The sequence below is a fragment of the Cynocephalus volans genome, chromosome 1 (genome assembly GCF_027409185.1).
Source record: "Cynocephalus volans isolate mCynVol1 chromosome 1, mCynVol1.pri, whole genome shotgun sequence".
NCBI classification, from domain to species: domain Eukaryota; kingdom Metazoa; phylum Chordata; class Mammalia; order Dermoptera; family Cynocephalidae; genus Cynocephalus; species Cynocephalus volans.
The window spans coordinates 262374791-262506520 of NC_084460.1; the positions used below are offsets into that span (position 1 = coordinate 262374791).

The window sequence follows — 131730 nt, forward strand, 5'->3', positions numbered from 1 at the left end:
GAGCTGGTGGGGGGTTAAACACGGTTCTTTGACCTCGAATCCTGGCTCAGTACAGGGCTAAGATCTCTGATGGAGACAGTAGAAAGTGCGAGGAGGGCACAATGTCATCTCAGAACAGCAATCAGTCTTTGTGTATTGGAAGATGCTGAGAATTGAATGCAGCTTTGTTATGGGTTATTTCCTTAAAAAACAACAACAACAACAAAAAAATCCCCTCAAGTAGAACATTTAATTACACAGAAGAAAACTGGAGCCCATATTAGACAGCGTAGATATTAGAGTTCTGTGATTTTTAGTTTGAATTTTTCCCATACCTGAATCTAAAACAACCTGGGTGCAGATTGTTTATTTAAGAGGCTATCCTAAGAACCTGAAATAAAGGGGTGGAAAAAGTGAAACGGAGGGGGGAGAAGAGCCAACAAAGAGTGCCTCACTGAGTTGGGCGCAACTTGAGTTTGATTCTACTTGGAACCCTCTGAAGAACCATGTAAAATGTACCCCAGAATTATCCCACTAAAGAACTGGAGGTGGGCTATTTATTCTCTGACCTTCCACCATGGGTTGAGGGTTGTTAACTGCCACCTCCCCCAAACCCCTTCCCTGAACTTTCCAGCTGAACTTGCTTGGGCTGAGTGGCCTTCTGGAGCTTCTAAGAAAGCCCTGAGGTAGAAAGGCAGACATAACATTGCCCACATATGAGGCTGGACACTGGAGATGTGCTTGGTATTGTCCACCGCCGCTATGCTGGAATCATATAGGCTTAGGGAGTGTGGGTTTGGGCACCCAGGTATCTGCTGTGGGCTCTAAGAATCTACACCGCATTTGTAATCATGAATTTTTCTTTATGTTATAGCCAGAGCAGAATCTCTGCAGTCCATGTCCTCTTCGGAGAAATGTTTTCTGTGAGTAGATTCAAATGGCCCAATGATTGTGTTTTCATTTGATCATTTATCAGAAATCAGACCCTATAATCCCAAGAACTGCAGGAAATATACAGACGTTTTCTTCATCTCACACTGGAGGTCATAAAAGGTACCAGACAGAGTTTGGCAAAGCTCACCTTGAACTGAATTGCTAATGTCCAGCATGTGGTATTTTTAAAAATATAACAAAACAAGCTTGTGAAATGTTAAAGAAAAAAAAATTGTCCCTGCTATTTAGAAGTGAGACATTTAAGGTTGCAACACTGCTGCCATTGGGTGTGCATGTCCAGTACTGATACTGGGTACTATACTCTGGAGTGTCATGATGAGGAGGGTATGAGAGTCATTATAAAGGGTAGGGTAGTTTTTACTGTCAATCATCTTGGAAAGAAGAAGACTCTAAATAAGGTGGGAAGAGAATTGCTTTGTCTGTGTAGGCCTGGGTCCCAAGAATGTGCATGAAGCTACTCACAAGGGGTAAAGAAAAATGGCCTCTGTCATAGGGAGATACATGGTAACCAGGCAGAAAGAGCAGTGCTATGGATGAACGTTGGTTACAAAAACAGCCATACCTGATAGCCAGTCTGTGTTGTGCTGTCATCTCCCCTGAGTCTTCAGACAAGTCGGTATAGCTAGAGCTTGGCTTTGGCTCAGCTTGGAGGGTGTGAGTCTGCCTGTGCTTGATTTAGCATGCACTATCCTAAAACTCAAGTGAAGACAGTGTGCCCAAAAGGAAAGAGTGATCAGTGAGGTCATATGCTACAGAGAGGTCAAGAAGAATGAAAGCAAAAATATAAAATAGAAAGCCACTGGACCCTGCAATATGGAAGTCAGCTGTGCCAATCCAGATGGCCATTAGAGGAAAGTATTGAAGCTAATCACCCAATTACAGTGCCTAAAGATAGTCAGATAAAAGAAATGGAAACAATTAGTTTAGAGCGTTCTGTTACAAACGAAAGGAAATAATAGAGGTCTTTTTTTTACTTAAAAATTATTTTAACCATCACAACCTCATTTTGCAGGTAAAGAAATTGAGTCTCAGGTTGTAACTTCCCAAAGTCACAAAGCTAGAAAGTTGACAGAGACATACTTTTCCCCCTCAGGTTCAATCAGTTTCCCCACTAGCTTTCAGAAAATAAGCTGGTGGATTGAGAGCCGGGTTTATTTTTTGTACTCCCTCCTACCTCTCCCCACTAATGGCTGTCTGGGCATATTTATGCACAGAGGATCAAGAGCCAGGGCAACATGGCTCCTAAAGATGAGAACAATAATCAAGGAGGCAAAATTCCCCCGTTACATTAAATTATTGAAGCTATTGCTCAATCAGACTTAATAAGATGTGAGAAGGCGTTTGCTGGGACTTCCAGGGAAGAAAATCATGTGCACTTTCCACAGTAGCTATCAGTTCTCTCTCCCTCCCTGGACCTGCTGGAGGAGTTGCAGGAAGAGGAGGGTGGTGAGATGAGGATGGTGTAAAGCCAGAGATTGAAGGCAACACTGCAAGGCAAAAGAAGGTGAGCAGAGATACAGACAACTGAATCCTTGGAAGTAAACATTTTGTTTGAGTCCTTACATTTTTAGAGCTCTCTACCTCGCACCAGTTAATAAAAAGACCGCACTGCTCTAAAAATTGGGCATAGATGGGGAGAGAAGAGAGTTAAAAATCCAAGTTTAGGCAGCAGAATGTCTAAGCATCCTTGATGACAACATCAGAAGTGACTGATTATAGAGTCCAGGAGAAATATATGTTACCAGAAGTGGACTGATGAACAAGGTAAATAGGCAAATTATAGAGGCAATCATGGTTTAACATCTTAAGGAACTTAAGAAATGAAATGGCCACCACCACTGGTTGTTCCAATATGTATTTTCCCTTTATTCCTTAGTCACAGAATCTGATATTGAGCACACCATCACTAACATGCTACATTTGCCATCCTCTCTCACATCCACAGTGGCTATGTGGCTATATTCTGATCAATGGGAAGTACTCAACTTCCAAGAAATATCTTAAGAAAGGAAATGTGTTCTTCTTTATTCCATCTGCCTTCAGGAGTACAGTCATGATGGCTAGAGCCTGAGAAGCCCTCCTGGAGGGTGTTTTAGTCCATTTTGTGTTGCTATAACAGAAATACCTGAGACTGGGTAATTTATAAAGAAAAGAGGTTTATTAAAGGCAGACACTCTTGCCTCTCAGGGCCCTAAAATATATACAGTAGATAGTGCCAGCCAACTGCACACTTTAACTCATGTAAACTGGCGAGGTCTACATGCCAGGTTTCCAAATATACCTATTTCACAGCTAAAAAGGATTGTGCACACATGCAAGTCATGCCTTCCTTATCTGCAAGTACCCCCCTTACAACTGCCAGGGGTCAATCCTAAGGGACTCAAGCCTAATGTGCTGTGGCAAACTGATGTAACTCACTTCCCGCCTTTTGGGAAACTCAAATATGTTTTTGTGTCCGTTGACACCTATTCACACGCGTGTTGGGCCACAGCACACGCAGGTAAAGCTGCCAAGCATGCAAAAAATCACCTGCTGCAGTGTTTTGCCACCTTAGGGCTGCCAGCACAAATTAAAACAGATAATGGGCCTTGTTTTTCTAGGAAAGCCTTACAAGAATTCTTAATACAATGAAACATTAAACATACTACAGGAATTCCCTGTAACCCCCAAGGACAAGCCATTGTTGAACAGCATCACCAATGCCTAAAAAATTAATTATTAAAACAAAAAGGGGGAGTCACCAGCCCTCATCAGCAGTTGGGACTGGCACTCCTGACTTTAAACATCCTAAATTTTTCCAAAAATGAACCCCTGTCTGTCTTCCAGAAACACTGGTCAGCTCAACCACCGAACCCGGAAGTCCAAGTGCGGTGGAAAGACCCCTTAACAGGCCAGTGGAGGGGCCCTGACCCGTTGCTAACTATGGGTCGAGGGTTTGGTTGTGTCTTCCCCCTCAGTGAGTCAACCCCTATAGGGGTCCCAGCCAAAAATCTTAAGTTCTTGCCAGACACCCAGGGTACTGAGGACCCTGACGAGTTTATTGTTTGTATGTTTCAGACTGCATTATGAACCCTTTGTGGATGCTCCAAGTGGCCGCCCTCCTCGGGTCAACAAGGACAAGGGCCTCTGCCACCGGGGGAGGTCCCCAGGAGCCAGCCAACCAAACCTGGGAGGTCATACAAGCCGCTTGGAGGTGTCTGTATCACATTTAAAAAAAAAAAATCACTAACATCACTTTTTGAAGCTGTTTTACAGAATCAACGTGGACTAGACCTGTTGTTCTTACAGCAAGGAGGATTATGTGCCGCCCTCCAAGAAGAGTGTTGCTTCTATGCCAACCACTCTGGAGTGGTCAAGGATTCCCTAGCTAAGCTTAGAGAAGGGCTAGAAAAGCGCAAAAAAAGAGCGAGAAGCCAATAGTAATTGGTTCCAAAGCTGGCTTTCAAGTTCCCCGTGGCTCACCACCCTGCTGTCCTCCCTGGCAGGCCCTCTAGCATCTTGGGGCCTTACGCCATTCGCCAGGTTGTGTCCCTTATAAGGCGCAACACCACTTCTCTCGTAATGCTCACCCAGGTGGTAGAGGAGGTGGCCCATAATGAAAGCCCTGACAGCCCTTGGGTCAATATGGCCCTTCAAGAAATCAACGCCAATCTCTAAGGCTCCGCCCTGCCCCCGCTTGGCTGCATAGTCAATGATGGGTAAGATTTCCAGAGGGAAACAACCTAAGACAGGCACAGCCACCAGAGGGAATGGAGGCGAGGCTGGGAAGGTTAGCCGCCTCCAGCTGCCTTATTAAAACAAAAAGGGGGAATATGTCGGGCTTTAAAAACTAATGCTACCTTAAGTGACATTACAAGCGGCGCCATTATGGGCCCACAAGGGCGTATTAATGTGGCAGCCTAAGGCGGCGCCGGGAGGAAGTAGGGTGGGGGTGTCTGCGGGAACCTTGCCTTAGCCCTTATTGGCCAAGTATGCGCTTCCGTGCTCGAGGTTGCAATAGCTAGGCATTGAGACAGGATGCGTGCTCTCTTGACCTTTAAGTTGATAAGATTATGTAAAAAACCTTCCCTCCCCATCTGCCTTTAAAAGCAAGTGCTTGTGTGGTAATAAACGGAACTGCTCGACAGAACCCCTGCAGCGTCTGAGTGTCCTTTAACCGGGCTGTTTTTGGGGGGCCGGTGGTGTGCTCACCTCTCTTCACAGCTCTCTTCTCCCGTCTCCTTCCAAAGGGGGCAGGAGGGAAAGAGGAATCCTGGGCCGTTCGCTCGCCCACCGAAAGGAACAAGGCTAGGGCTGTTCGGGTTGGCCGGCAGCGGACCCGAAACCCCAGGGAGAGCATTAATCCATTCATGAGGGATCCGCCCCCCTAACTCAATCAGTTTCCAACACTGCCACAGTAGAGATCATATTTCCACATGAGTTTTGGTGGGGACAACACATCCAAACTCCATCAGATAGTAAGGTGGAATTCACTTGCTAAAAGGAATGATAAACAACAAGACAGAAAAAGTCTAGGGCCCTGGCACTGTGGTGCATTCACCATCATTGAATTATCTACCTCCAGATGTTACTTATGTGAGAGAGAAAAACTCCTCCCCCTGCCTTATTTGAGCCATTATTTTGAGTTTACTGTCACTCAAAGCAAAATTTAATATTAATACAGCTGGCAAAATGGGAAAGTGAGTGCAGACATGCTGACAGAAAAGGAGATGGACCGTAGTCCTAGAAAGTGTGTAAGTTGGTAATCTCAAAGGAAACTTGGGGTTATGTATTAACATCATCCTTGCTATAACCTTGCTGGGTCTAGTCAGTAAAATAAGCAACTATGGTGGATATTTGTTCTTGTTTAATCAGCACCTGTCTCTCTCTACTTTGGAGAATTTGTTACCTTTTCCATGTGCTTCTATTGGGTTTGCCATTACATTACCCTCCTTCTAGTCAAGGGGAGCCTACAAGTAACCTGGGAAGTTCTGGCTTATAATTGTTCCATTTTGGGGGATAATTGGTTTAATTGTTGGGCAGTTGACCCAAGCCAAGCCAATCAAAGCCCTCCTCTGAGGTTGTTCTGGATGGCTCTACAAGGGAAAGCCGTATTTGACTCTGGAGAAATAGGGCTGGAAGTGAAACTGGTTCTGCTTGCAGCCATGTTCCCTGCCATGTGGTAAAAGCCAGGGTCTGCAATAGAAATGAGGTCATGCCAAGATGAGCAGAAGTGAGAGTGTGTTGCTGGAAGTAGTTGGGAAGGAGGGAGAGAGGGACTGAGGGCAAGGGGAATTGAGCCTCAGACTTGATGTAATTTAAGTCCATGGATCATGGATTTTGTGCCTGGGCTAACTGTATTAGTTTCCTATTGCTGCAATAACAAATTGCCACAAATTTAGTGCCTTAAAACAATACGATGTTATTACTTTATAGTTCTGGAGGTCAGAAATTGAAAATTGGTCTCACTGGTTAAAATCAAGTTGTGGTCAGGGCTTGGTTCTTCTGGAGATTCTAGAGGAGAATCTGGTTCCTTGTTTTTTCCAGATTCTAGAGGTTACCTGCATTCGTTGGCTCATGGCCCTTTCTTCCATTTTCAAAGCCATCAGCATAGCATCTTCAAATCTCTCTCTGTCTCTGTCTCTCCATCTACCTCTCCATCTCTATCTCTATGTCTATCTCTCTGACCTCTGCTTCCATCATCAGATCTCTTTCTATGATTCTGACACTTCTGCCTCCCTCTTTCTGTTATAAAAACCCTTGTAATTGCACTGAGATCAGGTAACACAGGATAATCTCTCCAACTCAAGATCCTTATCTTAATCTGCAAAGCCCTTTTTGCCATGTAAGGTAACTGCTGTTGATTGAATGTCCTCCCCCCAAAGTCATTGAAGCTTAAATTGTGTCCCCCAAAGTTCCAGGTAATGGAAAGTTGGCCCCCACTGTGATAGTGTTAAGAGAGTGGGAAATACTATTGTGATGATTGTAAGGTGGGGCATTGAAGAGGTGATTAAGTTGATGGTTTAATGGTGGTTGTGAGTGCACAAGGAACTCTCTCTCTCTCTCTGCTTCACCATTTTCTGCCATGTAAGACCCCTTGCATTGCTGTAAAGCCACCACCAAAGAAGACCCTCACCACATGTATTCCCTGGACTTTGGTCTTCCCAGTCTCCAGGACTGTAAGCAATAAATTTTGTTTCTTTATAAATCACCCAATTCCAGGCATTTTGTTATAAGCAACAGAAATGGACTAATACAGTAACATATTCACAGGTTCTGGGGGTTGGGATGTAGACATCTTTGGGGGGCCATTATTCTACCACACTAACCCCACCCTTGGTCCTGCAAAAAAATTATTTTCTCCTTCTCTCCCTCTTGTGAATTGCAAACAAGAGTCCTGGGCTCATTGGCATTGCAACTTCTTTATTAAATCTAACAGAATAAATATTTTGAGTCCACTTAGATTTCCCATCACCTGTAAACCTCTTCACTCAAGTCAATGTGGTTTTATCATACGAATTCATCTACTTACTCTATCTAGTAAAGATTCTCGGGGTTCATGAGGATTGATGGTCCTTGGTAAATCCACTATGATATTGCCTTTTGCATATTCTTAGAAGTCCAAGATTTTAGAGCAAAATTATTGTATAAAACCTTTTATACAATTAAAAACTATGATCAATATACAAAAAGCAGTTACTTGAGAACTCTGGGGGAAAAAAATAGTAGGAGGATCGTGGATAGGAGTCAAAACTTGAAGAATGACTTGTTCTGGGATGAATTTCCCTCACCCCACCTTCTTTCATCTGCTGACAGTGACCTAAGGGCAACTGCAGTTGTGTGTAACTGTCCACCAGCATGGGCAGCTATAACTCTGAGTGAAATCCTGTCCTCCTAGCCAGAGGACTGGGAAGAGGGGCCCTTGGAGGCTACAGAGAATGAGGGAAATATCACACATGAGAGAGCTGGAGAAGGAGGTTCCCTAATTCTATGTGTCAACCAACACAAGTCCCAGGCTTACCCTCACCCACAATCTGTGTATACACAGAATAAAGGCAAAACAGCACAGAAAAACCTTTGAAAACTGAAATGACATTGGAACCACTTCCCACAGAAGTTGGCACAGAGCTTGAGAGCTGAACCCAACTGGGTTAATTGTTAAAAGAAAAAGTAATCAACATTCTCAAGAGGACTTTAACAGGCCCTGGAGTCTCAACCTATAATATTAAAAATGTGCAGGATACAATCCAAAAGTACCCAATATACAAAGAACCAGGAAAATGTGACCTATTCTTAAGGGAAAAGACAACAACAGATGCAAAGCCTGAGATAACCCAGATCAGGAGCAAACTTTTTCTGTAAACAGCCAGATGGAAGGAATATTGTAAGGTATGTGGGCCATATGGTCTCTGTCACAATGACTCAACTCTATCACTGCAATACAAAAAAAGTCACAGACAATATATAAATAAATAAGCATGGCTGTATTCCAATACAATTATATTTATAAAAACTGAAATTTGAATTTCATATAATTTTCATGTGTCACAAAAGTTTAATCTTTTGATTTTCCCCCAACTCCAACCATTTAAAACTGTGAAAAAAAAATTCTTTGCTCGTGAGCCATACAAAAATGGGCAGTGGATTGGATTTGGCTCAGGGGCTGTAGTTTGCTGACTCCTGATCTAGATGTTGGAAGTACAAAGACTCAAAAAGCAGCTATGATAACCATACTCCATGAAGTTAAGGTAAGCACTCTGAAACAAATGGAAAGATAGAAGTTCTCAACTGAGACACAGAAACCATTAAAACCATTAAAAAGAACAAAATGGAAATTTTAAAACAGAAAAAAATACCATATCTGAAATAAATGTCATGAAACTTAGAAAATCCTCAAATACTCTAGGAATGCTGTGTTCCACCAAGGTACTCAGGATTAAGATGTATTCCACAATTCTAAGGGTGATTATGGAAAATGAAGCAGGTCAATTCTGAAGCAGAATGAAGTTTTGAAGGGGAAGGATTTCAGATCTAAAGCTTCTAGATATTAGATTTGTTATTTCATTCTTATGTGTGCTGTGGAAAGTGGATGAGAAATGTGTCATCAACTAGAAAATACCTGAAAGATAAAAACATTGTTATTCATCATTTTCTTTTATTATTTGTTTGTTTGTTCTATTTGTATTAGTATTTTCAGTTGCAAAAGTAACACATATCAATAAAATTTTTTCCCAACAATACCAATGTACATAAAACTACAAAGCAAAAGGAAGTTATTCCTTTATCTCTCAACTTCAATCATGAGAGATACTGTTAACAGTTTGTGTATCTATCTCTTTACTGTGCATATAAAAGAAATAAATGTATTCAAAGATTTTTCTTTTAAATAGGATGATATTATACATATCTTACAACTTGTTCTTTTCATTCAGTGATGTATTGTGACCATTTTCCATTTTAGAACAGTCAGATATATTCATTCTTTTTGATGGCTGCTCAGTATAAGTGTACAGTCATGTGCCACAAAACAACATTTCGGGCAACAGTGGACCGCATATACAACTGTGGTCCCATAAGATTACAACACAGCTGAAAAATTCCTATCACCTAGTGACATCATAGCCGTCAAAACATTGTAGCATGATTACTTTATTTTTAAAATAAATTCATTGTAGCCTAAGTATACAGTGTTTATAAAGTCTATAGTAGTGTGCAATAATGTCCTAGGCCTTCACATTCACTCACCACTCACTGACTCGCCCAGAGCAACTTCCAGTCCTACAAGCTCCATTCATGGTAAGTGTCCTATACAGGCATACCATTTTTTATCTCTTTTACTGTATTTTTACTGTATCTTTTTTATGTTTAGATATGTTTAGATATACAAATACCATTGTTACAATTGCATACTGTATTCAGTTCAGTAACAAACTGTACAGGTTTATAAGCCTAGGAGCAATAGGTTATACTATATATCCTAGGTATATAGTAGACTATACTGTCTAGGTTGTATAAGTACACTTTACGATGTTTCAACAACGACAAAATTGCCTAACGATGCATTTCTCAGAATGTATCCTTGTCTTAAATGATGCATGGCCGTACTATAATTATTTGACCACTTTCCTATTGATGATTATGGTAGATTTGAATATTGATTCCAATTCTTCACTCTCCTGTAGTATATCCAATACCCTTGCCATGACTTCATGGTGGTCTTGATGTAGTTTCCTATGCCTTGACTTTGAGCACTGCCATGTTATTTGCTTCAGCAATTGGAATGTTATTAGATGTGACCCAGGCAAAGGACTGAATTGTGCTTGTGCAGCTGGGTTTGCTCTCTTGCTCTTCTATCATAGTCAAGAAAAGCATGCCCCAGGTAGTCACTTTCCCCTTTTGCTAGGGCCCCAGAAGAGGACTCAAGAAACAAAGCTGTCCCAGCCAACTTATAGACATTGTATGAGAATAAATGCTTATTTGTAGGTAACACTGAGTTTTAGAGTGATTTTGTTAGGCAATATCATTGTGTCAATAGAAGATTTATAGAATGGTCATTTAGATTGAGTCTAATTTTTATTATTATAAATAATTTTGCAATTAATATCCACTTTTTAGACATCCCTGGCAACTTTCAGCCAGATAAATCCCTAGAAATATAATTGCCATATCAAATCTTAGTATTTTTAAAGCTACACAGTTAATGTTGATGGTGACACATATCAATAATATTAGTATTTGTTAAGCATTTTCTGTATTTCAGACTGTAAGTCTTTTACTTGTGCCCAGAACCATAAAGGGTCTGAGATTTTACCCTACTTGCAAGCTAACAAGTTATCCTGCCACAGTTCCATAGATGCTGACAGACACATGAAACTCTTGGGTCAGAGGTAAAGGACTTTGTTATTCATAGCACAGCAAACAACATGAGCTTCAATATGTTTGCATTAGTTCTCCTTGCCCCCAAGTACCAAAGGGACATATTGGCCCAGATGGGTAATTGTACATGTAATGGGTTGTGTTTCAGGAAGAGATGCCTGAGCTTAGGGAATCCAAATCTTTTATAATCGGAGTAAGTAAGCCTGCCCTTTGCTCCAGGGGGAAACATTATCTCAATTTTCCAAGGCTGTTCCCTATATAGATATTCTTTAAAAGATAGTCCAGGATAAAGGGCATTCTGTGTCTTTTCTCACAAGTCTTATAGAAATGGGAGAGACCTATGTACAATTGTTTCCTGATGGTATTAACTTACTTAATCCTCTCTACTTTACAAATATGAAAACTAAAGCATAGAGAGTTTAACTACCTTGCCCAAGATCATATATGTAATGAATAGCAGAGCCAGGGATATTGGTTAATTTTTCCAGGACAAATAAAGATTTCAGTTTAAGAAAAAGGCTTTATTACCACAATTGTTGAATAAGGAATATATGAACCTGGTTTTTTTTATTATTATCATATAAAACAGTCTTTTTAATCTTATTAAGCTGTTCAGTTTATATAAGAAAATAATTGTATCTTGGTAGTACTGTAGCTAGAGAGAATGTTTTCCATGAACAGTTATTTTAAGAAGCCAGGATTCTTTCCAGGAAGAGTGTATGGGGGTAGAAAAATGAAACCAACCACGCTGTCAAAAGTTTCAAGAGACAATATGCACTTCAGTACCAATGTAGAAACTTGATTTCATTGTCAATACGTTTGATTGATTTACTACCTTGGTGGATCTTCTGTATTGATTGTTAATGGGGAAGCAACAAAGAAAGCAGTGTGAATATGGATTTTTCTATTTGTTGAGGGCCAGAGGAGAAATAATTCTACTTTGTAATATAATCTTATTAAAGAAGGTTTTATAAAGATTTAGCCATTTACTGTCTGATAATTGTTTCACTCAGATATCCAGGTGATACCTTGAGCTCAATGTGAATGACTTTAGTGGAATCCATATATGTTTGTTTTGTGTAAGGGGTTACCACTATTTTAACAAGAAGGTACCACCTGCATTTAAATGTAATTAAGATCTACAAAGGAATCAAATAATGAAGAAACAAAAAAGAAACAGATTATGAGAAATAAAATGTATAAACCAGTTGTTTAGAATAGGGGAAATGTTATTTTGATTTGTTTTTGATGGCAAATGCTGGCTTTATTTATTTATCTTTACTGACAAATAATTGATTAAACATATTTGTGGGGTACAGAGTTGAATATCAATACCTGTGTACAATGTGTGTTGATCCAATCAGGATAACTAACATGCTCATCATTACAAAATGTAATCATTCCTTGTGTCCATTAACCAATTTCTCACTAGCCACCTTCCCCTCCTGCATCCTTCCTCTAGTAACCACAGCTGTGTTCTCTCCTGAAAGTTCGACACGTTATTTTGATTATTCTTTCTTTCCCTCTTTCCTTCCTTTATTTCTTCCTTTCTTTCTTTTTCTCCCTCTTAGGAGTGAGGACATGCAGTAGTTCTCTCTGTGTGCCTAGCTTGTTTCACTTAACATAATTTTCTCCAAGCTTATCCATGTAGCTGCAAATGGCAGAATTTCATTCTTTTTTATGGCAGAGTAGAATTACATTGTGTGTGTATATACCACATTTTCCTTGTCCAGTCATCTGTCAATGGGCATTTAGGTTGATTCCATATCTTAGCTATTGTAAATAGAGCTGTGATAAACATGGAAGTGCAGGTATCCCTTTGACACAGTGATTTCCATTCCTTTGAATATATACCCAGTAGTCAGATTGCTGGATCATATGGTAGTCCTATCTGTAGTTGTTTGAAAAACGTCCATACTGTTTTCCATAACAGATGTACTAATTTTCAGTCCCACCAACAGTGTAGGAGTGTTCCCCTTTCTCTACATCCCTTTCCAGCATTTGTTATTCTCTGTCTTTTTGATAACAGCCAGTCTAACTGGGGTGAGATGATATCTCAGTGTGGTTTTGCATTTCCATGATAACAAGTACATGTAAAAATGCTCAACTAATAAACTGAATTGTAAAGTTGTAAGATACAAAATCTACAGTAGTTTTTCCGACAAGAAACTCTCTAAAAAGTAACACCACTAACACTAACAACAAACTATCTGAAAAAGAAATTAAGAAAACAATCCCATTTATAATAGCATTCAAAAGAATAAAATATTTAGGAATAAACTTAACCAAGGAGTTAAAAATCTGTACATTAAATAAGCTCCAAAAAATTAAAGAACAAAATTGAAGACATAAATAAATGGAAAGATATTCCATGTTCATGGATTGGAACAATTAATACTGTTAAAACATCCATACTACCCAAAGTCATCTACAGATTCAATGCAATCCCTATCAAAATCCCAGCAGCTATTTTCTCAGAAATTAAAAAATCCTAAAATTCATATGGAAACACAAAGACACCAAATAGGAAAAGCAATTTCGAGTAAGAACAACAAAGCTGGAAGCATCACACTCCTTTATTTCAATCTATATTACAAAGCTATAGTAATCAAAATAGTATGATACTGGCATAAAAGCAAACAAGTAGACCAAAGGAACAGAACAGAGAGCTGAGAAATAAACTCACACATATACAGTCAACTAATTTTTGTCAAAGATGCCAAGAATATACAATGGGAAAAGATAGACTCTTCAGTAAATGGTGATGGGAAAGTGGATATCTACATTAAAAAAGGAAAAAGAAAAAAAAAGAGGTTAGACCCTTCTCTTATACCAAACACAAAAATCAATTCAAAATGGATCAAAGACTTAAACTTAAGACCTGAAACCATAAAACTCCTGGAAGAAAAGAGGGGACAACCTCCACAACATTGATCTCAGTAATTATTTCTTGGTTTTAACACCAAAAGCACAGGCAACAACAATAAAAATAAACAAGTGGGTTTGCATCAAACTAAAAAGCTTCTGCATAGGAAAGAAAACAAGCAACAAAATGAAAAGGCCAGCTATGGAATGAGAGAAAATATTGGTAAAACACATATCCAATAAGGGCTTGATATTCAAAATATATAAGGGACTCATACAACTCAATAGCAAACAAACAAATACCCCAATTACAAAATGAACAAAGAACCCAAAGAAACATTTTTCCAAAGAAGGCTGGCCAACAGATATATGAAAAGATGCTCAATATCGCTAATTACCAAGCAAATGCAAATTAAAATCACAATGAAATATCACCTCCCACCTGTTAGGGTGGTTATTATCAAGAAGTCAAAAGATAACAAGTATTGGCAAAGATGTGGAGTTTAGGGAACCCTTCTACACTGTTAGTGGATATGTAAATTAGTATGATCATTATGGAAAACAGTATGGAAGTTCCTCAAAAAATTAAAAATATAATTACCATATGGTCCAGCAATCCCACTTCTGGGTATATATCCAAAGGACTTTAAATCAGTTTGTTGAAGACATGTCTACACTTCCTTATTCCTTACAGCATTATTCACAATAGCCAAGATATGGAAACGATCAAAGTGTTTGTCAACAGATAAATGGATAAAGAAAATGTGACATATATACACAATGGAATATTACTCGATTTCAAAAAGATTTAAAAACTTGCCATTTGCAACAACATGCATTAAACTTGAAGACATTATACTAAGTGAAATAAACCAGACATAGAAAGACAAATATTGCATGATCTCACTTATAGGTAGAATCTTTAAAAAAAAAAAAAAAAAGTGAAACTTATCGTAACAGAGAGTAGAATGGTGGTTACCAGCAGCTGGAGAAAGGGAGAAAAAAGGAGAGATTGTTCAAAGGATACAAACCTTCAGCTATAAGATGAATAAATGAAACCTAATGTATAGGATGATAGCTATACTTAACAATGATGATGTACTGTGTATTTGAAATTTGCTAAGCCAGTAGATCTCAAGTGTTCTCACCACACCAAAAAAAAAAAAAAAAAAGATAAGTATGTGAGGTTACAGTTATGCAAATTAAGTTGATTGTGGTAATCATTTCACAATGTATATATCCATCAAAACATCACTTTGTCACTTGGTATGTCCTAAGCATATGAAATTTTTATTCAGCAGTCATACCTCAGTAAAGCTGGCTAATAAAACCCAAATGATTTTAAATCAAAATAATACTAAAAGGTACAAACTGTAAAGAGGTATGCCCACAGAGGTTACCTTCTACCTTTTACCCCATTTCCACATATCCTATAGGCATGGCAACCATACATCCTGGTTTCCCCAGAACATTTCTAGTTTAAGCTTTTTATCTTGGTTTAATTACTAGTGGTGTTCCTTTTTACCCTCAAAAGTTTAAATAATAAACATAAGGGGAAAAAATTGATGAACTTGAAAATGAAAACAACAGAGAAAATCAATGAAACCAAAAGCTGGTTCTTAAAAAAATAATCAATAAAATTGATATGATAGACTGACCACAAAAAAAGTGAGAAGGCAAAAATTACCAATATTAGGAATGAAAGAGGGGATCCAATGACAGACCCCCACATATATTAAAAGGATAAGAAAGAAATACTACAAACAACTCCAATCCTTCAAGGACACAAAGCACCTAAACTAACTTTAAAAAAACATATAGTCCTATGACCATTAAAGAAATCAAATTTGAGGTTAAAAACCCTTAAACAAAGATAACTCCAGGCTCATGTGTTTCACTGGCAAATTATAGGAAATATTTAAGAAAGAAATAATACCAATTTTACACCATCACTTTCAGAAAACATAAGAGGAAGAAATACCTCCCAATGCTTTCATGAAACTAACATTATCCTAATACCAAAATCAGATGACATTATAACAAAATAAAAATAAAATCCAATATTCCTCACAAACAGACAGAAAAATCCTCAACAAACCATTAGCAAATAAAATCTAGGAATAAATAAAAGGAAAATACAGAACAACTAAAATACATCCGAGGAATGAAAGGTTGGCTCAGCTTTTGAAAAATCAATCAGCAGATCACCAGACTAAAGAGGAAAAAATTATGATTATCTTGCTAGCATTTGACAAATTCAAATCTCTTCACAAGACAAACTCTCAGCAAAGTAGGAATGAAAGGAAATTGCTTTAACCTGACAAAAGACAACTATAAAAACCTACCACTAATATCATACTTAATGGGAACAAGGCAAAAATATCCTCCTTTCACTAATGCTATTCAACATCATAGCGAAGTCATAGCCACTGCAATAAGGTGAGGAAAATAGTTATTCAGACTATATGGGGAAAAACCCTCTTTGCAGACGATAGGATTCTTTATGTAGAAAATCTCAAAGGATATATGTAAAAAAACAGTGCCTAAAACTAGTAAGGGAGTTTAGCAAAGTAACAGGATAAGAGATCAAAATATAAAAGTCAAGTATATTTCTATATACTAGTAACAGACAATTGGATTTGAAGTTTTTAAAAAAACACTATTTATAAAAAAATGAAACCTTAGATATTAATGTAACAAAACATATGTAGTATCTATATGTGAAAAGCTATAAAACACTGATCAAAAAAATCAAAGAAGGCCTAAACAAATGGAGAGATAGGTCATGTTCATGAATTGAAAGACTCAATAATGTTAAGATTAAATTCTCTCCAATTTGATGTTTAGACTCAGCAAAATCTAATCAAAATCCTAGCAGAATTTTTGTAGGTACGAACAAGTTGATTAGGTGATTCTAAAATTTCTGGGGAAAGGCAAAGGAAATAGCCGGAACAGCCAGACAACTATACTTCCTGATTTCAAGAATTACTCTAAACTATTGTAATCAGAGACAATGTAGCACTAGCAGAGAGACAGACACTTAGATGGATAAATCAAAAGAGAAGGCCTAGAGATAGATTCACACAAATATGTTCAACTGATTTTTGAAAAGGTGAAGTCAATTCAATGGAGAAAGGATAATCTATCTAAAAATGATGCTAGAATAATTGGATGTCCATAAGCAAAACAAAACAATAAAAAAACAACCCCACAACCTATACTTCATACCTTATTTCAAAAAATTAACACTAAATGAATTATAGATCTAAAAGTGAAACACAAAACCAAATAACTTCTAGAAGAAAGTATAAGGAAAAATATCCATGAACTCAGGTTAGGCAAGGAATTTTTAGATATGACATTGAAAGCACAACCCATAAAAAATAAAGCTAATAAGTTGGGCTTTTAAAAATTTGGCTCTGCAAAAGACACTACAGACAATAAAAAGACAAGCCACAGGCTAGGAGAAAATGTTGTCAAACCACATTTTGATAAAAGACTTGTATCCCAAAAAATTCATAAGGAAGAAAACAAATCACCCAATTTAAAAAATGGTCAAAATGTATGGACATTTTATTTAAAAAGATATATACATGTCAAATAAGCATATGAAAACATGTTCAACATCATTAGTCACTGACAAGATGTAAATCAAACCATGAGATACCACTATGTCATTATTCGAATGATAGGAAAAAACCTGACAATATCAAGTGGTAACAAGGATGAGGAGCAACTGGGAATGTCATGCATTGTTGATGGTCATGCAAAATGGTACAGCCACTTTGGAAAGCAGTTTGGCATTTTCTTACAAAGTAAACATACACCTATATATAAAATTCAGCAATCCTACTATTAGATATTTATGCAACAGAAATAAAATATTCATTTTCACAGAAAAAACTGTGAGCAAATCTTTACAGCAGTTTTAATAATAACTGCCAAGAACTGGAAACAATCCAGATATCCTTCAACCAGTAAATGGTTAAGCAAACTGTAATATACCCACATACTGGAATGCTATGCAGTAACAACAGTAAATTATTGATTCATACAATAACATGGTTGAACCTTGAAATGAATTTTGCTAAATGAAAGAAGACAGACCCAAGAGGATATCACCCCATTAATATGACATTTTGAAAAGGCAAAATTATAGGCATGTAAAACATGTTACTGGTTGTCAGAAGTTGGGAGGTAGGAGAAGGGATTGACTATAAAGGGGAAGCATGATGGAATTCTGGTGGTGATAAAACTGTTCTGCATGCAACTGTGGTGGTAGATATAACACTACAGATTTGTCAAAATTCATATCACTATATACCACAAAAGGTGAATTTTACCATATGTAAATTAAATAAAATCAATCAGGATGCAGCCAGAACACAAGGTGGAATGCAGACTGGGACAAATAAATCCAACTGTGTTACAAATAAATAAAATTACCATACTGAACCCGGTGGGGAAGAAAGGAGCTGACCTAAGTAATTCTGGAAAACTGTTTTGACCAGATACTGCAAGGACCAAAAAAAACTGTACTCAAGCAATATGCTCTAGCTATAAATTCATTTCTTATGGGGTATGGGTTAGCAATTTTTAAAACTACTTTATATGTATACCAGGTTTGAACAAAGTAAACATATTGTAGGTAATGAGAGCCAGGCTCCTCACAGTCAGAGAAAGAAGATACGAGCAAGAAAAGGGTGAAAGTTAGGATAAACTCTATGGTGCTGAATTTGAGTAGGAGTATAAGTATGTACTCATGTTTTATTTATATATGCACACATTTACATATATGCAACATATATATTATATAGGGACACATGCAGAAATCAATATAAATGTGTGTATACATGCATGTGTTGTTACACGCATGTATTTCCTATCTCTTATCTTCTGACAGAAACTAGAAGCCATAATACCCTAGCATTCAGATTTTAGTTTCTAAATACTATTTTTTAATAAAAAGGAACCAAGGCTCCTTGGAGAAGTGATTGAAAATATGCTGTGCAGGGAAAATATAAGATGAGCCTGGAACATCTTGCCTGACAGCAAGGATGTCTTTTAAAAGAGGAAGAGGGGACGCACATGTTGAAGGGACACAGTAGACCTTTAATGGTTTCTGAATAGCCAAAGCTGAAAAATTTTGAGCAACAAAATAAATAATGATAATATCAAATTATAACCCAAAGAATAAAATAAATATACTTAAGTCCATGTTAATATAAATAAATAAATGGATAAATAAATAAATGGGGGAGAAGTTACAACTCTTCCCTACAAAATAACTGCAATTAATAAATGCAGGGAAAAAAGGAAGAAAATAGAAAGTCACAATTAGCACCCCATAATAATAACTGCTTCTGGCAAGATGTACCAGCTAAAATTAGTGGGTAAAAGTATAAGGAGAAATAGAATAATTGCATAGCCTCAAAGTATCTCTCAATATTTATTATAGAGATGAAAATAGTAACATCTTGCTGGAAAAACCTAGTAGACATCACGGTAAATGATCAATGTTAACTGAAACAGTCATAAAACATGAGCATCATGTACCCTCAGATATATTATGCACCAAGAAGAGTACAATACACTTCTGTGGTATTCTTCCCAAAATGCATAACCTCAATCTAATCATGACAAACTGAAGTTGGGGGATATCTTAAAAAATAATTGGCCAATTCTCTTTGGGAAAAATCTCAATGTCATAAATGACACAGAAAGACTGAAGAAGGAGACAGGACAAGTAAATGCAATGTTGAATCCTGGATTGCATCCCAGAACAAAAAAGGGCATTAGTGGACAAACTGGTGAAATCTGAAAGTCTGTCATTTAATTAATTGTATTATATCAGCATTAACTTCTTAGTTTTGATAACAGTGCTATGATTATGTGAGATGTTAACATTAGTGGAAACTGGGGGAAGGGCATATAGAAACTTTCTGTGCTACTTTCGCAACCCTTCTGTAAATCTAAAGTTATCTTGATAAAAAGTTTGTAAAAATTACCTCATTTGGATGAAAAATTATATAGTCAGACTATCTACACAGGTAATAAAAGGTACTTTTACTGGTTTCTTGTGTATCCTCCCAGTGCTTACTTACACAAATACAAAATTCTTATCCCCTCTGTGGTTATACAATACCTTGCTTTTTCAACTTAAAATATATCCTGTAGAACTCTCCATATAAATACATAGAGTTTTTCTCATTCTTTTTCAATTTTTTATGATGAAAATAATTTTAGACATGCAGAAAATTTGTAAGAATGTCATATTAAACACCCACATACCGCCACCTAGATTTCCTTATTTTCTTTTATAAGCCTACAGTATTCCATTGCGTGGAGTTAATTCATATATTTCTCATCTCATAGATGCTGAAATTCCATCTTGCCTCACTCCTGTTTTTATAATGAGGTGGAGAACAGGAGAAGATGGAATCTCATTGAAATGCACAGGCTTTGAAGCCAGATAGACCCAAGTCTAAATAACCATTCTGTCACTTACTGGCTGTTTAGTCCTAGGCCAGTTACTTAACTTCCCCAAATCTCAGTTACCTTATCAGTAAAATAGGAATACAACTGCTACTATCTTAAGGTTGCAGTCTGGATCACATGAGGTAATATATATAAAACACACAATTCGATAGATAGATTCAGTAGATGATATACACTTATTGTTATTATTCAATCAGAAAATTTCAGAAATATCAGGCAGCTGATCTGTGTAAGCCAATTTAAAGAACATTCCTGCTTCTTCCTTTTGCTGCTTATGTGTCATCCTATTAAGACCAAAGGAATACTTTAATCTCAGGAAATGTGAAATAGAGCTCCAGCGACATTACTATAACCTTGATATTATTCATAAGTTTGGTCAATAGAACAAGGTGAAAAATCTACCTGGCCACAAAATTTAGTTGGTGGAGCTAAGTGACAGAGACCTTATTACGAGCATTGTTATCCTTTGCCAATTCAATTAACAGATCTATCTTCACAGCTTTGGACTGATTCACCAGTTCACTAAAAAGGCAGAGACTCCTCCAATTCCTCATCTTTATATCCAGAGCCAATATTTCACCAAAGGCCCTGGATTGCCCACATAAAGTGAGGAATTGGTAAGTAGATTTGTCATTCTTATTCTTCCATTGTACCAACAAGGTATGAAAACTTTGATTTTTTGTGTTTGCATCCCTTTGTCCACAGAGTACATTTCCTACTCCAAGGGGAAGTGGTTGCAGGTTAACTTTGCTGTTAGTTGTGTAACTGCAATGTTAAATCATTGGCAGCTCTGACAGAAAGCAGATGCCTTTTTCTGACCTCCAAATGGAATATATAGTAAGAGAGTGAAACATAGCCCCTATCAGTAGAAGTGTTCAAAATTTATTCATTAAATCACTCACTTAACAAGAACTTACCAAGCCCCTACTGTGTGCCAGGCATTGTACTTGGGGCTGAAAATAAAAAGACCAAAATTCCTGTCCTCAGGTAGCTGACAGCCTAATTAAAAGGAGAAAAGATACACTGACAATTATAAAGTGCTTTGGAAGGGAATAGAATGGTGTATTAGTCCGCTTCTGTTGCTTATAACAATATACTTGGAAGTGGATTATTTGTAAAGAAAACAAAATTTACTTAGAATGTAGAAAAATAAATAAATTTAAAAATAAATAAACTAACGTAACCTTAAAAAAATAAATTATTGCTTACAGTTTCTGAGGCTGGGAAGTCCAAAGTCCAGGGAACACATGTGGTGAGGGCTTTTTCCTGGTGGTGACTACAGCAATTCAGGGTAACATATTTCAAAATGGTGGAGCAGAGAGAGAGAATTTCTTATGTGCTCTTCTTTTAAAGCCCTCAGAACCACGCCCCTCACCACCATTATTAATCCATTCACTACTGCATGGTCCTACAGTCTAATCACTTCTTGAAGGTCCTACCTTTCAGTTACCATAATAGGATTTCCTACCCTCCCAACAGTCACGGTGAGGGTTAAATTTCTAATACATAAAACTTGGGGGACACAATTCAACTGTTGAGTTCACCAGACTGACAAAACTAGAGGAAGGGCATGCCTGGCAGAGTGAGCAGTTCCTGCAAGCACAAAGACTTGCTTTGCTGGTAGGCGTGAGTTCAGGGCTCCACTGGGGGACTAGGTTCAGAGAAGGCTGGTGGATTAGGCTGACACCACTAGTAGTTTGGTTTTCATCCTGTTCGATGAGAACTATTCAATGGGGGGAACTATCAAATGTTTTTAAGCAAGGGGCTAAGAGAATCATATTTACTTTTTTAAAAGATCATTCTAGGAGTCATATGAAGGATGCATTGGAAAAGGTGACAGGAAAACCAGTTAGGAGGCTATTGTAATATTACAGTGAGAAAAATGTGGTCCTCATGGAATCTCTAGAATTTCCATGAAAGAAATTACTGTGTTTTATGAACGAAGCCAACATATTTGAAAATTATTTATCAATTGAAAATCAAGAGAAAAAAATCAGAAAAAAAATTTAATGTATTCAAGCACGTAAAAGGAAAAAAAAAACCAAAACCAAAAACAAAAAACCAGACTTTGAATATAATAATATCTCATATATCCAGAGACTGGTTCTCTGGCAGATGAATTAGTTTATTGAAGACTTCAGATTCCTCTCTCTTTGTAAATGCTTGCCTTAAGTTCTTATACGGTTTGCCAGATGGTGGATAGGAGAAAAGAAATGAAAAACACTAAATTTAATCAGTTTGGCTCCCTGAGTGCTGCTTAATACGGAGACTTGAGAAGATGAAAACTCTCATTTCGCTGAAACATGCGGATTATCTGTGAAGTGCATACACATATCCTTCATCTCTTAATTCCACAGATAAAGCAGGTCATTGCAAAAGAAAACGCTGATACCGAAAATAACTGGCTCTTTGCACTAACGTTTTAAAGTACATTTCCACTTCCCATATTAAAAGCTTTATTTGGTCCCTTCGCCTGAATAATGCATGCGTGGTCATTTCTCTTTCACTGGAACGGCTCACGGTTTGATGAATACAGCTGTGGTTTGATGGGTATTCCCATCTCACGTGAAGTCTCGGCTATCAGAAGAATCAGGATAGCCAGATCAATCCAGTGAAGCACTTGCTAAGTAAATGAGGACTCACCTCGGATCTAACTGCATTTATTAGAGGGCTGAAGTGATTCTTGGCTGTGCCCTCAGGGAGAAGAGAGAAATCCATTCATTGCCCTGGCTACTGTTAACAGGTGTTCTGTCCAGCTACCAAAACGTGAAGCCCTGTTGTCTTTCCACTGTTGAAGCCTTTTCGTTAAGTGCGAATTCGTACTCTTGAAGCAAAACGACTCAGGAACGGCTGCAGTTTTATTACTCTCAATGCTCTTTCTCGCTTAACTGCTTAGGCTTGGATTTAGAAATTCAGTTATCTGTCAACAAGGCAAGAAATAATTTATGCTGAAGAGACAAAAGACAAGAGAGCAGATACTGTGTGTTTGACTCTCCATCTGGCCATCGTGAACGAGGACGAAGAGGGACTTGGTTTTTCCTTTAAGAAGAAGAATGTTTGAGCTCTGAATGTTTACCATTTTTTATACTCATTAACGAGATCTGTTATTTTCCTATCACTCAGAAGTTACTTGATACTTTAGTCTTCCTGCAACTAAAAACATGTTCTAATCTTGGATTCTCACCTGCTGCAGGGTATGTATTTGCCAAGATTAGCCAAACACCCCACGTTCACCAAGCGGAGTCAAGTAACTGCAAAGTATACAGAACAGGACTTCCGGTAGGTGAGTAGGGGGAAACTACACATCCCGGCGTGCCCCGCGGCGTACACAATGGAGCCTGTCGTCATCCGGGTCACGGGGCTGCGCGTTCCCCGCGCGCCGCCGGATTCCGGCCTGGGTCCCGCCCCAGGCGGAGGGCCCCTCCTGGGCCGGGAAAACTGCAATTCCCGGCATGCCCCTCTACGGGTGCGCCTGCGTACAGGAGCTACTGCACCCGGGAGCGGGTTGCTTTAAAGCGCTGTCTTAGTTCCATGGAAACCGGTCTGCCTGCAGCCGGACAGAGCTACAGGCGGACAGACGGACTGTGGGGTGAGGCTGCTGGGCCCTGGGCTGGTGAGCCGGGGTCGGAGTCGCGGGGCCCTCGGGGGAGAGTCAGAGGCTCAGATAAGACCACCATCACCTCTCCCTGCCGCCCTCTCCCCTCACGCGAGGAGTCCCGTCTCGCTCCCTGAACCTCGGGGCCCTGATTTATGGCGCTTCTGCATCGGATGCCGATGAAAACCATTAAGGAGCTAAGTTTGCATTGGCCTGGCTCCAGCTGAAGTAGGGAAGCTAGCCGCCGAGGCCTCCATTTAAGCCTCAATACCATTTTCCTCTCGTGTACGTTAGGTTGGAAGTTATAGGTTCCTAGGAAAGCCATTTCGACGTTAATTTTTGATTTTTGCTACCGGTTATACTCCCTTGCTTGCTTACTAGACTATACGTGTCCGTAATTTACATCCGTTCATTGCCATTTTCTCAGTAACTTTGTTGAATTATCCCTCTGTTTGTTTGCCAACCACAATGTCCCAGGCACTGTGCCAGGCTCTGAAGATAGAAAACGGATTTTCTAAGTTCGGAGAAGCTCATAAATTTTGTCTTGAAAATTCACACGCTCCTTATGGCCCTGATTTGTTACTTGGAGTGCCCAGAACTAGGTCCTTTAATCCTTTCTGTTCTTTGTTATCCTAATATACAAGCCATGCATATATTGACAGCTTCAGAATTTATATCTCCAGTCCACACCTCTCCCCTGAACTTTCCCTGAACTCCAGATTCAGAAATTCAATCATGTATCGGGTTCCAAAACAACTCTCAATCTTCCCCCCCAAAATTGATTTCTTCCTCAGTAGCCTTCCGTTGTCTTAATGGTAACACCATCATTCCAGTTGCCCAGGCCAAAAACCTTGGAGTAATCTTGACTGCTTCCTTTCTTTCATATCTCATCTCTAATCCATTAGCAAAACATATCTTTAGAATATGTCTGGATTCCAACCACTTCTTACTATTTCATTGCTATCACCCTGTTTCTAGTTAGTGGCATCTCCTGCCTTGATTATTGTAGCAGCCTCCCAACTGGTCTTCCTGCTTCTGCCCTTGCCCTTCTGCCATTTGGCGGGAGGGGCTAAGCCAGAGTGATCCAGTTAAAAGGTAAGTTAGATCATAGCATTTCCAGCTCTAAACCATCCAGTGGCTCTGAGAGTCCCTGAGAGTAAAAGCGTTTACAGTTGACTTCAAGATGATCTGATCCCACTATTACCCTCTGACCTCACCTCCTACAATTCTCTCCTTCACTTGTTCCACTCCAGCCAAACCAACTTCCTTGCTGTTTGTGGACCCATCAGGTCTTCTAACTTAGGACCTTTGCACTTAACCAGTCACTGTTTCTGGACCTTTCTGTCTTCAGATATCCACATAGCTCACTCCTGACCTTCTTCACTTATCTTTGCTCAAATATCATCTCAGTGAGGCTTTCTTTGACCACTCTTTTTAAAATGAAAACCTGGGGCCGGCCCGTGGCTCACTCGGGAGAGTGCGGTGCTAATAACACCAAGGCCCCGGGTTCGGATCCCATATACGGATGGCCGGTTCGCTCACTGGGTGAGCGTGGTGCTGACCACACCAAGTCAAGGGTTAAGATCCCCTTACCGGTCATCTTTTAAAAAAAAAAAAAATGAAAACCTGCATTGCAGCCTCCATCCCATGTTCTTTTCCTATTTTATTCTTCTCCATTGCACTTCTCACCAATGAATAAACTATGTATTTTGCTTAATGTCTGTCTTCTTCAACTGGAATATAAGTTTCATGAGGGCAGGGAGTTTTGCTTGTTTTGTTCATTGGTGTACTCCCTAGTGCCTGTAACAGAATCTGGCTCATGGTAAACTCAGGAAATATTTGTCAGATGTATGAGTGAATGAAGACAGTGCTGCTGATCAAATTATTTTCCAGTGGTTGTGACAAACAACATTTAGTCCCTGACCTGTTATTTTGGAACCAACAGCATATAGTAGCTATTGCCAGGTATCAGAATGGAGCCTGTGTCCACAGCAGCAAGACTTCCCTTTTCAAAGTCATCTGGCTTTTACTAGTATATTACATTTGACATTGGTCTTTTTCATGTCATGCTTTCCATGAGGTTACCTGTCTAGAAGCTCTTTGGAAATACTCTCCCTAAACACTGAGACAGAACTGTATTAGTCTGATAATAATATACTTATGGAAATTAGTAGTGAATGAACTTTTTCTTAAAATAAAAGTTAATGTCTTAGTATTTTTATTATTGTTACTATCAAGCATCAGGACTTAGGTTCAAGGCAGCATTCACATTTGTTTCTTTTCAAAAACAACCAAGCACAGATATGTTAAAGCTATTGTCTCAGCTGGAATATTGGCAATTACAGGTAGATTTTTTTTCTTGTTAGACTGTACTTTTTGGACTATGAGCTATAGAGCTATGACTTATGAGGTTCTGCCAAGTGACTAGTGGATTATATGTATGTGTGTTTCCAGGGTGGGGCAGAGGGGGCATTTCTGCTACCCCTGCTTTGGTCCTACTAAATGGGGGAGGACAGGCAGGGGTATGAGTAACTGCAGTGAAAATGAGGATCTCTCTGACTTTAAGCCCCAACTCACCAGATACATTCACTGGATCCCAAGTCCTCACTTCATGCTTCCTTTTACAGCCTCCCAGATACTCAGGGACTCTCCCTGGTGATGATTAAGGCTGTGCTCTTGCCATCACTTCCTCTTTCCTTGCTTCAAAGGGCTCTGCTGACCTTGACATTGTTCGATTTTTGTTTTTGCTTTCCTGTGGTGGGAGTGAGAGGGTGGTTGCTGGGATGGAGCTAACCTTGAGACCTGTTTTTAATAAATCCCCAAAGGTTACATTGCCTTATTTAATTTTTGAATCAGCAGCTTCTTTGACCTGAACAAGATCCTCACTGACTGACTAAGAGGATATTTCAAGAATAACACCGTGTATTTCACTCAAAAGCTTTGTCACCTACCAACCATTAATCAGTGTCCCAGTCACCTTAATCTCCCCTTCTGGGGCCGAGCCCGTGGCGCACTTGGTAGAGTGCTGCGCTGGCAGCGCGGCGACGCTCCCGCCGCGGGTTCGGATCCTATATAGGACTGACCGGTGTACTCACTGGCTGAGTGCCGGTCACGAAAAAACGACAAAAAAAAAAAAAAAAAAAAAAAAAATCTCCCCTTCTGTATAGGGGATTTTCTATGAACGACCTCCCCCTCAGCAGCTGGGGGTCAAGTTGATTCCTCTTTTTTGTTTGAGAGGCTGTTTTCTCTCTGGAAGACTGAGAAGCTGCAGTGTAGAGCAGGATTGGGTGGCAATGGGTGCTGATGCAAATCAAATTCCTAACCCAACATGTGGACTTTCTGTTTTTTAAGCCTACCCCAACATGTAGACTTTCTGTTTTTTAAGCAAATGAAAGAATTAAATCTGAATTGTTTTCCATATTTTTTTAATGACTGAATATGCACATAACCCTGCAAAGTAAATGTAAGCATTTTATACAGATCATAAGTATCTTAGGGAAATAACAAAACTAAACAGTTCAACAATTACATGAAAATTTTTTAGGTGGGCGTCTGTATCATATTCAAAATATGTGGAGGAAACTTCTACTCCATTTTCTATTTTTTTCCCCCAAAAGTAGACTTTTGCTATATTTGTATTAGTATTATGTGCTTGGCTATAAATTAATATAGGTAGTCCTTTATATTATAACTGGCTACCTGGGCCAAACAAGTTGCCACAGAAATTGTCCTCCGTTCTCGCCTTTGGCACTGCTTGTCATTTCCTTTACCTCCTCCTCCTACTTGTTTTTCTATCACCTATTGCCTGTGACTACTGTGTATGAAAAGAAAGTAGTTAAAACAATAAATGAACAAAAGTTTATTTTTCTCATATAGGCAGAATTTGGAGATTACCGGTTGCATTAGTCTGTTTCTGTTACTTAGAATACCCGAAACTGGGCAATTTGTAAAAAAATAAGATTTATTTCTTACAGTTTCAGAGGCTGGGAAGTCCAAAGTCCAGGGAACACATCTGCCTTGTTGGTGGCTCTATAACCGTGCAGGGTGTTACGTGGTGAAATAGCAGGAGCAGAGAGAGAGCAAGCTTCTCATGTGCTCTCCTTTTAAAGCCGTCAGAATCATGCCCATGACCACCATTAAACCATCAATGGATTAATCCATTCACTAGGGAATAGTCCTCACAATCTAATACCTCAAGGCCCCACCTTTCAATTACCATGATAGGATTTCCCACCCTCTTAACACTGTCACAGTGGGGGTTAATATTCTAATACATGGAGCTTTGAGAGACACAATTCAATCCACAGCATTGGTGTAGCCAAAAATGTCAGGTTAATTTGAGTTTCTCTAGCTTTTCCTTATGTTTCTCAGACGCTGGTGATCTCTGGTTCTTTTAGTTTAAGAGTGAGGCACTGTATGGCTGACTGAAAGAGAGCTCGCATAGCTTTGGGCTTCATAAAGGGGGAAGGAAAGGATAGGTACCCAGAAGTCTCTTTGTAAACTTCTGCCTAAAGTTTCATTGGCCAGGATGTATCACATGGGTGCGCCAGCTGCAGGGGAAACTGGAGATGTGAACTTTTCCACTTTTGGGGAGAGGACAAAGGAGCCAACTGTATCTGCACAAGCCCCGTTAACCACCCTTTCCATATTTTTCCTTCCCACCCTAGGCCTGATTTATTTCTAGGTTAGCAGTAGCCGGACAGCACCTGGCAAAAAAATGGAATAGAGCAAAAACTCGTGGCTTTTTCGCCATTGTTACCCCACCTTTTTCTCGCCACCCAACACTGTTGGTGTCTCCCTCAACTCCACCCCTGGTTGATGACAGCATACCCAGCCCTGGAGGCTTGCTCAGAGGCTCTTTCTTCTATTACTCAAGGAATACTATCCTGGCTCATGTGGTAACATGACCAGGAGTCTCCACATCTGGGTTTTTTTCAGAAATGTAGATGAACGTAACTTCAAATCTTTGTGTGTTGAAAGATTCTTTTAATATCTACATGTGTCTTTTTTTCTATTAATATCTACATGTGTCTTTTTCTTTCTCTTCAGGAGCAAGTTCAACACATGAAAGGGAATTAATAGAAGAAATGTTCTTTATCCCATGCTCTAAAGCTGATTGTTAGCATATCTCTTAAAGAGTTAAAAAAGCTTGTGTCAGAAATTCGTTATTTCACAGAGGAGCATGAAAGAGAAATTCTGGTCATAAGCACCATAATAAGAGTAAAAAGAGAAAGAAATAGACCATTTTGGGGGGCCTGTGGGGAGAAAATAGAAGGTGATTGGAGAGCTATTTCAGTATGAAAAATTGTCCTCAGTGGGTGTGGCAGTCTTAAATGACATTCTTCAAAAACTTCACGGAAAAATAGAATTGAAAGATAATACAGATCTTTCCATGAACTTTCTGAAGTATGCTCTTATTGGCAAGAAGCTCAGCCTTTCCACTGCTCTTCATCATGCTTCTTGCCCCCTTAAATCCTGCTGCCAGTCCTTCCACATCATGAATTCCTTGGGTCCTAGGAACGACCTTTTGTGACTGGACATAAGGTGGCTCCCACTTTCACTGCCTAGAAGGTGGGAGATGGGAGTTATCTGATTACACAGCAAGTGTGCAGAAAAGTATATTCTTGATATCCCAAGTTGGATATTCATGAACACATTCCAATAGGAACACTATTGCTAGGGATGATTAAGATTTACAGTATGATTAGTATAGAAATGTTTTTATAGGATGGAGTTGCAGGAAAATGTCCTTAAAGTTTCCACCAATGACTTTGTCATTGAACATGATTCATTTACATGTTGGGAGCATGTAATTAGCAAGCTAATTCTGCTTCTGTCAATAATACCCTGAAAGAGTAGTCTCACTAACCTTTATTTTCATTGGCTTTGGGAAAGGAGCGTGTGGAAATTTGTTATCAATTGTTGTAGAAGGGTCTTTGCTCTTGCTATGAAGTTAAGGTTGCAAATTTTTTTGCAAATCACTGCTTCAATGTAGGATACATAGTTGTCAAATCAATTATTTTGTTTTTTGTTTGTTTTTTATTTTAACTTCTCAATGTGCATCGTAATTGATTTTTGTGACCCTTTACCTGTTCCTCTTTCCCCCCTCCCTCTCTCCCCACCACTAGGTCGTATCTGCTCACTTGTCTTAACAAGTTCAAGGAATTGTTGTAATTGTTGTGTCTTCTTCCCCACACCCCTTTATTTGTGTGTTTATTTATTTTTAGCTCCCACAAATAAGTGAGAACATGTGGTATTTCTCTTTCTGTGCCTGTCTTGTTTCACTTAATATAATTTGACAACTGGTCAGAGGTCCAAGTATATAACTTTTCTCAGGAAGATTAGGTGGTAATAACGTTATAATGAAAATGGCTGGTAACAAAAGAGGTAATAACTCCCTCAGCCAAGTCATAGGTCCTAGTATGTGACTAAGAGTAGAAAATAGGATAGAATAGATTATGATGCAATGGGAAACTACTCAACAATCTCAATGGCTTACAACAACAGTTTTATTGCCCACTCACACTGTATATCAGGGATAGGTTGTGCATCTGTTTCATGTCATCTTCACTCTGGGACCCTGATACATGGAACAGGCCCAATCTGGGATGTTTTTCATCTCATGGAGCGTGAGAAAGAGTAAGATGGTGACAAGCTGGCTCTTAGGGCTTCTACCCACATGGAATTGACAAAAGCAGGACACAAGGCCGTTCCTGAGTTAAACAGGACAGCAATGCGTAATCCTCCCACAGGAAGGGACAGTGACTATTTTGAACAATAATACAACCTACCACAATAATATTATGACTTTAATCATAGGTGCGTATGGAAAACACAATGTCCAGATCAATCCTCTCTCCAACCCATATCAATGCTACAGCTTCTGAAACATTCACAGTACTTCAGCAAAGGATGAGAATAGTTGAGGAACAGACCAGCTCTCTGAGGGATGACCTCATAATGTTGGACTTTGGAGAAAAAAGGTAACAAAGAAAAATGAACTTGATCTCTGTAGGCCGAAGAATTTTTATTTACTGCTTATTAATAAGGAATCACAGTGGTTTGGCAGATGAAATAGATATTTAAAAGAATTGAAAAATAACAGTTTCCATTTGAACATTAGTTAGAAAACATTTGCAAGTAAAAGAGTTGTGTTTCTATGATAGAGCTACTACCACTATTCCCTTAAACAGATATTAAAAGTATACTAATTAGGCGCACAAACTTTATATTCTGTTTACTTTCAATACTTGATTTAAAACAAACATGTAGTTTTTCATATAATTTAAAAATTTTGGGGTTCTTATTTTAAAATCAAAAATAGAGTTTCATATTAGTTAAGGTGAAAATCTAAAATGTTGCTTCATGCCATTAATTTGGTCTTCATTTTCTTCTACTATATTGTAAACTAAGAGAGATTTGAAGTCTAAAATGTCATAATTTAGAATGAGGTACTCAGAAAAAGAACTGTTTTTTGACGTTTTTTTAGTGCTGCTAAAAACTTATTGACTCTAAAAGTTGGATTATCAATGGTCTGAGAAGTCTGGGTGCTTCTGTGGCCAATATTGAATTTACTAGAGTGATTTTTTTTTTTTTTTAGTAATACATTTCTTGTGTGTTTCTCACTAAGAGCTAAAATTAGTATAGTTGGTAGTATAGCACCCATGTAATAAATATCTCTTTAGCAGTTAAAGATTACATTTGTTACAAATGTTGAGTATGTTAGTAACACAATAGGAATGTTTATTATGACTTTGTTTAAAATTTTTTTTAATGGGAATGTATGTATTACCTCCATACTAACTTTAATTCTTAGCTTACCATTATATAATTAGCATTTAATATGTTTTAAGTATCAATTATTTTTACATAAAATAAAAGTTTACCAAAAAAAAAAAAACAGATTAAAATAAACAACTATTAAAAAGTCAGTGTTCTTCAACTATCTCACATTGGTCTCATTTTTACCTGAACAGTGTGCTCTCTATACTGTATTTAAATATGGAAGGGCTAATATATGCTTGCTAACTGAGGAATCATTATTCTTTTTTAAAATTTAATTTAATTTTTAATAGACAAATAATAATTGTATATATTTATGGGGTACCACATGATTCTATGATACGTATATACATTGTGGAATGGTTGAATCAGGCTAAATCAGGCTGATTAACATATCCATTACTTCACATACTTATTTCTTTGTGATAAAAACATTTAAAATCTACTCTTTTAGCAATTTTGAAATATACATTATTATTAATCATAGTCACCATACTGTGCAATGGATCACTAGAACTTATTGCCTAACTGAAACTTTATATTCTTTATCTAATATCTCCCCTTTCCTGGTCCACCCCTACTCCCAGCCTGGTAACCACTATTCTGCTCTCTACTTCCATGACTTCAACTTTTTTAGATTTCACATATAAGTCAGATCATGTAGTATTTGTGCCTGGCTTATTTCACTTAGTATGATGTTGTCTGGATTCATCCATTGTATTGTCACAAATGACAGAATTTCCTTCTTTTTTAAGGCTGAATAGTATTCCATTGTGTAAACATACCACATTTTCTTTAACCATTTATCTGTTGATGGCACTTAGTTTGTTTCCGTATCTTGGCTATTGTGATTTATGCTGCAGTGAACAGGGGAGTGCAGATATCTCTTCAACATACTGATTTATTCTCTGGATATATACCCAGAAGTGGGATTGATGGATCACAATTGTCATTCTATTTTTAGTTTTTTGAGGTACCTCCATACTGTTTTCTAAAATGACTATACTAATTTACGTTCCCACAAACAGGGTGTAAGGATTCCCTTAACCCCATATCTTTGACAATACTTATCTTTCAACTTTTTGATAATATTCATTCTAACAGGTTTGAGACAATATCAAACTGTGGTTTTCGATTTGCATTTTCCTGATGATTAGTGTTGCTGAGCATTTTTTTCATACATCTGTTGGCCATCTGTATGTTTTCTTTTGAGAAATATCTATTCAAGTCCTTGATTTATTTTTTCTTATTTTTATTTTTAATTTTTTATTGAGTAATTTGAATTCCTTATAAATTTTGGATATTAGCCACTTATCAGATATATGATTTGCAAATATTTTCTCCCAATACATGGGTTGTCTCTTCACTCTGTTCATTGTTTTCTTTGCTGTGCAGAAGCTTTTTAGTTTGCTGCAATCTCATTTGTCTATTTTTGCTTTTGTTACCTGTTCTTTTGGGGTTATGTCCAAGAAATCATTGCTGAGATCAGTGTCAAAGAGATTACCTGACATGTTTTCTTTTAGTAATTTTACAGTTTTAGGTCTTATGTTTAAGTCTTTAATTCATTTTTTTTTTTTGAATCATAATTGGTTATACATATTTTGGGGGTTCAATGTTGACGTACGTTGATCAAATCAATATTACTAGCATATATATTATTACAAAATCGTACTTATTCTTTATGCCCCTTTGTCCAATCTCTCCCCATCCTCCTCTCCCTCCCCCTTCCCACCTCTGATAACCCTAGATTCCTTCTGAAAGAGTAACAGTTACTCTGTTGATTTGTTGCCTAGAGGATCTGTCCAATGCTGAGATGTGTGTTCAGGGGACCATCTAGGTTTTATAGGTGTTCTTTGGTGCCATTAGACCTTTACTAGTTACTTTGTCTCTGATCAGGTCCCCCACTGTTATCATAGAGCAGGTGCTTCTTCTGTCATTCTGGAATGGGCTTTGTGGAGAGAGACATCCTATTCTTTTCTTTGGACTCTGCTGGAGACTCTCCTTGTGTCAATGCATTCCAGTGGCTGGCAGGCCATCTGCATGGTGGTTGTGATGTCTAGCTTGTTTTGCAGCAGTAGTGGCTATTGTGGTGGCTGTAGTGGGCCCTGACATGGAAGTGGTGTTTTGGGCATGCTCCTTGCCTGGTTGCAGGAGTGGGGTTGGTCCCCAGTTCCATGCCTCAGGACCCTGGGCAGGCCCCATGGCAGAAGCGGCACGCCTGGATGCGGGAGGAGGGGTCGGTCCCCAGATCTATGCTTCAGGACCCTGGGCAGGCCCTGTGGCAACGGCAGCAGCGTGCCTGGTTGTGGGAGGAGGGGCCGGTCCCTGGCTTCATGCCTCAGGACCCCAGGTGGGCTCCGTGGCAGTGGCAGCATGCCTGGTTGCAGGAGGAGGAGTCGGTCCCAGGCTCCATCTGTTTTTATGTTCTAAGTTGTTGTTGTAGAGCAGTTGGGTGGGAGGGGGGAGGAAATAGGGTGGGAGAAGGAGGAAGCGGGGGTGATTGAGGCCTGTGGCACCCCTCTCATTCCTGCAGCAGAGACTAGGGAGCTTCCATTGGTGGCTTGGTCATTGCTGGGCTGAATGCAGAAGTCAGGGTGGTATGGCTGGAGCACTCCGCCCCCCACTGCCCTGGCTTGGGAGACCAGGGGGCTTCTAGTGGTGGTTCAGTGGTTGCCACTAGGCTGGTTGCAGATGTTGGAGGGGGTTGTCTGGCCAAAGCCCTCAGCCCCCACTGCCCTGGCTTGAAAGCCCAGGGTGTTTCCTGTGTTGGCTTGATGGTCAGCACTGGGCTGGTTGTTGGTGTCAGGGAGCATGGCTGAGGCCTCCAGCCCTCCCCCACCCCTGGCTTGAGGGCTCAGGGGGCTTCCTGTCCTTCTAGGTTTTCTTTGGTGGCATTAGACCTTTACTAGTTAATATCAAACTTTGTCTCTGATCTGTGCGTATTTTGTTTTTTCTTTCAGTTCTGTGTTGGATTATTCACTGTTTCCACCACTTAAACTCTGCACTGGAACTAATTTGTTGTGCTTTGCTTACTTCTAAAATGGAGGAACTTCCTGTGGGGACCAGCACTTGAGCCCTGTGGTTGAGCTAAATTGCTGCTTCATTAATGATTCCCTGGGGAAGGGTTTTTGTGCTGCTCAGGTTTTAATGGTGGACTTTGTAGATACTTCCGAGTCTTGTGTGATCCAGTACACCTGGGTTGTATAGAAACTCTGGTGTGGATCTGAGTGTTTTCAGCAAATAGCTCCACCTGCAGTTCTTTATTTATGATTAGTCTACACAGAGTGGTCCTGTGCTGATTGGGGGTTAGATCATCTGTGCATGCTGTGCCCCAATTCTCTGCTGGTGGGCCCATCTCCCCCACCGCCCATACTCCAAACACTTCCCATGGGCCAGGCCGTGCACCCGTCCCTTGCAATGACTCGCTGGCCTCTGAGTGGCTCCTTTTTTCAGTTGCTGTGGCTCCTTGTTCCTGTGTAGGTCCGCGGAAACCCTGTTAGTTGTCCTGCTGGCCTGAGGGTCACCAAGTCCCTCCTCTCCCCTGCAGCCTCCAAGCAACTTCATAGGAAGGGCACAGCCATGGCTTTTGCCAGCTTTTGCTCCGTGCACTTACCACCTCCAGCCTGGAAGTGACCAGGATTCGAAATAGTAGGAGTGATCCTTTCTTTCTCTCATTGTGGCTTCTCCTGCCTTCATGAGCTCCATAGGTCTCTCCTCCTCTTCCCCTGAGCTCTAGTAGCCCCAGCTTGGCTGTAGTTGCTTTTTAATAGTTGTAAATTGGTTGATTTGTGGGAGAGAGTGATGCTGGCAACTTTCTATTCCACCATCTTGACCAGAAGCCCCAATGTTAATTTCTTAATTTCAGCAAATGAGCCACAGTTATGCAAGATATTAACAGCAGAGGAAACTGGATGAAGGTTATACAAGAACTTTCTGTACTATTTTTGGAAATTTTCTGTAAATCTAAGGTGTTCGTGCCAAGTTTATGCTTCTCTACCAATGAAAATTTATGGCCACAGAACATATATTTTTTGGACAGCACTGTTTTTTGGCTCTAGTCTAAAAGAACATTTGCAAAATGAAAGACCCTAAAGGCCAAGAAAATTGAAAAGAAGTCAGAGGAATAGATATAAAATAGAATGTATTAATGAATTTTTAGTCCCTTTAAGCTTTTACTTTTGTGAGAGAATTCAATGGAGAGCTTTAAGGCAGATGAGACTTGAAGCTTTTGAAGAGGCTCTAGGTCTTGATGAGGTTATTCAGACTCAGATCTTGAATGTGTAATGATGGTATACCATGATCTCTTGGTACTTGATGATCTCCCAATGTGCTAGGATTTGAATGCCACAATACAAATTGATTCATGTTTTTGTTTGTTAATGATCCATGGCTTTCTTTACACAAAGTCCATAGATATCAGTATTCTGCAAAACTGCGGTGGACCCAAGGCTCTGGGTCCATTTTTGGACCACCTTTAGTCCATTTTTGAGTTGATTCTTATATATGGGCTCAGATAAGGGTCCAATTTCAGTCTTCTGCATGTGGATATCCAGTTTTCCCAGTACCATGTATTGAAGAGACTCTTTCCCCATTGTGTGTTCTTGGCACGTTTGTCAAAAATCAATTGCCTATAAATGTATGGGTTTATTTCTGGGCTTTCTATCCTATTTCATTGGTCAATATGTCTTTTTATGCCAGTACAACACTGTTTTCATTACTGTAGCTTTTTAATATATAGTTGAAATCAGGTAGTGTAATGCCTTCAGCTTTGTTCTTCTTGCTTAAGATTGCTTTGGCAATTCAGGGTCTTTTGTGGTTCCATACAAATTTTAGGATTGTTTTTTCTAGTTCTGTGAAGAATGACATTGGAATTTTGATAGGAATTTCATTGAATCTATAGATTACTTTGGGTAGTATGGACATTCTAATATTAATTTTTCCAATTCATGAACATGGGATATCTTTCCATTTATTTGTGTCATTTTCAAGTTTTTTCATCAGTGTTTCAGAGTTTTCAGTGTTTAAATTTCACCTCATTGGTTAAATTTATACTTAAATATTTTATTCTTTTGAAATGGGATTGTTTTCTTAATTTCTTTTTCCAATAGTGTTTTGTTAGCGTATAGAAATGCTACTGATTTTTGTATGTTGATTTTTTATCTTGCAACCCTACTGAATTTATTTTAACATTTTTTGGTGGAGTGTTTAGTGTTTTCTATATATAAAATGATGACATGAGCAAACAGGACAATTTTACTTCTTCCTTTCCTATTTTGTTTCCTTTTATTTCTTTTTCTTGCCTAATTGCTCTGACTAGGACTTCCAGTACTATGTTGAATAGAAGTGGTATGAGTGGACATCCTTGTCTTGTTCCTGATCTTAGAGGAAAAGCTTTTAGCTTTTCATTGTTGAGTATGATGTCAGCTGTGGGCTTGTAGTATATGACCTTTATTGTGTTGAGGTGAATTCCTTCTATACCTAATTTTTTGAGAGTTTTTATTATGAAAGGATGTTGAATTTTGTCAAATGCTTTTTCTGCATTGATTGAGATGGTAATGTAGTTTTTATTCTTCATTCTATTAATATGGTGAATCACATTTATCTTTTGAATATATTGAACCATTTTTGTGTCCCAGGGACAAATCCCACTTGATCATGGTGAATGATCCTTTTAATGTACAATTTAATTTGGCTTGCTAGTATTTTATTGATGATTATTCCATCTAATATAATCAGGGATATTAGCCTGTAGTTTTCTTTTCTTGTTTCTTTGTCTGGCTTTGGTATCAGGGTAATGCCAGTCTCCTAAAATGACTTTGGAAATATTCCCATCTCTTCAGTTTTTTGGATGAGTTTGAGAAGAATTGGAATTAGCTCTTCTTTAAATGTTTGGTAGAATTCTGCCATGAAGCCATCTGTTCCTGAATTTTTCCTTGATGGGAGACGTTTTATTACTGATCTAGTCTCCTTACTCGTTACTGGTCTGATCACATTTTCTATTTTATTCATGATTTAGTCTTGATGTAGGTTATATGTCTAGGAATTTATCCATTTCTTCTAGGTCATCCAATTTATTGGCATATAATTGTTCATAGTAGTCTCTTATGATCTTTCAGCTATTGTCTCCTCTTTCATTTCTGATTTTATTTATCTGAGTCTTCTTTTTTTCCCTGGGCTAGCTAAGAGTTTGTCAGTTTTACTTAGCTTTTCAAAAAAACCAACCCTTAGTTTCATTGATCATCTCTATTATTTTTCTAGTCTTTATTTCACTTATTTCTGCTCTGATCTTTGTTATTTGTTTCTTTTTGATAACTTCGGGCTTAGTTGGTTCATCTTTTTCTAATTCCTTGAGGAGTAACATTAGGTTGTTTATTTAAGATCTTCTTTTTTGATATAGGCATTTAATGATGTAGAGTTCCCTCTTAGAACTGCTTTTGCTGCATCTCTTAAGTTATGGTTTGCAGTGTTTCCATTTTTGTTTGTCTAAAGATATTTTTTAACTTCCTATAATTTCTTCTTTGACCCAATAATTGTTTGGGAGACCATTAATTGTTAAATATTGTTTAATTTTCATGTATTTATGAATTTCCCATGATTCTTCTTGTTACTGATTTCTAGTTTTTCATCATTGTAGTTGGAAAATATACTTGGTATGATTCAGTCTTCTTAAATTTGTTAAGACTAGTTTTGTGGCTAACACATGGTCTATCCTGGAGAATATTCCTTGTATGCTTGAGAAGAATGTGTACTTTATTGCTGTTGGATGAAATGTTCTACATACGTATGTTACGTTCATTTGGTCTAAAGTGTTGTTCAAGTCTAATGTTTTGTCATTGATTTTCTTTCTGGATAATCTCTTCATTATTTAAAGTTGGTAATGAAATCACCTACTATTATTGTGTTGTAGTCTGTTTCCCTTCAGATCTCTTAATGCTTGCTTTGTATACTTAGGTGCTCTGATGTTAGATGTATGTTTATTTACAATTATTATATCCTCTTGATGAATTGACTTTTTTATCACTGTGTAATGATCTTCTTTGTCTCTTTTTACAATTTCTTATTTTATTTTATTTTATTGTTTGTTTTTGGCAGCTGGCTGATACAGGGATCTGAACCCTGGACCTTGGTGTTATAATCTTTTTACAATTTTTGACTTAAAGTCTATTCTGATATAAGTATTGCTATGTCTGCTCCGTTTTGGTTTCCATTTTCATTGAATATCTTTCAACATTCTTTTACTTTTAGTCTATAAGTGTCCTTTTAAGGTGAAGTAAGTCTCATATAAGCAACATGTAGTTGGGTCTTTTTTTGTTTTTTTTTAATTCATTTCTCTACTTTGTGTCTTTTGATTGGAGAATTTAATCTATTTACATTCAAAGTAATTATTTACATGTAAGGATTTGCTAATGCTATTTTGTTAATTGTTTTCTGGTTGTTTTATAGGTCCTTTGTTCCTTTCTTCTTCCTTAGTTTTCTTTCTTGTGGTTTGATGTTTTCCTGTAATTGTATGCTTTGAATCTTTTTTTCTTTTTATCTTTTGTGTGTCTACTAGGTTTTTGTTTTGTGGTTACCCTGAGGCTTACATAAAACATTTTATACTTATAACTGGCTATTTTAAGCTGATAACTTAATTTCAATTGCATACACAAACTACATTCCCCCTGACATTTTATGTTTTTGATGTCACAATTTACATATTTTTATAATTTGTATCCCTTAACAAATTATTGTAGTTATTGTTGTTTTTAATAGTTTTTTGTCTTTTAACCTTTATACTAGAGATATAATTTATTTACAAACTGCCATTTTGGTATTTGAGTGTTTTGAATTTGATGATGTACTTACTTTTACCAGTGAGTTTTATACTTTTTTATGTTTTTATGTCACTAATTAGGGTCTTTTTCCTTCAGCTTAAAGAGCTCCCTTTAGCATTTTTTGTAAGGCAGGTCTCTAATGGTGATAAACTCCATCTTTTGTTTGAGAAAATCTTTATCTCCGCATCATTTTTGAAAGACAGGATTGTTGGGTATAGTATTCTTGGTTGATATTTTTTTTCTTTCAGGATTTTGAATATATTTCCCACTCCCTTCTGGCCTGCTAGGTTTCTGTTGAAAACTTCAGTGATAGTTTTATAGGTATTCCCTTATGTGTAACAAGTTGCTTTTCCCTTGCTGCTTTTAAAATTCTGTCTTTGTCTTTAACTTTTGACAGTTTGAATATAATGTGTCTCTATGTGGGACTCTTTGGATTTATCCTATTTGGTGTTTATTAGGCTTCCTGGATCTGGATTTCTATTTCCTTCCCCAGGCTTGGGAAGTTTTCTGCCATTATTTCTTTGAATATGTTTTCTATCCTTTTCTCTCTCTTTTCTCCTTCTGCAATTATGGTAATGCATAAATTGTTCTGATTGATCGTATTCCATAAATCCCTTAAACTAGCTTCACTCTTTTTCATTCTTTTTTTTTTCCTCCTGAGATTGGATGATTTTAGTGACCTGTCTTCAAGTTCACTAGTCTATTGTTGAGCCCCCCTTTTTAATTTTTCTCCATTTGGTACTTTTATATACTTTCTCTCTCTTTCATGGAATTCTCAGTTTGTTCTTGCATTGCTCTTCTGATCTCAGTGAACATCTTTTCACCATTATTTTGAATTCCCTGTTGAGTAAATCACATATCTCCATTTCACTTGGGTCAATTTCTGGAGATTTATCTTGGTCTTTTATTTGGGACATATTTTTCTATTTCTTCATTTTCTTGGACTCTCTCTGTTGATTTCTGCACATTAGATAAGACAACAGCCTTTCTCAGTTAGACTGGCCTCCTCTAGGAAAAGATCTCCTCAGTCTGTCTCCCAGAAATTCTGAAGTACCTCTCAAATCTTTGTGTTTGTCCAAACTGCTGTCTCTATTTTTGGTGGCCCCAGCTTAAGATGTGCCAAGTCTTGTCATTACCCTGACAGAGGTTAGAAGCCAAACCCTCTAAGTGCAGTTAGAAAGGTTGGGTTGCTAGATGTGTGTTCTAGTGCCTTCTATCTTCATGGTGGAGCTGAGAGCAGGCATTTGTCTGTCACTGGGCCAGAGGGGGAAGAAGGCTTAGGATGTAGTGAGCTCCCATTTAGGCTGCTGGAGTTCTATTGTTTGTCTGCCCTATTAACTCCCTGATGCTAGTTAGTAAGTAGTCACTGGAAGAGTGTGTAGAGAAATCTTTTCCAGGGAGAAAGTTGGAGCTGTGCATTTTAATTCCTTTGCACTTCTCCTGAGGATTGTAGCCCCTGGAAGTGCTTGTGCTCCCATTTAAAACCACCTCTGAGTATTGTGATCTAAAGAGACTTAACATATGAGACTCTGAGTATTGTGATCTAGAGAGACTTACATATGATCCTAGTCCCTTTTTCTCTCAGAGCTGGGAGGTTTAGGATGCAGTCCCTTAAGTGGGAACTATAAATGTTGAGGGTGCATGATGCATGGACAAACTCCTTCCAGGAGTAATTGGTAGACTGGAGTTATTGGTGAAGAGAGAGCTTGAGAGAAGGCTCAGGAAGCACCGAACTCCCATTCAGGCTGCCAGAGGTCTACTGTTTGTTCTAACTGCAGCAGCAGCTGTAGCAGTTGGCAAAATATGCTGGAAGATTCCTTCTAAGGAGAAACTGGGAACTTTGAGTTTTAGTCCCTTCTCTGCCCTGATCCCAGGGAATGAAGTTCCTGGAAATGCTGTGTGCCTGTGTGTAGCTACTACTTTATTCTATGATCTAGGGAGACTTGTGTATGCCTAATGATCCAAACTGTGGGGAACCTTAGAGTTAGGGTGCTATATGTGTGGTTCATACCCTTCTCTCCTCAGGGAGAAGCTGCTTGTTGGTGATTCCTTCCTGATTGTATGGTGCAGTTCCCAGGGTGGGGTTTGTGCCCATGTGTGCCTCCACTTTTCCTACCTGTTTGATGTGAATATTTTCTCAGTTGCAGGGTGCAGAAGAACCAACTAGTTTCTGACTTTCTCTCAGAGGGAATTGATCTGTATAGATGTTTATTCAGTGAGTCCAGGTGTGGAGGGAGAGTCAGGAGTCTCTTATTCCACCATGTTGCTGAAGTCACTCCCTAATTATCATTCTGATTAGAAATGTTACATTGACTCAATGGTTGTGATTACTATATTACAAATTGCAATGCACAATATTGTTATATTGGGATCTTTGTCTAGAGGCCAACAGGAAGCTCCAAACTGTTTAGAAGACCCTGCCAGCCAGAGAGTTCTGAGTCCTATCAAGAATGAAGTAATTTGTTCAGGAAAAACAGATATTTTATGGAAGAACTGTGAGTTTCTGGTAAATCGAATGTGCCATCTAGAAAGCCTCATCCAGTCCTTGAAGATGAACATCTTTCGTCTGCAAACTGAAAAGGATTTGAATCCACAGAAAACAGGTATAGAGAGGAGAATCATCAGAAATTCGGTTCCTGTGTGGGGGCTTGATGAATTTATGATTCTTTTCCTTTACTAACCTTCTTTCTATTGCTTGATGCCCCTCCTCTGCTGTCTGGTAGATTTTCTGAAGGATCGACTGAATACAATACAGGAGGAACATTCCAAAGACCTGAAACTGTTGCATCTCGAAGTGATGAATTTGCGTCAGCAACTGAGACATGTGAAAAAGGAAGAAGACAAAGCCCAAGACAAAGTACAACGGTTGACTACCACTCTGGAGTTAGCCTCAGAGACAAAGGTTTGAGTCCGGAGTTCTGAAGTATAAACTCACTGTTATGGTTAGCTGGAGGAGGCAACAGACCCATAAAACTAACTTTTAAAAATAGGTGATGATGATTTGAGTGTTCTTGGCATTTGATATATATATGCATTGATAACCTAAACTACTGTGTGCTATCAGTGATTGATTATTTATAAAACCCTTACCCTGCACAGGTGACAGTGAGGATGCAGAAGTATGAGTTAGAGTCTGTAAGGGCTGGCTGGTTAGATTGGTTGGTTAGAGTGTGGTCTTGGTAACACCAAGATCAAGGGTCTGGATCCCCATACTGGCCAGCCACCAAAAAAAAAGAAAAAAGGCTAGAGTCTGTGCTCTTCAAGACTTCGAGAGCTTATAGTTGGGAGAACAAGGCATAGAATGAAAAATTAAATAGGGAAAAAATAAGAGTATAGGAAATGGTATAGGACAGTAAGATTGCAGAGTAAGGGCTCTGTGGTCAAGCGTATAAAAGAAGGTGAGGATACTCTGTCTAGAATAGATTAGGTAGGCTTCAGGAAAGAGATGAGACTTGAGCTGAACCTTTAGAAGGCAAAGTGAAGGAGTAAGAACATTTCAAGGAACACACACAGAGGCAGCAAAGAATAAGGACTGCTAGGAAAAGAAACTAACAATACTGTTTTCCCTCCACGGGCCAGGCCATGTAATAGATGTTCAATGTGTTGTTTTGTTTAATCTTTGTAAAACTTTGGGAAGCAGGATATTATTGTCCCTATTTTTAGCAATAAGTGTATTGGGGCCCAGAGAGAAGTCATTTGTACAAGATCACACATATTCCTGTCTTCTTCCTGAAACCCAGTTTGAACTTAGATCTTTTCACTGGGTGCAATTAGGGAGAAATGCGTAAACTAGCCTGACAGAAGTGAGGTTTATTTGTGGAAAACAAGATATATATTAGCAAGGGATCACATTGTAGAGTATATCAGAATCAAGAGTAATCAGTAGCTGGGCTCAATCTGTGGGGAGTGAGTAAGATACAGAAGTGACGTAATGAAAACAGGAAAACTAACTTGGCATATAGAGTATTGATTATAGGCATAAGCGATAAGAGGCAGGGAAACCAATTATGAATTCATTGCATTCTTAGGTCTGACCTAGGGTTTTGGCATTTTGAAAAGAGGAGTATTATGAGAAGAAAGATATGCTAGAATATGGTACTGGGTAGGGGCTGAAGGTAGGGAAGCAGGCAAAGACAACTCTGAGGTTTTACATTTGGGATTGTGGTGCCATTAATAATAAAAAAAAGAGAACAAGTAGTGAAAGCTGAGTTTTTCTATCCTGTACTCCTAAGCATGAAAAGTATTTGAAGCTAGAAGAAATAGAGTTCTTAAAAAAAAAATAGGAATATACCCTGTAAGAAAAATATCTATCAGCTACCAGATTATCCTCTGATTATTGAATTTCATGTAGGAGGTGGGTTTGATTAATCACTATGATATAGAAGCAGAAATGATAGAAGTCATGAATCAAAGTAATAACATTCTTTTGCAATAGCTTATGGTAATAATTACTTTAGACTTATAATAAGGAATACTTACAACTATATTAAAAATGGCATTTATAAGTTGCCCAAAAATGACTAGATTTGAACTGATATACGTATAGACAATTTTTTCCTGTCATTTCAGATTATTTAGAACCTTTTTTCCTTCTACTTTTAGAAGAATGCAGCCATTATTGAAGATGAACTGAAGACCACAAAACGTAAAATGAACCTTAAAATTCAGGAGGTAAGATAAAAAGATGCTGGAGGTAGAGGAGGTATTGGGATAGCAGCGGGGAAACCGAGAAAGTAGAAAAAGAGAATGAAAAGAAATGTTTGAAGAAAAAAATATGTGACTGTGTAGTAGGAACATTTAAAAAATATGCCACGTGGAATGCAAGTGCAAGTGCCTGCCCTTACATGACATTGACTTCCTTTTGCCTCAATACTGCCATAAAACTAAAAACAGAAAATAAATGCTGCAGAGCTAGGAGGAAAATAGTTATCACATGTGGTTGCCTGTATACTACAGTTAAGAGGACACCTTCAAGCAAAGGCCTTTTAATCTAAAGTTATGTTTATGATAAAAAAAATCTTTTAATAAATCTGCTCATCTAATTTTACCCTGAAATTATCTTTTCAGCCCAAGTTTTAGTAGATAACAGATTGGAAACTATAAAGTAGGTGGCTGCAAAAAGCTGTTGGACTAAAAATTTTCAGGTCAAATCAGTGAAAGAGTCTGAAGAATTACTAACTCAATATACTGTGATAATGGCCTAAAAACCTCAATATTCCCTGACAGAGTAGTATTGAAGTTAATCCAAATCAAAAGAGTCAAATTTTATTCAAAAGATTCTGTTATATAAAACAGAGAAGTAGATACATTTTCTAGGAAAATTCTCTTGCAAAACTATTCTTAAAATTATAAATATTATTGCTTAAGTGGTAAGCACAGCTATCTGGAAATTCTCTTATGTAGAGTATTTTATTTGCCAGTAATTACTAATAAAAGCATGATTGTTTGTAGTTAGTTAGAATGTATTAAGGTTTTTAAAAAAATTTTTTTTAGATATTTCAATATACCTTATTTTTTTAGAGCAGTTTTAAGTCTACAGAAAAATTGTACAGAAGACAGAGTTCCTCTATACCCCCTTCCCCCACCCCCAGTTTCCCCTTATTCACATTTTACATTAGTGTGGTACTTTTGTTACATTTGATAAACCAATATTGATACATCATTTAACTAAACTCCACAGTTTATATTAGAATTTATTCTTTGTGCTGTATGGTTCTGTGGATTTTGACAAATGCATAATGCCATGTATTCACCATTATAGGATTATACAGAATAGTCTTACTGCCCTAAAAATGACCTGTGCTCCACATACTCATCCCTCCCTGCCTCTTCCCTGAGCCCCTGGCAACTACTGATCTGTTCATTGTCTCTATAGTTTTGTTATCATTGGAATTATACAGTATTCAGCTTTTTTGGACTGGCTTCTTTCACTTAGTAAATGCATTTAAAGTTCCTTCATGTCTTTTCATGGCTTGGTATCTCATTTCTTTTTATTGATGAACAATATTTCATTGTATGTACCACAATTTGTTAATCCATTCATTTATTAAAGGGCATTTTAAATTAGAAGCCTGGTTGCTTCTAATTTTTGACAGTTATGAATAATTTTGGTAATTATGATGAAGTTACTATAAACATTGTGTGCAGGTTTTTGTGTGGACGTAAGTTTTCAGCTCACTCGGGTATACATCTATGAGTGCAATTACTGGATCCTATGGTAAGCCTATGTTTAGCTTTGTAATAAACTGCCAATCTGTCTAAAATGGCTGTACTATTTTGCATTCCTACCAGCAAGGAATAAGAGTTGTTGCTCCATATCCCCACCAGCATTTGGTGTTGTCAGTGTTTTGAATTTGTTCCATTCAAAGAGGTGTGTAGTGGTATCTTGTTTTAATTTGCAATTCCATAGTGGCATAAGACATTGAGGGTCTTTTCATAATGCTTATTCGCCATCTGTATATTTTCTTTGGTGAAGTATCTGCTAGAACTTTTGCCCATTTTGTAGTGGGATTGTTTGTGTTCTTATTGTTGAGTTTTAAAAGTTTTTTGAATATTTTTGATACCCGTCCTTTATCAAATATGTGTGTACAAATATTTTCTCGCAGTCTGTAGCTTTTCTCCTCATTTTGTTAACAGTATTTTCACAGATAAGAAGCTTTTAATTTTAATGATATTCAACTTATCAAATGTTTTTTTCATGGACTGTAATTTTGGTGTTGTATCTAAAAAGTCATTGACAAACCCAAATCACCTAAAATTTTTCTTATGTTATCTTTTAGAAGTTTTATAGTTTTGCATTTTATACTTAGGTCTTTCACTCATTTTGAGTTCATGTTTATGAAAGGTGTAAGGTCTGTGTCTAGATTAATTTTTTTGGATGTCCAGTTTGGATGTACTAAATTGTACAATATATTCTATATGTACATATTTATTTTACAATGTATTTTATATTTTACAATTCAGATAATAGTTATGAACTGTACTCTTATGTCATCCTCACTAGGGTTTAAAAATAGACTTTCAGTTTAACATCACTTTATAAGAGGAATCGCATTCTCTGTAATACCCATTTAAGTTGGAAAGGATCTTTTGACCTCGTAATGAAAAAGACTCAACCTTCCTTATAGCTTTACCTGATTCATTTTATAGTCATTTATTGACAGTAAAAAGGTCAGTGTACCTTTGAAAAAGAAAAAAAAAGTGTGTTTTCTACTCTTACATACCACCCAGCACAACTCTTCTGACACCAGGTGTGTGGGTTTTTCTCCCCACATACTAAAAAATTCTGTTCTCCAGTGGACACCGGCTGGGTGCCCTATTATTCAATTCTGACACTATCTGGAGATAGCAGATTATGTGCTCAGTCCTATAAGACTGCCTTCACCACCCTCATCACTTCACATGCCAATTGCAAGCCCCAGGTTGTGACCTGTGCTTCTGACCAACTGGCTATGAATCACGGTTCCCACAGCCCCCTCCTTGGGTTTGATTAATTTGCTAGAGTGGCTCACAGAACTCAGGGTGACACTTTACTTACATTTACCCATTTATTATAAAGGATATTACAAAGGATACAGAAGAATAGCCAAATGGAAGAGATGCATATGGCAAGGCATGTGGGAAAGGAGGTGATGCTTCCATTTCCTCTTCTAGCATGCCATTCTCCAGACACCTCCACGTGTTCAGCTATCTGGAAGCTCATCTAAACCCTGTCTTTTTGGGGTTTTATGGAGGCTTCATTATGTAGGCATGATTGATTATGTCATTGACCATTGGTGATCAACTCAGCCTTCAGACCCTCTCTACTCCCTGAATCACTCCCTGAAAGTCCCAACCCTCTAATCATGTCTTGGTCTTTCTGGTGACCAGCCTTTCCATTCTGAAACTGTCTAGGGGCCCTATGAAAGAGCGTGTGAAAGACAGTGTTACCAGGAGATTCCAAGAGTTAGGAGCTGTGTGCCAGGAACCAGGGCAGAAACCAAATATATATTTCTTATTATATCATAATATTACAGTACCCAAATTCTTGGGTGTCAGTTTTGTCTGCTGCTTAACAGTTCCTTCATGATTTCTTTAGGCTTTTAAGTTCCAAAACAGAATTGAAACAGCTTTCAGAGATATGTTTATAATACTACAGGATAAAAAATAATCCTGGATGAGCCCCCTACCAAATATATAGATGAAAAAATCAAAATAAAGGAAAATAAAAGTTGAAAAATAAAGCCAGAAAATACAGAAAATAGACACTAAGGTATAATACTAGTGTTTTTCAAACTTTTTTGACAACAATCCATTGTAAGATATATTTTACATTACAACGTCATGTACACATATATATATATACACACACAAATTTCACAAAGAAATACTTACCCTTACTACTTGTTATGTGCCCTATTTCCTTTCTATTCCATTTTACTCTTCTTTTTCCTTTTTCTAAGTACTACTTGCAACTTACTAATTGGTCTTGAACCCCAATTTGGAAAACAGACTTAATATGAAGATGATGGCAACAAATGTGACTCTATGTTTTTTAGAAGGTTATTATGCATTAGGGAGAAGGAAAAGCATGTTTCTGAGTAAGCATAAACGAATGAAGATTGTTTGGGTGTGAGATGGCATGTTTGGTAAGCTTTTCATGGTAACTTTGACCTTTGTTAAACTGGTTTGATGTTCAGTTGGCTTTGCCTAACAGCAGTGTTGCTCTGTAGCTAAAGAGACAACTGGCTCAGGAGAAGCACTTCAGGGACTCTCTTGAGAAATCTGGATCAGCCATGCTACTCAAAATACAAGAAATGGGATCAGCAGTGGAGACAGAACGAAAACAGGTAGAAAAATTTCCTCTTCTTATTTGTTAGGGAGATGAAACCAAAAAAGAAAACCTGATATTTTACCTATAAACTTATTGCTCATTTCCTCTAGATATATTAAATTATTTACTTTTCTTTAGTAGTCTGTTAACATTCTCAGTACAATTTTTTTAAAAAATTAGTACAAAATAATGAAGAACTCTAATGTCATTTACTCCAATACTCTTATTAATTTATGAATAAGGGAGCTAAGGACCAGAGAGGTTAATCTGCCTCAGGCTTGTAGGGGTAAACTCTAAGCTGCTGGTACAGTATCCTTCCCCTGTACTATACAACCTCTGTTATAGGCATTGATTTTTAAAGGCATTGCCTTGGTCTCATGCTATATGTATGTAACATGGGTAGAGAATAATTAATAAAGTAAGCTAACACTTGAAGCAAAGAATATGAATTAGTAAAACAACCAGGAACATGTTTACACTGATGTTTTCAATTACCATTATTTTTATTAGCACAGTATTTTTGCCTTCATTTTTGTTTTTATTTGAAGTACTTACATGTAATTTAGAATACTTTAAATTCGAACTACCCAAGGCAATCAGTACTTTCATATTTTAATACCTGTAATTGGATTTTATGATCTTTATTATTTTAACCAATTGCTGTCCTCCACAACTGGATTATAAAAAGAATTCTACTTAAGGAATTTACAAGTGATCCTTTATTGCTATAACTTGTATTGCCAATATGGTAGCCATTAGCCACATATGGTATTTAAATCTAAATTAGTTAAAATTAAATAAAATTAAAGATTCCACTCCTCAGTCACTCTGGCCACATTTCAAGTGCTCAATAACCTCTTGTGGCTAGTGACTTGTGTTGGAGAGTTGCACAGAAAGTTCTGTTGGATGGTACTGCTATAACGCACTGCATTCTGTTGAAATTTTAACTGAAACATATTGACAAACTCCTCTTTTCCCTTCAGTGACATTAAGATTGGAAATTCTGCCTTACACATGTGCTATAACATAGTTTATTAGAAATCCTTACCTTACAGAAAAGGAGTTTTTCTTATACAATTTCAGGTGCACATTTTGCAACAAAACAGCATTGCCCTGCGCAGCTCTATACAGACTACCCAAGAACTTCTGGTACAAGAACAGCAACAAAAAGAGGAGTTGGAGACTGCTACCTCACAGCTCAAGTCTGATCTAAGTATGAAAATACATGCTAGAAAATACACTTTTGTTAATCTTTTGAGATTTCATGCAAAAATCCTTAAGATCCCAAATTCTTCAAGTTGCCAATGTTATTGGTATTTCCCAAAGTTCTACATGTAAAAAATTGCTGATTTCCTTTCTACCTGTGGTACTGAGACAAAAAGGAAAGTTGGTTATAAAACAATTTGACCTTCTTAATTGTAAACTATTCTTTATTTAGTTCCCCCCCCCCGAGGCTTATTTAAGTGTTTGTGGATTTGAGAGAACATTTGGTTCCTAGACAACTAGACTGAATATTGTATAATAAAATGTTAGTAAGGAAATAAGGCTATTAATCCTTACTTCAGGTTATCAATCTATTTTGATTAACCTATATTTGTAGAGATGGATTGTTGTAAGGTACCTTAAAGAGAGCTTAAATTAATTTCCTCATCTTACAGATAAGTCCTCAGAGGTGACAGAGCTAAACAATGAAAGAGCCTAGACTTGATCTGAAGTTGCTCAGAATCTTGCTTCTTCCAACTGATCAGCCCTTTATCATACTACTATTGTTAATATGTCATTGTAAAGCAGTTTTCAGATTGTCTCAACTATAGAGATCATAGAGAGTTACAGTACAGTGCCCCACATGATTAATACTTTGTGTTTACACAGAGCTTTCAGATAAATTATCTCATTTAATACTCAAAGCTATCCATACTTCCCAAAGTTACAAAAGGAAAAAATGATGATGTGAAGTTTGAACCTGGATCTTCTAACTCCAAGCCCAGTGTTCTTTCCAGTACACTCTCTCTACTCTGTGGCTATAATGGGGGCAGGGAATAGGAAAAGGGAAATGAAAATTATAAAACATAGAGCAAAGAGTAATGTGTTTGTATTAGCGCATTTCTGTTGCTTATAACAAAATACCTGAAACTGTGTAATTTATAAAGAAATAGAATTTATTTCTTACAGTTTCAGAGGCTGGGAAGTCCAAAGTCCAGGGAATACATCTGGTGAGGGCCTTCTTGTGGGTGGTGACTCTCCAAAGCAATGCAGGTTATCACATGGTGAATCGGCTGAGCAAGAGGGAGCTAACCTCACTTGGCTCTCCTTTAAAACCATCATAACCACTCTCATTACCACCCATTAAACCGCCAATAGATTAATCCATTCACAAGGGCACAGTCCTCACAATCTAATCATCTCTTAAAGGCCCCACCTTTCAATTACCATAATAGGATTTCTCACCCTCTTAACACTGTCACAGTGGGGATTAAGTTACCAATACATGAACATTTGGAGGACACATTTAATCCATACCACCATTCGATATTTTGACTTATTGCTTTTAGCAGAAAATACTCCTTTTCTTTATAGTTGTTGGGTAGTAAATTTCTATGTGAAGTTCTCACCGACAATGCCCCAAGATAATTTTCTGTCTTCCTATGATTGCATGCCTACAAAAATACATGTTACATTTTATGGTGCTGCCACATTATTTTATTCAAGCCTTACAACAGCCTTGCCAGAAAGATAAAATATACCTGTTCTACAGAAGAATAAAAAGATACAGAGATACTGTATCCAAGGACCCACAGCAAATAGAATTGCTGGGACTAAAACACAAATTATTATTTTAGTTGGTCCTCTGATTAAGTGAGTTTTTTAATGTTACTTTCTCATTGAATTGATACTTTATTTTTTGATTTTGTAAAGAATATGTGGAAGACCATTTAAAAAATGAAGATTAAAACAATGATAATTTATAACTAACATGAGGGAAAGGAAGCCTTCTGAATACCAACTATGTACTTAGTATTGAATTATAGACTTTACATATGTGTAATTTTATTACTTTAATGTACAAATAGTTATTCTAACTGGATTAATAAAAATAATGCCTTTAAATATTTGCTTTAATGAATTTAAAAATATAATTGTTTATTAAGTTTATTAACAATAGACATTTATATACATATGTAAATATACTCCTTATAGTGATTAAGTTGTTCTCCCAAATAAAATAAGCATTCTCTTTTCATTCTTACTTTGACTAGGAGAATTTTCAAAATAGGTCATATAGTTTGTTTTCTTAATCCTTTACATATTTTAAATTAGAGTTTACTCTGAGTTGTGGATATGTGTGTTCAAAAAGTATACTTTTTTCTAAGTTACATCCTATATAAAATGTGAGTTCTTATGTGTTTTGTAATTTTCTGTCTTTAGAATATTTAAGTAAAACAAAAATAATAGATCTTTATGAATTTTTCTATGAAGCCAAAGTATTACTCCCAGAAAAGTTTGCATCTTTTGGTTATGACTATACATTGCCAAACTATTCCCTAATTTTCTGTCTGGGGTTTTCTTTTTTTCACTGTCTGTACTCTCTGAGTAGTTTCAAATCTTTTTCCCCCCCGACACGAAATCATTCTTCTGAGCTCTAAACCAGTATTGTATTGGATACCCTGCAGATATGTCAAAACACATGGAAAACTTAAGTATTTCACTCATTCTCACTCATTCTGTCCCCTAAACCTGCTCCTTGCCTCATCTTCCCTGTCTAGTTGAAGAGTCCACCCTCCACTCTGCGGCCCAAGTCTGAGTGCCCGATGTTCTCCTTAACTCCTCTATTGATTTTATGCTCCCCGCAGTAAGCCACCACGTCCTAACAATCCCCTCTGCTTACTGTTTCACAAGTCTGTTTTTCCTCTGCCTCTCCATTGTCATTGCTAACAATTAGAGCCAGCCCTCATTCTTTTACACTTCAGTTACTGCAACTACTACTGAACTAACCTCCCTGCCTTTGTCAAACATTTGTTAAATCTGATTTATCTTACAATCTCTAATAGATTTAATAACAAAATTCTTTTGACCATGTCCCACCCGGGCTTAAAATCCCTCAGAGACTCATCATCTGCATATCAAGTAAAATGTGACCTCATGTAGGACATGTATATTGTATACTGTGGCATATTTTCTTGATAACTTAGTTTCTGCTCTACAAAAAGGTCATAGAAATACTTGGGTATCCTTGTTTCTGTAAAATATAGACTAAAAAAAATTAAAGCTCAGGAAAAAAAATTCTATGTGATTTCAAGCAGTAAGTTATTATTGCCATACTTATGTGGACCTTTTGTTTTTAGTTTCTAGAGATGACCTCATTTCCAAGTTGGTTGAAGAAAATAAGGTAAGTTTTGAGATTGTAGAGTACAGAGATGGTCTCTCCTCTCTTTACTAAGTTATATTTCCTTGTTCATGTTGCTTTACTGTCTTGATTCTGCTAAAAGCTATATATAAAAAAGTTTCATGTAAATGAGTTGTATAATCAGAGTAATACTGGGTATATTAGGAACTAAGAAGTTAACTTATGCAGATTATTATTATAGTTTGAAAATAGTGAATTGATGAAAATAATGAGACATTTGTGTTTTTTGCCTATTACAAACTAATTGTTATAAATTAAAGAAACATTTTAAAGATGTAAGAAATATAACTACTTCTTGGTCATGGTGGTTGCATGATATATATTTAGGTAATGGTTTTAGGCAAATTCTTTCTAGTTGGAATCCCAATATTAGAATAGATTTAATATACTGTTTTTTAAGAATAGACTTTATATTTTAGAGCAGTTTTAGGTTTACAGCAAAATTGAGAAGGTACAAATATTTCCCATATATCTCACACATGCATAGCTTCTCATTATCAACATTCCCCACCAAAGTGGTACGTTGTTACAATTGATGAACCCACATTGACACATCATTATCACCCAAAGTTCATAGTTTACATCAGGGTTCACACTTAATGCTGTACATTTTATGGATATGGGCAAATGTACAGTGACATATATCCACCATTACAGTATCAGAGTACTTTCACTGCCCTAAAAATCCTCTGTGCTGTACCTTTTATCCCTCCTCCCCTCCTAACCCCTGGCATCCACTGATCTTTTTACTGTCTCCATAGATTCGCCTTTTCCAGGATGTCATATAGTCGGAATCCTATAGTATGTAGACTTTTCAGACAGGCTTCTTTTATTTAATAATAAGCATTTAAGTTTCCTCCATGTCTTTTGATGGCTTGATAGCTCATTTCTTTTTAGTGCTGAATAATATTCCATTGTCTGGATGTACTACAGTTTATCCATTAACCCACTGAAGGACATCTTGATTGCTTCAAGTTTTGGCAATTATGAATAAAACTGCTATAAACATGTGTGCAGATTTTTGTATGGACATAAGTTTCAACTCCTGTGAGTAAATACCAAGGAGCACAATTACTGGATCATATGGTTAAGAATAAGTCTAGTTTTGTAAGAAACCACCAAACTGTCTTCCAAAGCGGCTGTACAATTTTACATTCCCAACCAGCAATGAATGAGATCTTGTTGCTCCTCGCCAGCAGTTGGTATTGTCAGTGATCTGGATTGGCCATTCTAATAGGTTAGTGTAGTGATATCTTGTTGTTTTAAATAAACAGTTTTGACAAATTAGGAATAAAAAGAAGTTTGGGAGTTGAAGATATCAAGATTCTGTTTTAAAATTTTAGACGATGCTTATATGTGTATATCATTAGAACATGAACTGGTACTGTCCAAAATACAGAGCAGGTATTTTTATAGAAATACATGTACTATCTCTTAGTGTGAAAAAGAGAGTAATTCTTTTTTCCCCCCTTTAGAATATGCAGATATCTTTCAACAAGGAACACGAAGAAAATGCATGTTTGAGATCTGAAATAATGTCCCTTCATGAAGCATCAGAAAAAGCACAGGTAAATCTTCACCATTTCTCTAGTTTTTATATATTATTTAATGTTGTTCAATTGAAGAACAAAGATTAATTTGATTATATAAATTTATACCCTCTCTACTTTTCAATTTTTTATTTCCATAAGACTTTCTTCATCTAAGCAGCATTATTAGATTAGTTACATTTCTCTTTTCACTCTCCAAATTCCTATGACACATAGGTATACAAGATGTTCCACTAAATTATGCACTAATTTATACTTTGCCTTTATTTGCTTTTTAATTTACTCATTAAATATATACTTTTTTTTTTTTTTTTTTTTGGTGGTTGGCCACTACAGGGATTGAAACCTGAACCTTGATGTTATCACCACCATGCTCTAACCAACTGAGCTAATCGGCCAGCCCCTACCTTTTTTGTCTTCCATAATGAACTTGTAAGGAGTTCAATAGCAAGGGCTATGTCTTACACTTTCTTTGTAACCTCTATAGCATATAGCACAGTAGGAACCTAGGAAATGGTTTGCTGGACCTTGCAGTTATGTGTAATCATTTTCTACAGGATGATGGTCCCCAAATGTAGCTGATGTTATATATATTAAAAAACATATATATATGCATGTATATTAAGAATAGTCACCAAATATGCAGACAAACGAGTTATTTATCACAGGACCCAATAAAATACAAGGGTACTTCAAGAAGTTAATGGAAAAATAGAGTTAAAAGATAATACAAATCTTTCCATGAATATTTTGAAGACCCCTTGTAGTGTTTATCACTTAAAATAACTTTTCTATTGGTACAATTCGATTATGTCAATGTTAGAATCATTGCATTGCTGTGCCCTTTATAATAAAGGAAAAGCAAGATAAAATTGTTCTTTTATAAAATAATAACAATAACTACAACTACTCTTCCTATACTAATAGTAGTTAATATTTTTACCGAACCTATGCCACATTTCAGGAACAATTTTAAGTACCTTATGTAACTAACAAATTTTAATTCTTGTAATAGTGCTATGAAATAGAAAATATTATTCACATTTTAAAGATAAAGGAACTGATATACAGAGGTTCAGTAACTTTGCTAGTAAGTGGCAGAGTTGGAATTTGAGCTCAGGTAAGCTGACTCTAAAGAAAATTAGCTACTTCTGTTCAAGGAGCAAGAGTTCTCCTGTCTTACACCCGGATATTCCTTGATGAATAGTTTGTACGTCTGGTTATGACTTTAACATGTCCTGAATATGTTTTTAACTACTGTACTATCATACCACTTACGATGCTTGCTAGATAATCTTTCATTTATATTTTCTTTGTTACCATTTTATTTTTTGTATTTTTTTCCTATTACTCCTTCAAAGTTATTTGTCTTTTTCCTTGAAGAGCTCGTTCATTAAAACATAAGATCCATGCTAAATCTACCTTGCAAAAGTAACATAATTAAGATAAATATTTTTCACAAGAATACAAATTACAAAATATCAAAAGACAAGAATTATTAACTAACTACATGTACAATAGATCTGTAGTACAAAAGGTTTTTGTTTTATATTGAAAAATTAATCTTATGATAGTAAAATCATCTATATTTTGCTTTTATGAATACTGTAGTTGGTAGAAGCTTCTTGTAGTTGAAGAAGCTTAGGTATTTTGTGTTATCTGCTAAACAATTCTGAATGCTTATCATCTAATTATGGGAATGGAGTTCTATAATATTGGCTAGGCACCTACATTGTAAATTTCACTCTGCAGATGTCTTGCTCTAATTGATCAGTGTTCAAAATTATGAAGAACAGAAGGTCAGTAAAATGCCATATGCCTCAGATGCTCTCTCCTTTTAATTTGGAATTATTTAGGGTGTTGACTCCAAATATTTGAAAGCATTTTATAAACTAATGAAATGTCAATTGAAGATAGGTTAAATAAATTAGGTTTACACATATAGTGAGATAATATGCAGTCATTAAAAATAATGATACATAAGTGACAATAAATTTTTATTGGAGGGACCTATGACTTGCTGTATATGCTGTCTTAGGTTTTGAATGACCAACTGACTAAAAAGTGTTCAGAGCTGAACTGCATGCTTCAGACTGTTAGTATGGAAAAAGCCAGAATCATTGCTGACCATCAAGTCATTCTGCAGGTATTCATTTAACACTAGTGAACTTCTGATAGAGTCAGCAGAAAGCCACCCTGGCTGAGAGATTGGTAAATGTGCATGATCAACTGGATAAATGAAATATTGTAACAATAAATTCCCCCAAAATTGCTGAATTTTTTGATTAGTGGTTTTCGGTTTTCATCAGAGGAATGATATGGCCTTATACTCAGTGCTTTTTAATGCTTTCTTCTCAAGTATCATTACTTTAGGAAAAGTAATTAGCTGTCCCATTATTTATATAATCATGGAGAACAATTATGACTGACCCTAAAGTACTTACCTTTTCCCCAAACACCCTGTGATTTTCCATTTCACTTATGCCATTCTGTTTGCTGAGAATGGTCTTTACTTGAACTATTTGAAATTCTATTAATTCTTTAAAACTCACTTTCATCAGGGAGATTGATCATCTCAACCTAAAAGGATGAGTTTTCCCTTTCAACCTCTATTCCTAGGACTCTAAGCAGACAATTATAATAATAGGTCTGTCTCTATACATTTTAAAATCACACTTACTATATATCAAGCATTGCACTAAGTATTTTACATATACTACCTCCTTTAATTATAGCAGCCATTATGTAAAAGAATATTTATTATCCTCATTTTATAGATAAGAAAAATGAGGTTTAAAGAAGTTAATTAACATGTCCAAAGTCACCAAGCTAGTAAGGAGTAGAGCTGGATTTAAACCTACGTTGAGTCTGGAGTCAATGTTTTAATTATTACTTATGCTGCCTCCCTATTCTGCATTCTCTAGTTGTAATTTATGTGCATGGTTCATTTTCTGTATTACATCGTGAGCTTCCTAGAAGCAAAGACATTGCCTTATATATCTTTGTTATTTCTCATAGTGCTTAATGTGTTTTGCACGTAACAAATACTCAAAAGTATTTTTCATTAATTCAACAAATATTTAGTGTTTACTCTGTGCAAGTATGATACTAGATCTGTATAGGATGATAGCAATGAACAAAACAAAAATCCCTACTTTTGTGGACTTACCATTTAGTGGCCTGAGTCACATATGTAACACTGTCACAAACATTTCAAAATTTTGGAATATAACACAAGTGGGATCCCAGTTTTCCAAGTTGAGAATGTGTGAAAGTTTGCTTTGCAATCAAATATTGTTAAAATAGAAGTGTTTTTAAATGTGTTTACAAAAGCAATTTATAATATGTACTGTATTTGCAAAAACTTCATGGATTGTAGATTGGGGTATGTGTGTATAAAAATGTTATATTTTGATAATTCAAAAATGGTGAGCAAGAAAAAATAAATTGTGCAAAATAGTTATAGTGATTCTACCATAACAGTGTCTGAGTGCAATTTAAGATATTCTCAAAAGAATTCACACCAAACTATTACACGTGATTATACCTACAGAGTGGGATTATTTGGAGGGAGGTATAGATGGAGATGAAGGGATATTTTCACTTTATATTTATATACATGTATACTGTTTTACTTTTTAAAGTATCATATAAAAATTTAAAAATACTAAAAATATTCTTAATATAATTTTCTATCTTTAAAAATATGTTGGTATTAGGAGTTTTACAAATTTTTCAGCAGGCTAGGTAAATATTGCATCTTGAGTGTTGACTAGTAGAACCATAAAATGATAGAATAATAGCTCAGGGCAGGACAAAGATAAATCTGGATATTAAAATAAATTATTTTAAAAAGAGCTTTTATTTATGGAAATTAGTAAGTTAGTTTGGTGTCTTTGATCAGTTCCCTACAAATGACACCGTATCAAATGACTTTCTGTCATCTCAGTTTGTAATATTAATCCTGATACTCAGGTAGAGCAGAAAATGATGACACAGACATTTCAAGAACAAAACTTACTGCTGGATGCAGCCCATGCCAGTATCACAGGTGAACTACAGACTGTTCAGAATGAGAAAAACCAACTCCAAGCACATCTGTAAGTAAATTATGGGCAACTTCTTATGCATCTTTTGTTCTTGCATATGTATTTTATACCATTAGTGAAAATGTTTAATTCTGCATTTGCTGGGCCAGCTGCCAGCTGCAAAGATAAAATAAAGACGCTGCCCTCAAGAAACTAGTTTTGTCAGAACATCTTAGTAACTGCTCTCAAGCAAGATATATGTTCCATAAGAACAATTAATCACTCTTTCTGTTAAAGTAGAACTCTCATTTTGCTTTCATATCTCCTCGTTCTTTTTCTGCAGGGACCATTTAATCCTTGAGCATAACCAGTGTATCCAGAAAGCAAAGGATGCTGAGAAGAGGACAACTGTGCACAAAGAGCTGCTAGAATCAACTATTGCAAGATTGCGATGTGAATTGGAAGCATCAATGCAAGAGAAGAAGTCTCTACTAGAGGAGAAAGAAAGACTTGAGAAAGAGGTAGGTAGAAGCAGATTTGCACTGTCTCCTGGTTATGGTGTGGTGAGGTCGTTTTATAATTGTACTCTAAGTGCAAAAGTCAAGAAAAGAAATAAAACCCAAATGCATTTTGTCGGAGTTGCCCATAAAGAAATCTTTAGATGGCTAATCTGGGCTTTTTAGCATGTGAAGTAGTCTATACCAAGTGGTACAGTATACCCTTTTTCAGCATTAGTGAATGTTAACTAATAATTCACACATCCTCATGTTACTTAAGGGTTCACATTTAAAAAATTGATTTCCCCTGAGGGAGTGGGACAGTAGAGGTGAAAGGGGAACAGCCCTGTCTTCCTAGTTAGGAGGGAATGAGCAGAGTCTGACATGCAGACGTGTCTTTCTAATTTCAGGGCTATTTGTGAAGTCTGCTCTGCCTCAGAGACTCCCTGATTGGCCCTTTTTCTGAGAGGATTTGCTATCTCTGCAGTGTAGGTATTAATGGGCAGGATGTGTCTGTTCTAGTAGAGCCTATCAGCTGCTGTAAAATTGACCCATTTCTTTTCCCTTCCCAGGTTAATACAACAGAAAAAGAAATAGCAGAAGAAAAATGCAGTTTGGAAAAGGAATTAGCTAAGAACAAGGTATTCTCCATTTTATTTGTTGACATTTCTCTATATTTCGTTTCCTAGTGTATCAGCTTATCTTAATGAGGAGATGGGTGATTTTGTTGAGTACAAATACGTGGGGGGAAAAGGAGCCATGAAGCTGGATGCCACTCAGAGCACTCCAGTTACTGCAGCTGAAGATTGCTTCTGGAGACTGCTTATTGAGCAACTGTGCTTTGCCAGTGAGTTGTCACTGCTACTGGCCCTTGTGTTCACTGAGTATTTTAGCCAGGAATTCCCCTGAGAGTGAGCTAATGGGCCTGTGAGAGGAAAGGGGGATGACTGCTGACAATGCTGTTTTTTTAAAAAAGCTAGCATAGGCTTCTTACGTACCTATGAGCACCTGCCATTTTATCTTCGAGGTACCCTTTCTAACAAGGTAGTATGTCCAGAGAAACAAATAAAATCCTTATCAAAATAAAACAGAAATCAATCTTTAAAACATTGCTATTTAGGTTTCAAATTTCAAGAGAGTAAAGATATGTATCACTGTTATCTAGAGAATATATCAGGAGTATCAAGGAGTATAAGCTTACCCCAAACAAGAAATCCAGCCATAGGGGTCGGGTAGAGTCATCAGGCCTTGACTGTATCTTGGCTTCTGGCTTGGCCAAATATCATTTGTATTATCATATATACATGTGAACTTTAAATTTAAGAATTGGAGAGAGGAGTAAAGCTAAACTGAGCCTGAGTTCAAATACAGTTACCACCAAGCTGGCAGGTTCCGCCTCTGGTTTAGCCATTGATATGTGGTAATATGAAAATAGTCCACCCTAAAAATTCTTGAGTAAAGCTGACTCCCTGTGGCAAGGACTTTGCTGGTATCAATTTGGCCTCAAATATGTTTCTTAAAATTGGGAAAATTGATAGCTACTATTAAATTCATTAATGCTTTTTGCTTAAAATGTTAGTGAATGTTACATTGCTAAGGCAAATACTGTGAATGTCTGGGATAAAAACATAGCATTACTACTTTGCTTGTCTTATTTCATTTGTCTTAATGTAGGCTAAGTGTAAGTTCACAGGACTGAAAGATAATTCCCCTTTCCCAGCTCTGGTAGCCTCAGTTCTGTTCTCTCCTTTTGAAAGTTCATTGTATTATTTTGATTTTTGTATCTTTTTTTTTCATTATTATTATTTTAACTCCCACTTACAAGTGAGGACATGTGGTATTTCTCTTTCTGTGCCTGGCTTATTTCACTTAATATAATTTTCTCTAAGTTCATCCATGTTGCTGCAAATGGCAGAATTTCATTATTTTTTATGACAGAGTAGTATTCCATTGAGTGTATACATCACATTTCCTCATCCAGTGGTTCATTGATGGACATTTAGGTTGGTTCCAACTCTTGGCCGTGGCAATAAACAATAAACATGGGAGTGCAGGTATCATTTTAACATGATGATTTAACATTCCTTTGGGTATACACCCAGCAATAGAATGGCTGGGTCGTATGGAAGTTCTATCTGTAGTTGTTTGGTGAACATCATACTATTTTCCATAATTGCTGCACTAATTTACAATCCCACCAACAGTGTAGAAGGATTTGCTTTTTTACTCTTGTTTGAGTTCTTTGTATTTTCTGGATATTAATCTCTTGTTGGATGCATGGTTGGCAAATATTTTCTCCTATTCTGTAGGTTGTATTTTCACTCCATTAATTGTTTCTTTTGCTGTGCAGAAGCTTTTTAGTTTGATATAATCCCATTGGTTTATTTTTTCTTTTGTTGCCTGTGCTTTTGGAGTCTTATTCGTAAAGTCTTTGCCGATTCCTACTTCCTGAAGTGTTTCCCCTGTATTTTCTTTCAGGATTTTTATAGTTTCCGGTCTCATATTTAAGCCTTTAGTCCATTGTGAGTTGATTTTGTTATAGAGCAGAGGTACAGCTCTAGTTTCATTCTACTTAAGGATGTCTGGTTTTCCCAGCACCATTTATTGAGGAGGCAGTCTTTTCCCCAGTGTATGTGATTGATGCCTTTGTCAAAGATCAGTTGGCTGTAAGTATATGGGTTGATTTCTGAGTTCTGTATTCTGTTCCATTGGTTCAAGTGTCTGTTTTTATGCTAATACCATGCTGTTTTGGTTACTATAGCTTTGTAGTATTATAAGTTAAGGTCAAGTAGTATAATGCCTCCAGTTTTCTTCCTTCCTTCCTTCCTTCCTTCCTTCCTTCCTTCCTTCCTTCCTTCCTTCCTTCCCTCCCTCCCTCCCTCCCTCCCTCCCAGGATTGCTTTGGCTATTCAGGGTATTTTGTTGTTCCATATGATTGTTTGTTTGTTTGTTTTAATTTTTGTGAAGAATATCATGTGTTTTGATGGAGACTGCTTTGAATCTGTAGATTGCTTTGGGTAGTATGGACATTTTCACAATGTTGATTTTTCCAATCCAAGAACATAGAATGTCTTCCCATTTTTCGTGTCCTCTTTAACTTCATTCAGCAGTGATTTGTAGTTCTCATTGTATAATCAATTTACCTTGGTTAGATTGATTGCTAGGTATTTTATTTTTTTGGTGACTATTGTAAATGGCTTAGCTTTCATCATTTCTTTTTCTTCTAGTTGATTGTTGGAGTACAGCTACTGATTTTTGTGTGTTGATTTTGTATCCTGCAACTTTAATGAAATTGTTTATCAGCTCTAAGAGCTTTTTGGTAGAATCTTTGGTTTTTCTCTATATAAGATCATATCATCTGCAGATAGGGACAGTTTGACTTTGTCTTTTCCAATCTGGATGCCTTTTATTTTCTTTCTCTTGCCTGATTGCTCTGGCTAGTACTTCCAGTTCTATGTTAAATAGAAGTGATGATAGTGGGCATCCTTGTCTTCTTCCTGTTCTTAAGGGAAAGTCTTTCAGCTTTTCCCCATTCAGCATGATATAGGTGGTGGGATTGTTACATATGGATTTTATTGTATTGAGATATATTCCTTCTGTACCTAATTTGCTCAGAGTCTTCATTGTGAAGGGATGTTGCATTTTGTCAAATGCTTTTTCTGTCTATTGAGATAATCATATGGTTTTTGTTCTTGATTTTGTTGATGTGGTGTATCACATTAATTGACTTGTCTATGTTGAGCCATCCTTGCATCTCTGGGATGAATCCCACTTGATCATGCTGCATAATATTTTTTGATGTGTTGCTGTATTCTGTTTGCTAATATTTTGTTTAGAATTTTTGTGTCTATGTTCATCAAAGATATTGGCCTTTAGTTTTCTTTTTTGGTTATATCTTTGTCTGGTTTGGGGATGAGTTTGGGAGAGTGGCCTGTATTTCAGTTTCTTGGGATGGTTTGAAGAGAATCGGTATTAATTCCTCTTTAAAGGTTTGGTAGAATTCAGTAATAAAGCCATCCAGTACTGGGCTTTTCTTTGTTGGGAATCTGCTGATAGCTGATTCAGTCTCATTGCTTGTTATAGGTCTCTTCAGGTTTTCTGTGTCTTCTTGGTTCAGTCTCAGTAGTTTGTATGTGTCCAGAAATTTATCCATTTCCTCCAGGGCTTCAAATTTGTTGGCATGTAATTGTTTATAATAGTCTCTATTGATTCTTTGCATTTCTGTGGTGTCAGTTGTAATGTCTCATCTTTCATTTCCAATTTTTGTTATTTGGCTTTTCTCTCCTCTTTTTTTTAGTTACCCTAGCTAATGGTTTTTCTATTTTGTTTACCTTCTGTAAAAACAACTTTTTGTTCCATTGGTCTTTTGTATCATTTTGGGGGTCTCTATTTCATTTAGTTTTACTCTGATCTTTATTATTTCTGTCTACTAATTTTGGGATTGGATTGTTCTTGTCTTCCTAGTTCTTTGAGACGTATTGTCAGGTTGTTTATTTGAAATCTTTCTATTCTTTTGATGTAAGCATTTATTGCAATAAACTTCCTTCTTAGTATGGCTTTTGCTGTATCTCACAGGTTTTGGTATGACGTGTTTTTATTTTCATTAGTTTTAAGAAATTTTTTGATTCCTGTTTAATTTCTTCTTGGACCTATAGTTCATTCAGGAGCATGTTGTTTAATTTCTGTGTGTGTATATAGTTTCCAGAGTTTGACATGTTACTGATTTCTAGTTTTAATCCATTGTGGTCTGAAAAGATAACCTGAAATGATTTCAGTTTTTTAAAATTCGTTGAGATTTGATTTGTGACCTAACATATGTTCTATCCTGGAGAATGTTCCATGTGCTGATGAGAAGAATGTATATTCTATAGTTGTTGGATGAAAAGAAAAGTTCTGTAGATTTCTGCCAAGTCTTTTTGGTCTAAAGTATAGTCTAAATCCTGTGTTTCTTTGTTGATTTGTTGCCTAGATGATCTTTCCAATATTGAGAGAGGTGTGTTCAGGTCCCCAACTTGTATTATTGTATTGGGGCCTGTCTCTTTCATTGGAACTAATAGTATTTGCTTTGTATATCTGGGTGCTCCAGTGTTGGGTGCATATATATTTATGACTGTTATGATTGCTGGATAGATCCTTTTTCATTATATAATGGCCTTCTTTGTCTCTCTTTACAGTCTTTGGCTTAAAGTCTATTTTATCCTATATAAGGATAGCTACTCCTGCTCATTTTTCATTTCCATTTGCATGGTATACCTTTTTCCATCACTTCAATTTTAGTCTGTGTGTGTCTTTATGGATGAGGTGAGTCTCTTGTGGACAGCATATAGTTGGGTCTAGCTTTTTATTCCAATCAGTCAGTCTGTGTGTTTTGAGTGAGGGAATTTAATCCATTTACATTTAGGGTTGTTATTGAAAGGTATTGTCTTACTCCTGACATTTAATTGCTCTCTTATTGTTGATTGAAATATCTTTTGTTCCTTTCTTTCTCTTTTATTGTTTGTCATCGGTATTAATTGGCTTTTTGAGGTGGTGTGATATAGTTTCTTTCTCTTTCTCATCTGTTTTACCTGTGGTGTTTGTTCTTTCTCATGTATTCATGGTGGTGATTATCACTTTGGGGGTTTCAGGTGCAGAACTCCCTTCAGGATTTCTTGTAGAGCTAGTTGTGTGGTGGTAAACTCCCACAGCTTTTGTTTGTTGGGGGAATGCAGTATCTCCCCTTCACTTCTGAAGGATATCCTTGCCTGGTATAGTATTCTTGGCTGATAAATTTTTCTCTTCGTACTTTGAGTATATTATCCCATTCTCTTCTGGCTGTAGGGTTTCTGATGAGACATCTGCTGTTAGTCTGATTGGGATTCCCTTATAGGTGACTTGATGCTTTTCTCTTGCTGTTTTTAGGATACTCTCTTTGACTTTGACTTTTCACAGTTTGACTACAGTGTATCTCAGAGACAACCTTTTTGGATTGAATCTGTTTGGGGATATTTAAGCCTCTTGGTTTTGGAAGTCTGTATCTCTACCAATATCTGGGAAGTTTTCCACTGTTATTTCATTGAATATGTTTTCAATGCCTTTTCCTTTCTCCTCCCTTTCCAGAACACCCATGATTCAGATGTTTGTGTACTTAAAGTGGTCTGCTAGCTCTCTTAGATTTTCTTCACTTTTTTTAAATTCTTTTTTCTTTTCTCTTTTTTTGGTCTGCTTGGGTTATTTCAAAAAAGACTGTCTTCAAGATCAGAAATTCTTTCTTCTGCTTGCTCTAGCCTGCTGCTTACACTCTCAATTGTAGTTTTTATTTTGTTGAATGAGTCACTCAGTACCTGGAGTTCTTCTACATTTTTGTAATATTTATCTCTTTGTAACTTTCCTCCTTGAAAGCCTGGGTTGATTTTCTCATTTCATTGTATTGTCTGAGTCTTCTTCTATCTCACTGAGTTTCTTTAAGATTGTTTCTTGGAATTCCCTTTCAGACATATCAAGGGTTTCCTGTTGTATGGCATCTGGTATTTGAAAATTATAGTGAATTCTAGTATCCCTATGTTGATGCCTAGTCTTTTGGTAGTTGCTTCTTCTATTACTCTGGGGTGGCTTTTGAGGAGAGAGACTCCTTCCTATAGATTTTTATATATTGCCTACTGGGTGGGGTGTTTTAATTTTGGTTCTGGGTAAACTCAGTAGTTTCAGCCGTTCTGGGTAGACTCAGTTGTTCTAGATAGACTCAGTTGTTCTGGGTAGGCTTAGTAGTTCTGGGTAGACTCAGTATTTCTGAGGGACACTGACAGCTAAGTCAGTGACTGGGGCTGTGTGTGTGGCTGGGCCCAGGCTGGTGAGTGGGAGCCATATGAGAAGCCACATGGCTCAGGCTGCTTAGGTGGCTGGATGGCTGAGCCCACATGTGCGGGTGGGACCATGCAGGTCATTGTGGTGGCTGGGACTATGTAGGCAGCTGGATGTCTGGTGCCAGGTGGGCAGATTGATGGTATCTATTTTTATGCCACTTCCACATGGGTGGGTGGAATTTGCCCATTTTTTAATGGTATTATTTGGGCTTTTTGCTGTTGAGTTGTTGGAATTCCTTGTATATTCTGGATATTAATCTTTTGTTGGATAAACAGTTTGCAAATATTTTTTCCCATTTTGCTGGTTGCCTCTTTACTCTGTTGGTTGTTTTCTATAGTATTCAGAAGGTTTTTAGTTTGATATAATCCCATTTGTCTGCTGTTGCTTTCATTGCCTATGCTTTAGCAGTCTTCTCCAGGAAATTTTTGCCCAGACTAATGTCTTTGAGTGTTTGCCCTTTATTTTCTTCTAGTAGCTTTATAGTTTTAAGTCTTACAGTTAAGTCTTTAATTCATAATGAGTTGATTTTGGTATATGGTGAAAGATAGGGGTCCAGTTTCTTTCTTTGCATATAAATGTCCAGTTAAAAAAAAAAACACCACAAATGATCATACCCTTTAGTTCCTGCTTTTTACATTAATATATCTGACCATACTTTCATGTTAATAACTAACTCACTAACTCAGCTAATAACTAACTCACTAACTCAACTATGTTGAGTTTTCCAGCACCATTTATTGAAGAGACTGTTCCTTCTCCAACATATGTTCTTGGCACCTTTGTGAAAAATCAGTTAGTTGTAGGTACATGGATTTATATCTACATTTTCTTTTCTGTTCCATTAGTCCATATGTCTATTTTTATGCCACTACCTTTCTGTCTTGATTACTATAGCTTTGTAGTATACTTTGAAGTCTAGTAGTGTAATTCATTCATCTTTGTTCTTTTTGCTCAGGATTGCATGGTCTTTTGTGGTTCCATATGAGTTTTAGAGTTTTTTTTCCTACTGTTATGAAAAAATATTATTAGTATTTTGATAGGAATTGCACTGAATCTATATATTGGTTTGGGTAGTATGGTCTTTCTGACAATATTAATTCTTTTAATCCATGAACATAGAACATGTCTTTCCATTTTTTTGTGTCCTCTTTAATTTTTTAATTAGCATCTTGTATTTTTCATTGTAGAAATCTTTTATCTCCTTGGTTAATTTTATTCTTAGGTATTCTATTTGTTTTGTAGCTATTGTAAATTGGATTACTTTCTTAATTTCTTTTCCAGCTTGTTCATTGTTGTGTAGAAATGCCACTGATTTTTGTGTATTAATTTTGTATCCTGCAACTTTACTGAATTTGTTGTTCAGTTCTACATCTGTTTTGGTGAAGTCTTAAGATTTTTCTATATGTAAGATTGTGTCACCAGCAAAAAGGGACAGTTTGACTTCCTCTTTTCCATTTTGGATGCCCTTTCTTTTTCTTGTCTAATTGGTCTGGCTTAGACTTCCAGTACTGTGATGATAAGAGTGGTGAAAGTGGGCATCCTTATCTTGTTCCTGTTCTTAAAGGAACAGTTTTTAACTTTTTACTGTTCAGTATGATATTAACGGTGGGTTTGTCCTGTATGGCTTTTGTTGAGATACTTTCCATCTATACTGAAGTTAAGAGTTTTTTGTTTTTTGTTTTTATCATGAAATAGTGTTGGATTTTATTAAATGCTTTTTCTGCATCTATTGAGAAGATCATATCGTTTTTGTCCTCCATTTTTGTGATGGATCACATTTATTTATTTGTGTATGTTGAAATTTCCTTGAAAACCTGAAATCAATCCCACTTGATCGTGTTGTGTAATCTTTTTGATATGCTGTTGAATTCAGTTTGCTAGTATCTTGTTGAGAATTTTTGCACCTATGTTCATCAGGGATACTGGCCTGTAGTTTTCTTTTTTCATTGTGTCTTTTTCTGATTTTGGTGTTAGGGTGATGCTAGCCTCATAGAAGTAGTTTGGAAGAATTTCCTCACCTTCAATTTTTGGAGTAATTTGAGAAGAATTAGTATTCTTCTTGAAAAGTTTGGTAGCATTCAGCAGTGAAACCATCTGGGCCTGGCCTTTTCTTTCTTGGGAGACTAATGATTACTGATTCAGTCTTCTTATTCGTTATTAGTCTGTTCATGTTTTCTGTTTCTTCTTGATTCAGTATTGGTAGATTGTATGTGTCGAGAAATTTATCCATTTCCTCAGCTGGAATAGGCAACACTGGGCAAGGATGCCATGGTTGCGGGTAAGAACTTGGGCCCCTGGGAGAGGCATTGGGACATTCTGCAGATTATCAGCTGGAGTGGGCCACTCTGGGCAGGGTTGTTGCAGTTGCAGGCAGGACCCTGTACCCCCAAGAGAGCTCTGGAGAGCTCTGCAGTTCCTCAGCTGGAGTGGGTGGCTCTGGGCAGATTCACTGAAACCACGGATGGGACTTTATACCTTCAGGAGAGGCATGTGGGTGCTCCACTAAAGGGAGCAGGATTTGTGGCAGAAGGCCCAGCTGGTCAGCTCTCAGGCCCTGAAAAGTATGAATATTGGCTACTTTTGTGTTATGGGGGTGGCCCCCTCACTGTGCTGGACCATCTGTTCCTGGGGGCGCAGGGTGCTGTGTAGACCTGGGTGTCAGAGTCATGGTGTGATGGGATGTCAGAATGTCCTTAGGGATGTGTAGATTCTGGAGGCTTTTGGGACCGAGGGCAAAATGCAGTCTGGTGTTGGCCCTGATCCCCAAAAGGCCATATGCTACTACAGCCTGGGTCCCAGGGAATGAGGGGGCTCAGTGTGAATTTCCTCTCAGGAATAATGCAGTCATGCAGGCTCCATGCAGCTCCCTATTCTGGGCTCATAGCCTGAAAGGGCTTTGTGTTTCTTTTATAGCTGTGATGGTAGGCATTCGTTGTGGGAGTGTGGTCTGTTAGGGATTTTTTGCTTACCTTTTCACCACAGTAAGGAATCTTTCCTGGCTCCAAGCCAGTCCAAGTTGGGCACTGCACTTGTCTTTCTGTGTTGTCATTCCAAGTTTTTGACCCTCAGAGTCTTCTTCACTGTTTGCTGAATTCTAGCCTTTTCTCCTAGATACTCTTTTGAACGTGTGATTATGTTTGTTGTTTTGAGCTTTCTTTGTGTCAGAGGCAAGAGCTGGGTACCTCTAGTGAGCCATCTTGAACTCTCTTACGAACATATGTTTTTAATTGTTTTAAGTATATCCTAGAAGTGGAACTACTGGGTAATTCTGTTCATCATTTTAAGAAACTACCAAACTGTTTTCCAAAGTGGCTGCACCATTTTACAGTCTCACCAGTCATGTATGAGAATTCCAGTATCTCCACATCCTCACCACTTTGTTATTGTCCACATTTTTTTAGTATCCATCATAGTTGGTGTGAAGTATCTCATTGTGTTTTTTTCTTAATTGAGGTGAAATTCACATAATAAATTAACATTTTAAAGTAAGCAATTCAGCATTTAGTACATTCACAATGTTGTGCAACCACCACCTCTATCTAATTACAAAATATTTTAGCACCCCAAAAGGAAACCCTGTACGCATTAAGCAATCACTCCTCATTCCCTCCTCCCAGTCCCTGACAACCACCAATCTGTATTCTGTTTGTATGAATCTTCATATTCTAGATATTTCATGTAAATATTATATACATTATGGGATCTTTTGTGTCCAGCTTCTTTCACTCAGCATAATATTGCTGAGGTTCATCCACATTGTAGTATGTACCAGTACTTCAATCCTTTTTATGGTTGAGCAATATTTTGTGTGGGGGGTGGGGTGTGTGTGTGTGTGTGTGTGTGTGTGTGTGTGTGTGTGTGTGTGTGTGTGTGTGTGTGTTTGTGTGCGCGCGCGCGTATCTGTTTATCTGTTGATGGACATTTGCACTGTTTTCACCTTTTGGCTGTTGTGATAAGTGCTGCCATGAGCTTTTATGTACATGTATTTGAGTACCTGTTTTCAATTCTTTGGGAAATATATACACCTAAGAGTGGAATTTCTGGGCTACGTGGTAATCTTATGTCTAACTTTCTGAGGAATCACCAGTTTTCCACAGCACTAAACCATTTTACATTCCCACCAGCAATGTGCAAGTGTTCCAATTTCTTCACACCCTCACCAACACTTGTAATTTTTTGTTTTTTGATTGTAGCCATCCTAATAGGTGAGAAGTGGTACTTGATTGTGGTTTTGTTTGCATTTTCCTAATGACTGATGATGTTGAGAATCCTTTTATGTGCTTATTGGCCATTTATATATCTTCTTTGGAGAAATATTTACTCAGATCCTGTGCCCATTTTCAAAGGGAGTGTCTTTTAATTGTTGAGTTGTAAGAGATCTTTATATATTCTGGATACTAGATGCTTATCAGATATGTGATTTTCCAATATTTTTTCCCATTCTTTGGGTTGTATTTTTACATTGACAATGTCCTTTGATGCACAGAAGTTTTAATTTCTTTTTGAACTTCAGTTTATCTGTTTTTTCTTTGGTTGCTTATGCTTTAGGTGTTACATCTGAGAAACTGTTGCCTAATCCAAGATTATAAAGATTTATACCTTTTTTTATTTTAAAACCTTTATAGCTTTTCATATTATATTTAGGTCTTTGATCCATTTTGGGTTAACTTTTTATTAACCCAAATGTTAGGCGAGGGAGAGGTTCAACTTTATTAATCTGAGAGTGAATATCCATCAACACCATTTGTTGAAAAGATTATTTTTTCTATTGAATAGTGTTGGTTCCTTTGTAAAAAATCTATTAATCATAGATGTATGGATTTATTGCTGGACTGTCAATTTTCTTCCATTGATCTATATGTCTGTCCTTATGCCATAACCACACAGTCTTGATTATTGTTGTTTTATAGTAAGTATGGACATGAAGATGTGTCTCTTTCGGCTTTTTTTTTTCAAGACTGTTGGCTGTTCTGGGTCCTTGAGTTTTCCATGTGGATTTTAGGATCAGCTTTTTCATTTCCAGAAAAAAAGTGGTTGGAACTTTGATGGGATTTACAGTGAATCGTGGATCAATTTGAGGAGTATTGTAATTCCCTAATACAATATGTTGTGTATTTTATATATATAAGATTTATCATCTGTAAATAGAGATATTTTTACTTCTTCCTTTCTGGTTTTGTTGCTTTTTATTTCTTTTTCCCATGTAATTGCCTTGGCTAGAACCTCCAGTGCAATGTTGGGTAGAAGTGGTGAGAACAGACAGCCTTGTATTGTTCCTGATCTTAGTGGGGAGGTTTTTAGTTTTTCCACATTAAGTATGATGTTAATTGTGGGATTTTTGTAAATGCTCTTTATCAAGATGAGGAGATTTCCTTCCATTTCTAGTTTGTTGGGAATTTTTGTCATGAAAATGTGTTGAGTTTTCTCAGATGTTTTCCTGTGTCTGTTGAGATCATTTTGTGGATTTTGTCCTTTATTCTGTTACTGTGGTATATTACATTGATTGATTTCAAATGTTGAACTAAGCTTGGTCATAGTATATAACCCCTTTTATATGTTGTTGGATTTGGCTTGCCAGTATTTTGTTGAGATTTTTATTGTATCTATATTTATAATTGATATTTTTCTGTAGTTTTCTTGTGATGTCTTTGGTTTTGGTATCAAGTAGTACTGGGCTCTTAAAATGATTTTGCAAGATCTTCCTCTTTTCCTACTTTTGGGAAGAGTTTGTGAGGGATTAGTGTTAATTCTTTAAAATGTTGTACAGCACTTAGCAGTGAAGACATCTGGTTCTGGGCATTTCTTTGTGAGAAGGTTTTTTTTTGTGTTTTTGTTTGTTTGTCTGGTTTTTGACTATTATGGGTTGAATATTCCTTATCTGAAATGCTTGAGATCAGAATTATTTCAGATTTTTTTCAGATTTTGGAAAATTTGCAGATACTTGATGCAGTTGCATACCCTAAATCTGAAAATACAAAATACAAAATACTCTAATGTGCATTTCCTTTGAGTGTCATATTAGAACTCAAAAAGTTTGGATTTTGGAGCATTTGGGGTTTTTGATTTTCTGATTAGGTATGCTCAAAACGTACTAGTGATTCAGTCTCTTGTTATAGGTCTGTTTAGATTCTCTACCCCCCCTTAAGTCATTTTCAGCAGTTTGAGTCTTTCTAGGAATTTGTCCATTTCATCTAGGTTATCTAATTTGTTGGCATAAACAGTAGCCTTTTATCTTTATTTCTGTAAAGTCAGTAGTAATGTCCTCTCTTTTATTCCTAATTTTAGTAATTTTTGTCTTCTATATTTTATTGTTGGTTAGTCCAACTAAAGGTTTGTCAATTTTGTTGATATTTTCAAGGAACCAACTTTTGGTTTTATTGATTTTTCTCTGCTGTTTTCTATATTCTATTTTATTTCTACTCTAGTTTGCATGATTTTATTCCTTTGGTTTGCTTTGGGTTTAACTTGCTCTTCTTTTTCTAGTTTCTTAAGATAAACTTAGGCTACTAATTTGAAAGATTATTGTTCTTTCTTAAAATAGGTGTCTACTGCTTTAATTTTCCTCTTTGCAATGCTTTAGCAGCATGCCATAATTTTTGTTATGTTCTGTTTTCATTTTTATTCATGTCAAAGTATTCTTTAATTTCCCTTGGGATTTCTTTTATGACCCATTTGTTATTTATAAGTTTGTTGTTAAATTTTCTCATATATGTGAATTTCCCAATTTCCTTCTTTTATTGGTTTCTAATTTTATGCTATTGTGGCTAGAGAACATACTTTGTGTGATCCGTTTTTTTCAAATGTTGCTACCTTTACTTCTGTTACTCTTTATTTCTTATGAGGATTCCAGTTACTGTCTATTACCATTTTATTTCAACCTAAAGAACTTCATTAAGTATTTCTTACACAGCATGTTTTCTAGCCCCACAGTCCAGACCCCACAAAGATGGGGACCCTGGTAAATTACCCCACACGTTAGGCTGAGATTTTGAAGGGCCACATTCTCAGGAGGTTAAACCAGAAGAAAAGTCCTTATATAAATTCTTTCAATTTTTGTTTATCTGGGAATGTCTTAATTTCTTTTCCTTTGTAAAGAATAGTTTTGCTGGATTTTGAATTCTTGGTTGAATCTTTTTCTTTCAGCATGTTGAATAGGTCATCCCACTACCTATTGCCTCAAATTTCTGATGAGAAATCAGCTATTATTCTTATGGAGGATCCCTTGAACATGATGAGCCGCATGTCTTTCTGCTTTCAAGATTGTCTGTCTCTTTTTTTCAATAGTTTTATTATATGCGTTTTAGACTATGGCTACAATGCTCATTCAGGCAGCTGACAACTCTCCTTTAGCCTTCATTTCTGATTGCACAGAGCACAAGGTCTGCCAGAGGTGAGATTTACGGTTCTTCTCAGTTCTTTCCTGAGCGTGGACACAGCTCTGGACATATGCACAACTCTGTACACATGCATGGATTTCTAGATTCCCAGGAATATACAGGAGCTCTTCAAAGCCTCCTATGGTCATTTCATTCCCTACATTTTCCTTTTGAGTTTTTTGGTTAGCCTACTCTTTGCCAGATCTTCCCTACCATCTCAAGCAGCTGCAAAGTTAATTGATTACCTCTAATTGTTTTTGACATATGCCCCTGGGAAAAAGGCTTTTTGCACTGGATGAGCTCTGAGTCAGCCCAAATAAAGACAACCTTGCATGTGGGGTCTTTCAGGGGACCACCAGACAGGTCATATAATGACAGTTCTCTGGGAACTGGCTTTGAAAGAGCTCCAACCCTGTTCTTACACCTCTAATGACTGCCAGACTGTTGGGTTTCAAAGCTACTGCAGAGTTGGAGAATGGATGGTAGGGACAGGACAAGTTAAAACATGGCAAAGCTTACTGTTCTCACTGAGATTTGGCTGATTGTTTAAGCACTCCATAGATTACTGCAAACCTCTTGTTAATCTCCACAGTCCTGAAAAAGTTGACTCTGACGATCAGTTTTCACTAGTATTTTCATTGCTTTTATGGAGGAGAGGATTTTTAAAGATTCTTGTTCCCCAGTTTTGCTGATGTCACTCTTCCAGTAGCATCTTTTAAGTAACTGTCCTTTCTCCTTTAAATGAATCAGTTGACCATAAATTAATGATAAAGAAATTAAGACATAACTGAACTGTGTGAGTCTGTTTCTGGACTTCGTATTCTATTCCATTCTTTAAATGTTTTCCTTTTGCCAATTTCAAATTCTCGATTACTATAGTTTTATAATAAGACTTGAAATTAGGTAGAGTCCTTCAGCTGTTTTTTTTTTTTTAAAGATTATCTTAGTTATTCTAGTTCTTTTGATTTTTTTATATCTATTTTATTTTATTTTCATTTTGTTTTTTGTGTTTTTTTGGCAGCTGGCCAGAATGGGGATCTGAACACTTGACCTTGGTGTTATAACACCCAACTCTAACCAACTGAGCTAACCGGCCAGCCCCCTCATATAAATTTTAGAATGAGCTGATTGGTCTCTACAAAAAAATTTTTTTCAAGGATTTCTATTGGGATTAGAGAGTTGACATCTTAGCAATATTGAATCTTCTAATACATGGATATAATATAGCTCTTCATTTTATTTAGGTCTTTTATTTTTCTCATTAGTATTTTATAATTTTCAGCACACTAAATTTTGGATTGTTAGATTTTTACATAAGAATTTCATTGTTTTGGTATTGTTATAAATGGCATTTAAAAAAAATACAAATTTCCAGTGGTTCATTGCTAGTATATAGACATACAATAGATTTCACTTTGTATCTTCCAACCTTGATAAACTCACTTATTATAGTATTTTTTTTATAGATTCTTTGGGATTTCCTATATAATCATGTCTGTTGTGAGCAGATGTAGTTTTATTTCTCCCTTTCCAATCTTAATGCCTTTTATTACTTTTTCTTTCCTTATTGCACCAACTACAGCCTCCTGTATGATGCTGAATAGGAATAGTGAGAGCAGATATCCTTGCCTTTTTCCCAGTCTCAGAGAGAATTTAGTCATTCACCATTAAGATTAATATTAGCTGTAGGATTTTTGTACAATCACTTCGAGTTTGCTAAGTTCTTATTGTGAATCAATGTTAATTTTGTGAAATATTTTTTCCGCATTTATCGAAATGGTTATGTGGTTTTTCTTCTATAGTCTGTTGATGTGGTGAATTATAATTGATTTTTGAATGCTCAGTAAGCTTCACATTACTAGGATAAACTTCACTTAATCCTGATTTGTTATCCTCTTTAAATATTGCTGGATTCACTTTGCTAATATTTTGTGGAGGATTTCTGCATCTATGTTTGTAAGCTTGAATTAATTTTTATTCATTTTTTATTTATTATTATTTTACATTCTAAGATGTTGTGGAGCAGTTGTGGGGGAGGGGGGAGAGGAAAAAGAGGGGGATAGGGTTGGAGGAAGAGGAACAGGGGCGTGGTTGAGACCCATGGCATCCCCCTCATTTTGGCAGAGGAGCCCAGGGGGCTTCCAGCAGCAGCTCAGTCATGGCTGGGCTGGATGGGAATGTAGTGGGGTGTGGCTGAGGCCCTCAGCTTTGCATTGCCCTGGCTCAGGATCCCAGGGTGCTTCTGGCAGCAGCCTGGTGGTAGTCACTGGGCTGGATGTGGACATTGAGGGGGTATGGCTGAGAATTAATATTTAAATAAATACCAAGTACCAGTAGAACTACCATTTCTGGTAAAGATGAACTATATAATTTGCAATAAACCTCCTCTTGACAACAACTAGAAAAGCTGAAAAAACAAAAAAGAAAAAAGTTTTTAAAAGCATCATGGAGCTATCAAACTGATCAAATCCTCACATTTAGATGTAAGGAAACATGTGCATAAGATACCGTCCATATTACAGTTACAACTGTCATTTTAAAATAATATATTTTTGGATCTGACATAAGTAGTTTCTTTTCTCCTTTTGTTTTTCAAAGGAAGACATAAATGCATTAACTAAAAACCTGCAGACTCTAGAGGAAGAGAATAAGCAGCTGGCAGATCAAATGTCTTCCCTAGAACTTCAGCAAGTCACTTCTGATTACCATGGGGTGGGTATGAAAAGGTTAGTCTAAAGTAGGAATTAATGACTAATGAGTAAAAAAAAAATCAGAAGTCAGGAGATGGGTTTTCTTTGTGTTTTAATAATTATCACAAGTTTTAAATGACTCAGGGTAAATATGGCAGAGATCACTACAGTATTCAAACAATAGAGGATTTAAGAAACCAAGAATTTAAGGCAGCTGGTAAATATCTGCCCACACAGATTATCCATAATATTTTTTTATTTGATTTTATTGTGTTCTAGTGGGAAAAATAGATATTTACAACAAAGGACATATTAAAAAAATGAATTTAAATAGGTTAATATTTTTTTAAGCTTGTAAATTGCTGTTTATTCATTTTTTAAAGTTTATTAATATTATTATTTTTTTACATTTTAAGATGTTGCAGAGCAGTTGGGGGAGAGGGGAAGAGGAGAAGGGGAATGAAATAGGGTGGGAGAAGGAGGAAGGGGGCGTCGTGGTTGAGGCCCATGGCACCCCCCTCATTCCTTCAGAGGAGACCAGGGGGCTTCCAGCTGTGGCTTGGTAGTCATTGCTGGGCTGGTTGCAGATGTCAGGGGTGTGTGGCTGAAGCCCTTAGTCCCACAATGCCCTGGCTCAGGAGCTCAGGTTGTTTCCTGTGGCAAATTGGTGGTTATTGCTGGGCTGGTTGCAGATGTTGGGAGCACATGGCTGAGGCTCTCAGCTCCCCAACACCCTGGCTTGGGAGCCTGGGGTGCTACCAGCAGCAGCAGATTATCTATCATATTGAAAAGTACAAATATATCTGATGTTTTAAAATAATTTTTCTTCAATAAATTATGAGGAATTTGTGTTTTTTCCTTGTCACACAATTTCCTCACTTAGGTGAGGAAATAATTATATATTCATTAATTAATAAGTCTGATTTCTAAAAGCTATTTGACAAGGTCAGTGCATTACAAATAAGTGGTAGAATTTTAAAAACATTTTCTCCAAGTGAAGGGGGTTTAAAGAGATGACCATTATGTTAAGAAGCTAATAATTTTGCTTGTGTGCTTTTGAAAACTTGAAAAGAATTAGTTATTGCTTTTATAACATGCAAATAATTTTTGAAAATTCCATAGAAGGCCCTGGTGTGAGTCTGTCTTAATCTGAGCTAAATTCTTTCAAATCCCGTCATAAATTGCTCATTACCTTAACTGTGAAAAATTACACAGGCTAAATATAAATTTTATATTTTCACGGCTTTCAAGCTAAACTTTCTAGATTTCAATTTTGGCTGTGACCTTGGGTATGATTCGTAACCTCTCCAAGCCTCAGTTTCATAATCTGTCAAACTGAGGATAATAATACTGTTACTATGAGACTGAGGATTAAATAAGTTAATACATGTAGCAGGTAGCTAACATTTACTGAATTCTTGGTATCCGAACTGGGTCAGAAAAAGAAAATAAAAAGCTTATAAGTGCCTATTGGAGTGAGAAGATCCATTAGCTATAAATAATATTCTTTGTACTACCTCAAACCAACCCTCTATCGCCCCAAGATTTAGCCATATGCTTTGCTGTTGGCCAGGGCTCAGTTGAGCTTAACCAACCGTATGGTTCTGGCCCTCTGGGAGACCACATCTTAGTCTGCCTGATTCTTTTCTGAACCCATTGCCAGTTCGCAGGCCTGTGGCCTTATACTATTAGTGACTTTGACACATTTTGCCAGTGATTTGGTCAATGTTGGTTCTTGCCTACTGACCACACCTCTTGATTAACATCTCCCAGTGATAACTCACACCTCAGTTCTAGCTTGCAGTCCTGCCTCTAACTATAGGTTTCTTTGACCATGCCTGCCTGGAAGCCCTTCAATTTGCTGTATGAGTCTAAGGAATGAAGTTGAGATTTCAGGATTTGTTTCTGAATCTTAACAATATCATTAAACCTATTGCCATTCAATTTTGGCAGTGTGTTTTTGTTCTTTAAGACTTGAAATTCTTAATAAAGGGTAACTTCTAGTATAACCTCTCATTGATTTTTGGAGATAAACACATCAGTGTGTGTTATGTATGTAACATTAGAGACTTGAATTCAGACATACCTGGTTTCACCCCCCACTTTCATATACTGTGTGACCTGGGCAGGTTCTTAACCTCCGATGATGACCTATAATGCTGAAGGGATCTTTCCTAACTGGGGTTCCCACAGCACACTGTGTACACCCATATCAGAATAATTACTACATTGATTAGCAAACCTGTTTATACATCTGCCTTCAGTCTCTTCTAATGCAACAGTAGTTACTCACCTTTAGACTCCCTTGCCTAGGATAATGCCTAATGCATAGTAGGTGTTTAAGAAGCATTGATTAAGTATAACACAAAGAGGATCATGTCTATCTAGCCAGGCTGTGAGGATTAATTTCATATTGAGTGCAAAGTGCCCATCATCACAGGGCCTCACATACAGTATGCATGAATAAATATTATTCTCTCTTCTTTTTCTCTTGTATTTCCTAATTTTAGGTTTATTTTTGCCATTTTGGCCCTTAGTGATAGTGTGGGTTGAGTTCATTACCACAGACAGGGAACCACAGTGAGAAAAGATCCAAATGTAGGAAGGTTCCAGGGTTCAAATGGAATAACTATCCTTTCCACTTCTCTTTTGGGTTTTAAACATACATTTTGAAATAGTGCCAGACAGATAAATAATTCCCTATGTAACTGGGACTTTAACGACTTGAAATTAAACAATGAGTTAAACGTATTATTTCTTAAATATTTAGGATAACATTCAGTCAATGTACACCCATGCAAGTCTTAAAGTTGGTTTGATTTGCTGGGTGCCATGTCCTACTGGCTGTTAAATATTTTGAATAAAATCTGTGTTTACAATCTACTTATAAAATAGCTTTACCAAAATGCCAATATCTCACTGTTTTTGTGTATTCTTCTAACAGCTTCTGCTAACTTTTACAGCTCACCTGGATTTTTAAAATGGTTTTAGAAATCAAATCATTTTGTGGCTTACTGTTGATATTTGGCAATTTACGTTTCATATCGTAAGATAATTCTTCTATGTTTGCTTCCTGCTTTTCCAAATAATATATGGGGACTTCAGAAAGTTCGTACAAAATGTAATTAAAGATAAAAAATAAAAATATAAACTTTATTTCTCAACATAAGCTTCATCAAATTCAAGACACATTTGTGAGTGATGATACTAGCCATTTTGTTCATCCATAAAGAACTGAAGATTCTGGGACTTTAACCATGCCAGTGCAGTCCTTTTTACATTATTAACTGGAGAAAATGAATGCCCTTTAAAGATTTTTTTAAGATTAGAAAACGAAAAGAAGTCACAAGGATTCAAATCAGAACTATTAGGTGGCTGTCTAAGGATAATGATTTCTCATCAAAACTTTTGCAAAGTTGCCCATGTTTGATGAGAGAAATGAGCAGAAGCATTGTGGTGGTAGAGAAGGATTCTCTGGTAAAACTTTCACAGGTGTTTTTCTGCTAACGCTTTGACTAACTCTCAAAACACTCTCATAATAAGCAGATGTTATTCTTTAGCCTTCCAGAAAGTCAACAAACAACATACCTTCATCATTCCAAGAAACTGTTTCCATGATCTTCGCTCTTGCTTTTGCTTTGACTGGACCTCTTCCACCTTTTAGTAGCCATTGTTTTAATTGTGCTTTGTCTTCAGGATCATACTGGTAAAGCCATGCTTCATCTCCTGTTACAGTTCCTCAAGGAAATGCTTCAGGATCTTGATCCCACTTATTTAAAATTTTCATTGAAAGCTATATTCTTTTCTGCAGCTGATCTGGGTGCAACAGTTTTGGCACCCTTCAAGTGGGAAGTTTGTTCAACTTTATTTTTTCAGTCAGAACTGTGTATACTGAACCAATTGAGATGTCTATGGTATTGGCTATTGTTTCTGCTGTTAATTGTCAGTGCTCTTTAAGTACTGTATTAGTCCATTTCTGTTGCTTATAACAGAATACCTGACACTAGGTAATTTATAAAGAAATAAAATTTACTTCTTGCAGCTTTGGAGGCTTGGAAGTCCAAAGTCCAGGGAACACATCTGTTAAGGGCCTTCTTGTTCTTTGTGGTGGCTCTCCAGCAACACAGAGTATGACATGGCAAAATGGCTGACCAAGACAGAGCTAACCTGCTCACTTGCTGTCCTTATAAAGCTTTCAGAACCACACCCACTACTACCCATTAAGCCATCAACTTATTATTTCATGAACGGATCAATTCATTCACTAGTGCATGGTCATCACAATCTAATCATCTCTTAAAGTCCCCACTTTTCAATTATCATAACAGGATTTCCTACCCTCAACACTGTCAAAGTGGGGATTTAAAAATGTTTAAAAATTTTTTATTGAATCATAATTGATTATATGTATTTGTGGGGTGCAAAGTTGACTATCAGTAGTTGTGTACAATATGTGATGGTCAAATCAGAATAGTTAATTTATTCATCATTACAATATGTAATCATTCTTTGTGTCTATTAACCAATTTCTCATTAATTTCTCATTAATCCACCTTTCCCCTTCCTCTGTCCCTCCCCCTCCCCTTTTCCACTTTTAGTAACCACAGTTCTGTTCTCCTCTTCTAGAAGTTCGACATATTATTGTGATTGTTCTCTCTCTCTAGTTTATTTGCTTATTTATTAATTCAGCTTCCACTTATGAGTGAGAACATGTGGTGTTTCTCTTTCTCAGCCTGGGTTGTAACCATGTAAACACAAATTTTCTCCAAGTTCATCCATGTTGCTGCAAATGGCAGACTTTCATTCTTTTTTTATGGCCAAGTAATATTCTATTGTGTATATATACCACGTTTTCCTTATGCAGTCATCTATCAGTGAACATTTAGGTTGGTTCCATAGCCTGGCTATTGTAAATAGAGCTGGGAGAAACATTGGAGTGCAGGTATCCCTTTGACATGATGATTTCCATTCCTTTGAATATATACCCCATAGTGGGATCACTAGATCATATGGTATTTCTATCTGTAGTTGTTTAAGGAACCTCTATACTATTCTCCATAATGGCTGTACTAATTTACAGTCCCATCAACAGTGCAGAAGGGTTCCCCTTTTTCTGCATCCTCTCCAGCATTTGTTATTCTCAGTCTTTTTGATAAAAGCTAGTCTAACTGGGGTGAGATGATATTTCAAAGTGGTTTTGATTTGCATTTCCCTGATGATTAATGAATTTGAGCATTTTTTCATATACCTGTTGGCCATTTGTATGTTCTCCTTTGAGAGATGTCTATTCAGCTCCTTAGCCCATTTTTTAATTGAATAGTTTGTTTTTTTCACCATAAAGTTGTTTGAGTTCCTTTTATATTGTGGATATCAATCCGTTTTTGGATTTATACTTTGCAAATATTTTCTTCCATTCTGTAGGTTGTCTTTTCACTCTGTTGATTGTTTTCTTTTCTGTTCAGAAGCTTCCTAGTTTGATGTAATCCCATGTGTTTATTTTTACTAATACATGAAACTTCAGGGGACACAATTCAACCTATAGCAGGCATGAACAAGGTTAATTATTTCCTTGCAAATTGATGTGGATGGTGTGCTGCTGCAGGCTTCATTTTCAACATCATCTCATACCTTTTTAAAACGAACTATTTATTTGTAAACTGCTGGTTTTGGGGGGGCCATTGTGCCCATAAACTTTTCATAAGGCCTCAATAATTTCAACATTCTTCTACTCAAGTGTCACCATCAATTTGATGTTTGTTCTTGCCTCAGTTTTAACAGAATTCATTGCTCTGTTAGGGCCTCTTTTCAAACTGATGTCTTATCGTTCTCAGTGCTTCAAACTAGACCCTGTTCAGACGTGTTTATAACAAGTTTATTTTTATGCAAAAAATTTTTGCAATCCCTGCATAGTTGTTTCATAATATGCATTTTCCACGAAATTTTTGAAGACCCCCTCATATCTTTGTGTTTCAGAGTTAAAATGTATTCTAACTATTGGCATTTTTCTTTGTCTTCTGTTTCTCAGTTGATTCCCCACTTTCTGTTTTGCTGTGTATATTGATAATCTTTATAGGATGTTGCTGATATTATTTAAACAAAGGTTAATCTCAGTCCTGCCTTCCACAACTCAGAACCAGAGATATTCATCCATCTGTGTGGTCTTTAAATTCTGGTCTTCCATTGATTAAACCATCTATAAACAGTAATTTAAGTAACTGTCTTAACATCTACTTTCTCTTAGCAACTAGAAACAATTTTTTTGTGTGTCATAATATTTAAATAAGTGACCCTGTGTCAGATACTATCACATTTTGATTTTGCTTAGACAATTTTCACTTATTACATTAGTATTCTCTTTGGTAGCAAAAAAGGAATAATTTATTATTTTTAAAATGTATTTAAAAGATTAATGAAATTTCTTTATGCCGTCACCTAAAAGAGAAAACTTTATAGCAGAAAAAAAAAAAAGTACCAGTATTGTGAAAGTTCCTGGACACCTCTTAAGCTGGTGTAAGAGACCCAGACCCTCTAAGTTATTCTTAAAAAAAAAAAAAAAAAAAAAATCAGAAAACCTTTCCACATTCCAAGAAGATAAGCAAAGTTATTTTTGAGTATTTAGTATTTGGTATAGCTAGCATATTTTAGGTTAAATCAACTCTTGGTTTTTTATATGCTATACCTACACTTCACAGAATACCACATCACCTTAATTTATAGAACTTGTAACTGAAGTATGAAATAATTGAGTGTTTATCATTATTATAGCTTTGTTTTAGTAGCATTATTAGCCATCTTTATAATTTATATGCTGCTGAAGACTTGGTTAAAACATAATCCTAAACTATAATGTTGCATTCATGGAATGATTTTGCATCATAGTTTCCAAATAGAAAACACTGTGGCAACCGTATGTCTTCTACAGGCAGAAAATTAATTGATGATTAACTAATTTTCTAATAATAATTATTACTAGCCTCTTATTTACTGATGGCAATCTTTATTTCCCTTAGGTTATTTGAAGCCATACTGTACTGGTTTAAATGCTTTTACAGTTGATCTTAGCCAAAAGGCAGGGAAGCAATTAAATACTTTTTAAAAAAATATATTCTCCTTTCTCTTAGTGGGAGCAACACATAGTGATTTAAAAAAAAAAAAATGCTTTAAAAACCTGAATTTAAATATGTATAATTATGAATGAAATAAATATTGGTTCTAATAGGACATATACTTAGATAGTCATATTGTTAATAATCTGCTCAAATTTAATATTGGCTATAATTTTAGAGTAGGTGATGATATATGAGGGCTGATCACTCTTTCTGGCTTTTCCATAGGTTTTTATCAAGTCTAGAATTTCTAAAATGCTAATTCTTCTAGCCAAGGGTACTATCAAGGCGAAGACAATGCTCTAGACTACTGCGCCTTCTTGCAGGACATATGTTATCATGAAAATATTTCAAACAGAGCAAAATAAAGAGTTAACATGTTATTATTTAGTAATGTAGTTTGGAATGTGTTTTGCTTTTATTTAGAAACAAGTGTGTTAGATTCACAACATTTAAAATGAAATAAAGTACACTACCAAGTGGTGAGCGAAGAACAGCTGTAACTATGTTGGAGGTGGTAAGGAAAATATCTTAGGTAAATTAATACCCCTACATATACGGTTTCATCTTTCTCAACTTGCCCTAAATTGAACATAAAACAAAAGCCTAAATTCTTTGGATTGAAATGCTTAACAGGCCTTCTGTTATTTACAGATTATATCAGTCAGAATATGTCAGAAATAGTGAATTATGTCAATATAGGATATTTACTAACATTAGTAAGACTTTGAACTCAAGATTTACTGCAAATGATCCATATGCAACTAGTCAGCCTACGAGTGATTGAGAGTTTGTGTTCTCAGTCACATTTGCTTGTGTGTGTATTATCCCCATAGCTGGTTTATGAAGATGATTTTAATATATGGCAAATATCGATGTTTCCTGTTATTAAGATATAACACTGACATTGATTATGGAGGTGAAAATTTCTACATTCAATCACTAATAGTGACCTTTATATCATATAAAGGAAGTACCAATAAGGCCCAAAATTTAATCAAAAGAAAACTGTATTTTATACTTATTTTTTGGACAAGCTCTGAGAAAAACAACAGGAAAAAATAACTGTCATTATTAAAGGCTGTTTAAATAATGAAAATGAAAATATGTAATTTCATGAAATATAGAACCTTCAGTGATGTTTGTCTCAGATAACACTGTATTGAGTACTTGGTCAAACATTGTGTTATTGTGTGTGAGTCACCAATAAATGTTTCTTTTACTTTTTTAGAGTTGCTTTTGTTTTGTTTTGTTTTTACTGCTTTTTACTGTAGTAACTCTAGTGTCTTCTTATTGTCAGTGTTTGTGGTCATTTGTAGCTCTTGTTTCTTAAAGAATTGCATAATGCCCCTCAAACTACCTGCAGCCACTCACACAGCCACAGCACATCTGGGTTGGATCACAACTACAAAGCATAACTGATATAACAAAAAGAGAATTAATAGAAAGAACAAACTGGGACTCTTAAGGCTTCATACTTTTATTAGCCATCTCTGCACATGTTGCATATTAGCGCTGTGATCAGCTATCTAGGGAAAGACTAAGAGGCAGCAGTAGCAAATAAATATGAATCTTGATTTGATTTCTATAGGAATGTGAGGGTATAAATACCTGTGTAAGAAGGAAAATGATTACTCCTTTCTATGCCTAGAGGTACTGATACCTGTGTTTGCTTTATCAGCTTGCCCAACAGAAGGTGGAAAACGTTTTGGGAAAAATTACTGAGAGTAAAAATAAACTGGCCTATGAAAAGGGAAAACTCCAGGTATGAGATTTATTTTCTGATTTTTGTAGTCTGGGGGTTTTTTTTGCAAGCAAAATAATTATTTATTGAAACATAATTGATTAAACATATTTGTGGGGTACAGAGTTGACTATCAGTACTTGTGTACAATACGTGATGATCAAATCAGGATAGTTGACATATTCATCATTACAAAATGTATTCATTCTTTGTGTCCATTAACCAATTTTTCCCTAACACCCTCCCCCTTCCCCCTCCCTCTCTAATAACCCCTCTCCTTCTGAAAGTTAAATGTATTATTTTGTTTGTTGTTTCTTTCATTCTTATTTCCTTCCTTCCTTCCTTTCCATGATAATTGTATGTATTTATGGATTACGTACAATATGATACTTGGGTACATTTACACAGAGTGCAATAGTCATATCAGGGTGTTTAACATATCTATCACCTCAAACATTTGTCACCTCTTTGTGTTGGGAACATTCAACACCCTTTCAACTTGAAGTTATACAGTAATTTGTTGTTGGCTATAGTCTCCCTATATTGATTGCTATAGAACACTAGATCTTATTTTTCATATCTCTCTACAGTTTTGTATCCATTGATCACCATTTCCCCATCCTCCACTCCCCCCTCCCTTTACCAGTCTCTAACAACCACTATTGTACTCTCTAGTTCTGTGACATCAACTTTTTTAGCTCCCACACATGAATGAGAACATGTGGAATTTCTTGCCATGTGCCTGGCTTATTTCACTGAACATAATTTTCTCCAAGCTCATCTATGTTGCTGCAAATGGCAGAATTTCATCCTTTTTCATGGCTGAGTTATATTGCATTGTGTATATATACAATGTGGTCTGAATTTTTTAATACCAATTATCAAACTAAATATTGCTGGATTTTGAGAAGATCTAGCTCTGTCATTTACTAATTTTGTGGTCTCCGAACCTCCCCAAGTTTGTCAGCTTATTAACATCCATGTGATATCTATTCACATACCTATAGTACAAGCTGAAACCTAAACTTGTGAAGCCAAAACCCATCCTGTGACTGTTTGAAGCTTTATTAAAATTGTTTTAGGGCCAACCCCGTGGCTCACTTGGGAGAGTGCGGCTCTGGTAGCGCCGAGGCCACGGGTTCGGATCCTATATAGGGATGGCTGGTGTGCTCACTGGCTGAGCACGGTGTGGGCGACACCAAGCCAAGGGTTCCGATCCCCTTACTGGTCACAAAAAAAAAAATTGTTTTAGGTATTTTATCATTCACTGAGAATATAGAGAGCTTATGTCCTTTTTTTGCTGAATTTTTATAACAAATTCCTAAAAAGAAATAACCCTGGAAATTGGGACTCAGAGGCAATAGACTAGACTTGAGTGAATGTGATGATACTGTTCTTTTGCTGCCTATGGGCTTTGTCCCTATGGCATCACAGAGAAGGAAGCTTGCAACTAATACAGCTATGCTTGACTAAAACCAACTCCAGTGGAAACACCAAAGTCCAAATCAGTGGTTCCAAGCCTTAGCTACACATTAGAATCATCTGGGTAGTTTAAAAAATACTCATGCTGGGAAGTGTATGATGTCTATCATTTACTTTGAAATCCATCATTGAAAAAATTGATGTATGGATAGAAGGAATGATAGGTGGTTCAATATGTGATAAGCAGTAAATGTTAATGGTAGAATTTAGAGGGTGGGTGTACGCATGTTTGTAAAAATTCTCTCAGTTTTTCTGTATGTTCAAAAATTTTCATCATAAAATATAAGGGGAAAATCACAATGCCTAGAATTGTATCCCAGAGCAATTAGATCAGAATCTATCTCAGGGGATAGGTCCTAGACTTCAGTATCTTTAAAAACTCCTCAGACCACTGGACTAAATGGAATGAAGTGAAGCCCAGTTAGGCTTGGCAGCTATTAAGTTGATCTGATTACTAATCTCACTAGAGGCTTGCCAAACATGTCAGCATTAACCTTCTGTTCATCTGCTCAAAGGGTCCATTTACCATAGGCCTAGCAGACAATATGGGGCCCAGAAATGGCAGGCTATCTGAAAGGTAGTTGATAAACCATGCTTGTAGAGCAATATGTTACTAGTCCAGTAAAAAAATAAAGCTATTTATCCACTATTTGTGTGCTTTTAATTAATATTTTCCAGAAGCAGTGATGCATGTAAGTATATTTATCTACACTTGTGTAACCTTGAGCACATCTTAATTTTCTTGAGTTCCATCATAATCCCCTGTAAAGTGAGGGGTGTAAGCACACCTCTCTTATCTGGTTCTCACTCGGAAAGACAGGCAATTACAGGCTGGCTGTACAAGTTATCACCGGCACAAAAGAACTTTCCCCTTTGTGAAACTAGTGATTTCCTACGAAGCTATGACACATGATTTTGACCTTTTTGTAACTCTTCAAGAGAAATGAAGTGCAGTATATTAAAATATATAAGAAAAATCCAAGCACTCATGGCAGACTTACAGAGAAATTTTGGCTGGGAATTGAATACATTTAAAATTTATAAATGGGTCTGATGTTATCTATCTGACCTTTTAGACTTCAACTACGTAATCTTAAAGATTACGACTCCCGGAATCATGAGGCAAACATGTGCCTTTTCTGCTGCCTATATTTCTATAAAGAGGGCTTATGGGGTTTTGTTGTGTTTAAAGGCTGATACACTTTGTAAACTATTGATTCACTGCCACTTTTATGTCCAGCCTTGGGCTGGCACATTCCAAAAGCACATTACCAAAAAGACTTCATCAGCCCTAGGGAAAGTGCTGTTGTACCATATAACTCTTGAAAGATAATTCAAAGGAAGAGCTGCATACTAAACATAGTCAAAACCATCTGCTGTGTGTTTTCTCTCAATTGAATTGTGATGGATTAAAAATATTACATAGGAATCATATTAGGTAAAAGATTATATTTTCAGAATCAACTTATTAATTAAAAATATAAATACTGGATTTTAGGTATTAATTTATACTGTGTCAGAAACTGCTGCCTCACATTCAGACGTGGTTCAAATTTTGTTTTGAGTGCTGTGTAGTATTCCATTACATAAATATACTACAATATATTTCTCCTGTTGATGGATATTTAGCTAGTGTCCAATTGCTTGCAAATAATTACAAACAATGCTGATCTGATGAATTTGCATACATGTTTCCCTATACTCATATGCAAAAGATTCTGTAGGTTAGGTATATTTCTTAGGAGTAGAATGACTGGGTTGTAGGATGTACATATCTTGAATTTTACTAGATTTTGTCAAATTTCTCCAAAAGATAGTTATGCCAGTTTTAATATCAGTATATGTAAGAGGGTATACTAAATGGGTACATTTGAGTTACATGTATTAACATGGATGAATCTCATAAAATAATATTATATACTGTTTAGGGATAATATATAGCAAAATTGTTTTTTAAAGTATGGGAATGATAATAAATTCAGCATATCAGTTAACTCTAGGATAGAGGGAGAAGATTTGGTTGGGATAGGCTACACAGAAGGTTTCAATTGTACTGGTAATGTTTTATTTTTTTAAGTTGAATGATGGATAGCTGGGATATTACTATATATGTCTGAAAGATTTCTAACACTATTTTAATTATTTTTAAACATATGTCAATTTGAGTTGCTTAGCGTCCCTCTAATCTACCATTGACCCCATCATTTACACCAGCTAGATTCAAACATTATGTTGGCTGTCTAGCCGCTGTGAGCAACTGCATTTGTGACCTTAATTTAGAGATTAAGTAAGGGTTTTGTTTGGTTTTTGTTTAGTCAGTTTTTTATTGAACTCTATAACATACATACCAAAAAGTGCACAGGGTACAGCCTGACAATTTTTTTTACAAAGCAAACATACCTATGTGATCAGCACTCAAATCGAGAAACAGAACATTCTCAGGACCCAGAATAATCACCCGAAAGAGGTATTAGTAGTGCAGGTGCTTACTTGTCAGCATGGTGCTATTAAGGCTGAAAACCTTTTATAGGTCACAGAACATTTTAACAAATGAATGAAGAAAAGTTAAACAAGGAAGATATATAAAATATTTAGTGAAGAACATAACCCAGGAATGTATTACCAAAAGAAAGTGATTTGTTTCAGTGATTTACAAATTTACCATGTATGTAATTAGACTGAGTATTTAAAAATCTTTAACTCTTAGTATAAGCACATGTAACTTCTGTGTCTGTGACATTTGTGTATATAGACACCCCTGATAACCAAGGATATAGAATGTCTTTATCCGCCACATGGTAATTACCATCTTGACCTCTAACACCCCACATTAGTTTTACCTGTATTTATGCTTTATATGCTCACACAGTATATACTTTATGTCTTCCTTCTTTCACCCAACATTAATAATTGTGAGACTCATCTATGTTGTTATTTGTTGTGGTGGTTCTTTGATTTGCATTGCTGCAAGATATTCAATTACATCAACATTAGGTAAGCGTTTTAAAAAGAAAAAAAAACTATGCTGTTCTGAAGTTATCAAGATTTCCTGAATGTATTTTTGAGCTTTTAGTCAAAATATATAAATTCGGCAGTTCAGATAGTTTCAACTCTGAAGCTCATTTCAAACTATAAATCAACTAACATTATAGTCATATCCTACTTTACTTCAAATTTACTATATGAATTGAAAAAAAAAAAACCTGGAAAATATATTGATTGCATTAATTTAAAATACTTGGATTTTATAAAACAGATTAAAATGAGGGTTCTGTTCCATTTCCTAGTTGTTTTGTAATTTCTATAGTGTTAATATTTTTATAGCCATATGGTTAGTTAGGCCATTTGAAGCAATATGAATATATGACCTTGAGTCAATTACTGCTATTCCTGAGACTGGCCGATAAGCTGGTTATAGAAACTGCTTGGATTTTAAAGATCATAGAAACACCAGATCTCTGAGAGGCAATAGGATTTATTTTCTTCTAACCTAACCTCCTATGTTCTTTCCCATTTTGAATGCCCTGAGTAAGAAATTCTGCCAAATAAGAAACACAATATAAAAATTAAAGTGCTTCATATATGAGAACATGCCATCTGATGAGTTTCATGGCATTTTATTGGGCAATCAGGGGCTAAAGTAGGATAAATTATCTTAGGAATATTGGGGAATAATGACATTCTGTGTTTTACTTGAAGAGAAGCAAACCTAAAAGTCTTTAAAGTCAAGTGCAGTTCATTTATTCCCTTGGGTTTTATGGATTAACAGCAGCTTGTTTATGTTTAAAATGAGAATAATTGTTACATCAATACCTCCCTTTACAGGCAGCCATTTTCATTCTGAACCTTACATGAAAACCATGATCAATTTTTACTGCTGGCTTTAGGGAGCCACAGCATGTTTTACAGTGTACACAGTAGAAAAGGAGCAACAAAAAGAGGCAGAGGTGAGAGAAAGAAGGAACAATAAAGATTTCCTGAGATGAAATGGATTTCACACACCCTTTCAAAAAAAAAAAAATATTAGTGCTAAAATTTTAATGGTTCTCGAAAATGTCCAGTAGCTACAAAGAGGCGTTTGCCCTCCACAGGTAGGAAACAAGGAAAGCTATCAAGAGAGGAAAAAGTTGGTTTAATTAAAAAATTTTGGATTAAATTTTTCCTGATTCAGGGATAGGCCCAGTAATGTTAATTGTTGTTTTGTATGAGAGGGTTGGGGATATGAAGAAGAAAACATGGAAAAACACAGAATTTGGACATTTGTGAGTTTACATTAATGATTGTATCCCCTCAAATGATACTTTAAAGAGATAAATGTGAGTAATCATCTTTATGAGTTAGTTTTAAAATATAATTCAACATACAAGAATTCCATTTATTCAATCTTTGTAGTTCTCTGTCAGTAAAAAATAGGACTCTATGTCTGCTTCTTGCACGTTGACAGTGCTAATTATCAATATTCAAAAGATTTTTGAGTGCAAGATACCACAATTCCTTTAAAATTGAAATATATTAACTATAAAATCTTACTGTTATGTTCATGAATCAGGTCCATTTGGAGTTTCCATAACAATAGAAAGCAAATGAGTTACATTTAAATGGTTATAGCCTACCATTAGGTCTGAGATAAAATAACTGTTCTTTTCATGATTAGAAAAGCTTAGGATTGCTTTTTGCAAGTTTTAAGGATTCTCTGTAATTTTTTTACAAAACTTTTGAAATATGTTCATGTGTGTGTATTATTAACGACTTATTTTATTATTTTTCTGTTTTTCCTCTAGATAAAAGTTGAACAGCTAGAAGAACAACTACATTCTTTTACTGAAACCAGTTTACAAAATGAACATCTACGCAAAATGAATAAGTCTCTAGAGGCCAAATATGCTCAGGTATGATTAATATCTGCAAAAGCAGACTGCTGTTATATTGTTTCAGTTTTTAAAAATTTTTTTGATGCCTTTCTCCCCACCTTACCATACCATCCCAGAAAGATGAATATCCTCTCACTTGACCCAATCCAACAAACACTTTTTACGCACCTACTTTGTACAAGGTTCTGCTACACCATAGAGGATGTCATAAAGATGCCTGAAGCAATATTGGGACATTCAACTTGTTTCTAAAAGGACAGTTAAGAATGTACTCAATAAACTTCATTATAGAATAGAAAGTTATGCCTTTAAAAAAAGTAGATTGTATTAATGAGCCTTCATAGGGAGCATTGTTATGATTGGAAGCATCAAGATATTCTTTCATTGAGGAAGTGGTTTTTGAATTTGAGCCTTAATAATTTTGGCAGATATGAGGAACAAGTATCTTTGTTTTTTGAATTATTATAGGCAAACTCAGAACTCATTGTCAACAAGGTATACCTGTGACAGACAGAAGCTCACCTGAAAGAAGTATTAGTAGTGCAGGTGCTTACTTGTCAGCATGGTGCTATTAAGGCTGAAAACCTTTTATATAGGTCACAGAACATTTTAACAAATGAAGAAAAGTTAAACAAGGAAGATATATAAAATATTTAGTGAAGAACATAACACCCAGGAATGTGTTACCAAAAGAAAGTGATTTGTTTCAGTGATTTACAAATTTACCATGTATGTAATTAGACTATTTAAAAATCTTTAACTCAGTATAAGCATATGTAACTTCTGTGTCTATGACATTTGTGTATATAGACACCCCTGATAACCAAGGAAATAGAATGTCTTCAGGTAGAATGCTCATAGCGTTCTAACCTGCTGACTCTACTGATGAATGATGAGGTCACAAAGTTGGTAAAGGGGACCTCATTAGCTAAGCTGTCCTACAGGGAATTTTGTACAAGGTCTCACTAGATTATACTTTACAGTGTGATCTCTTCATTCTGAAAGCAAAGGAACGCAATTTCAAATATTTGTTCCTTTGCGGCTTCTTTCAAGACATTGTTTGTGTTGTTTCCCTTAGCAAAGTGGGTACTCCTTGAAAAATAACTCTAGGTTTAGTTGATTTTATTTTTAATTGGCAATGCCTCCAAGAAGAAAGAAATCTCCAGAGAGGCCTGTGTCTTCAAAATCTCTTGAAAGCTCTAGGCCTCACGTAAACATTGTAAAGGAAAGAACGTCATCACTTGGTTTGCCTAGTGTTATTCCAAATGCTACACGCCGTGTGACCTTTGCACCTACCCTGCCGTCCATGAGAACATCTCAAGAGGTTGGAGACTCTAGAGTCTCTCTAAAGACTCTTTTGAATGCTATTAAAACCATGGAGGGAAGACTGGAAGGCAAAATAGAGATTCTTGCCTCAAGACCATTACTAAGTGATAAATCACCAAGTTTTCCTAAACAGGATTTGGTAAGTGAAGACCACACATTACATCTTAAGGAAATTTCAGATTTATACAAGCATGAAGAATAGTAGTAACAATCCAGAAAGATAATGCTTGAAGATATGACTAACAACAAGGAAATTAGTTTCTTCATAAATAGGATTGAAACCATCATTCTAATTAATTTTTGTTTTAGACGTAGAAATTTGATTTAACAGTAACAATTGAGTTATTTAAATCTAATTTTGATTTTTTAAAAGTTCAAAATTTCTACCTAATCTTAAAAATTGAGCTAACATTCTTGGGTAAAGGCATATTTCAAAATAAAAATACGTTAATCCACGAAGCCCCAGGAAATTGAACACTGGAAAATGTTTTCTAGAGAAAACTTATTAGAGCATCTATCTTTGCTTATAAAAAATAAAAAGTACTATATAGTTTGTCTTCTAGAATAGACTACTATTTAGATGCTTTCTGCAAACATTTTTGCTAGTGAATTTTTTTTATCTTTGTTGTTAGTTTATTTAAGGTAACTGGAGAAAAAAATAAGAATATATGTTGATATATTCTTTTCTAACAGTCTTATTGACTTATAATTTATATGTAATAAAACTTCTGCTTTGTGACAGTTAAATGACGTTTAGTAAATTTATAGAATTGGGCGTCCATCATCCAAATTTATTTTTTCTCATTAAACTTTGTTTTAATGGATCTCAAAATTCTGTGACAGATTTTTGGTCAAGTTGTTTCCATTAAAAAGTACTGATTTTAAAAACTAATAACTACTTAAAACTGACACAAAAAACCCCAAAATGGTCCACAAAACATTCTCCTTTCCTTCTGAAGGTTTTACGATGCATTGTTATAATTATCCAGTCTTTTACTATTAAACTTAAATGGCCAAGTGAGATAAACAGTTCTGAGACCATTCTTCCACCACTGATTAAGACTGGGGTGGCAGATATTAGGAATAATATTCATTTAACCTTCTGAGCTTTCTGGGTAGACTTGGTGACCTTGCCAGCTACAGCAGCCTTCTTGTCCACTGCTTTGATGACACCCCCAGCAAATGTCAGTCTCATATCACAAACAGCAAAACGACCCAGAGGAGGGTAGTCAGAGAAGGCTTGCTAGATGTGCCATTGCTAGGAATCATATCAACAATGGCAGCATCACCAGATTTCAAGAATTTAATTGGGCCATCTTCCTGATTCTTACCAGAACTCTGATTGATCTTTACCTTCAGCTCAGCAAACTTGCAAGCAGTGTGAGCTGTGTAACAATCCAGTATAGGGGCATAACCAGCACTGATCTGGCCTGGATGATATAGGACAATCACTGAGCAGTGAAGCCAGCTGCTTCCATTGGTGGAATTTTTGCTGTCACCAGCAACATTGCCACAATGAGCATCTTTGATAGGCACATTCTTAACATTGAAGCCCGCGTTGTCTCTAGGAAGAGTTTCACTCAAAACTTCATGGTGCATTTCAAGAGACTTTACTTCGGTTGTAACGTTGACTGGAGCAAAGGTGACCACCATGCTAGGTTTGAGAATGCCAGTCTCTACTCGGCCTACAGGGACACTACCAATACCACCAATTTTGTAGACTTCCTGGAGGGACAGATGCAAGTGCTTGTCAGCTGGACAAGTTGGTGGCAAGATGCAATCCAGAGCTTCAAGCAGTGTGGTTCCACTGGCATTGCCATCTTTGCAGGTGACTTTCCATCCTTTGAACCAAGGCATATTAGCACTTGGTTCCAGCATGTTATCACCATTCCAACCAGAAATTGGCACAAATGCTACTGTGTCGGGGCTGTAGCCAATTTTCTTAATGTAGGTACTGACTTCCTTAACAATTTCCTCATATCTCTTCTGGCTGTAGGGTGGCTGAGTAGAATCCATTTCATTAACACCAACAATCAGTTGTTTCATGCCCAGCGTGTAAGCCAGAAGAGCTTGCTCATGGGTCTGCCCATTCTTGGAGATACCAGCTTCAAACTCACCAACATCAGCAGCAACGATCAGGACAGCACAGTCAGCCTGATTACATGTGCCTGTAATCATGTTTTTCATAGTCTCTGTGTCCTGGGGCATCAATAATAGTCATGTAATACTTGCCAATCTCAAATTTCCATAGGGAGATATCAATGGTGATACCACACTCATGCTCAGCTTTCAGTTTATCCGAGACCCAGCATACTTGAAGGAGCCCTTTCCCATCTAAGCAGCCTCCTTCTCAAACTTTTCAATGGTTCTTTTGTCAATTCCACCACATTTGTAGATCAAATGGCCTGAAGTGGTGGACTTGCCCAAATCTACATGTCCAATGATGATGATGTTAATATGAGTCTTCTCCTTTCCCATTTTGGCTTTGATTTAGCAGTGGTCTTCACGACACCTGTGTTCTGTTGGCAAACCTGCTGCGAAAAAGCCAAATCCAGTTTTAGAACCTCCCACCACCCCCAAAATATCCCTCAAACACATTTGTAATCACTCCTTGTTCCAAAGTCTAGTCCCAGGGAACCACTGATTTGCTTACTGTTTTTACAGATTTGCTGTTATCAGAAATTCCAGATAAATGGAGTCATACTATCTATAGCCTTTACAGTATGACTTCCTCCAGGAGCATAATTTATTTTTATTTTTATTTTTTGGTGTTTGGCTGGTATGGGGCTTGACCTCCATGTTATGACATTGAGCTGTAACCAACTGAGCTAACTGGCCAGCCCAGCATAATGTTTTGAGGATCACACTTGAATGCTTACAGCATCATTATTCATAATAGCTGAAAAATGGAAACAATCTAAATGTCCATCAAGTGTTGAATGTATCAACAAATGTGTATATTCATACTGTAGAATATTATTCAGGGATAAAAAGGAATGAAATATTGTTACATGCTACAACATGGGTGATCCTCAAAAACATTATACTAGTGACATTTTTGTATTTATATATATCTTATAAACACTGGTAAAATTTTTTAAACTATATTGTTCTAGAACAAAACCCAGTAGGTTTTCAGAATCTATAAGTTGACACTCTTTGCACTGTTAGGGGATCCTTACAGAAACAGTTGAAATATTTTAAATGTTATAGTTTAAATTTTCAGGAAATGTAATAATGTTGAGGAAGATGTGGGGAAAAGACATTCTTCTTCGTTGCCGTTGGGAGTGTAAAATTGTACAACTTCCTATGGAGGGCAATTTGGCAATATTTATCACAACTTTGACCTAGAACTTTTCCCTACAGATACACTAGCATGTACACATGACATGTTTACAAGGCTACTAATTGAAGTATTGTTGGTTAATAGCAAAAGACTGAAAGCAACCAAAATTCCATCAATAAGAGACTAGCGACATATATTGTGGTGTATCCATAGTTTGCAATACTGCTCAAGATATGTATATTATTAGGTTTAAATAATCAAAGTTTAGAAGAGTATATATAGTATTTTACTATTTGCATGAAAAAGGGGTGGGGAGATAAAGAATATATACATCACTTGTGCATAGGATATCTCTAAAATGAATCATAATATACTGAAAACATTATTTTTGAGGAAGGAAACTGGGTGGCTGGGAGATAATTTTTTCATTTTATTCTTTTGTAACTTAAGAATAATGTGAAAGTGCTACCTATTCAAAACAATTTTATGAAAATTTTATTTTCAACCAAGCTGAAAGCAGAGAAAGGATGGTATTTTCAACAAATGGTGCTGGAATAATTGTATATTCATGTGCAAAAACAAAACAAAATCTTTGATCCATACCTCACATAATGTATAAAAATTAACTCAAAATGGATCATAGATCTGAATGTAAATCTTCAAACTGTAAAACTTCCAGAATAAAATCTTTGTGAACTTGGGTTATGTGAAGATTTTTTTAGATTTGACATAAAAAGCATGATCAATAAAGGAACAAAAATGGACTTTATCAAAATTGAAAACTTGTGCTCTTCAGAGGCATTAAGAGAATGAAGAAACAAGCTACAGACTAGGAGAAAATATTTGTAAATCATATATCTGATTAAGGCCTTATCTCCTGAATGTATAGAAATATTCTCAAAACTCACTAAGAAGAAAAGTACCCAATAAAAGGAATGGGCAAAGTATTTGAATAGATATTTCACCAAAAAAAAGATATACAGATGGTAGAGAAGCATGCAAAAAGATGTTGAACATCAGTCACTAGAGAAATACAAATAAAACCACCATAAAACCACACATCAATTAGTACAACCACTTCATAAAATAATTATTTTCTTTAAAAGTGAAACATACTACCACCATATGACCCAGCTGGTCTACTCCTAAGTATTTACCAAACATGAGACTTCTTTTACTATTTTGGCAATATACTGTGAGCCTATAATTATTTTGAAATAAAAAATTTGAGAGTAATATTTAAAATAGTATGATTATCTGAAATGATTGTGGATCTACTAAAAGTGTTTCAAGGATCCAAAGTTCTAATACTTCAAATTAGGATTTATTCTGCTGTAACACTATTTCAGTACTTATTCATCTTTGCTTTTATTTTAATTTGTGCATTTGTTATATATTCAAAAGGAAGCTAGTTCCAGATAACCAATTTCCCCTTCCCTTTACATTTCAGCTTCATAGATAGTCTTATGCTCCCTGTCCCTGTGTTTTCATGGAAAGTGACTAATGTATCATGTTTGCTCATATTTATTCACACAGGTATTTTTCTAGTAGTTTTCTTTAAAGGGATAAGTAGCTAATAAAGATAGATTTTATTTACAGTAGTGGATAAACATATTTAATTAGACATTTTCAGTTTGGTTTCTAAATTGCTGTGTCTTATTCCAATCACTGTTTTGGAAAGTCATTTATTATTTCCTTTCTTCTACTAAGGTGAAATCCATTCTTGAAGAAAATGAAGAGGAGCTATCTCGAGCAGTGAAGTGTCGTGATACAACCATGAAAGAGAATCAGAAGTTGAAAGAGGACCTTGAGGCTTTGGAGGACAGGGAAAACAAGAAAGTAAGGCATCAGTCTTTTCTGAAAGTCTGTTACTGAGATAAAGCACTTCTAAAATCTTTCATGGACCCCTGTTCGTTAATTTCTTGTTTCCATTAGTAAGGAAAAATGAGGCTTGAGCAGAGAAGCAACTTCTTTTGCTAGAGAAAAGATAGCTTCAGAATAATTTTTAAGTATTTCCCTTACAAATGCATTATATATAACTCCCAGTGGGTTTTTTTGAACTTTCTGTCTTAAAATAATCAAAAGAATAAGTCCTAATTTTTTCTATTGAAACACATGTGACCTTGATAATAATAAACTTCATACTTGTGTTTTATTAACACGATATAACATTACTATGGTGCTTTCTCCTTAACAGTGTATGTGCTTAGTGGGAATAGAGGTCACACTCCAAACTTCTCTAGGACAGCAGGTGCTAGATTTTGCCTCTCTAAGGAGGGCTGTGAGTTACATCGTTCTTCAGCAGCTTCTACTTTCTGGGATAGTCTTTTTTCCTTCAGATAATTCCGATGGAGATGTGCTCTCCTCTTCTGACCTCATCAGAAGACAGCTCAGAGGCTAGCCTGGGACCACCTCTGGACCCAAGAATTTGTTGACCCTGATGTCTCCAGTTATTTGTCCTGTGACATGACAATAGTTTGGAAGCTCCATAAGATCTGGGGTCTACTTTTATTTTTCTCAAAGTCACAGTAACTTATGAAACAACATAAAAATAAATATACTTTAATTATTTCTCTTAGCATTCCACCATGCCTGCTTTTCACACTCTTTCCTAGCAGTAATGGGATGCAGAAACAGAAGCGTAACCAGAAAGGATCAAATATCTTTGTTTTGTTTCATTTTCTGTTAGTTGGGAAACTTTCAGCGACAATTGGCAGAGGCTAAAGAAGACAACTGCAAAGTTACAATCATGCTGGAGAACGTGCTGGCTTCTCACAGTAAGATGCAAGGTGCTCTGGAGAAAGTACAAATAGAGCTTGGGCGGAGGGATTCAGAGATTGCAGGCCTCAAGAAAGAAAGGTACCTGTGATTGTGTTGCTGCATTGTATTAAGGAGCAGTGTCCAGTCAGAAAATGAAATCACTTTGTGTTGCTTCCTTTGTGAAGGACTAGTAAAATGGTGTTTCAAGTACTAGCAAGTTAGGGAAAATCTAGAATTAGAAATAAACATGATTTCCAGAAATTCAAAATTCCCCTATATTGTACTGATGTGAAAGAGTATGTAACCTAGAAATCCACATGCTGTACTGCTGTTTTACCCTTGTTGCTTTCTGCACCATTTAAACCTAATTCTTCCCTTGGGTCCACAGAATAGTAATTGTTAAGATCATTGAATCTAAATGCCTACTTTAGTTTGAGTTAATTAACTATTTATTACTATCGTATTTCAAGATTAATAATTATTTTAGGTGAATCATTCTAAGAACTACTTCTAGCCATGTTTTCTAAGTAAACTCCTTTGAATATTTCAAATTCCTTTTAGGTTAAAGAATGAATGGTCTGATTTTTTTAGGGCCTCTAAAATATAAAGTGTGTATTAGTGATGAATATTATATTGCCTCTATGTTATGAGAGAACAGGTGAGTTTTATTTTCATCATTGTGCTTTTCTTTACTTTTTACATAGTATAAAAGTATATTTCTTTTAAATTTAGAAAAGGTCAAAGGGACAGTATTACAAATATTATTTACCATTTACAATAAATTTCTAGGTAGCTGTTGTATTTAGAAGCAAAAATATCAACAGCAAGCCAATCCTGGTAGAGGTGATTTTTTTTTTTTTTAATAATGATATGTGTGGTGTAAAATTACCAGCCCTACGTTAGTCAGAAACGTGTATTGATAATTTGATGTATCAAGCCAAATTGAATCACAATGGGACAAGTTATTAAATTCCTAGGAGCCTTAGTTTCTTAACCTGAAGCTGAGGATATTAATTCTCATCTGTGAACTCTGATATTTTGAACATTGCTGGCATATTATGTATGATGCTATTCGAGCTTCTTGGAAGAAGAGTGTCCTGTAATTCCTAGGATGGTATCATTTCTAGATGATTCTTTTCTATAGTCACTCTTTTTGTGCTATTTTTAGGGCTCTAAATCAACAGAGGGTGCAGAAGCTAGAAGCCGAAGTGGACCAGTGGCAGGCCAAAATGCTTGTTGTGGATGCCCAGCACAGCAGTGAGGTAGAGGCCAGGTTTTTATAGATAACATTAATATTTTTAGTTTTATTGGGATATTACTATTTTGGAAAAATAAAGTGAAAGAATCAGGTAAATTTCCTTTTTATTCAAGTCTGAGTTTTGGACAGTGACATATTTACAAATGGGAAATGGACCTATAGTTTTACAATGAGTCACTTATTGGCAAGCCAGTACCACAGTTATACTAATTCTCTTTGTCTTATATGCTTCATATTCTTCTCACTTATTAATGTACAAATGATTTCAGAAGTTAAAGAGCTTAGAAAATAACTTATAATCTCAGTCAGAAGTAGCTATTAATAAGACCATACAAGCATGTGTTCACAGGTGTATGCACAACCATGAACATGTACACATATGCATATACATAAACTACACATGGATATTTCATATACATAAGGTTTTCTGGAAGAATATACAAGGAAGTGTTGCTAGTTATTATTTCTATCGAGTGAGAGCAGAAGGTCATAGGATCAGGAAGGAGAATTTAACTAGTTTAAAATTTTTTAAATTAGGATAAATTAAACTTGCTCTATTTTCCAAAGCCCCCTGGTGACCAGTAGAGCATACCCTTACCATTACATTCTAATAGTCTCCTAAGCAATGTATTTAATAAGTTCTCACATATATATTCCAGCCACCTGGAATCTTTGCTTCTGGTTCCAACTAATTATTGTTTCGATGGCACTTGGTACGACATAAGGAGTGAATATATAGTGTTATGGATTTCTTGCCTCTGTTACAGTGGAATTAAAAACACTCTTCTCTCTTTCAGATGGAGCCTCTACAAAAAGCTCTAGATATAGCTAGAGAAGACAACAGGAAACTGGCTATGAGTCTGGAGCAAGCTCTCCAGACAAATAATAATCTGCAAACAAAGCTAGATCACATTCAAGAAAAACTGGAAAACAAAGAACTAGAGCGACAGAATTTGGAAACCTTTAAGTAAGGGCAGTATGGTCACAGTAAAATTAGGAAAGGGCTTCTGGAGGAATAAGTCTGGCTTATTCACATAAATCAGTTAAACTCTCTTCTCCTACTTTGACCTAGTACTCCCAGCAGAGCCATGTTAAGGAACCAGGCATAGCTGAGCAGCCACAGTGAAAGCTGCCTGGGGTATGCTCATTTGGCTCTCCTTTTCAGCTCTTCCCTCATCCAGTAACAAGCTGCTACTTTACATGAAGGTTAAACTAAAATTTAAAGAATACTGGTTGGAAGGGACACTCACATGTTTCTGCCAGGCATTTTCTATCAACAGCTTATGTGTCCTTTAAAAGCATGAGTGAACAGAATAACAGCAGGCTAGGTGGGAATAACTGATCCAGGAACAGGATGACTCCATTAAGCAGATGTTAAGCCATTAATTGGTTTCAGTTTTGATCTGAGATTACTTAGGTCAAGCCCATCAAGTTCAGGTCAAGCCACTAAAGTTTTACTTAAATTATATCTGGATAAATATTATTTAGATATTAATAACATTCCATGAAGATTTTACTTAAAGGAAATGCAGTGTGCATGTAGATCTTCATTCTTTTCAGTTAGTGAACATGTTGATATAAGGGTGGTAGGTGTGGGGAGGAGTGTGGGAACATAATAAACAACAAACCATAGTTATCTCCAATGACTTCAGGAGCCTCCATCCTTTTATGCTGTGCCTTTAGGATAGGTGTCAGCAACTTTTTAGAGGTGATGTACCAAAGTTTCTTGATACAGTCCCACCCAAGGGGCCAGGGGAACAGTTGTGGTTACCACCTGCAGGTCTCATCTGCAAACTAAGGTAATGGACAAGCTGAATCCATTAACAGAGACACTTCTAGAGACGCACAGGAAGCATGGATATATAATCCTAATAAGAGCAAGAAATGGTCAGGAGGAGGGAGAATCCAAAAGGAAGATTTCATGGAAAGGCAGGCACCTCCTGCTTTTTGAGAAATACTGATAATTCATGGAATAGATCAGAGAATGTTAAAGCTGGGAGAAATCTAGTGATTAAGTCTATTGGTTTTAAATACTTTTTGGAGTCACCTTTCCTTCTAAGTCAGAAGTTAATGGACACACACACCGTTTTGTACATCATTTCAAGGAATTTCATCATCCTCAGAAGCCTAACCGTGGATTTTGACCAAGGAAGCCAAGTTAGAAATGTTGATCTAATATAAGGCTCTCCCTTTAAAAGTAGGGAAACAGTATAATTAGAAGTTAAAACTTAAAGAGTAAATAGCTGAAAGCAAAAAGATATGACAAAACAAAAGCAAGTGTCTTTCACAGTATGACTGCTCTAATTTTTCTTCTGTGTAACTTTTTCACTCTTTTGGTTGGATCTCTTTATGTAGAATGACTTCTTGTGGTTTTTTTTAATGCTACAGGTAAATGCACTTCTTTTTCTTCTGTCAATGAACTCCAGATCAGTGAGGTTCACCTAGTGACTGATCTGCTTCTCATTTGTAAATCACACACCTTTTGGAGAGTTGCACATTCCCCTCCAAATCTTTCTTACCTCTTAAGGGTGATCTATCAATTGTCTTCTTCAAAACAGAGAACGCGTGATTGAGGAATCCAAAGTGGAAGCAGAATTGCATGCTGAACGCATCGAAGCTCTAAGAAAGCAGTTTCAAACTGAGAGAGAAGCTGCAAAGAAAGCGGCACAAAGGGAAATGACTGAGGTATGGAGTCGTGACAAAAAAGTTTCTCTCCAGAGGAATGCCTCTTAAGAGTGTAAACAGCTGAAAGATTTCAGAGAGTGGCTGCAGTTGTGCTTTGGCTCTTCTAATCCCCATTTGATCAGAAGCAATTGAGCTGTCTCTGTGTTGTTTATAAAGCAACACACAAGAAAACAGATTCTAATATAGAGTTCTCTATCTGGCAAAGGAATGCCTTGATGAAAGCTTTTCCATCTGAGAGAGAAAAATGGGTGGGACAGAGGAATAAGGAGATGGCCATCTGATAGATAAAAATCAAATAACCTGTCCCTCTGTTCACTTAACTAGCACCCATTATGCATCTGCCTTCTCCTGAGAGGCACGTAGAAAAGCAGGAGAAGATATGGTCCGTGATCTGGTGTGTGCTAAATGACCCTTATTTAATTGTGATCTCCCCTATGGACATGAGACAAACAGAAAACATCAGAGAACTTGTCTAGGACAGCTAGAGGCTATGCACAATTTTGAAGGAATCCAAAGTAACAAAAAGTTTATTTTAGGCTGGTTGGGCAATAGAAGGGAAGCTTAATGAAAGTACAGGATTGAGACTGGCAAAGATGACAGGACTGGACACCCTATGTAAGAGCATGAGCAAAGCTTAGTTCTAAAAGGAATAGGACATGTGAGCAAATGAAAAGGAGACTTTCTTGATAAGAGCAGAGATTTTGGAAAATGTCAGAGGAAGAGTGGTAGCTTAGATGGAACCAGCTGACAGATGGCCTTGACTACCAGACCATTGGATGTGAACTGTCAGGTAAAAATGGAGCATGATAGGTTTCTGAGCAAGTGGTGGTATGTTGTAAGCTCAATTTTAGGAAGGTAAATTTGACAGTGGTAGAGAGTAGGGAAAAATGAAGAGAAACTGGAGTCATGGAGGCTCAAGAAAACTAACAGTTAATTTAGGTGTTAGATGATTAGGGCTAAGCAAAGTAGTTTTGTTAAAAACAGTTATTAAATCAGGAAGCCATTTTAATGGAAAAATCATTAGACATTAAATGTATCATGAACAAAGGAGAGGGAGGAATCGAAATAATTTCAAGACTTGATTGAGGTGGCTGGTCTGTGCTTTGACAAATTTGTTGTATTTAGCATTGCAGTTGACAGACGCTATTCATAAAATCAACTAATAGTATATAGAACAATTTTGTGAATTGCAAAGCACTATATAAATATAAATATGTCATAAAAAGCAAATCCTGTAGGAAATAAAAAGGTGCACTAAATGTAGAAATGTACCTTTAGTCAGACAGAGATCATTGTGCAGAATACTTATAAAACTGAAATCCTTTTAACAAGGGTCAATGATGATGGTGAACTGTGAGTCCCAGCTCTGCCTCCTCTTACCTATGTGTTAAGTTATCATCTGAGTAAGTGACAATGTCTGAGTCCCAGTATTCTCAATCATAAAATGGAAATCATCACAACTACTTTCCAGGTTTGTTTTGAGGATTAAATTGGAGAGTATTTGTAAAATAATCATCACAGTGCTTAAACATAATAAGTACAAAGAGAAAGTTGTTAGGACTTACCCAGTTTTAGACCAAGCTGTGATTGAGGCAACAGTGGACTGTCTAACAGGGGGTTAGTAGGATGGTGATAAAAGACTGTGGTGTAAAGTCAGGATCTAAAGGGAAGAACTAGTATAGAGAGAAAAGGTACAGATAGCCTTGACTTCATTCTTTTCTCTGTTAAATGCTACCAGCCATGGAGAACACCACCTTCCTACCTTCTCCCTTCCCAATTGCCTCCTCTTCCTGTAATTCAAGTGGCACTGATTTAAGCACTCATTAGGAGGAGCAGGACTCTGTAAAATTAAAGTAATCGTTATGCTGTTTTTCCACAAGAGAAATTTAAAATCCTTAAGAACAAAAAGCAATGTTATAAGAATACATACAGAGATACTCAATAGCTGACAGGTATTTATATAAACTACCGTATAATTCACTTTCACTTCTCCAGAAGTGACAAAGGAAGAGAAGAGCTTATAGCATGGTAGTAATCACTGAGCAAGTACTGTATGCCAGGTTCTACTTAATCTTATTTAACTGTTATATTTAGCCTGTGAAGTAGGTAGCCATACACACACTTTTCACACGATGAACCTGAGGCTTAAGGAATTTGATTACCCAAAATCACTCAGCTGGTACTTGGTGAAGCTGAGATTTGAACTTAGGTCTGTCTGACTCCAAAGCCATGCTCTTAAAATGCAAATGATGAATATACATTTATATTTTTTATCTATTCTAAGAAAGATTTTGTTCTTTAGTGTTTAAAATTATGAAAATCACTTGAACTGTTGCTCTGTAAATCTGCTTAATCAGATTAAAATTTTCCAGTTTTTTCTTTTGTGTTCCCTGCTGAAGAGAGTAAAAATGTTCCAATTTTTTCCTTTTTGTTCCCAGCTGAAGAAAGCCCTTGATGAAGCCAACTTCAGATCAGTGGAAGTGTCCCGCACCAACCGAGAGCTGCGGCAGAAAGTTACAGAGCTAGAAAAAATACTGAACAGTAACAATGAGAAAATAAAGAATCAAAAGGCCCAAATTAAGCTCCACTTGTCGGCTAAGGCGAATAATGCTCAGAATATAGAGAGGATGAAGGTTGTATGAGAAACCTGAAGTTTCCCCTCACTTCTTTAGTACCCTCTGAGGATCCAGGCAGTTGGTGGTGTCTGGGGAAGATAGGTTTCAGAACCCCAACAGCAGCATGTATTCTGTGGGAATCAGAGCCATGACTGGGAAGTGTGCAGATTGCGTTTGGGGGAGCTTTCTCTTTTTCAGTGGAGATGTTGCCATGTAAATGTTTGATTTCTCATTTACTGCCAGTGTCACGTTCTGGCTCCCCATCTGCTTCTTCCACGTTTCTTGTATTGGACTTGCTCTTTTGTGGTCAGTGGGCCAGATGGGAAAGAGAGCCTAGCAGGAGCTGATAAATTTGGGTCTCATATGGGATTCTGTCTGTCATCCTATAGGCAAAAAGAGCAAGCCAGTTTTCCACTGATCATCTTTTTGTGTTATTTCCACATTTACTTTCAGCAAATAGAAACAGAATTGAGGCAAATGGAGCTAATTAAAGATCAATATCAGAAAAAAAACTACGAACAGGTACATGATTTCCACAAACTCTCTGTTTACTATTCACATAAAATCCTAAACTTTTACATTTGGTTTACCAGATGTCTTCCTCTTTATATCCTACCAGTCACTGAGTATTCAGAGATTTGTATCTGAAATGACTAACCTACAGAAAGAGATGCACATGTTGGCCAAGAGCCAGTATGATACCTCAGCACGGAACAAACAGCAAGAGCTGCGACTAGAGGCAGAGCGGAGAATAAGGCAGGAATTAGAGATCCGGTGCCAGGTATAAGGTTTCTTAAGATTCATTTAAAGATTATCAGCAAATGATATATGTGCCAAAACCCAGCATTATTGCATCTCCATTTTCTAGATTCTGTAGAAGATAACATACATTTACAAGTTGTTCATCATAGCTAAGTCCTTAGAATAATAGTTTCTAGAAAGAAACCTGTAGCTTTGAATATGGCAAATGTTTTCCATTTTCAGGCAAGATTGGGTGCATTCAGAGTGGTATGGCCATGGACTCCATTTTCAATTTAATACAAATGATATTCATTTTTAAGGAACAGCTAGAGTTCACATACACAAAATACCAGTTTCTAAGTAAGACTTCTGAACTGAATTTCACAGTCTTTCAGCAGTTTTATACCACTTGATTCTTCCCCATACCACAGATACACCTGTTGCTGTTATAGGACTCTTAGCTACTCCTAACCTAACAAAAAGCATAACAGTATATTACTTAAAAAGGATTTCAAGTGATCACTGAGCTCTTGTCTTCCAATAAGGATTGTCTGCTATGAAAAGTATCCCTTCGGTTCTGAAAAGAGATGTTAATCACTTTATCTCTGCATAATTCATACATCAAAATCAAAATCTGTAATCATATATATGTACAGATTGTAGGTTGAACTGAAAATAACGGTTTTCATTCTTGTATTTTGGTAGCACCTGAAGTTATAAAGTACCCCATCCTACTTTTGTAATTTGGTTGCCCATTTATTACAGTAGTGAAGTTTGTGGTTCCATGTGGTACACTGGAAGTTTATAAAAATATGTGTATCACATTTTCAGGAATTGGAAGAAACTGTCAGACACCTGAAGAAATGTAAAGAGGCAACAGAGAATAAACTGAAAGAAGCCAGTGTGGAATCAGAACAGGTGAGCCAGACCCATGGAAATAAAGACTTAGACAAGTTTACTTCACAACAATCCTGAAACACACAAGTCGGTAGGAAATCCTTCATTAACATAGTTGTTAGGAGTACAACAGGCAAGAACAAATAACCTACTAAGTATAGTCTATATTCTAGAGAGTAAGTAATTTTTAGATTAAGATTCTGTATCCTGATGATAGATAATAGAATGTTAAAATCTTATTTAAACCTGAAGTTCAAATTCCTACCACTAAATATAAAGACCAGCATGTGTGTGGATTTTAATGCATTATTGTTTGACATGAGCTAATGAAAGTGGAAGCTCTTTGTTAAATTAATAACTAAAAGGGTAAAGTAAGCCCTATTTAATTTGTGAATTTGCTTTCTGTTCTAAAATTGGACTTTTTGAGGATATTTAAAATTATACATTTTTAGAGCTAGAAAAGATCTTTGAGATCATTAGTCTACTACAGCCACCACTCATTTTCCAGATAAGAAAACAGATTCTTAAGCTTAAGGTGTCATACTGTCACATTGCTATCAAGTGATCATGATTTGTCCCTGTTATAACCATTAAATTAAATTACAATATGGCTTGCAGAATGGTATATTAGAAAGAATACGGACTCTGACAAACCTGAGTTTGAATGTTAACTGTGACATTTACTGAGTTCTCTTAGTTACATGTACTTTCTTTAACCCATCAGTTACAGCATATGTAAAAATCAGGATGTTAATACCTACTACTGTATTATTTTGATAGATAGCTCAGATTAAGTTTCAGTGAATGTCAGCTCCCTTCTCATTCACCATACAATAAGAGACATAATATACAATGCTATTTCAAGCAACTTTCCCTCCACTCCTGGTAACAAGTGCTGGAGAAAGGTGGGTCAGATACCCTGCTAGGTGAGGGAGCTAGAGTGAACAAGCCAGATGAATAGCCTCTGCTCTCACGGAATTTGTCTTCTCCCAGCCAAGAAATACACTTTATTAGACTTCAGAATCAAAAAACAAAAACTATATCCATGAGACATAAATAATCAAAGGGGAAAAACCAGTTATTTTACATTTTATTCTAGGGGACATGTTCTGGAGCTATTTTGAAGAAACTTTATATATAAAGACCTATTGGCTGTACTGTACTTCAAAACACCAAAATGTTCTAAGTACACAGAAGAGTGCCAGGAATATATAGGCACTCAATAAATATTTGCTAAGTACATGAATACTGATCCCAGATAATCTTCAACTGCAGACCATTAGAGGATCTGTTTTCATGTCTAGCAAAGATAATTTGGAAGTTTGTGATTAGGAGCCAAAGTATAAAATATTTTGATGATAAAGGTAATAAAAATAATACAATGTACACTAAGTTGGTCCAGGTTTTGAGTAGTTTATTCTATTACCTTATAAAGGACAACAGAAAAATCTAGCCTTTACAGTTCATGAACTTTGGAGAAATATTTAATCTTAGAGAACAGAACTAAGAAATTCAAAATATGGTTTGAATTACTACATTCTTAAGTCCTTCATGTATATACGTTTATTTTCAGTGCCATCTTGTACTTTCATTCTTATCTTATTTTTATCCTGGATCCTCTCTTACCTTAGTTCACATCCAGGAAACATTAACAAATACATGAAAAGCAGCAAACCTCCATGCATTGTTTGACCCCTCATTCAGAAATTACTTTCTCATCTGTTGGTTGTTAAGTATATCATGCAAATAGTTTGCAAGGACCTTGCAGTCAGAATTTGGGTCTTTTAATAACTAGATAAAAGTCTCGAACTAATACACAAAAACTTGTAACTGTTTCTTTGCTGTAATTTTAGTGATAACATTTATATTCAGATAACAGCTAACCTAGAAGAAGCTCACCGCTGGTTTAAGTGCAGGTTTGATGGCCTACAACTTGAGCTGACAAAAAACCGGTTGCAGAGGCTTCCCCGGGAAGACAGGTGGCGGGAAGAGGTAAGGTTAAGACATGGTTGTCTTCATCAATTTTGAATTTGTTCCCTCTCAGATTTCTACTTACAGAAGTTCTCTCCTCTAATCTTTGGATTTCTTTAAACTATAGCTAGGAAACCAATGAACTAAATTTTTTTCTTTAAAGTTTCACCTCTCCCAAACTGTCTAGATTAGAACCACCTATCCTGATGAATAAATGACATTCATAGAGTCAAAACCGGCCCTTAAGTGCTGCTATTAGTTTTGAATGGTCAGTGTTAGGTGTGTTTTCTTTCCAACAGGAACAAGATATAAGGCACGATGTTGTATCCAGCCAGTCTGCTCTACATCGATGGGAGACTAAACAGAATCTTAAGCATGTGCCCAGGAAGTGTCATTCTGAGATAGAGAGGAAGTGATGTCCTTGACAGAGGAGCTTCTTCATGGATAGCTACACCTCCGTGATTCCACAAGCCCAGCAACTAGGGCTGGCCTGTTTCTGTAGTCATGAGAACATAAAGTCTTTGATGTGGGCTGAAGATTTTGGACCTGAATTCATCCTTTCATGAACTCTTTTATATCAATATCAAACCACCCCATCTTTTCCGTCCCTTTTCCAAGTTTCCACCCAATAAATGTATATTAATTTGTTGTATGATAGCAGATGCTGTTACATGATAGTTGACTGTTTTTCTAGGTACATTTTATAAAGAAGCATTTAGTAGGGTGTTAAATGATATGGTTACTAAGTGATCTGATACTTTGTTTCAATGAAATATCCCAGTTTAACTCCAGTAGTGGAAATAGAGTCACCTGGAAAATGGTAAAAACTATTCTGCTGTCTTATAAATATACACTTCTGTGCTGGATAATTACCAGCCTATCTTTAATAAGACTAATATCTCTTCTTAAGTAATACATCTCAGAGATTGTATTTACAGCTTCCTAGGTCATTTAAAAAGAAGTTTATTGGATACAGCAGTCTGCTCTGCTCAGGGACACTATGCCTGACCAATGTAGCTCTTCGTTACTATATATAATAAGCAATAAATTCAGCTTTGTCTTTTTTCTTTTTTCTTTCTTTCTTTCTTTCAACTTTGTCTTTTTATTTCAGATATTGAGTGGGGGGTTAGGTAATCCAGACTTAATGTATATAAATGGCTAGTATAATATCTCATTTAATTAATGCTCAAGTAATGGAGCTGCTAATCATAACTATCAAGACCTAAAATCAAGTAAGCAATTATGAAATTGGAAACAATATAAAATATGGGACTGTCAGAGGTTGATGAACCCACCATTCAATATTTAATATAAAAAGACAAAGCTGAATTTATTGCTTGCTATATAGTAAAGGAGAACTGTGTTGGTTAGGCATAGTTCTCCCAGATCAGAGCAGACTATTGATCTCATATAGGATTTTGGGGAACATGAAATTCAAGGATTGGAAGACTTTCAGAGGCTTAAGTGGGCTGAGATCTGTAGAAGTGTAGTTACTTGAATGAGACTGCTGTTCTCTGATTGGCATTCAGAGGAATGTTTATTGGATTGGACCCATTCCTCTTTGTCTGACTTTCAGAAGTGAGGGGCTGTCACTGGTTGGCAGGCTTGTAAAAGTATGTGCACTAAAGCAAATTGTTATTGATCTAGTAGACAAGTGTAAACTGGTTCTGATAGCTGCTTCTAAGAGTGGCTTCAGAACAACAGACATCAAACAATTATTTTGTTAATCCAGGTACAATGTGAAATGTGAGCACTTGTGCAAACACCTTTTTGGTTAGAAAAAGAAAATTCATAGCCATTTTATTACCTATAACTACTTTGGTGCTTTGGTTTGAATGTGTCCCGTCCAAAATTCATGTTGAAACTTAATCTCCATTGTGGTGGTATTAAAAAGTGGGGCCTTTGTGGGGAGTGATTAAGTTGTGAGTGCAGAGCCCTCATGAATGGATTAGTGCCTTGAGAAAGGGCTGGAGAGAACTGGATTAGACCCTTTTGACCTTCCACCTTCCACCAGGTAAGGACACAGCATTCCACCTCTGGAGGATGCAGCAACAAGGTGCCATCTTGGAAGCAGGGAATGAGGTCTCACCAAACACCAAACCTGCAGGCACCCTGATCTGGGACTTGCCAGTCTCCAGAACTGTAAGAAATTTCTGTTCTTTATAAATTACCCAGTCTAAATATTTTGTTACAGCAGTAGAAATGGACTAAGACATTTGGTTGAGGAATATAAACTTGTTCCCTGTGTCTCCAAGACTTGGGCTCCATTATTTACTGGGTCAGCCAAAGTGAGGGAACACATTTTTGATGATCTCCTTAAGTTGTCCAACTCTTATGGGATAAGTCATTATCCTTTGGAGTCTTTTCCTGTAAAGGGATTTATCTCTTTGGACTCTTTATAAGGAGATATAGTCAATTGAGTATATTGGAGAGTCATAATCTTGAAAGTCTAAATCAGGAGCCCCATAGAATAATCAACCATAGTCCTGGGGTGGCACTGAAAACCTTGGCCCTGAATTTCACACAGGTAAAAATATCCCAGTTACTATACAGGGATCAACCATAATGGGTTTTAAATTTATTGCCCCTGATTGCTGTTATAATAGCTTCAGTTCTATGAGAAGAATATTTATTTCCTCATCCGGACAAGGACGTCTCTCTTCAGTTATTTATTATCCTACAAAGGTGTCATTATTGATAAAGTTAGTGTAACATACCTTTATGTCATTTTTTAGATTGGCTATATCAGCTTGGGAGAAGGGAATTACAGTTAGAATGATGAGCACATCTAGTAAAGCTTACAGTTGTTATTAGTAAAGGGGATGTGATAAGTAAATTAGAACTTCAACCAGTAAAGAGAAGAGTATAACCAAAAGAATAACAGACAAGAGTATGTAAAAGAGAATGTGATGGAAGAATCTTGCTGGTCTTTCTTACGCAGAAGTTGCCTATTTTGTATGGTCATCTACTTGTTCTGAGGATCTTGTGTTAGCAGTCAACTTCTATACATCCTCTGCTTCTGGAAGTTCTCTAGAGAACTTTGGGATCTCTTATGGGCACAACTTTCTAGTACTGTTAAGGTCTTTCCTATTTTTCCATTGGATTGAAAGTGATATGGGCAATAAGGATTCTGATTAAAGGGCAAAGCTTGTACAGTTCAGATCATGAATAACTGTTCGAGTTTAACGTGTCCCTGTATCATTAGATATAAGGAATGTCCTTGGTAGGAAACAAAAAAATATAATCATTTTTTAACCATTATAAGTGCTGTGGCTTTTTGACAAGGGAATGCTTCTACCCATCCAGAAAATAAATATACCAGTATTATATATATTTAGAACACAGACTGAAGTAGTTGTACAAAATCCACTTGGATATATTCAGAGTCTTTTAAGGTATGGTTCTAGTTCAGACCCCATCTTTATAATTTTTCCAAGTTAATTTCATTGCAGATGAGACATGATCTGGCCACATCCTTTGCCATCCTAAGAAATTTTCCATCGGTATTTAATATTGTGGCAAAATTTTGCTTACTATGATAGGTTGTTTATAGAGGATTATAGCAGGTGTCTGTTTAAAGTTTTGTCCAGTGTTACCGGGTGGCCATTCTAGTTGTGCTACATCTTATCCTCAAGAATCTTCTAACCCGATCATCCCAAGTGTTTCTTTACAGAATTTGGCAGTGAGGAAGATTTAGTGTATTTAAGACATAGTCTTTGAACTTTTCCATGGATTTGTTATTTGAGGGGCTTTTGTTGTTGTTGTAGTATAAAGTGTCTTTGTGAGAGGACTTAGTATGATGATTTGCTGAAGTAATTCATATTGTTCATTTCCAATGGATACCTGAGGAGGTTAAGAAATGTTTTTGTTTCAAAGAAATGAGTTCTTCTAAAAACATTGCAGCTGCTAGTGTGTATATTCATTCTTTAATTTTCACAATTATTCATGCCCTACCGAAGGCCACACTTCAGTCATTTGAACAATTTGGCCTCTGGTAAGGAATTAAATTCTTTAAGAGACATTTGACCACACTACATAACCAGCCTGATATTAACCCTTTTTGTTTTTAATGTAAAATCTATCAAAAACAATATTTATAAGAATTTGTTATTGGAGCATGCAAATGTTCTGTTCAAAGCGTGGGCACATACTTTTTGAGTTACTGAAATGCTATAATGAAATTATAAAATTGCTGGGTTAAGACTATTAAGCCAAGTCTTCTGCTTCTGACCAAGATGGGGTAACAGGGACCAGATTACACTCCCACCTGAAATAACCAAAAAACAGACAAACTATATGAAACAATAGTTTTTAAGACAGTGGATGTCACACAACAAAGAACAGTGATCCCCGAAAGGGAACAAATGAGGTGAGCCCTACAATTGCCCCAGCATACTGAGGAGGAATCAAGGTAGAGCCCAGCAGGTGCCCTAAGTTAAAGACCTGGAGCTGAGTCCAGAGAGACAAAGGAAAGGCAGCTAAAGTTCCAGGACAGAGCACCAGAAAGGAGAGAGCTGCACAGAGGGATCATTTCACACACCTGCAGAGGGTGCTCTTAGATTATTCAGCTGAGTACTGGTCAGCACACAAATGTGAGGAAACTATCTAGGGCTGGAGAAAGAGCCATCCAAAAGAGGGACAGCTAACGCCGTGTGCCTGGCACACAAAGATATTGCCAGTTCCCACCACCCAGAATTGGAAATCTCATGTGTGTTAGGTAGAGACTACGAAAGGGTCTTATCTCAGTAGCAGAGCATAGTTATCCCTAGAGGGAACCCTACTGTGGTCCCACTTAAAGAATCTTGAAAGAAAGACTCCAAATTATCTGTTTCCAAGTAACTGTTCCAGAACAAAGCTTAATAATATTTAGAGGAATACGAAAACATATGGCACCCATTGAGGTAAAATCACAACGTCTGGCATCTAACCCATAATTATTAGGCATACAAGGAAGCAGGAAAATACAACCCATAATGAGAAATCAATCAAAATTGATCCAGAAACAACACAGGTGTTAGAATTAGCAGACAACAACATTACCAACAGTTTTTATAACTGTATTCTCTATGTTTAAAGAGTATCAAATACTGGATGGTAATGAGAGATAGTGACAATAATTCATAATTATGTAATTACCTAATAGAAAAATGATGGGTGGTTTCTTTTAGCAATACTTAACAAATATGGTAACATAAGATTTAAAGGGGATCCTAATACAAGATCTGTAGATGCCTTTGACCAATTTTTTTAAAGATAATTTATCATACACACATGTGGGCTACAACATTGATTTTCAATAATTGTGTACAACGTATGATGGTTAGATCAGGATAGTTAGCTTATTCATCATGACAATACGCAGTCATTCTTTGTGTCCATTAACTAATTCCTCATTAGCCTCCCTCTCACTCCCGCTTCCCTCCCCTTTCCACCTCGAGTAACCACAGTTCTTTCTCTCTTTCTAAAAGTTCAACATATTACTGTGATTGTTGTTTCTTTCTTTCTCTCTCTTTGTCTCTCTTTACTGTTTACTTGTTTACTTATGGATTCAGCTCCCAGTTATAAGTGAGAACATGTGGTATTTCTCTTTCTGTACCTGGGCTGTTTCCCTTAGGATAATTTTCTCCAGACTCATCCACATTGTTGCAAATGTAGAATTTCATGCTTTTTTATGGCTGAGTAGTATTCCATTGTGTATATATACCACAATTTCCTTTCTAGTAATCCATTGATGAACTACTTTTTTGAGTATACTAATTGTTCTGAGGCAAGGAGGCTAAGCCATGGCTACTAAGGGACAGGCAGTGGTTCTTTTATGCATGTTGTGTTGTTGAATTAATACTCCTAGAGCACTGCCTAACCTTTTCCTGTTTGTACAAAAAGAGATTTATGAAAATCTAGGAAGAATTAACCTGGATTGTATTTGGCTTTGCTTCAGTTAGTCTGTCTGTGGAGACTTTTGCCCTTGGGGTTTCTGAGACCATGTCTATTTCTCTTGTGGGTTCTTGAGTTATTTCCTGAGATTAGTGTAGGTATTATAATGTCATATCAGCTATAATCTGATCATATTTAAGAGATGCAATATATATTATTTTGAACTAGATTTTACCTATGCAATCTATAGTTCTCACAAAGAATAAAGGTGTACTGTTCTGACAGAGATCCTATAGTATCAGCTACAGATTGATTGGACTTAAGGAAGGACTTAGAGTTGTAATTCTCATTTTATTTTTTGTTGGTTCTAGTAAACCAAAGCAAATAAAGTTCATTTCCCCTCAAGCTTATATAAGCACCATACATTCTAGAGTTCATCTTTTATTACCTTCCTTCATCATCTGTCATAAACAGTCATTTTTACTTTAAGACGAAATCTCTACCTCACTATAAGTCAATTTGCCTTTTTGCCTTTTAGACAACATTAAAATTTTGCTCTGAAGGATCTAATGTTCCATAGTATTGGGATTAACTGTGGATCACACTAATATCATATATTGTTCCACTTGGAAGTTGAGAGGAAAGACAGGAAATTGTAAACTAATGTCTCACTTGGAGTGGCATCATTAGATTTGGATAGGTTTCCTTCAGTTTCTGAGTCAGTGTTAGACAATTGTTCCTTCAGTGACCATTTTTCTTGCAATATCTCCTGGTTTCTTTACCTATGGGCTTCCATTTCTTAACAGAAGACTTTTTGTTCCAGGGGTCAGTTTTATCTAAAGAGCCATAGCTTGTATTGATTTCTAGCTTGTTTACTTTCTAAGCTCTCTAAATACAGCCAGCCATGCATCAGATATTTTCTAAAATAATTTCACATTTCAATTTATTTTTTTCTTATTTAATTCCCTAATTTAGATTTGAGCCCATTAACAAAGAGAGGACAAGTCTTCCTTTACTTCAATTATCGGGTCTACCCCAGAATACTGTGTGAAAGAAGACCAAAACTGCTAAGAAATTTGACTACTTTATAATATTTGGTATCTCACTTCTAAAGAGCATTTTTTCTGACTCTTATCTGGTGATCAGTCTCATTTCATTGAGCAAGATGGCTTTAAGTTGGCACTGTACTATATGATAAAATGAGGGTACCTCAAAAGTTCATGGAAAAATAGAATTGAAAGATAAAACTAATATTTCCATGAACTTTCTGAAGCACCTGTGTATATTCACTGCCTTGGACTTCTTTGGACAAAAGGGACTCTGTAAACCATTTGCTATTGTTAGTCCTTTTATAAATGTCTGAAACAACATACAATGTATGGCAGACTAAAACAAACTGTGGAATATTTTCTGCTTACCAACCTCAGCATAAAGAGAACTTTTATTTTTCTTACAGTCTTAATAAGAGATCCAAGATTGAGCCTCATTGGACTGACTGGCCACATGCCCACTGTATTAGTCCTTTTATGTTGCTATAACAAAATATGTGGAACTGGGTAATTTATAAAGAAAATGAAATTTATTTGCTTACAGTTTCTGAGGCTGTGAAATCCAAAGTCCATCTGGTGGTGGCGACAGTGACCCAGGGGTCTCACATTGCAAGATGGTGGAAGCAGAGAGAGCAAGACAGATTCTCCTCTTCTTTTACAGCCCTCAGGACCACGCCCCTGACCACCATTTCTAATCCATTCACCATGGCATAGTCCTGCCATCCAATCACCTCTTCAAGGCTCCACCTTCCAATTAACATAATAGGATTTCCCATCCTCTTAACAGTAACAGTGGGAGCTAAGTTTCTAATACAGAAAAACTGGGGGACAAAATTTAAGCATCAATGAGTTTTGGGGGGACATAATTCAACCCACTACACCCAATCTAAACCAATCACTATAACTTGAAAGATGGATTATGCACTGATTGGCTAGGTTCGGGTCATGTGTCCATCTCTGAAACTGAGGGTAGTTTCTCAAAGGAAATCAAGTTGATGACGCTCCCAAAAGAAAGGGAAAATGGAGGAAAGTCAGACCAAAACCTCAGATGTTCATCACAACAGTCATAAGATTGTAAGTAGACAAAATTCACCAAGGTAGTCACTACTGAATTTCATTAATGCTGCAGCCACAGAGCTCTGAGTAGGTGCGGGGTCCTTCTCTTATACTGACACTCCTTTCCCCCCAGAGCATTTATATAAGACAGCCACAAGCTGTCAAGTTCTTCCTGAAGCTTTTAAAAACTGATTTCTTCAATAGTCTATGTATAGGAACTTCCAGGTACTAAACACAATGGCAGCTGCATAGCTAAGTACCTCCCAATATTACTTCCACAAGCAATTCGAAACAAGAAAAAGTAAATTCTACACAAAACCACACCCTCAGCATAACTTGAAGGTAGATAATGCCAAATCTTCAAAATAACTAAGTAAAAAGAGAAAAATTATCAATTCCTAATCCATGCTCTCTCATATTTCTGCTCCACATCTACCTCACCACAAGGCTTTGTAGCAAACAAAGGCAGATCAAGAAAAACTGCAGTGACAAAAGAAAAAGGAAGCTAGTGAAAGGGTCTAAGGTTGATCTGAAAGTACCATCACAAAGACTAAATGTACCTGAAAATTGGAAATACTAAAAAAGTGTCCAGGCAGATCTGAGTATGAACTACATGGAAGGAACTTCAAAGTAGACATGATTTAAAGGTGCAGGTATGATTTAAAGGGATATTCTTTAAAATGCATAGCTTCTGGAGGAGAAGAAATGGCAAAAAAGGAAGGGAGAAGCCCCCTTTAGCAGTTGGATTGTTAAAGGGAAAAGAAAAAGGACACTTTAGGGCCTAGCAAGAAAAAAGAGAAGCATAAAATCAAAGGACTCATAACCCTTCCCACAACACCAAAACACACAAAAACACCCTGGAAAAGTACCTGGACTTTGCTGTACTGACAGAACAGAGCACAATAAACTAGAAATATTGCAAAACAACCCAATACCATTAACATGAATATGAGGAAAGTTAAGTCAATATGGAACTACTGCAGAAAATAAAGCTATCAAATTTCCAACATATCAACTTAGGAAAATTTCCCCTGATAAACAATCATGAGGGAGAAGAAACTAAAAGTGAACATTCAAAACAAATATTTCAGAGAAACTTTTGAGGATATGAAAAACCACAGTGGAACAGAAATTTAAAAACTAAGGACAGAGAGACAAAAATCAGAGAAATAAAATGATAGTAGATTCAAATGAAAATGAGTCATTGGAAAAGGCAGGAAAACAACCAGAAAATGAAAATGACATAAAAGGTCAGAGAAAAAGTAATAGAATGAAAGATAGGCAAAAAAGGAATAATATTTATGTTACTGAAGAAACACAAAACAATAGAACAGAGTTTGAAATAATATTTCCAACTATAATCCAAGAACATTTTCAAAAATAGAAAAAAAAAATTTGAATTTACACATTGAAAGGGCTCACCGGGTTCCTGAGAAAAACTGATCAAGTTTGAGACATATACTAATAAAAGTATTAGACTTCAAAGATGAAATATTCTCAAGGTCTATAGACAAAAAGATCAAATAACTTAAAAAGGTGAAAGAGACTGGCAAGAGACATTTAAAAACCAACACACTGAGCAAGGTGACAAAGGAGCAGGGTGGTTGGCACAATAGTAGGACAGGTCTCAAGATTTCTTGCCCTCGGGTGTACTTGCCTGCATCGGTGGGACTGAAAAATGATGGATTTTATTCCCATGATTAGATTTTATGTCACAGTTGACTTTAAGAAAAGATTTATTCTAGTGAGCCTGACCTAATCTCATGAGCCCTTTAAAAGCTGTTTTCTCCAGCTGGTTACAGAAAAGGAAGTCAGAGATTTGAAGCACAGGAAGTATATCATGTGCCTTTGCTGCCTTGAAGAGGAAGAATGCACATATGCAGGTAGCCTGTAGGAAATAAGAGTGGCCCCTGGCTGAAAGCCAGCAAGGAAATAGAGACCTCAGTCCTAATACTGCAAGGAACTGAATTCTGCCAAAAACCTGAAGGAAGTTGGCAGCAGATTCTTCCTGGAGCTTCCAGAAAAGAACACAGCCATACTGACACCTTGATTTCAGCCTTATAAAACCCTGAGCAGAGACTGCAATAGCATCATGCCTGGATTACTGACCCATAGAAACTGCAAGATAAATTTGTATTTCTTAAGCCACCAAGGTTGTGATAGCAGCAAAAAAAACAAAAAACCTAATATAAGTAGCATTTTGTTTAACTAAAATGTGTGTGAACCAAGGATTTTATATCCAGCTAAGCTATCCTTCAGATACCAAGACTATAGAAAATCAGTTTTAAACATATAAAAACTTAAGAGAATTCTTCACATATCAGCCCTTGAGGAATCTACTAGCACAGAGATCAGCAAACTTTCTCTGTAAAGGGCCAGATCGTAAATATCACAGGATTTGAGAGGCTTATATGCTTCCTGTTATATATTATTCTTTTTTTGTGTGTGTTTATATATTTTATACAACCCTTTAAAAAATGGAAAAAAAATTATTAGCTCATGAGCCATACAAAAACAGGCTATGGGCCAGATTTGGCCTGTGGGACAGAATTCAAGCCCAAAGCATGACAAAACAGGATGCTTTTTAATGTTAAAACCTACAATTCACAATGAAGATATAACATTTATAAATAATGGAACAACAAAGAATAAAACAACTATCCCGCACAAGGCTAGGCAAGGCTGACAGATTCATTATTAACAAACCCTTGGTAGGGTTTCAGATTCAGGCCATTTATTACTTGACAGTGAAAGAAAGAGTAGTCAAAGGTGCCAGCTCCCCATGTCCCTTACCCAATATGACATTGAAACAAACAGGGCCAGATGCCTATATCGATAATAGAATACCCTGTTTCTGAGGAGCAATAACATGCTGCAGCTGAGCAGTTTTATGGCCTGCAGCTATACCAAAGCTTTTTATCTCATCAAAACCTAGGAGGTGATATGAAACTGTCTCATGATAGCTCCTTAGTTGCTAGGGAAGCAAGTGAGAGATGACCTTGTAGCAGCTCCTCCTCACAAGCCTCTCCTGCCCTCATGTTCTGAGATGATCACAGGAATTCTGCCAAGATTCAGATCAGCTATGGTTCAAGCCCTGCCTGCATGGCGTATTTGGGTGTATGCAAGGTTATGGGTACTGACTACAAAGAGCTATTCCCCATGAAACAGAAACTACAGGAGATGCAAGACGACAGAATCTATTGGATACATTTAAAGCAGAGATCAGAGGAAAATTCACAGCACTAAACAATTTTATCAATAAAAATGAAAAGCTGAGAATGTGTGACTTAAGTTCCCAGCTCAAAAAGCTAGAGAAAGAACAAGGCAAACCAAAAGACAGTACAAAGAAGGAAATGATAAAGATAAAAGCAGAAACTGATGAAATAGAAAAAAAAAAAAAAAGAAACTGATGAAATAGAGAATTGAAAAACAATAGATCTAGTTAATAAATGAAAATCCAATTTTTAAAAAATTAACAAAATAGATAAACCACTAGCTAATTTGATCATTAAAAAGAGAGAAGGCACAAATATTCAGGGAAATGACAACATGGAAATAACCATTGAAACAGTAGAAATTTTAAAAGTCATAAGAGACTACTTTGCACACCTCTCTGAAGATAAGTTTGAAAACTTAGTTGAAAGGGATAATTTAGGGGGGAAATATAGATAACTGAAATTGACCCCCTTAGTTTTAAAAGCTTAAACAGACCAATTTGCATAGAATAAAAAATCTCATGCAAGTTCTCCTGGCCAACTCTAACATGGAACCACACAAGGAAAGGGATTCTGGCAAGCATAGTTCTGGCTTAACACAATTGACACAGTTCAAACCATAAGCATAATGGCTGGGAATGAGTGTAGGTTGCCTGTAGGGGAACTAGTAAAGCTCTGTTTCTTGATTTGGGTGGTGATTTCATGGTTGTGTTCACCTTATTTATTGGGGCCCCACACTTATGATTTGGGCCCTTTTCTCTAAGTATTTTATACTTCCACAAAAAGTTCATTTAAAAGAAAATAAATATATTGTAAAGTTAAAATCATTAAAATAATTTGGTACTTAGAAATGGACAAAAAGATTTAATGGACAAAACAAAATGTCCAGAAATAGTCACATTTAGAATTTGGTATGTGATAAAGGTGATGTGAATAAAGAATTAACAAACACTTTCTCCTTTCTTTTTTTTTATTTTTATTGAATCAAAATTGATTATACAAATTTTGGGGGTTCAACTTTGAGATGTGTTGATCAAATCAGTATTACTAGTATATGCCCCTTGTCCGGTCTCTCCCTATCTCCCTCTCCCTCCCCCCTCCCCCCTCTAATTACCCTAGATTTCTTCTCTCCTTCTGCAAGAATAATGGTTACTCTGTTGATTTATTGACTAGATGATCTGTCCAATGCTGAGAGGTGTGATCAGGTCCCCCAATATTATCATAGAGCAGATGCTTCTTCTGTCACTCTGAAATGGGCTTTGTGGAGAAAGCGTCCTCTTATTTCTGCTGGTGACTCCCCTTGTGTCAATGCACTCCAGTGGCTGGCGGGCCATATGCGTGGTAGTTGTGGCATCTAGCCACTTTCGCAGAAGCCATGCTTATAGTGGTGGCTGTGGTGGGCCACCCACATGGAAATGTTTTTGGCCTGCTCCTTTGTCCTGGCAGTGTTCCTGGTTGTGGGCAGGGTATCCAGTCCCCTTCTCCATGACTCGGGTCCCTAGGTGGGCCCCGAGGCACTGGCACAGTGTGCCTGGTTGTGAGAGGAGGGTCCGATCCCCTTCTCCATACCTCAGGTCCCTCGGCGGGTCCCTGGGCAGGCCCCGAGGCACTGGCACACCTTTCTGCTTTTCTGTGATGAAAAGCCCTTAGGTTTACCTTCCCCCAGCATTATTTTCCTGGATATCTGATAGGGTGGAATGCCAGCTGTGTAACCTGGCTACATTGCTTATACTAAATATGACCCCTAGTGAGTGAACTGCATCTAGACTGGGAGGACTATAAATGGACTACAACACTTGGTGGGAAGCAGGGGCTTTGGGCTTCCCTAACTCTAGTAACAGAGTGCATCCTTCTTTGCAGGGCCTGGCAGCAATAGTTATAGGCTCTTACAAGCAATATTGATTCCTATGGTTGTCTTGGATCCTGTGTGGTCTTGTTCCCTTATACATGAACTATCAGCTGGGCGGGGGCAGAGTCTAGCTCCTGGACTGCTGAAAGGACACTTGCTGATGAAACATCTGATGCTCTTCTGCCGACATACTGTAATTCCTGTCCTGTATCCTTCTGTAGAACTGAGTGAGGCTGATGCCAGGTGTGGCCTATTAGTCTTGTGAATGTCATCATTCCAGTGACCTGAGATCACTGTGCTGATTGAGCACAGTGGACATTGCAGATGGTGTTAAAAAACAGTGGTAAAAGATTATTCATTGAGGCTCATTGAGAAAACAGGCTGGTCTCTCAGCCTTTAGAAAAACAAAAGTGGACTTCCCCCTCATCCTACCTCACAATACAAGCCTTTAAATTCAGGTAGGTTATACATTTAAAGGGGAAAAACACCACTTCTGGATATATACCAAGAGGATTGAAAGCAGAGACTGGAACACACTTGTACACCCCATATTCATAACAGCATTATACACAGTAGCCACATGAGTCCATTGAATGGATAAACTGTGGCATGTACATACAATGGAATATTATTTGGTCTTAAAAAGGAAGGAAATTCTGTTTTTTTCTTTTACTGTCGAAAAATTTATTTATTTTTATTGGTTATGAATATTCATGAGATACAAAGCTGATTGTCACCCACTGTGCCCATGATGTGAGGCCAGATTCACACTGGCAGCATACCTGTTACCACGAATTGCATTTGTACATCATGTCCCTCACCCAATTATCTCAAACCTCCCTCTCCCTCCCTCTTCCCCCCATTCCACTTTGTAGCCCAAGGAATGTTCTCTCCCTCTGCAAGTCCAATGAACTACTATGGTCTTTCTTTCCTAAAGGAAGGAAATTCTGACACATGCTACAACATGGATGAACCTTGAAGACATATGCTAAGTGAAATAAGCCAGTCACAAAAGGACAAATACATATGATTCCACTCATATAAGTTACTAGAGTGGTCAAATTCATAGAGACAGAAAGGAGAACGGTGGTTTCTATGGGCTGAGGCAAAGGAGAATGGGAAGTTGCCAGGACACATAGAGTTTCAGTTTTGGAGATGAAAAGTTCTGGAGATAGATGGTGGTGCTGGTTGTATAACAATATGAATGTACTTAACACCATGAACTGTACACTTAAAAATGGCTAAAATGGTAAATTTTAGGTTATATATATTTAACCACAATGAAAAAGGGAGGGGGAACAAAACCATAAAAGTGCGAGAATATGAGTAGAAAGTTTTATCATCCTGTGGAGAGAAAGACATTTCTAAGAATGGCACCAAAGGCAAAAAAAATCTAAATTTAAAAGGCGGGGTGGTGGTGGGGGGGTTAGGGTGTGTATGAAAGGGGGAGAAAACTAACTGGAGAAAAACTACCTAGATAAAAAGAGGCCTCTGTATTATAAATAAAATTAAGCTCTCAGTTTCTTCTTTTCTACCTTCCTTCTGTCTTGTACCTGTGAATTACCTGGAGTTAGAGACAAACACAATGCTCCCCTCTGGGCCATCAGTACAATACCTACATGTATCCTATTTGCATCCACGGGAGGCCACTTCAGTCTAAAACTCACGAAGGACATATAAGGCCTCGCAAATACCACAGGTTTCTTTCTCTAAAACCTCCTGAAATAAAGCAATGTATAATACACAGGCTTTTGGGTGTTTGCAAAGCCTTCTACTAGCGTTTGGACTGCTCCTCATGCATAGGGCAAGGTACTCTGTCTTTGTAGTTCCACTACCTATGAGAGGTCCTCATACTGCCTGGGTACTCCCAAGTCAAATGGTAAAAAGTTGGTGATTTCAGGATCATCTCTGACAAACCACCTGTAATACCCATTGGACTCAAAAGATGTCTTTAGTTCTCAGAAGCAGATGGACCAGAGAAGAAATTATTCGAATTCAATGCTTATTGGAAACAATGTGTTCCACATATTTCTCTGAAGGGCAACAAAAATGACACTTGTCAAATGACAGGTTTCTTCCCTCCTTATCTCCTTTGGGAGAGCTACCACTTCAGGGACTTGTTTCTCATGCTCTTTTAAAGTCTTTTCAATGTAATTGGATTATTATCTACAATAGCACCACTAACAAATTCATATCCCCAACTACTCAGAGGCTGAGAGGCAGCTGGGTTTCCAGAGATGCCCAATACTGGCAAATGTGAGCTGTCTCTTCTTTCTTCTCCACCATGAGCACCCAAGATTCTTAACACTCTCATTCCCAGCAGGCAGTCTAGGGCATCCTGAACTCAGAGCATGATGAACTGATTAATCCAAGTTGTTTGTTCAGTGACATACAATTCATACATAGCCTCACCCTCTTGGAGACTACTGGAAATGCATGAGAACCATGAAACTCAGATATAATGCCATTAATTACAAATTCCTTACATTGATCCCTCAAATCTGTGCAGTCCAATATGGCAGCTAACATGGTTACTTCCATTTTAATTTAAATTAATGAAAATTAAATATAATTTAAAATCAGTTCCTCATTCACACTAGCCATCTTTCAAGTGCTCAGTAGCCACATGTAGCTAGTGCCCAACAAATCGGACAGCAGATATAGAACATTTACATCATCACAGAAAGTTCTACTGGACAGCATTGTCTTAAATCACAGATCTCTGATGACACGCTTTCCCACACTCATTAAATGTCTGTGCTCCTGTAATTCCATTGTTGTTCCCATGTGTAGAAAGACAGCATGTCTTGTTCCTAGCCCTCAACTTCCATGTTAACCTTCTTTCCATTTCTAGGTTGGGTGCTGGGGGAGTGCAAAGGACCACCCTGCACCTCAGGAGCCCTGGGGAACATTGGAGAGCTGTATTATACAAAGGGAACCTAAGCTTGTGTGCCTTCCTTAGTCTACTTCCAACAATAGTTGGTTCAAGGAGCTCACCTTTTACAGTCAGGCTCAGGGATCTTTGCCACAACAATGCAGCACATCTGCTACTTCTCTTACCCTGGAAAACGTGCTCATCAGAGGTTATCCTAAATATAAGTAACTTTCTATTTTCACCACAGAGATCTTGTAAGTACTAATTTAGAATGACTAGTAAAGCATAATTACTTGGGATCCACTGTCCAGCAACTATTGGCATGGCTCTCCCTATAACATGGGTCCTTATCAGCCCCTCCAGTCTAGATAAAGGCCTAAAGTTGCTTTTTGGCATGGAGCCAAGTGGAAATGGAGATAAATGCTAGATAGAGCCTACCTGGCTTGATCTGGGTCACCATTCCACTTCCTGACAGCCCCTCAGCACTTCACCTTTTTCAGTTCCAAAAGAGGGTGCCTTTGGGCAAGTGGAATCTGCCACCAATAATGAATATTCCTGTCAAAGGAAAATCCATTATACCAACTAGGGGGTTCTCTCCTGACCAAGGTGAAACTTGTAGGTTTCTATTTTGTACTGCCTTTAATGTAGGTGCCAACATCTCTTCCCACACCTTCAAAACCACTTCTGCCTCAGCTGCTCCAAGGTATTCTAGTAGCTGAACAGAACTCCCCTATGTTGTTTTCTCTGATTCTCTACAGTGAAGTCTCACTTTCCCTGCTTGCATTAGAATTAAAAAGCAGCTCAGTAGTTTCTTTTTCCTACTGAGTGGCCTGAAGTTGGCCTGCAGATGCCAGCACTTACTTGACTCTCTCCTGTCTCCACAGCCTTTATAAACATAGATGATAAGTAAGTCCTTGACTCGTCCTAGCAGACACGAATTGAGATGATGTCTGGCTTCCCAAGGATCATTTCTGTGAAGGCAAAGCCAAAAGCTTGCTATAAAGCCTTTAATCAGTCAAGCCCAGGGGCCACGTATTTTTATTTTTAATCCTTACAATATCTCAAAGGTGGGTGGGCCTTGTAAATCCTTCAAAATCCACCTTTGCCTTAGTCTCTGAGAAGTCTATCCATGTTTCTACAGACATTTTCCTCCCCCAGCACCCACTTTCTGCTTCCAGAACCTGTCAGCTTTCCACACAGGCTGTTTCAATGGTCCTGTTTGTTCCCTACTTTGTCAGTCCCAACGTGGATGTGGCTGATCTGCTTTCTACTGAGATTCTCCGACGAACACCACTTGATTTTCGAGGATCTTCCTTACTTTGTTAAATACAATCTAACTTTATTTGGATGTTGGAGATAAAGAAAAAAAAAGTGATAAATTTGATTATACCAGGCTGCTCTGAGATTTCCTGGCCTTCCCAAACCTGACAGGTGATCACTTGCTGCTGCCAGCCTGGACCCTTCAGCGTTTGGGAAGTACTGTGAATATCATGCTCCCTCTAGTGGTCACATTCATGTCCTTTTGCTTCATTCTTTGGTCAGATAAGACTAGCACCTGAAATGGAGAAAACGCAGTATTATGCCTCACCCATAGCACAAACTTACTGAGCATCTCCATCCAAACAAGACAGAACTAATTCTGTAAAGCATGTTATTAGAAAAATACTTCCTTCAACTGTCTGTAGGTATTTAGGTATGTTTAAATAAGAAACATTCATTTTGCTGCATCCAAATCCCTTTGAAACTAGAAGAATAGACAGTACTGACTAGCTTTAGAAAGAGGAAGCAGAATTGGCATCCACAGAATTGGCTCTAGCAGGATTGTAGTAGGTTAGAAATCTTGATTCTCCTTTGATCTTAGAGTATGATTTTTAGGTAAATATATGCATGGGGCTAAAGCCCTTGAGTAGGGGACAATAGTCCACAGGTAAGTTTGGCAAAAGCCATCTAATCAATTCTAATCACTGTTTAGGGATGGGATTGTGTACTTTGTTTTAGGTCACTGGTTTGATTCCGGCTTGAAGGAGGATTGATTATTTAACCTACTGATTGTTCTTAAGGTATGTTAAGGAAACTGCTTGAATGCTGTTTAAATATGCTAAGGAAATTGCTGTAGGAAGTATGTGGAAAAGAAAATGTTTACTAAGGACAAGCTGTTTGTTGGCAGATCGACTTAGCTTTTTACAAATTCCATTCTGGAATGTCACATCGTTAATTTACTGCTGTTACTAGTTTTATACTGCCTGTTTTTATGTCCTTCTTTGATGATTGAATCAACTGATTTTTCTTGTGAAACTTCCTTGTCTTGTCAACAAAAAGAAAGGCGGATTTTGAATCACGGCTGCTTCCCTGATGGGCAGCAGTCCCTCCAGGCCTTATTCATGTTACCTTGAGTTAAGTCTTTCTTTCTCTTTTTTTCGTCTTGGTTACACAGAGGGAAGTGTAACACAGGATTGACTTCCACTTGTCCTCGTTTATGCAGCTACAGATCACTGAGCCCAGGTATGTGTTCACTGGCTTTCTCTTTCCTGTCTACACTTGCTTGAACTCCCTCCTCTGGATATAAACACTTGACTGTCTTCACTAAAATGCTAAGTGGTTCTGCTAATTCTCACTTTAATATTAACTTCCTTACCTTGAGTCTGAATACATCCTTACCTTGAGTCTGAATACAGGATAAATTTGGGGTATGATCTTCAGGGTTGTGATTAGACTTTTCATGCATGCTATGTGTACCTTGATATCTACTAGACCATTTTTGATCAAGGCTGAAAAGTGAGCAGCAAGAAACAGCAAGAAACATTAGGGCTCTGGCTGTTCTTCTTTTCATGCTGATGGGGAGCAGTGCAAAGGGACAGAGATTTTTGGATATGATTGCTCAAATGTGGAGGGGGATACTGAAATTTTTTTCTATCCAAAATTTAAAAAATAAACTTAATTTCTTTTGAAAATGTTAAAAGTTGACATATTAAGATAATGAAATTATGAGGTTCAATTCTCAATTTATAGAAATGTATTGCCATCTATTGCATAGAAAAATATTATTGCAAGAGTATGTTCCTCCCACTGGAATTATTTATAATCAAGTAATCAGACACCTTGAAATATAAATGAATTTATAAGATATGATAACTACCACAAAGAGCTTGTAATTTAGACTGTTTTGTAAACTTTATCCTTTTCCTTATCTGAAATTTTCTCATGTCTTCAATTTTCCAATTTGTCTATTCTCCCCATCTCTTCATTGAGTTGATTTTGGCAGTTGCATTTTTAATCCCGCAAATCTCTTGTTCTTTGAATATCTTCCTTTTTATGGCATCCTCTTATTTTCACGTATACAATATTTTCTCATATTTTTCTACCTACTGCATTAGTTCTGGTCCCTTTGAGTTCCTTCCCCTCTCCCTCCATTTGCTTATATGGATCTCTTCCACTTCAGAGGCTTCCTCAAATGTCCAGTGATCATGAGCTGTCCATTCATACTAATAGCAAGGTGCCAACAAGCTGATGGGCTCAGCGGAAACGGAAGCAGCCCATCAGCTTGTTTGTTGGCAGACTTCCTGGCCAGGACAGGCTATTTCATTGGGAACCCCCCAACTGTCAGTGTCTATAGATATTTTTTGTTTTCCTCAGAGAGGAACCCTTTAATCACCTGCTTAGAGGATATTAACTTGATGCCAGTTTTCTGGAAGTTAAATAGGAGAAGCTGGCTGGGCACCTCACTGCTCAGTGTGTACACTTTCACTTAATCCTCTGCTTTCAGTATAACACTCTGGCCTTCATATCTGCCTGGTATTCCTGAATAAAGAGGTCTGGATTCAACAGCTCCAGAAAATAAACTACCAGTGTTCCATGGAGGAATGCCGAAGCAGTAACCTGCTCTAGGACCAGGATAACTAGGAGGGTCTCACTGCTCTTCCTGTTTTTAACCCCACCTTGCCTGTGGTATCTAATGCCTCTTATGCATGAGCTTTAAGACCTTGAATCTGCTTGCTTCTGGCCACCTCCCCACCACCTCCTGTTGGCACTTAGCTTTCATTTTTTTCTCTAGTTTTTAGTTACCAATTGCCCATTTGCTTCCTAGATTCTAAAATTGTTTTGTCATCTGCCCTTCACCTATTCTCTTTGGGCTTGTTTATACAGTATTTTTTGTTTGTTTTTGTTTTTTGGATTGGAGAGAGGGTTGGGTCTTGATACCTGTTATTTATGGCTCTGTAGACCAGGAGTGTGGTTTGTTGATAGCCTTCAGCTGTTAGCAAATTCAAGGTATGCCTCAGCTTCTAAGCCAAGGTCATGCTCTTCCCAGGGAGGCCACCAGCCAGTGACAGAGTAAGGATGGGATACGAGGGCCAAGCTAGTCATGGGACTCCTCCAACAGGCAATCTTTACTCCATAACTCCTCCTCTGGGCTGGCAGAGACTATGTCCAATCAGCATAACAGTTAATGATGCTGCCCAAGCCTGCTCCTCTCTTTTCCTTTCACAAGTGTTACTAACCAATACACCTTTTGTACTCCTCAAAACGCTTCCTGGAACGTTTATGCCAAGAGGCATACTAGCTAGCTCATGTAAGAAAGATAATCTATTGGAAGGAAACAGTTTTCTTAGAGAATCAGATAAAGAACTCACTTTGTGAAGGAAGGAGTGCTCTAGGGACCTTAGCAGCCAGGACTCTGCCAACCTTTTCCTTAAAGCGCTGCTATTAGTGTAATTCAGGTCCAAAGACACTGAATTTCATCATCTCTGTAGGCTAAACTTCAAAATACAAGAATGTGATTGGCCCACCTTGGGTCAGGTTCAATTAGCAGTGGCTAGGAGAACTTGGTCTTTACTGAGGGTCATTTCCAGAAAAAGAGGAAGTAAGACCTAGTTGCCCCCCCAAAAAAATGCTGATGCTAGGCAGAAGATGCCAATCGCCAGTGATGGTAGAGATCATAAATGAAAGTCAGTATTAAGGAACTATATTGTATGAGCCAGATTAAGAAAAAAGGGAGATTCCATTTACTCTGGCCTACTCAACTAGAATAAGAGTAATTGCCACATGCCTTCCTTTGACTATTCGAAAGGAACTATCTATCATGTTCCCCTTCAAGTCTTCTATCTTCTAGGCTGGGCATCTTGATTTCCTTCTGGAGTTTTCCATATGTTATATTTTGTTTTTTTCTTTTTTAAAAACTCTCATGTTCCTATTTGCCATTTTTCAGAGACTCTGTCAGTGGTGATCTGATCAGAGTGAAGTTCCGGAACTCTTACTTACCTATACTTGCATTAAAGCTGCCTCACATTACACTTCATTTGATAGAAACATCATCCTGTCAAATCATATTGAGCTTGCTGTTAGCTAAAACACCCACAGAATTTTTAATGAGCTACTGGTAAGTTAGTCACAATCTATATTTTTACAACTGATTTTTTTGAACATAATTTTTTCCTAAACTTTGTTATTTTTGTTCCTTTTCAAACCTGTTGATTTTTTATCCTTGATTCATTAATATTGGTTCTTATCATAATTTCCAGTTTTCTCACATGCAAATTTGACAGCCTCTTACATCTTCATGTACATTGTTGATGTTAATGAACCTGGTGACATAGCATTTGCAATTTTTCTACATCATCATTTTTGACATTAAACATGCATTCTTTGGGTTTGGTCATTCTACCAATTGAAGAATCAGCCACATTTTTTCCATTCAACCCACAAGCATATCACAGCAGGCTTCCTCAAATACTCTGCTGAAATCCAGATACATTAAAACTAAAGTAGTCCCCTGAGCCACTATTACCCCTTTGAAGGAAAAGAATAAATCTCCTAAAAGCATTACTTCTCCCAAATGCACAAAAATCGGCTAGAATCATGTATGTGCTCAAGTGGTTTCTAGAATTCACCTTTTGCCCACTTTAAAAATTCAGTTCATTTGGTCATTTTCTTCTCTAGAATGCCTCAAAAATTATAATTTGCAGTTTTATAACATAATAGCAATTGGTTTGGAGACTATGAACCTAGAGATGAAATTCATTTATAGTTCGCCTTACCATATCCTCACCTGTCTTGGGCTCTAACTCCTTCTTTCCCATGCTTTTCTACCTTGTTCAGTTTGAGTGTTATGTTTGAGTATTATGCTTCTTACAGTATTTAACGTGTTTGTCTTAGTCCATTTGTACTGCTGTAACAAAATATCTGAGGCTGCGTAAACTAAGGAACAAAGATTTATCTCTTACAGTTCTGGAGGCTGGGAAAGCTAAGGTTGAAGGGGGGCAGAAGGTAGAAGGACAAGAGAGCACACATGCATGCAAGAGAGAGGGTTGAACTTGCTTTTATAACAAATCCACTCTGGTGATAATGAGCCCACTCCCACAATAACAACATTAATCCACTAATCACCTCTTAAAGGTCCCACCTCTCAACACTGTTACATGGAGATTAAGTTTTCACCACATGAACTTTGGGGGAAACATTCAAACCATAGCAGTATTATAATAAAAAACTTATAGTATTAACTACCATAAGAAGCATAGTAGTTGAACAAATCTTACTGTTGACTTTACACCATCGGAGAGTAGGCACATGCCTACCACTCTTGCTCTAAACACTTTTTAAAAGCCTTTTTATTGTGGATTAGACTTTGTGACACTACTTATAATTCAGTGACAAATTTTTATTTTTTTCCTGTTTGCTAAATGCTCTTCCTTCTTGTGAAAATAGCTAGAAATGCTAAATGAAAAGGAAGATGTAATGGTAGTTAATCAGTTAAGATTTTTTTTTTAGTGCAACTAACAGAAAACTCAAGCTAGTGTAAATATTAAAGTGGAAGTTATCATAGAATCATGGATATCTTATAGAATGAACCTAAGGGTAAGAATGCAGCTGGCCTTAGAAAGAATGGAACTGGAAATTGGAAAATCTCTGAGAATACAAAGAGTACTCTCTCCATCTCTTATCTTCTCTTAATGCATAAATCTCATTTTTTCTCACCAAAATGGGTTAACTGCTAATTGGTCTCATAGCTCTGAAGTTTTGGTCCAACAGAAAGGCTGTATCTAAATTCTAAAATTCCCAGGGAAGGAAGGACAAAAACCTTGACTGGCCCAGTTAGGTTCAGGAATGGACTTCCCACTGGATCAACTGTGGGCAGTAGAAGTGAATCTCATTGCATAAAATGGCTATCGGGTCCCATTGTTGGGTTGAGGATGGTAAGAAAGTGAGTGAATATGAGCTTTAAAGAGACACCTGTAAGATGTTTTCTACAGGGGCTTGTAATAGGCTAAAGGCCTGGAAGACAGAAAAAATAACAGCCAGATCCTTTTTTCTTTCTAAAATAAACTTGTACTCAATTTTTATGTTGTTACTTTCAACTAGAGCAAGTATATTCCTCGGAAGGAATATCTCTGAGCAAGGAGTAGCTTGTTAGTGACCTGGAACATGCTATTTAACCCTCTATTTAATAGAGTATAACCTCTCTATATAAAGTGGAGATGATAAATAATAATAATAGCAGGGAGCACTTCTCTGATTCTCGTTTGGTGTTTC

General features: G+C 36.8%; 1 protein-coding gene across 2 annotated transcripts; it reads left to right on the forward strand.

Moving 5' to 3' along the window:
- The first annotated feature begins 54094 nt into the window (after positions 1-54094).
- On the forward strand, positions 54095-108778 carry CCDC150 (coiled-coil domain containing 150). Of its 2 annotated transcripts, XM_063074880.1 has the most exons (19): positions 54095-54127; positions 56148-56255; positions 58085-58209; positions 58481-58658; positions 59207-59275; positions 75452-75565; positions 84331-84414; positions 90657-90764; positions 97069-97197; positions 98048-98217; positions 99287-99380; positions 100174-100343; positions 101935-102061; positions 104500-104694; positions 105130-105198; positions 105296-105457; positions 106249-106335; positions 108187-108306; positions 108585-108778. In XM_063074880.1, the coding sequence occupies exons 1-19, from the start codon at positions 54095-54097 to the stop codon at positions 108699-108701; spliced, it is 2259 nt and encodes a 752-aa protein (XP_062930950.1). In that variant the 3' UTR covers positions 108702-108778. The 2 variants fall into 2 exon arrangements, with proteins under 2 accessions (XP_062930950.1, XP_062930959.1); XM_063074889.1 differs by lacking the exons at positions 54095-54127; positions 56148-56255; positions 58085-58209; ... (4 more) ...; positions 90657-90764; positions 104500-104694 and adding an exon at positions 91885-92211.
- Positions 108779-131730: the final 22952 nt, after the last annotated feature.

Bases quoted from the DNA above. Each gene is read 5' to 3' on its own strand.
- CCDC150 (XM_063074880.1), top strand. From the start codon at position 54,095: ATGTCCCTTCATGAAGCATCAGAAAAAGCACAG. The intron at 58,210-58,480 runs GTAAGTAAATTA...CTTTTTCTGCAG, and splicing joins AACCAACTCCAAGCACATCT to GGACCATTTAATCCTTGAGC. The intron at 84,415-90,656 runs GTATGAGATTTA...TTTTTCCTCTAG, and splicing joins ATGAAAAGGGAAAACTCCAG to ATAAAAGTTGAACAGCTAGA.